Source organism: Schistocerca nitens, chromosome 5, assembly GCF_023898315.1.
Source record: "Schistocerca nitens isolate TAMUIC-IGC-003100 chromosome 5, iqSchNite1.1, whole genome shotgun sequence".
In the NCBI taxonomy this organism is placed as follows: domain Eukaryota; kingdom Metazoa; phylum Arthropoda; class Insecta; order Orthoptera; family Acrididae; genus Schistocerca; species Schistocerca nitens.
The window spans coordinates 299,255,003-299,376,898 of record NC_064618.1 but is presented as its reverse complement, the minus strand read 5'-3'; the positions used below and the strand labels follow the sequence as shown (position 1 = coordinate 299,376,898).

Genomic DNA, 121,896 nt, shown 5'->3' with positions numbered 1-121,896 from the left:
TAATAAACTTGGTAAAAACATAAAATTTCTCTTGAGTTCTAGTTGTTGCTTTTTAAATATATACAAATATTATTGAGACTACAGTGATAGTTTTTAACTTCATTTTTGAAAGGATACCCTTACTTCAAACTTTTTTTAATTCCTTAATGTTTATTAAATCAAGCTCAATTATTCTTTTTCTGAGGTCCCTTGGACTTCGAATTATCTCGGAGTTGTGGCAAAGCAAGCTGGGATAATTTTACTTCCGCTCTTGTTTTGCCGTCTGCCACCTTAAAATTCATCTTTTCATTTTTGACTAATTACTGTTAACATACATGAGCATACTCTGCTTCCCCATAAAAGAGAAAGGTGGCCCTCAGTCTTAAAGAATATACTACTAGATCTAATTTTGTGCTTAGTTTTATGTATGTAATTGATTTTCTAATTTATTTCGACTATTCCTACTTAATACTATTGTTATAGGATGAAATCAGTAATTGTTTTGTAACTTAAATTCTATTGTTGACTTCTTGTTGTTGTGGTCTTCAGTCCAGAGACTGGTTTGATGCAGCTCTCCATGCTTCTCTATCCTGGGCAAGCTTCTTCATCTCCCAGTACCTACTGCAACCTACATCCTTCTGAATCTGCTTAGTGTATTCATCTCTTGGTCTCCCTCTACGATTTTTACCCTCCCCGCTGCCCTCCAATACTAAATTGGTGATCCCTTGATGCCTCAGAACATGTCCTACCAACCGATCCCTTCTTCTAGTCAAGTTGTGCCACAAACTCCTCTTCTCCCCAATCCTATTCAGTACCTCCTCATTAGTTATGTGATCTACCCATCTAATCTTCAGCATTCTTCTGTAGCACCACATTTCGAAAGCTTCTATTCTCTTTTTGTCCAAACTATTTATCGTCCATGTTTCACTTCCATACATGGCTACACTCCATACAAATACTTTCAGAAAAGACTTCCTGGCATTTAAATCTATACTCGATGTTAACAAATTTCTCTTCTTCAGAAACACTTTCCTTGCCATTGCCAGTCTACATTTTATATCCTCTCTACTTTGACCATTATCAGTTATTTTGCTCCCCAAGTAGCAAAACTCCTTTACTACTTTAAGTGTCTCATTTCCTAATCTAATTCCCTCACCATCACCCGACTTAAATCGACTACATTCCATTATCCTCGTTTTGCTTTTGTTGATGTTCATCTTATATCCTCCTTTCATGACACTGTCCATTCCGTTCAACTGCTCTTCCAAGTCCTTTGCTGTCTCTGACAGAATTACAATGTCATCGGCGAACCTCAAAGTTTTTACATCTTCTCCATGAATTTTAATACCTACTTCGAATTTTTCTTTTGTTTCCTTTACTGCTTGCTCAATATACAGATTGAATAACATCGGGGAGAGGCTACAACCCTGTCTCACTCCTTTCCCAACCACTGCTTCCCTTTCATGCCCCTCAACTCTTATAACTGCCATCTGCTTTCTGTACAAATTGTAAATAGTCTTTTGCTCTCTGTATTTTACCCCTGCCACCTTCAGAATTTGAAACAGAGTATTCCAGTCAACATTGTCAAAAGCTTTCTCTTAAGTCTACAAATGCTATAAACATAGGTTTGCCTTTCCTTAATCTATTTTCTAAGACAAGTCGCAGGGTCGGTATTGCCGCACATGTTTCAACATTTTTATGCCAAACTGATCCTCCCCGAGGTCGGCCTCTATCAGTTTTTCCATTTGCCTGTAAACAATTTGTGTTAGTATTTTGCAGCCGTGGCTTATTAAACTGATAGTTTGGCAATTTTCACATCTGTCAACCCTGCCTTCTTTGGGATTGGAATTATTATTTTCTTCTTGAGGTCTGAGGGAATTTCACCTGTCTCGTACATCTTGCTCACCAGATGGTAGAGTTTTGTCAGGACTGGCTCTCCAAAGGCCATCAGTAGTTCTAATGGAATGTTGTCTACTCCCAGGGCCTTGTTTCGACTCAGGTCTTTCAGTGCTCTGTCAAACTCTTCACGCGGTATCATGTCTCCCATTTCATCTTCATCCTCTTCCATTTCCATAATATTGTCCTCAACAACATCTCCCTTGTATACACCCTCTATATACTCCTTCCATCTTTCTGCTTTCCCTTCTGTGCTCAGAACTGGGTTTCCATCTGAGCTCTTGATATTCATGCAAGTGGTTCTCTTTTCTCCAAAGGTCTCTTTAATTTTCCTGTAGGCAGTATCTATCTTACCCCTAGTGATATACACCTCTACATCCTTACATTTGTCCTCTAGCCATTTTGCTTAGCCATTTTGCACTGCCTGAATCTCTATCTGACCATTATATATTCTATCTCCAGGCTTCTTCCATGTATACAACCTACTTTTATGATTCTTGAACCAAGTGTTACCTATGATTAAGTTATGCTCTGTGCAAAATTCTACCAGGCAGCTTCCTCTTTCATTGCTCACCCCCATTCCATATTCACCTACTACGTTTCCTTTTCTTCCTTTTCCTACTATCGAATTCCAGTCACCCATGACTATTAAATTTTCATCTCCCTTCACTATCTGAATAATTTCTTTTATCTCATCATACATTTCATCAATCTCTTCTTCATCCGCGGATCTAGTTGGCATATAAACTTGTACTACTGTGGTAGGCGTGGGTTTTGCATCTATCTTGGCCACAATAATGCATTCACTATGGTGTTTATAGTAGCTTACCCGCATTCCTATTTTTTTATTCATTATTAAACCTACTCCTGCATCAGCCCTACTTGTTGTATTTATAGCCCTGTATTCATCTGACCAGAAGTCTTGTTCCTCTTGCCACTGAACTTCACTAATTCCCGCTATATCTAACTTTAACCCATCCATTTCCCTTTTTAAATTTTCTAACCTACCTGCCCGATTAAGGGATCTGACATTCCATGCTCTGACCCGTAAAACGCCAGTTGTTTTTCTCCTGATAACAACGTCGTCGTGAGTAGTCCCCGCCCGGAGATACGAATGAGGGACTATTGTTGACTTATAAACAAATATAAATTCTATACTAATTATGAACCTTTGAAGGAACAACTAACAGCATCCTTTAAGTATTTATTTGGCTCTGTTCAAATATATATTAACAAAGCCAGCCCTTAATTAATTCCAAAGTAATTACCAGATTTGCCAAAAGCATTGTTTGTATAACTATGTCTGTTAATTTCACCATTTAAGCAAACAATTTGGCTTAACCCTCATAGTATAAGAAACTGTTAAAAGGAAAGAATTTTTCCACATAGTCAGTTAATTTAATGAGTAATGTCTTAATTGTAATTTCTGTAAATTAAACATAAAACAATTTGTAGTTTCACTACCTATTATTGTGATGATATATAAAGGCCCAGTTTTTGGGCTCGAGACAGTCAGTCCATAGTCGATTTTCAGATTAGAAACCTGTGCTGTTTAGGCCAACAACAATGCATTAACTTAACTGTGAGATAAGTGTAAGACAAATAGGCTGTGTGTTAAAACAATGACAGTGTCTGTTCAATACGTACCATATTATTCTGCAAGAACTGTTAAGCATGTGGTTAGGTTTTTACTCCCCATAGATCTTCAACAGTAAACTATTGTAGCAGTATGTTGATGTTTGCTCGCAACCTATTAATGAGGCTTATCAAAGTTAACCAATAGTGGACTGGCCATATAACTGTGTATTATTGGCCAGAGGGGGTGGGGGGGGGGTGGGGGTAGTGAACACTGAAAGTAAAGAACTGTGGAATGCAAATGTGAACCTGTCAGCTATATCATTTAAAGTAGTCGGTGTTTAACTCCCCCCCCCCCCCCCCCCCCAAATTTTTCCAGCCAGTACAGCGACGCAGTATGTCAGTACTGAGGACAATCAATGAGGAAATAAAGCAGGCGAATGTCACAGGGTGCTTGTATCACTGTAAAGCCTGTTGAGCTGTAGCCTGTTGAGCAAGACTGAAATCCAGTTATGTCCACAAAGCAATAGTGTGCAGGGCTGCCAGATGCTTCAGGAAATCGTTTCCCAGAAGATTCAGAGCAAGTGGTCTACATGCCGATGTGCTTTTGTCTCTCTTGCTAATTGCAGTGAGATTGCACAACCGAGGGAAATATGTGCTCTTCACAGATTAATCCCACTTCAGTTTGCATAATAAATTTCATTGCACTTTTGTCTGGAAGCAGAGTGATAGCGTGCCAAATTGTATATGTGGTATCTGTCTTTTGGACATACCTGAGAGAACAGACATTTTGATCCTGTAGTCACGAAGGATCAAGACACAAAAGAATTAAAGGCATTAGCTGTTGGGGGACATTGATTTATATCAATGGGGCAAGTTCAAAATTTGTGCCAGCCTGGGATTCAAACCCAGATCTCCTGCATACTGGGCAGGTGAGTGCTAGGCTAGTTCATGTGGTTACGGTGCCCAATGCATTCAGTGTAGTGGTCATTGCATCTGCGTAGTAAGCAAGAGATCTGAGTCTGAATCCCAGTGTGGCACAAATTTTCAACTTGCCCCATTGATATTAATCAATGCCAATGGCAGCTAACGTCTTTAATTCCTTTGTGTCAAGCAAAATTAGTATATCATTGTGGGAAAAAAAAGTTGTATAGGTTAAATACCGTCTTTAACCTATACAACTTTTACATCAGCAACCGTGGAAGAAAGAGGCCAAAAAACAAACACAGCAATGGTTATGTGAAGTGATGGTAGTTACATGGTAAGAGGGCGCACAAAATTCAATTGCAGCCACCACTGAGCTGCTCTGCTGGCTGAATTTATCATAGGTAAAGATATCCAACACATTTATGTATGTCAAAATAAAAAATAAAAAGAAATCTACAGCAAATGGACTAGCCAGAGCGATCTCATGGTTTGAACTCTACACATTGTGTCCAGGATGTGTGGGGGAGACTAACTGTAGCTAATTAGGTGCCATCAAAGTCTCTTCAATCTCAACAAAGCTCTTCCTCCAAAGTGAGACTGAATACCAATATAGCTATTTACACATCACACAAAGAGCCCGTCACTGTCAACCATATACGTCAGGACCAAACATATCCCACTTCTGATTTCCTGATGGCAATGCTGGTAACAGTCTTTGAAAATCTGAATTTTGATTTGATGCAACTTGTGTGTTGGGCATACCATATCAACAATAGCCATAATCAAAAACTCCAAAAGCATGTTTCCACATTATCAGTTTTATTGTTTGAAGGATATTGTTTTTTCTGAAATGTGTCTTTGCTTTGGGAACTTTCTTAATCACACATTTTCTACACCCAATTTACTGCATGGAAAGTATTTTATTTCACTTTTCTGTCCAATATATACGCTTTCATTCTCTGGTGATGCTTAACTTGTTTACATTAGTGTAAATGCATAGAAAGTATTATCACAAAGAGAAAACAGTGAATTACTGGATCATCACCCACTGTTGCATAAAAACAATTGCAGACTTTCACACTGACCTTCACATTTAAGAGGCCAATTAATTCATTTTTGTTTATGGTGACTTCTGTTTTTATTCTTAATTGCACTACTTCTCTCTCTTGCCCTTTATCTTCACTTCTCACTCTGTTCTTATCTCTGAACTGAGGCTGGAACAGTATTTACCACTGCAAAAACCCTGACATCTTCCCCTTCATTTTTTCTCAACCCATTCTCACTACAGGTGGGTGCCTCATCTTTGGGGTCTTAGTAACCTATTCTTTTTGCCTTCCCAACATATCCATCTCCCCTCCCAACAAATGCTAGGTAGTGTATCTTATTTCTATGCATGTCTATGGCAGTACTATTGACTTCATCTACTGAAGATAAGTACTGGCCATCAATTCTGTCTCAATTTATTAGTTTCCTTAACCAAATTATTCTTGGATACAACTAATACATAATATGTTTGGTGTATCACTCTCTTAGTTTTCTGGCAAATTTCTTTTCCCATATCATTCCTCACACACTAGTTGTGGAGCTTCCAGCTTACCTCGTGCATTCACCCATATGTCATTTCTTCTGTTTTACTGTATTATACTCCCCCCAGGTACTTGAAACTTTTCACTATTCTCAGCTGCTTCTCTCCTAATGTCACACTTACTAAAGTGTATGCTCTTATCTTGAGCCACCAGCTCACATTTATTAGCATTATATTTTCGGTCATTCTCTTGCACTCTTTCCAAGCATCTAATTGTTTTCATACTTCCTCCTAGTTCCCCCACACCATCAGATGACCAGAAAATAACATTGCTGTTATCCATCACCATTATGAAAATAACAGACTATGCACTTCCTTACTTCAGACCTGCATCAGCCATATGGTTCTCTCTTAACAACTGTCACCCAACTTTCACTTTCTTTGTAAAATTCTTCAATCAACAGCAGAGTCTGCTCCTCAACCCACTTCCTTCTTAATGCCTGCCAATCTTTACTTCTGGATGCTTTCTCAAAATCCACGAAGATCTTCACTAGATCTCTCCCATACTTGGTGGTTTTCCTGCAGCTTCCTAATTGCAAATATAAGATATACTATGGACCTTTCTGACCTGAAACCATACTTTTCTTCTCTCAGGTACTTTTCCACTGTTCTTCAGTTTTTTCTATCCTGACTCTTTTCCAATACATTTGCACAATGCTAAAAGAGTAATACCAATATAGTTTTTTAAATCCTTTTGGCTCCCCTTCTAAGGAGATACTATCCACATTTTAGAATCTTCATGGAGGTTGATTCCACACCTGCTTTGGCAGCTGTATCTCTCACACTTAATCAGCAACTGCTGATATATGATCAATGCGTTCGGTTGTATCAGTATGGTGGTTTTGTGGGCAATGTAGCTTTGGTATATCGTACACTTGTCTGTGTTCTCTTGCTTGTTCTGCCTTATACAGTGGTATTACTCCAACTCAACTCTTAGTCCTCCAGAGAAGCAGATATGAGCAGTGCAAGTTTTAGTTGAAACATTCTGCATTAATTTGGGCATGGATGACAGCTAGAATGTCCTGACCACCAGCAAATATCTCCAGTACTAAGAAGTTGATGTTAAAAGTATAATGCCCCAACTGCTTTTAATTTCCCAGGACAGACTTATTGCTTCTGTAGAGCAAGAAGCCACCATTGGTGAGTAACACAAAGTAACATTAACCTATCCAGAATAAAACCTATGAGTATTAGGTTGGAGACACCCAGTTCGCCTTAAGTATCTAGGCTCCTGCAGTTAGTGGCATTTCAGAATGTTAAAACCATTTTGCAAGTGATGCAGATCTCAAAAACATTCACTTTTACCATCTGACTCAGCTATTTCGAAAAAATGTTTGGAACATACAGATGCTGTGTATGAAAATTGACAAAGATGATCTTTACAACTAAGCATGGAACTTGGCATGCATTGGTGCAGAGTTAAACTTCAGAACCAGTGAAGTCAAGGTAATTCAGTCAGTTGAACATGCCGGTGCTTGGCGAGATGACTCCACTGACACCTGTATCCATCCAATACACAGGCAACACCTCAGGGACCAAGATAAAACTTTATGAGGCTCGCTAAGTCTGGCTTCGCCAGCAAGGAAATCTGCAATGGCCATGTTCTGCAGATTGGTCTGACTACAGCTGCAGATCGCAAGGCAGTAAGACAAGCAATCCAGTATCACACATCTGAGGACCATGAATAGTGATGGAACGTATAGGTGTTATGTAGGTGGCTTTCTTCTGTATGTTGGACTACTGGTGGAGCACTGTCCATCAGTACCAGCTTACAAAACAGAAGCGGCCACCAATGTTCATCCTGTAGATGAGCATTCATCCACCGGAGCCACCTGTCAACCAGCAAAAAGTGGTGCCAGACTTTTAAGGGCTATTCTCTATCTCCAATATAATGGGAATCTTGATGAGAAAAGGCCTCAAATGAGACCAGCAATGCTTCTGATGTCAAGTGTTCTAGCATATCAGGAAGTGGGTATGGTGGGTGCAATCCTGCCTGTCTCAAATGTTTTGGCAAACAGGCTAGTGGGAGTGGGGGGTGTAATCTGCAGACGAGCTAACTGTGACAGTCAACTTGGCTGCAATGCTGCAAGACCTTCATATCACACAGAAAACAATGCCAAGAAGAAGACGTGTCAAGAGTCTGTTGGTGCCCACCAGATGCCAGGCAGTACCACTTAACCAGAGCAACATGCCCCATCTGCCCCCGCCCCCCTCCAGCCAGAAACACTAGCAGTGAAGAAGAGAGAGCTGCAGTCAGCCGGCAACTGATCACTGAGTAGACAGTATATTAGTTATGTCCTCTATTGGCAGCAGCAATTACAACAGCTGCTAGAGTTCAGAGATTGCTTCTGTGCCAAAGTGCAAAACCTCCCTGCCAGTGGCACAAAGAGAGTGAAGAAAGGCCTGTCCAGAGCCACAACAGCTCTAACTGCCAGAGAGGGAGCACTTCACACGGACAATGGAAACCAGGTACAGAAGCCAGCACCAACTGTGTAAAAGACATGATGTACGTCACAGTTGACACCACCAAGAGACAAGTCCATACAGTCACAAGCTTCAGTAAATTGGCTCCCAAGAATATGCTTGATCAGTTAGTTTGTACACCAGTTTTCTGCAAATTTTCCTCTCTAAAACCTTCACCTCACTCTGCACCATCTTGACAACTGTACTTCACAATAATAACCAAGCCCAATAGGAGCAGTTGTAAATAACTTTAAAACATTATGTCCATTGTATACAGACTTACTCTACCACCCTGCTTATCTTCCCTATGTCACCCCACCCCTTCTCACCCCCATCCCCCACCCCCACATCCTAAAGGTCATTCCATGACCACAAGTTCAATATAACTGTCAGAATGTTTTCTGTGACTGTGTGTCAAGGTGGTTGTCAAAAACTTAACTCCATTCATTTTTTGGGATTATTCACCCTGTTCATCAAGGACATACAAACATCCATAGGATTTTAAGTTTTCACACATACATTTCACACATGCAAATAATATGCAATCTTGCTGACATCCTTTTATCCGTTATTTAAAAAATACTGCAACAAATCCCTGCAACCATACTTTCAATAATTCTTTACTCACACCTTTGTCTCCTCTAGTTTCAACATGACATATCCCTGTCTTTCATGTATCATCAGTACACAGAAGATTAGTCATTTCTTTCTAATCTTCCCAGCACATATGAAGTCCACAATGATAGTGCTGAAATGCACAGATGTGTAATTGGAAGACTGCCAACATCCTGACAGCATCTCTTACAAAATGTACTAATTGTTTAGTAACAAAGTGCATTAATATTTCTACAGATTGTCACACCAACAGTAATTCAAATGTTCTGACTGTATTAAAGAAAATCTCAAATAATCATATTTTGTTATTTAAAGATTTTATTATGTTACTGTTCTCACTTAATTAACATTGCAGTTAGATGAAGTTAATTTAGTACAGTTTACAACTATTATGTATAGTAATTTGGAGTAACCACATAATGTCTTGGTAATTTTCTGTGTAGAGATGAGTGTAGTACAGTAAAGATGGTGGAAAATTGCTACCCATGTTTTCTTACCTATCTAAGCTTACTGACGTGAAACTTATAAGATTTTAAACAATAGGGAATTTCTGACATGTAACAAAATCCATGTAAAAAGGAAGAAGAAGAAAAGGTTAATTCCTGAAGTTCCATTTCTGCTTTTCAACCAAAAAGTATGTTTATTTGAAACTGTATACAATCTGACATGAGCACAGAGCATTTTACACTGTAATTTAATATATGAACTATAATTGCCATTGTCATCTTGTAAATCTCATCACCATTTTCCACCCTTTTTCTTCTTCTTTTGTTGCACCTTCCTCTGCTGCTGCCTTGGACCAGCACTTTCTGGTGCAGGACTTCCATGAGGGTTGGGAGACGCTTTGACTTGCTGACTTGGCATCTTTGTGATGTCACTAAAATAAAGTTTTACTGTCAGTAATTTTAATGATACATTCAGCATTACCAAAAACTGTGCTTTCATGAGGATATATGTGAACTGTTAACAAAGTACATTGTATTTAAATGTAATGAAATAATACTACTACTTCTGGCCTATGTTTACCATTGACAAAACTACAAAAAATTATATAACTTCCAGAACTCTGAAAAAGCCTGCATGGAATATGAATTACAATATCAAGGAAGAACATTCACAGTGTAGGAGAGGTGCTTAGAAAACTCCAATAAGCATGCCCTAATGAAGAATACAAGAGCTGAACTCACCTACAGTACACAATATGGGTTTAATGTCTGTATGATGCAGAATACTTTTTCTATATGGTGAGTGGTTGTCTTTCCTCATATCACTGACCTTAACAAAACACTTTCACTCTTCATAGGACAAGTTTTAATATGAAAACCATTTTTTTTTTCAACATTTCAAAAAGAAATCCAAGCAGGAAAGAAACAAAATATTTCACACATTACATCTGAGAATGCACCGTAATACTAAAAAGGGAATCAGATACTGGCTCAGAAATATTCAAAACTGTTCTCAATGTACCTCTGGCTGTTCTGCTCAGCCACTAATCATTTCACATGGAGCCATGCTCCACCTTCTCCCATATGCTCTTTAATCTTAAATTGTTTAGAAAGTATCAAAATGTAGTTCTTATGCCGCTTCATATTCCTTTTATTTTCTGTCTTCATATTAAACAATAATTTTACCTCACAATTGTGAGTTTTAGTGATTTCCCATCCTCTTCGGGTCACTATTCTACAAAGTGTGAGTCCTGACCAGCATGTTTCTTATGTTTTAGTTACATTCTGTGTAACTGAATCTTGTTTGTTTATGCCGTTGTAATACTGAGAAAGGGAGAAGATTAATGTGATAATACGAGAAGCAACAATGAAATTTATTATCGCTGGAGCACTTAAAACTGTAATTTAACTGCCACACACATTTCCAAGTGTGAAATGTCATAACGCTTTTCTAAAATGTTAGTACAATATGTGCAGCAATTATTAACAGCAAAGACTGTATGAAACATTAATTCCTTTAAATTGGTTTTTTGTCTATTTGAATTATGCAACAATGTTCTGAAATAGAACTCTTTTCTGATTGTAATTATTTTCGGTACTTGACAACCATACATTAAATTTTGTGGCTACGCTTATCAAAATTGAGAAAGCCAGAGATGACACACACACACACACACACACACACACACACACACACACACACACACTTACTTTTCCAAAAAGTAAGTTCCCCACTGCATACAAGAAAAGCTGTCACACACACACTTACTTTTCCAAAAAGTAAGTTCCCCACTGCATACAAGAAAAGCTGTCTTCGGGATGAAATCTTCCAAATTACTCAGCATAAGACAGGAGATGAGGTGGAGATACTTACTACATGTCACTTGCTCCTGTTGCTGCTCCCTGAGTACCTTTTCCAATATCCTTATTTCGACGATCCTTCTTTTTCCTGTAACCAGTCCTCTCATGGCGTGGCAACCAGCGCTCTGGATCGGGAGGGACATCAGGGTTGTAGTTCTTCGGAAGCTTGGGCTTACGTTTCCGTTTGGATTTTTTCTTCTGCAAAAGCTCATCACGAGGTGTGCTAAAAGATAGATCCTTCATTTGAAATCCCATTTTGATGTAGCAGCTGATATTTAAGTTTACATATAATGCAAGAAGATCCAAGCAATTACAATACAAAGGGAATATTTCTTGGCATGGCATGCGGATAGTATTGATATCAAATTTTGTTTTTGGTTGGTTCATGCTGTACATGTACAATAAGGTCATCCAAGTGTCAACTATATCTCCAGTTGTTTTGGTTATATGGCCTTTCAAATAGTTATGCTGCGTGTCTTTCACTCCAACAGATAAACTGGAATACAATACCCACATAAAACTTTTATTTGGATCATATACCATTAATAGAAATTTGCCCCAATTTTGATAATAGTTCATAATGTCTATTCCCTCATTCTTGCTAGTTAACAAATGCATTACTGAATTTAAATATACTGCCTAATCACAGAAGAGAACAATGGAAAAAAATCACAAAACCTTATTGGATAAATTGCAGTTGAAGGGATATGTATTAGATATTGCAATAAACATCTGAGAAGAGAGAGAGAGAGAGTACAAAGCATGTGTGCAATAGAAAGATAGTTGTACATTTTACATGAAAAAAATCAATGGTGTCATTCCATGCCAAGTGGTCTGGGGGTTCCTGCAGGACCACAGGTTTTTCTGAAATTGTGTGTGAACATTCACACATGCTCCCAATAAAGATGGATAAAGTTTTACTTCTGCCAATATAATACTTCCAGAGATATAGTCATTTGTGTGACGCGATAGTGCAACTATCAAAATTGCACCCTGAGTTTTTGGCAACTTTGAGACAAATCTCTGGCAATATTTTCTGTAAAGAAATAATATTAAACAGTCTTGTACAACTTTTTGTTCTCTCAAGATTTCTTGAGCAATTTTCATATGAATAATGACAAAGAAAAAAAAGGAAGGATCTTCTGCAAACTCTTAAAAGCTTTTCATTAGTATGATCATGTTCTAAATCACCTAAAAAACTAGATTTGGTTTTGCAATGCAAGCATAAAGGCCCTAAAAAAATGACAAGGTGGAGGTGCCCAATTCCACTGGTACTCAAATCTGGCATCTTTTATCATGTTCCACAATTGTTTACCACTCTCTGGGGAAAGTAATATCAAAAGTCCTGATTACTAGGATGTGAGATACTGAAAAAAAGGGGTGTATTTTATCATGGCTCATCACAAAATTTCAGTCTGTTTCTCTGCTATGGTAACTACAGAATCAAAATGGTTATAAACTTCAAAATTTTACTGTGCATTAACAAGGCACTGGGCATCAAGGCAGTAAAATTGGTGTACAACGGCTGTGACATACAACATATAAACTGCTTTAAAGTTTTACACCACTTCACACTGCATCAGTTGTAGGGAGGTTCAGAGCAGTGTGCTTTTTTTTTTTTTAGGATTTTTGCTATAGAGAATTTTGTGCAAGTCGTTATAATGTGCAGTGCTACCGACGTGATAGTTTAAGAGTATTTTGTTTTCGCATAGTTTGCGGTTTATGTGATCTGATGAAAAATTCTGTAAGTGGTGGCTTAACCACTACTGGTTTCTTTTAAACTGAGAAAACCAACATCCCCATCATCACAGGGGCCACACCCAATAGTTGTGCAACAGCAGCCACTGGTGGGTTTCTTCACCACAGGTTCCCAAGCCAGATACAGGATTCCAAGTCTGATTATACGTTCCTTTAAAACTAGAAGAGCTATCTTTTTAGGACCCTAAGATTACATTCCCCTCAAGCAGCATGGATTTTTTACAGCTTTATTGATTTGCTGTATAATCTCATGACGAAAACTATACTGCCAATCAGACAATGCCACTGACGATGCTATAATAACTGCAATTACACGCTGTTACGGAATCCAACAATTGTCACTCCTTGATGGGCAATAAAATGAATTTGCTGAGACTTCTGGGTGAATAAATCTTATTAAAGCATTCTTCTCCTCAGCAGTAGTCTAACAGACATTTCCAGTCCATAAGTTTTTCAAAAATGCATTCAGCATGTTGTCCTCACTGGAGGTCCAATCTATTTTGCTTCTGAAGTGAGAGCAGTCATGTAATTAAATCTGCTTTCATCAGCCAAGAAGAAATTTAAAGAAACGAAGCATTACAAAAGGAGTTGTTTTAACATGGGCATACTTTAGGAGGAACTAGAGAAAATCATTTTTGCCGACTGATGAAACACCAACTTGGATCAGTATATTTTAAAATGGCACATCATCTTTTCCGGCCAAAATTAGAGATAGTAGTGAAGGTGATACTTTAACATTGGACCTCCAACCAGGAGAATATGCTGCATGCATCTCTCACATAATAATTCCTCTACTAAACTAGTAGCCATGAGTGACGACTTCCTGGACACACACACACACACACACACAGTAACTCTTTTGTAATCAAGATTTATAATAGTAATTTTTGACACTGCACAAAAGACCTGTCAAATTAATTACCAGTTACAGCTTTAAAGCTTTTGATCAATATCCAAGAAAACTAATAATAACCAGTAACTTTTTATTAGTCTTAAATCTGCCAATTGCTTTCTTTTGGCACTCATTATCCCTCAATGTTTGGCTTCACAATGAAATCAGCAAAACACAATGTGTGGACTGAAAGAATAATTAGATCATATGTGATGTATTTCGAAACTGTATAGTTGGTAAAAGAAAAGATGAACATGGAAGTATTGAAGGTTATGTGGGAGCACATTAAGGAATGTATCTTAAAAAATAGAAGCCTTTGACATATTTAAAATAACAAATATTTTATTTTTCTGTGAAAGATTGCTATGGGAAATTTGACTAACACAGTCCTGAGAATTTATGATACAGACAACACTAATGGAGTAGAACGTGGAGACAACGTGGTAATATTAGAAGAAGGGAATAAATATTAAGAGTTTAACTTCTCACTGGTACTGTAGTCATTAGAAACGGAGCATTAGCTAAATTAGGAATGGAAAGGGAGCAGTAGAGGCTGCAAAACAATACAAATAATAGGCATTTGTTTAAATTGAATAAGCAAGCTGTAGATACATAAAACAGGACAGCAGTAACAAGGAATTGGACCCCCCTCATTCCAAATATGGGTCCAGTGTTTTTAACCACTCTGTGAACTTTATCAGTACTGTGATGAGGGAGACTGGGAAGGAGGGGAATGTGAGTGAAGAAAATAGAAAGACTAACTGAGTGCTAAAAGATAAAACTGGTCACAGTTCCCAAAAGAGAAGTTAAAGAAATTCCTAGAGGATACACACAAAATTTGCAGTCAGATAAAGTAAATAAATCCTGAGAGCAAACATTCCAGTATGGCAACATAATCCTGCTCTTCAAAAACCAACACATACTTCATCAAATATTAGGGAGAGAAATTATATATTTCATGTTTGTAACAATTTCTCCTTCCCTTCAATAGTTTTAGGCATTTCCTTTTTATTCTTCCTACTTTCCATAGATTCCACAACAAACTTGCCAAAGACTAATATCTACAGATACAACCATGATTTTTAAGTGTATTATTTGACCCTGTTCCAGTTGTTCCTAGCAAGTAGACTACACATTCTTTTTCAAATAGTTTTATTCTTTTTTCACTCTGAAGAACCCCATTAGTTTATACTCATCAGTGTGTATTGAAACCTACTGCTAATGACTGTGTAGTTAGACTTTAAATATGAATAATAACCAACCAGCCAACCCCCCCCCCACACACACACACACACACTTATGACACCTACACAGCAGTAAGATTTCAGAAAACTTATGTTGTGTATTTCAGTTTTAGACTGAAACTGTCTCCTACAAGTCCAACCCTACCTCCAAGACATTGGGAGAAGAGCATTCCAGCAACTAGCAGATAAGCTTGGAATACCAGCCTTGCTCATAGAATTTCAAACAAGCTCACATTTGCAGCATTGTCTCCAGCACTGACCTTAGGCTCCTGATTCTGAGCCAAGTGGAAGGGTTGGAATAGACTTCAAAGTTTCTGTGACAAGTTAGGTTGTGACTTTTGTAACACATGACTGGGAACTGCAGGCCCCCCTAAATTATATCGGGATATGTTACACATCAGAGGCTTCTATCCAGGTAGCTGACCTCACATCAGGGATTTTTTTAATTTCTAAACTCTTCACCCACTCCAGACAATGATAGCTGTAGGAGATACCAAACTATTTCTGTAGGATCCAAAGAAATGCCACATGAGGCTATTAAAATGCCAGTGACCTATAGCTGAAGTAGTCAACTTTGAAGCACTCCTAAAAACCAGAGCAGCTCACGTACTACTACGTAAAAAAACTTGGCCAAAATCGAAAATTGACACAGGTGAGATTTTTGCAGTAAAGCAAAATATATATCAAAAGAATAGGCTAATGGGAAATGGATGTGTTGGATTTGTTGCAGTAGAGAAATTCAAATCCACTGACATCCAAACTGAAGCCACATGGCAGACTGTTTGGGCAATACACAGCATCATCAAGGATGGGCAAAAACTTTTAACTGAATCTTTCTGCCAATCACCAGACCAACCCCCAGATGTAACCAAAAACTTTAGAGAGAGAAAAAAAAACTGGGTTCAGTATTATCTGTGATTCCCAATTATACTTTCATCTCTGAAGGAGACTTTAATCATCTAACAGTCAATTGATGAAACTAGTTTTGTTAGCAGGGAACGTGACAAGATACCATGTAAAACAATATTAAATGCTTTCTCTGAAAATTACATAGAACAAAATCAAACAATGGAAACTTGGGGGGGTAGGAATATCAAACGTGTAGGAAAAGAGATTGCTACTTACCATAAAAGAAGACATGTCAAGTTGCAGACAGGCACAATTAAGACATCGTGCCTGTCTGCAACATGACATGACAGGCACAATGTCTTAATTGTGCCTGTCTGCAACTTGACGTGTCTTCTTTATGGTAAGTAGCAATCTGTCTTTTTCTTACATTGTTAATTTCAAAGAACAGGTATCTTTTGTCACATTGGTTTTATGGACATCAGGCCAAGGTCTAAGCCACATTTTTATGCCTGACGTTTTGTCTCTTATTGCGGCAGACACCCTCAGAGTACATAAAGACATTAACTATCTACATGTTAGTAACATCTGAGGACGGTTCCTGCAGCAGAAGAAAAAACATTAAGCACAGAAATATGCCTTAGCCCACAGTCGAATGCCCATACAAAAATATACCCGTACATAAATATTGGCTGTGAGAGCCTGCACTGCATGATTACACCAAATAGTATGAAGCCCACTCATGTCAAAAACGTACACTATCTATTCATCATTCACCTTTATGATCGCTTGAAGTTACTCAATCACTCTCAATGAGATGCCATTGTTTGTGGAGGAATCACAGCCTATTCTTCCTCAAGAACAGACACCGAAGAAGGTGGGCGCTGGGATATGGAGCCAAGTTAATTTTCTTATTCATCCCAATGGTGTTCCATTGTGTTCAGGTGAGGACTCCAGATAGGCCACTGCAATTCAGAAATGTTGTTGTCCACAAGCCATTGCCTCGCGGGTGCTGTTTTATGGCAGGGTACATTATGATGCCGATACAAACTATTATTGTCTCCGAACTGTTCCTCTACGGTAAGCATACACAATGCTGCAAAATGTGCATATACCCCTACATATTTAGCACTTTTGTAAGTGAAATAAGAGGGCCACACACTGACACTGAGAAACACCCCCATGCTGTAACACCTCCCCCATACTTCAGTGCTGGCATTACATATGATGACAGGTTACTTTCTCCAGGTATCTGCAAACCCACACCCTTCCATTAGATTGCCACAGGATACAGTGTGATTCCTCACTCCAAATCACTCATTTCCTCTTCCACTGCCCAGTGGCATCATGCTTTATGCCAACTAACAGTCACTAAACTGTGCTGAGTGACCCATCCTGTTACTACTTTTTTAGTGACAAAACAACACATCCCACCTTGTTTTATACTGGTTGGTCCGCCTCTTGTGTCATCTAATGGTCAGTTTTGCAGTACATAAAAGTGTCTAGATACTTTTGATCACGTAGCGTATTAATTCTAAAGGCAACAAACAGATCTGACCTGTTTGAGGATGTCCATGCTGAAGCTAAGTGTGACCATAAGACATCTGTAGCAACAAATATTACCAAAGTAGAAGTAATTAAAACAAGATGAAAGATTTATATGTTCAGTACACTAGATAAAGAGGTACTACTATCATAGCTCAAGGAGGAACTTCAAACATTTAGCTCTGAACAGTAGCACATAGAGAAACTGTACCTCAGTATAACAGTTCATAATAGAAGTGACCCTCCATGGTATACAGGCTCTGTAAAGAAACAGGGACTACTAAACAACAGATGCAAAACAACGCATAAGCCTATGAAAAACACTTGGCTGTCAAAAGAGCAAGCCTTCAATGACTACTGTAGCAGAATTCAATCAAAAGACAGCATGCTATTTTGGATGTAGAGTCACTGAGAGATACAAAAGTAAATTCAGGAGTGCCCCCGGAGAGGCATAATGGGGCCCTTTCGGTTCATAATGTCTTAATCTGACAGACAACAGCAAAGTCAGATTTTTTTTGAACATGAAAAATCTGCACAAATATTCAGTCAGATCTTTATAATATTTCACAGAGGTGCAGAGACTGGCAACTTATTTTAAATGTTCAGCAATTTTAAATTGTGCACTTCACAAAGTGAAGTGAATATTAGCAATGTGTTTTAATTGTTGAGAAATGTGGAACTGTACATCTAACAAACCACAGAAACATAATACCCTACGACCACAATAGCAATAACGCACAATTGGAATCAGTCAACTCATACAAGTGCCTGGGTGTAACACTTTGTAGGTAAAGCAGGTAGCAGACTTCAATTCACTGGTAGGATAATGGGAAAACACAGTGACTCTACAAAGGAGATTGCTTAAAAATCTCTTGTACGAATCCCACAATATTGCTGAACTGTGTTGAATGTATCAATAAAGGACAGCAAAAATGGTTACAGATTTCTTAGACCCATGGGATGGCATCACAGAAATGCTGAAAAACCTGAACTGGCAAGATTTCTGAAGCTTCAAGAACCAAAAATTACATGAGAAACCTAGGAACATATCACAGCACTAAAGGTATTGCTCTCATAGTGAGCACAAAGATACGGTAAGACTAATTACAGTGTGCACAAATGCATTAAAATAATCATTCCTCCAGCACTCTTACACAAATAGAATGGGAAGAAACTGTAATAAGTGGTACTACAGAAATACACTGCTGTGAACTTTTAGTGCTTTTGTGAGTTTAGATGTGGATACAGATACAGAATGATTCTGAGGGTGAAGTACAGTGGGAAATGTATATACCCTGTGACTGCTAGCACAACCTGTGAACGCCACACAGGTTCCTGAACAAAATGTTGTACGGGGAGCTCTGGTTAGGCCTAACAAACCAACAGAAGAAAACAAAAAAAGTCCCAGAAAGAATGATTATGGAGGAAGCAGACTTGAATGTGGAAACTGACTCAGAATTGGAACACTGAACCTACAGATTTGACAGGAAAATAAGAAATTGTACATTTGATGGAAAGTAGGAAAGTCGGCATATTAGGATCAGGAGAGGCAATGTTCAGCAAATAAGAACACAGTTTAGGAGAGGTTTCCAGTATACTGCAGTCAAAATAAGGAAAATACAATAAACGAATGGAGGTGGTTCTGGGAACTGTACTTAAAGCTGAAGTGACAGAAATATGACAGGATGATGAAAGTTAAAGTATAGGTAAAGATGTAGAGTATTGAGATGTTGCAGACTGCCAAGCAGGAAAGAAGATGATTGAGGAAAATGCCAATACAGCTAAATTGCCAAAATACTATCATTACAGGTTACCCGAATGCTCATATCAGCACGGAAAGAAATGGATATGAGGTATTGGAAAAAGAAGGTTGGGGAAGCAGAAAGGAAGGAGGCTATTAGATTGGAGAAACAGGCTCACTATAGGAAATTCTTCATACATTAACGACTGGAAATTCTTCGTAAAAGAAATGAGATGATAGCATGAAGGCTGTTGTGGATTATATCATCTTTTACAGGGAACTGGAAGGACATGCCACTGAGGTAAAATTTAACACCCTAACATTCCTTACATAATGACAAAATGACAACCAGCTGCTACTGGCACATCTGAGAACCATGGAGGAAGAAGGAGAACAGTAAAACAGGAGAGAAAGTAAAAGTGTGGAAACAAAGCAAGAAACAAGACAAAGGCATCAAAAAGACAAGATACCGTAAGGTGAGCCCAGATCAGGGGAAGAGGAATGGCAAAAGTTTAAGACAACACCTGTTGAAACTACAGTATCAGTTTGTAAAAGAACAAGCAACATATAAAGATGTAAGAAAAAACTTGGTGTAATGTGCGAGTTAAAGCAGCAGTACAATGACATAACAGAAAATTTGGGACGTATTTTTAGACAAGGATACAAGATGCAAGCGATGTATACAATACCAAAAAGAGGTAAGCCAAAAAGATACCAGCAGAGAAGAGGGGAGAAGACGGACTGGCAAACAGACAAAGATGGAAGAAAACAACAAATGCAATAAGAATGAACAGTATGGGATGATGAAGGGAAGAAGGAAAGGTCTGGGTAAAATCCTACTACATTCAATACAAATGGTGAAACTAAATAAGAGAAGACCTGAAAAGAGCTCACAAAGATTAGAGTTTGTCTTATTCCCTCCTGAGGCTATATGACTTAATACTTTTTCCATCTTATATAGGTGGGATACCACAATCCAACAATGCTTCTTTTGAAAGCTTACAGTTTTGAACATTGCTATTACTCAGCAGCTGTATACTAGTTTCAACATAGGATTAAACAGTTAACTGGTTGCGCATAAATGGTAGGTACAGTGACCTAGGTTTCGACACCTACAGGGGTGTCTTCATCAGAATGAAATGTTGAATCCTATAAAACAGTACATAGACAATCAATTATGGCAAGAAACACATTAACCAAGATGACAAGTTTCATGATGCCCAAAGGTTACTTATGTAAAACTGCTGTTAATGCGTCAGGATTGGCCAGGAGGGGAAAACAGCAGGCACCCGTCGAGGTGAAAAATCAAATATAGTTTTTACTGTACGAATGTTTACTGCCATAAAAAAGGAAGGCAGGCCTGGAGAAGCCACCGAGCCTGAATGGGCAGCCACCCAAGAGAGCAGGAGAAGAGAACGTCTGGTCGGGTCAGAAGCTGCCAGCAGAAGAGAGCGAACACCGTGTTTGCTCCCAGCAGCTGGCTGCGGTTCCACCCCCACTTGACCCTCTCCAAGCATCCCTATTGGTCGGCCAGATTGTAAGATGCACAGTTAGATAGCGTTACTGCGTCAGCAACATGTGAATTTAGCTGCTGATGGTTCAACACGTGAGTTTCAGAGTGGTTCTATCAAGTTCTTGGCAACGTGACAGACGCTGCAACTAGCCACCAGGCAGAAGGCACTGACGAACATCTAGTGAAAAACAAAAATCAAATTGTTATATTAATAAATCCATTCATTAATGTCCCCCACTGTACATTACATGATTTAAATGCAATAGTCAGAATTTGGAGCAGCTATGCTCAAGTCAAAAGTAAAATAAAACATTCTAGCCTTTGCCATGTGTGCTCAGCTGGCAAATTCTACCACCAGCCTGTCGGCCTGGCAATGGATAAACCCACTGGCAGGCATCTTGGCTGATATTTTCATTAATTTGCTGGAAGAGAAATTCTTCAATATTTTTCAGTTGCTCATCTTGGTATTTTGTATTATGCTCGGTATGTAGATGACGTTTTGATCGTATACAGTGGTTCTCAGGAAGGAATTCAGCATTTATTTGAAATTTTTACAGTCTTCATTAAAAAATAAAAAAAAACAAACCTTCACTTGTGACTTAGAAAATAATGACTGACTGCTTAATTACTTCGACCTCAGTATTGCTACTGACAATGACAGAAATACTTTCGGTATTTTTCGGAAAGTCACTAATACAGATCAAATTGTGTCTGCTAGTTCAGTGCATCCTCATTCCCATAAACCATTTTTCCATTCAGCCATTCATCGTGTAGCCTCTGTACCTTCGTCACCTGACAAGCTTATTGATGAGATGAACACAATAAAAACTACTGCAGTTAATAATGGCTATGATCCCATGTTAGTTGACAAGATCTTCAAAGTTAAACCGACACTAAGGTGACCACTTTGGGCAGCAGTGCTATTCCTGACAGTAACGAGTACAAAAATGTTTTCTTGATTCCATTTTTAGGCCATATTTTGTATAAAATTCGTCATCTTCTGATTAAAAATGTGGATTCAATGTTGCCTTTTCTACAAACAATAACTTTCAACAAAATCTCATTCACAATCTCAAGTCCACAGCAGCTCCAATACATAATTTAGGATGTATAAAATCACTGGTGATGTGTGTCCCATTTATTACACAGGACAAACTGGAAGGTCTTTTAGTGTCAGGTACAAACAATATTTGTTGAGAAAAAAAAAGGCACTAATGTACACAATTCCACTTTTGCTGTTCATCTGCTAATTTCCGGACACAAACTGAAACACACTGAAGAAATTTCCATTTTATATAGAGAAAGGAAAGGTCATAGGCTTGATGTACTCAAGGAGCTGGAGATTTTCAGACATACTTCTAAGAACGATGGCCTCATCCTCAATGGACAGTTACAACTATGTAACAAAAATTTTTTTCAATCCACTGCTCACAAAACTTATTAGGCTATTATTTACCACATTTACCCTGTTTCTGGTTTCAAAACATTATTTTCTTCTAATCTCAGATATATGCTGCTGACGTTACCTTAATGCAAATATTTTCTGGATTGTACAGCAGTTTGTAACATTTTTTTCTGTCATTCTGTCCTTTATGTAATAGTAATTTCTGCAAAGCCTAACAGACCACTCTGTTATATTTAATCTGCTTGACTACTGTGTATTTTCAAAAAGGCTTTAAGCTCTTTTTATACTTTGTTTTTAAGATTAACTGTTATTTTCTTCAGTTATTTCTGTCAAAGTTTCAAATGGGCACATGTTACTGTCGGTGCCAGATAGGCGGCACAACATACTGTTTTCGTGGCAGCAATGTAAGCCACTGGGCTGATCAGTCCGATTATGTTCCCCGCTGGGCCGCACACATGGCAAAGGCTAGAATGTTTTATCTTACTTTTCACTTGAGCATAACTGCTCCAAATTCTGACTATTGCTTTTTAGCAATGTAATTTTATGTAAGTAACCTTTGTGCATCATGAAACTTGTCATACGGGTTAATGTGTTTTTTGTCATACTTTATTTCCCATGTATTATTTTACAGGATTCAACAACATTTCATTCTGACGAAACCCCTAGTACGTGTCAAAACCTAGGTCACTGTACCAATGCAATACAATACAATGCAATGCAATTTTCTTAAAAGCTGAAATGCATCAGTGGTGATTAATATTTAAATCTACACATGTACAAATAACAATTTATGACCAGGTGATCCATCCACAAAGAAAGCTGTGGTAGTACCAATGTCAGTTGTCTAAATACAGTACACACATTTTTAAAAAATGTGGAACTTACAAATTACATGCACAATGAACAAATACATTTTCTTTCATATCATATCAAGGGTCTTCCTTACTCTGGTTTAGGTGAGGGCTCCACCTTTGCTGCTGCTTTCTTTATCACTTTGCTGCCCATCATCCAATTGGAGGTTTCCAGGGCATCTACATCTGCTCTATTAGTGAAGTCCAGAGGTGGTAATTCCTTGCTCAGTGCCTGAGCCTTTGCTGGATCAAACTGAAATAATGTATCATTTCAATGACAAAGACATTCACACAACTACTGACGACAAACTGCCTGACTATACTGCCACTTAAATCAGCTGTAAAAATCTGAAGATAGATGATCATATAATCCCAGATCACGTAAGAAACAGATTGCCCCATCGCTTGGTCTAGGAGGCAACCCTTTTCAGGGAACGGCCACCAGGCAGCAACAGCGTCACACCCTTACTTGTGGAATCAACCACTAGATGGCACTCCGTTCTGTGAAAAAATGTGGCAACATCGGCCGAATGCGTGCAGCTTTCCACTATTTGGCGTCTGTGAAGTACAGCTGTTTCTGACATACCAGTGGCAGTGGATCGAGTCGTCATGCCGAGGGCCTGCGATTATATCAACTGTGGAAGGAGTAGACGAACAAATCCTGAACTGAAATTGTTCAGATTTCCCGTCAAAGATAAAGAAAGGTTACGCGAGTGGATTTTAAATTCAGGTAAATCAATAAGTTAGTTACGAGTTGTTGTTGTTGTCTTCAGTCCTGAGACTGGTTTGATGCAGCTCTCCATGCTACTCTATCCTGTGTAAGCTTCTTCATCTCCCAGTACCTACTGCAACCTACATCCTTCTGAATCTGCTTAGTGTATTGATCTCTTGGTCTCCCTCTATGATTTTTACCCTCCACGCTGCCCTCCAATGCTAAATTTGTGATCCCTTGATGCCTCAAAACATGTCCTACCAACCGATCCCTTCTTCTAGTCAAGTTGTGCCACAAACTTCTCTTCTCCCCAATCCTATTCAATACCTCCTCATTAGTTACGTGATCTACCCACCTTATCTTCAGCATTCTTCTGTAGCACCACATTTCGAAAGCTTCTATTCTCTTCTTGTCCAAACTGGTTATCGTCCATGTTTCACTTCCATACATGGCTACACTCCATACAAATACTTTCAGAAACGACTTCCTGACACTTAAATCTATACTAGATGTTAACAAATTTCTCTTCTTCAGAAACGATTTCCTTGCCATTGCCAGTCTACATTTTATATCCTCTCTACTTCGACCATCATCAGTTATTTTACTCCCTAAATAGCAAAACTCCTTTACTACTTTAAGTGTCTCATTTCCTAATCTAATCCCCTCAGGATCACCCGATTTAATTTGACTACATTCCCTTATCCTCGTTTTGCTTTTGTTGATGTTCATCTTATATCCTCCTTTCAAGACACTGTCCATTCCGTTCAACTGCTCTTCCAAGTCCTTTGCTGTCTCTGACAGAATTACAATGTCATCGGCGAACCTTAAAGTTTTTACTTCTTCTCCATGAATTTTAATACCTACTCCGAATTTTTCTTTTGTTTCCTTTACTGCTTGCTCAATATACAGATTGAATAACATCGGGGAGAGGCTACAACCCTGTCTCACTCCTTTCCCAACCACTGCTTCCCTTTCATGCCCCTCGACTCCTATAACTGCCATCTGGTTTCTGTACAAATTGTAAATAGCCTTTTGCTCCTTGTATTTTACCCCTGCCACCTTCAGAATTTGAAAGAGTATTCCAGTTAACGTTGTCAAAAGCTTTCTCTAAGTCTACAAATGCTAGAAACGTACGAGTAAGAACTAATAAGGAGCCCTAAGCATTCGATCCTATCTAAATTTTGTTGATGTTATATTCTGATATAACGTGGCAGCCCTTCCTGTACAAGAATCATATCATATAATTTTTAAATGAAATCTTTGCTGTGATTTGGACTTTTTTAAACTGTTTATTCACTTCACTATCGTAATTTTGGGTGTAGAGGCATTTTTGTGTGCAATATGAACACTGAAACCAATATAAGATACGGATAACAAAACGCAAAGCATAGTGTAGTAACATTTGGTAAACAATTTAAGAAGCATTACCTTACAAGACCTTTCCCTTGGTACTTGAAAATGGCTCTAGAGCTGAAATCGCAACAGTGAAATAAATGAATAATAGCCGTCATCTAACTGCTAGGTCATCTGTCCCTCTAAATCCTGGTATATACTAGAGTGAACAAAATGAAGGCGTGTAAATCCTCGTTTACACTGCTGCCAATGAGTATTCATAGATAATTCGCCAATGTTCACTGCCATTCGTTTATGCGTTTATACTGGAATGAAGGGAGGAGAATAGAAGAGAACGAGCATATCTTTTTTTTTATCTGTGCGCTAATAATCCTCACACAGCTTTCACTTGAAAACAACACTACTTATAGTTACAGGTCTGCGCGAGTGCGGATATCCCTAGTAATTACTGTGTTGCAGATAAAAGCGTACATCTGTTGCGAATATTTGCGGGTTATCTTTAAACTGTACAAAGTAAATTTTTAACTTAATTATGGCTTGCCGTCTGTGGCTCTTCAAAGTTGACACCGCCAAAACATGCTCGAAAAACACACTTTCACTTATATATTACCGCGTTTGCAGCCCCTTTCAACAACAATCCAAAATTAATCGTTTTGTGCCACTCTTATATGATTTACGATAAGTTACAGGCAAAGTAAACGAATTTAAATTTGAAATGACTGTCACTGAAATACGTCCAGCCTTAATTCGCATCGTAACTGAGTGCGGGCATCAGCAGACAAAACTTCAGGCCAGGCACAAGTCTCTTTTCAGAGCAGTGGTGGGTTAAACAGCTTTACAAAACGTTAATATCTGAGAATGCGGATACGCAACTTGGCAGATGTGGATAATGATCTTGTGGATGCGCTGCACATACGGACGGCGGCATTTTTCCTGTCCACGCAAACTTCTAGTTACAGCTACGATGTAAATCTTTGATATTGAGGTAAGATTATTTTGTCCGAAGGTTTTGACAAAGCAAACAAAGTGGCGTAGGAAAATAAATATGTTGGTGGCTTAATCTGTTACGTAGATGTGAAACGCTTGGAAGTAGTGCCAGTGCACTTAACACTGAATTGCAGCTCCAGCCTTCTTGAGATTTATTCCAGAATTTTGCACATATGTCGGTTGACGCCTTTCGCTGGCTCCTCATTACACCTGACGAGGAAATTTACTAGCAGCAACATAAAGCAGTTCGCAAGAAGACGAGTACTCTCCGTGCTGGTAACGCCAAAGGGGACATGAGGCAAACTTCTTTTGATGCTTTGCTCAAAAACTGACAGCCAGCTGAACACTAATGAACACTACCGAATGCGTACCGAAAAAGACTGAATGTTATTGTCTCGCAGTGGTGAATGGAATTGAATACTACAGAATCAGCATTTCATCACGCAAACACTTGCAAACATTGATGTTATGCTTTCGCTACTTAATTGTTTCTCACTGTGAAAAGCTAAGCACTAAATGGGGAAACAACATTATAGGCAATGTTTTTTTTTTAATTACGAAGCAAGTAATGTCACGCAGAAGAGGTTAGAAATCAAGTGTTTCTTAACTTTTGCAGGAACGTAAGAGGCACTGTGGGCACCGAGTCAAGTTTACGAACCAAACACGACTGAATGACGTTTGCTCAAATTCGTCTACACATATGAGAATGCTGTTTTTCCTGTTTTAGTTTGCTCAGTGTTGACCAGGCTTAAAACGCCATAGGACCACATTCCCAGAATTAATCATAATATTTAAAGTCCAAAAAAGGTTGCACACAAAGATCCCTCTTAGCAAATATTTAATGAAAGATTCCTTTCTATCATGCTAATGTAGACTGAGCTACTAAATGTGTTAATGGTATATACATATATTGTATTTTTCTGATAGATAGTTATTGTTACAGGCAATGCCAAACTGCTGGATATGGACCCAGGAAAACTGCACAATAGACTCCTGTGTGATGCCCATTTTGATGAAAAGTCATTCATGAACAGTACGAGACAATGGCTTATGCACACAGCAGTTCCTGCAAAATTTACATCTGACACTGGTTCTTTTCAGCAGTATGTGAGGGAACTAGTGATAAGAATAGTTTGTCATCACCTGAACTGAAAGTGAACATTCCAAGGAGAACATACAGTGCAGCTAGTCACCTTCTGGTAGAAACAAACGCAACACCACAAAAGTGTGAACCATTTCCAGATCTGAAAGAAATAGAAATGCCTGCGAGACAAGTTAAAAGAAAACTCTGTATGCTACGTCGTGATGATGAGGATACCCCTAGAAAGCAAAAACAAACAGAAAATACATAACATGAGCAGATCACTGAAAAACAAAACTTCCTACTTGTCAAAAGTTAAGAGTAGATTATTGCACTATAGGAGCTCAAATAATATTGCCCATGCGTTAAGCAGTTTCTGCTTCCCATCTGATTACTCCAGGGCACTGGCTGCAATGCAGTGCAAGAGCAAAAAACACCCGTGGTCTTCTATCGAGAAAAATCTCTCTCTGATGTTGTTTTATAAATCTCCTGCAGCATATAAATTTTTGCGAAAATTGGGTATTGTATTACCTGGACTGTCCACAATTAGACGATGGATTGGCGTCACAAAATTTCTACCAGGGTTTAATAAAAACCTTTTTAGTCAGCTTAGCAAGAAATTTGAGGCACAAACTTATTTAGAAAAGGCATGTGTAGTATCTTTTGATGAGATGTCGATAATGCGTCATCTGGAATATGCGAAAGATCTTGATTTAGTAGAAGGTCTAGAAGATTTGGGTGATAGGGGAAGGAAACCACTTCCTGCAAATTATGCACTTGTTTTTATGATTAGAGGCATCTACAGTAACTGGAAATTGCCTGTTTCATATTTTTTGTCTAATTCAGGAGTAAAACATGTGGATTTATTGGGACTCTTACAGGAACTAATTATTTTATTGCAAAAAGCAAACCTAGAGCCAAAATTAGTCGTTTGTGATCAGGGAGCTAGTAATCGAAGTGTTGTGAAGCATTTACATGTTACGCCTGAAAAACCTTATTTTATTGTAAATGGACAGAAATTGTTTTACATTTATGATGTCCCACATTTATTCAAAAGCATACGAAACAATCTGCTTAGTGGCGACTTCATTTTCAACAATGCTGTTGTTTCATTCGAAGATGTCAGGAAAACGTATGACATTGATAAGAAGAACAAAAAAATCAGAATGTTGGTAAAACTCACTGATAGTCATTTGCAACCTGATTCATTCCAGAAAATGAATGTAAAAATGGCAGTCCAGGTCCTCAGCCACTCTGTTACTGCAGCTATCAGAACTTGTGTAGCGACTAAAGAATTGCAGAGTGATACAGCAGAGAGCACAGCTACTTTTATAGAATTTATGAACAACTTGTTTGATGTTTTGAACAGCAGGACAGCATTTTCCTCTAATCCATATAGGTGTGCATTATCAGAACAATGTCCAGTAGTAATGGAAACGCTACAGAATGCAAAGGATGTCTTAAGTACCATAAATAAAATTGAAGAAAAGACAGGTAAAATAACGACACCACCATGCATTACGGGTTTAATCCAGACTGTGAATGCTATTGCTCAGTTTTTCCTTGAGGAACAAACTGTCGGCATTAAATTTTTACTGACCAGCAGATTGAATCAAGATGCTCTTGAGAATTTATTTTCTGTGTACCGTCAGAAAGGAGGCTACAACCATAATCCAACAGTTAGAACACTAAGGTGCGTGTTCCGAACAAGCACTATTAACTCACTAATGAAGCCTTCTGACACTTCAAATTGTGAGAATGACACTGACAAGATGCTGTTACTGAACAACTGTGTGTTGCAAAAAGAAGGTGATGAATCTCATCTGTTGGAGAGATCTGGAAAGGTCGGAATTCTGAACACCCCTGGTTCCTCTACGGATGAAGAAGGGAGTACCATCGAGACCGACGAGTATTTGTCTTCCTCACAGCAAGACCTTTCCTCTGAACTGTGTTCAGTAGCATATTTTGCTGGCTACTTAGCACACATATGCATCGAAAGGTACGGTTGTTTGAAATGTAAGGAGACACTTACTTGTAGCAGTGAGCTTCAAGAGAAGAGGGAATTATTTATTCTCCATAAAAAATACGCAACTGGGAATTTGTGTCATTCTTCAGTGGGACTCAGCGCTCCAACTGTTGAGTTTAGCAACATTATTGAAATGTCTTTACAGGCATATGAGTCCTGTTTTTTACAGTTGATTTATAAGAGAAATATAAAGTTTAGGATTGTTAATTACATCAAATCAAAACTTGAAAACTTTCACTGGTTAGACGATGAGGAATGTGGAGAACACAGACTTTTCATTTTGAATCATCTTGTGAAATGTAAATTGTATTTCAGTTGCAGAACAATGTTCAAAGACAAGTGTAGTAGAACTGTCTCAAAACTGAAAATTATAAAAAAATATGTAGTTTATTCATATTGAATTTAAGTACCAAATAAAGATTCTCCGTTAGGCTGCACAAATAAGTTTCGTTGCCTTTCCTTGATCGTTCTACCATGTTTAACTAGAAAGAAGTAATGTGTTAAATCTGAGCAAAACAGTACTGCTTGTGACAATAGTAGATATGCTGACCGCAAAGTTAAGATGTTTACCATCACAGATTTTTTTTTTACTCACGATATTTAAAGTTTCACAATATTTATTTTTTTCGAAGATATCTTTGTTAAGTGCATACATGAAATTATATTCGTTTACAACAAACTGTAATCAAATGCAAAATGTGGTTATACTTAAGAACGCTTACAGAAATACTTAAAAAGGAAGCAAAATCTGTTTCTTAAACTTATTTACAGTCTCAATGTGAAAAATATATTGTCGTTATAACTCACCTAATCCCTATACATACTCTATGCAAAATAAATAATTATGTCGGTAATGTCAGGACGCGAAACCCACTGCTCGGTGCAATATTTGTCAGTAAATTATCGGATTATATTTCAAAGACGTTGAGAAGGTTTTGAAAACTTTCTAGTGTTAACCTGCATGTGGAGATCTTTTTTACCCCCATAATCCGTATCAGAAGAGCTGTATAACAAAGAGGAAATAGATGGCGAGTGTAAAACCTATGCGACTGCAATACAGTCTGCATTTAAACAGTAACTCACGAGAAATATTTGTGTGTTACTTTTCATTTATTTCATTTCGCATATGATTGTGAGAAGTATCCCTACAGTAGAAATAAACTTGGTTTGTAGAATTACAGGAGCTAATTTACATTCTTCGATTGAAAACTCGGGAAAAACCATAGCCGATCATGGTCTACAGTCAACTGTGTGATGAATGCATTTCGCGCGCAATGCTCTAGCCGAACACAAATCAGCGTCATTCAAGTCACCGAAGATACAGCGTTGCCAATTACGCGACATGGACAGGTCAGTTAGCATTGTAGCGTCGCCTGCGACATCTGTTGACCGACGGGAAAACTATTTTTATGGTTGCCTATTCCGCCATAAGGACGGTCAATCTGTTTCTTACGTGATCTGGGATATAATGTTATTGTAGTAATACATTTTAACACCAGGCAGTAAAGGGACAGCCCTACGCCAAATATCAGTTTTATGACATCTTGTTATCAATTAAGAGTGGTTTTTGGTAATTATGTAAAACTGGAATCTATTTATTACGCAAGGCCCTTCACCTGTTAATCTCAGATGTGGCAAAATGTGAAATGGCTGACAGATACAATGAGTAACACTAATCAGAAATTATTTTACTTCCTAAAGCATTAAGAAAGGCATGACTAGTTTAATTGTAACAGACATTCCAAAATCTATGTTCAAAAACAGAAAAGTTTTACTTTCTTAAAGCGCCTCCCCCCCCCCCCCCCCAAACACGAAGTATTTTACCTGCGCATATGCAACAACTAGCTGAGCAAGTGTCTTTTTGTCTCCTGGATTCAGCCTCAGCAACTCCTCCAAGCTCTTGGCAGCAACATTTGGCTCTCCTCCTCGCAAGTGAAACTCTGCAGCTTGTCTCCAAAGGGTACTCAAGTCTCCTGTGCTGACCTGTGCATTTTTTACCCAGTTATCAGTTCAAGAGAAATATCAGTGTCAAATTTTGCAAGAATGGCTTAAGATTGTTTCACATATTTTGCACTCAAGTCAAACAGGTTTAACAATGACCCAGTCATAATTCCTGTCATGTAAAATATTTTTTCAATTCTCATTTTGCAACAGATTACTTTAAGAAGAGAAAATAAATTTTAACATTTATCACGTACACTGATCAGAAAAACACCAACACAATGCTACAAATCTATAGCACACACGGAATAGTTTTATTCTTCACTAATGATAAAACTGCATGCTCTCCTGTTAATCAGGGGATGGTAGAAGATAAGGAAATACATTTATTTGGAAAAACAGGGACACATTTCACATTTATAAATTCAATAAAATAATCTAAAATTATGTGATGTTGACCTCTAGTTTTACCTTATTCTTTCTATACCAGTCCACAGCATCTTTCAATACAACTGATGCTCCTTCACGATTGTTGTCAGCAAGGTACAAGGTAACCAGAGCACTTACAATTCCAGGTTTAAATGTTGCATCACCAAGTGTCTGAAGAATTTTGCAAGCTTCTTTGCGATCACCCTGAAAGCAATATTCAATGTATAGTTTAATGATGTAGCAATGTATCTAAGTAACAAGACAGTTACTTCATTGCCTAAAAGAGATTTTCCCCATATTTCTAATTTGGAATACCATCTCTCTGCACCAATTTTTATTATGTGTGACAAGTTTTGCTTTGAAGTGTAAGTGCAAAAGGAAGAGGTACACTTACATGGTCAGGGCTGTGTAGAAGCAAATTTTGAGTTGCAACATTACTTATCAGAGACTACTCAGTGTGCAATTATGATTGAATACACAATATAATGATTCATATCATTTCCAATAAAGGAAGATATCACAGTCTTCAAGATTGTCATGTATGATGACTGATTCTTTTTTCATATTCTCAGACACACACTGTATTCACACAGAAGCCTCCCCTCATTTTAACTCTATAATGATTATAATAGAGGGAAACATTCCACGTAGGAAAAATATATCTAAAAACAAAGATGATGTGACTTACCAAATGAAAGTGCTGGCAGGTCGACAGACACACAAACAAACACAAACATACACACAGAATTCAAGCTTTCGCAACAAACTGTTGCCTCATCAGGAAAGAGGGAAGGAGAGGGAAAGACGAAAGGATGTGGGTTTTAAGGGAGAGGGTAAGGAGTCATTCCAATCCCGGGAGCGGAAAGACTTACCTTAGGGGGAAAAAAGGACGGGTATACACTCGCGCGCACACGCGCACACGCACACGCACACACACACACACACACACACACACACACACACACACACACACACACACACACACATCCATCCACACATATACAGACACAAGCAGAGATATTTAAAGACAAAGAGTTTGGGCAAACTGCCCAAACTCTGTCTTTAAATATGTCTGCTTGTGTCTGTATATGTGTGGATGGATATGTGTGTGTGTGTGTGTGTGTGTGTGTGTGTGTGCGCGCGCGCGAGTGTATACCCGTCCTTTTTTCCCCCAAGGTAAGTCTTTCCGCTCCCAGGATTGGAATGACTCATTACTAACTCTATAATGAAATTTACAAATATCCAGACTGCCCTCCAGAAATGATATGCCAAAGTAGGTTTTTTATGTGTGAATTATCTCAATTGAAAAATGTGGAAGAGCATGCTCTTCAAGCTAGTGAATCTTTGAATAGTGTGTAGAGAGCCATCAGGTACAAGATTGTACTTGGAAACATGCAGCAACAATGTCAGTAAATAAAGTTGTGTAAGAAACTTTTCTCAAAATAATAAAAAGTGACTGCTCCTAACTCTGCTGTAGGAAACTTTTTTTGTTTCCTATTTTTTTGCTGACCAATAAAAATAATGACAGTGACAGGGTGAAGATTCTATAAGATTCAGAATTTTTGAGAATGGAAGGGAATTTTGTGACTGTCATCATTTAGACATTGTACCAGTAGATACCAAACAATCTTTCAATTTACAGTATAGTTTACAAATCATAGGTTAGAAGCACTTTGTTCTCCCACTGCCACGCCAAACTGCACTGTTACTATGACCTCTCAGCATTCCATACCATTCTGGGTTAGTATGCAAAAGCATGAAACATGTGACAAATTCTCATGGAAAAATATTCCCACCTGGTATTATTGCAGTCCAATATGAATAAAATCTGATAGTGACAATGGAAAATGTTTCAAAATGAGGATTCATCCTGCTATGGTAAATGGTTAGGTGAATCACAATGCTGTGAAAAAGTCCTCAGAGTACTAATTTTCACTAGCATTAATAAAAAAAACCTGAATATGCTATGTGAGTGAACCAGATCTTTCTTTTTAATTTACTAGGAAACCCATGTTATGACATCCTGACATCCATATTGCATTCACACATAAGCAATGAAAAAGTAACCTTTCAGCACAACTCACACACGAGGTCAGTCAGCACATCCAATGTGGACATAATGGTTTAAAAGGCATTATACAATGAAGAGCCACAGAAACTGGTGTATCTACCTAATATTGCCTAGGAACCCTGCGAGCCTGCAGAAGTCCACAACACAACGTGGCATACATTCAACTAATGTCTGAAATAGTACTGGAGGGAAATGACACCATGAATCCTGCAGGGCTGTCCATAAATCCATAGAGTATGAGGAGGTGGAGGTCTCTTCTGAAAATCATGTTGCAAGGGATCTCAGATATGCTCATGTCTGGGGAGTTTGGTGACCAGCAGAAGTGTTTAAACTCTGAAGAGTGTTCCTGGAGCCACTCTGTAGCAATTCAGGACGTCTAGGCATTGACCTGCCAGAATTGCTCAAGTCCATCGGAATGCACAATGGACATGAATGGAATCACGTCATCAGACAGGGTGCTTGCTTACATACGTGTCATCTATCAGAGTCATATGTAAACGTATCAGGGGTCCCATATTACTCCAACTGCACATGCTTCACACCATTACAGAGGTTCCACCAGCTTGAACAGCCCTCTGCTGACATGCAGGGTCCATAGATTCATGAAGTTGTCTCCATACCCGTACATCTGCTCAATACAATTTGAAAAAAAGACTCATCTCATCAGGCAACATGTTTCCAGTCATCAACAATCCAGTTTTGGTGTTGACAGGCCCAGCTGAGATGTAAAGCTTTGTGTCATGCAGTCATCAATGCTCCAAAAGCCCAAAACTATGATATTTCATTGAATGGTTCGCACCCTGACACTTGTTGATGGCCCAGCACTCAAATCTGCAGCAGTTTGTGGAAGGGTTGTACTTCTGTCACATTGAACAATTTTGTCAGTTGTCATTGGTCCCGATCTAGCAGGATCTTGTTCTGGCCGCAGCAATGTCGGCGATTTGATGTTTTACCGGATTCCTGATATTCACAGTACACTTGTGAAATTCACGAGAATATGGGAAAATCCCCCCTTCATCGCTACCTTGGAAATGCTGTGTCCCATCACCCGTGCACCGACTATAACACAATGTTCAAACTCACTTAAATCTTGATAACCTGCCATTGTGGAAGCAGGAGATGATCTAACTGGGCCGGACACTTGTCTTATATAGGCGTTCCCGACTGCAGCATTGTATTCTGCCTGTTTACGTATCTCTGTAGTAGAATAAGCATGCCTATACCGGTTTCTTTGGCACTTCAGTGTAACAACTCAATGCACTGCATCACCTCCCTTAACATGAGAAATCAATGACTAAACATTTTACAAAATATAATCTCTCAGTGATTTTTAACAACCGTTCAGTACATCTACCTCAGGAAGTATGTATTACTTTGAGAATTCAAGGTTTTTCAGAAAAACTGAACTCCTAAATAAACAGAAGCAATAATTCACAAGATGATAGTTCTTTTGCAATGTTTGAGTATCTAACTCAAAGGCAAATCCCCCCCCCCTTTTTTTTTTTTTTAAAAAAAAAGGGTGATATATTAAGTAGTCTGAACACAGAACTCAAAATTTTACATAAAAAGTCTTGTATTGTTCAGAAACTTTAACATGGTAGTTTAAGATGAGGGAGGTTTGAACTAAGACAGCACAATATACCAGTATACTGGTCAAACTAACTACCATGTTTATGACACTGGCAACTTCGGCAAACAATCGAGCAAGAAATTCATCTTGGTCCATTGTGGGGTTTGAGTATGATTCTCTCAATGCCAGAATGAATCAGGTCAGCGATCTTAATGATAATGTGACAGCTCTGCTTTTGCAGAAGCATGAATCTCAGGTACAGATTGCCAGACTTTTAAGAGGCACAGTTTGATCCCCCACACAGCTTGTCTCACTCCTTGAATGATCATAGTTCTTGTTTGTTTATACTCTCCACCAACTCCCACATTATATTGTCTGCCATATAGCTGAAACACTTTCTGGTTTGCATTACTGTCTCTCAATGCCATCACTAGAAATAATACTTTGTCCAAGAATAATTGTGTTCTGCTTCTTGTTGCCAGCGAGTCCATTTTAATTTAATACTGTTTGCCAGCTGATAGCCCCATTGTTATTAGATGTGTTACATAACTGTGCATGTATGTATTTGATCCATACGAACCTTACCTGCAGCAGGTGAAATGTGTTGTACTACCAAGACACACACAACCTAGCTTTCAGAACTGATAGTGACTTCACTGAGGGATGGGTATATTGAGGATGATTAAAAAAGGACAAGTTACTCAGACTCCAAGATGATAGAGACCCACCCCACACATTTCACCTTTTTAAGGTAAGTTATGGCCAACAATTCTGTCTCATAATTTATTAATTTTATCAACTGAATTTTCCTTTGATACATGCATGTAGTGGAAATCGTGGGTGGAATAAAAGTAATGTGATGGATTGTCTTAGTCACTCAACATGTAGTGATAGGCTTGATCGGCAGATACACAAGAAGTACAACAATTACGAGCTGCTCCAGTTTCTTCTCCTACCACTTCTAAAACATTGTTGATTGGTGAAATATAATGCACTCACCGCCTGGAGTATCCTTAAGGACAATGACTTCCTTGTACCCATCCAATAGACTGATGAAAATCAAGTGTCCTACACAATCACAGTATGTGGCAATAGTTCTAATTTAACTCAACAATCAGGCACAGTTCAGTGATCAACTGTATGCCACTCTCTCTACTTCCACTTCAGGCCATCTTCATCTTCTCATGGCATTACAACCCTGTATGGCTTTAGCCTCATCAACAAGTTTCCTCCATTCTGCCCTCTCCAACACAGTTCTCCGCCATTTTTGGACTGAGATTTTATATCTTCTTCCACATAACCTGTCTACCATTTAATGGCCTCCCCCCCGTCTTCTTCAGGTTGGCCTCCATACAAAAACAGTTTTAGTTGTTCTTCCACTATCCATCCTGAGGAAGTGTCTAAGCCAGGCTATTATTCTACTTTTTGTAAGTCTTACGATGTTAGCTCCTGGTATGAGGCAGTCCAGCTCAGCATTCATCCTAGATCTCCAGAAACCATTATTATCCTGAACTGCCCCACAGATCTTGCACAGCACTCTCCATTCAAAAATTTCCTGAGCTGCTGCTCATCAACACTCATTAGCATCCATCTTTCACATCCGTAGGTTACAACTGGACTGATCATAACCTCATATAGGCGCAGCTTCAGTTGCCTATTTAATTACCTAGAGGCCAACAATTTCTTAAACATGTGGAAGCATCTGTTACCACATAGGACACATAGTTTTATTTCAGTTGACATGGAATTCGTGCTGTTAATATTAGAGCCCAAACAGTCAAGGTTCTGCACATGTTCAAAATTGAAACTCCCTGCTGACAATCCATGCAAGTAATTATTTTCATTCCTGGTGAAATTCATGTACTTAGTCTTTGTTTCATTTATAGAAAGGCCTCTAGGTTCTGTGGCCTCTTTCAGCTTGCATATTGTCCTCTAGTGATACCCTCCTACTAATAACTGCTACGTCATCAGCATATGCACATATCTGAGTCAACTTTGTGCCTATGTAACAAGAGATCTGAAGCTTCCACATGGTTGTGTCAAGAGTCAGCTTGAAATGCATTGTAGAGATTGTGTCCCCCTGTCTGACTCCTTTACTAAGGCTAAACCACTTGCTCAGTTCTCCATCCACTCACACTGCAGCCTTGGAACCAGCCAATATTGCTTGAATAAGTGAGACATACTTTGATGGTATACATAGAGGTTATGAAGCTCAACGTTATACTCATATGCCTTTCATGCATTTGCCTCAACACAAATATCTGGTCTGCTTATTAGGCCAAAATCCCTACACTGATACACACCCAGAATCCCTTCTGCACATGGTGCTAACCTGTTATAGATAATACTAGAGAAGATCTTATAGGTTACATTCAGCAGGGAAATTTCTCAGTAATTTGAACAGCAGGTCTTATCTCCTTTCTTGCGTATTGGTTGAATTACACTAAGACCCATTCTTCTGGGATTCTTTCCTGATCCCATATCAGCTTAATAAGTTTGTGGATCTGCTTAAGAAGATCAGTTCCCCCCATTTTTTACCATTTCTGCAGTTACTTCTTGGTGCTTTGTAATTTTTTTAGACTTCCCCTAATGTCAGTTCCTTTATTTCTAGATCTGTGGTATAATAGAGTGGCTGCTCATTCCTTATAGGATTGCCCTCCAAAATTTCTTTGAAGTATTCTTTCCATCCATCCAGAACATCTTGTTTATCTGTTATTGAATTTCCCCCCTTTGTCCTTACAAGCTGTTATTTCTGGTCTATCTTGCTTTCATTCCTTTGGTACAGCTCTTCCTCCATCTCCTTTATCTTTCTCTTCATGGCTTCCCTTTTTTTCCTCCTACATACCTTTGCCACCTCTATTCTCTTTTCATTATATAATGCCTGACTTTATCTAGTATTCTGCTGCAAGTATTTCAACCTTGCTTCCTTTTTACGTTCCACTGCCTGTCTAGATGCAACATCATACCAGTCTTCATTCCTAAGTCGTCTTCTTTCTCCCAGTATTTCATGTGCTGTTGCCCTAATGGCATCTTTACTAGAGTTCCATTCTCTGTCTATATCATCTCCACCATCTTTTGTTTGTAACTCCTGTTTCAATCTGTTCTAGTACTCCTAAACAGTAGCACTATCTTTCAGTTGTTTTATATTCCACTCCTTTACTCTGGTACTACTTCCTTTTGCAGCCATGGAAAGTTTGTCTCATTTTGGCTTCTACTAGATAATGTTCAGAATCAGAATTAGCTTCTCTGGAAGTGTGCACATTCTCCATATCGGATGCCCACCTCTTTGATATCAATATATGGTTTACTCGGTTTGCTTCATTTGTTCCTGGTATTTTCCATGTCCATTCGTAGAGATTTTTCCTTGGAAAACAGATACTTACTGCCTTCAAATTGTTTGCAGAAGGAAACTGGGCAACCCCCATACCATTATTATTAGTTTCAGCATGCAGACTTTCCTTACTAAACACACTTCTAAATGCCTCTTCCTTCCCCAGTTTTGCACTATGGTCACCAAGAACTGCTCTGGAATTACATCTGGGTATTGCATTAGAAACCTCCCCTAGTTGATCATAGAAGATGTCCACAGTATCTTCATCTGATTCTTCTGTAGGTGCTTATACATTCACAAAGGTCACATTGCCTTTCATACGCAGAGTACATATTCTTTCACTATGTGGGGTGAAAGCAATAACAGACATATACATATCCTTGGAGACTATAAACCCAACTCCAAACTCCCCTTGTCTTTTGTCTTTTCCTGAATGGTACAGAGAGAATTGCTGCTTATAAACCTCTCCACTTCACTTCCACCTGATTTCCTGCAGTGCAACAACTCCCATTCCATAGCTTAGCACCTCTTCTAAAACACTATTCATCACTTCTGTTTGCAACAGTGTACAGATGTTCCACATTCCAAATTGAAGCACTGATAAATCCATATTCCTGTTTCCTAGCACAGTTTGTCTTCGTAGGGGAAATCCAGCATTCCTTGTTGAGTTATTCGCAATAATAGATTTTTACAAGGCAGAGGTATTAACCCTGCATTCAAGCCCTAACCTGGAGGACTGGGCTTTCATTTCAGGGTTAGCTCCTCTAAAGGGGTCAACGACCTAGCCTATAGAGTCCCTCCCTACCCTATGGTTTGGGGCACACTGTCTCCTCGGTCGGAACCACTCCAATTCGGGTGACCCTGCCGGTAGTTACCACTTTTGGCCATAGCCTGGAGATAAATCTGTTCAACCGTGACAATCTGAACTGGCAACTTCTGGATCAAACCTCACAATGCCGTCTTTTTTTTAATGCCCCCCCCCCATATCTCACATGTGTGTGTAACCTGTATTGTTAATTTTTTGCCTGTAGTTTATTACTAGCAGTAAATAACATACATTGTAACCTTTTCTGCTTAACTATAACAATTTGTCATTTTCTGTCTTTTCACAAGGCAAGTGGTAACCTGTAGTTCCTTCAGATGTTATACTGTCAAAGATAGGGGATAAGAGCAGAGAACACTTATCCAAGAACAGAATCATGTCATGATCAGTCCAGTTATAACACACAGATGTGAAACATGGACACTAACAAGTGGTGATGCAGAGAATTGGAGAGGTGTCAGGTGGAGTGTAGGATACAGACAGGCTGCTGTGAATGAGTGTACATAGGCCTATGCATGTAATTCACTCTCATAAGCCCTTGAATCATCAGCCACACTGTTTTCTTTACCCTGTTTATCTCTGCTCCAGCTCTACCTCTTTATATGCATGTGAGCTCTCAACTACCACTGCCAGGATGAGGTACTTTGCCTCGCCCATATACCAACCCTCTTCCCCTGTAGTCCCTCAGTCTCCCTGGATCTTGTCATTCTCTATTCTTCATCACAAAGAAGTTCATTAATCCACCCCAATGAAGAATATTAATAACTAAGTTCAACTTCTTGTCCAAGTGCCTATCCACGGGTTAATAATTACTTTATATGGTTGCCTTTACTCTTTCTATAATTTAATCATGAAGTTACTGAAGAATGTTCAACTGATAATTTTAACACAATTATTAGCATTATTCAATGCCAATTTATCTGAAAAGTGTATGCTTGTAATGTTAGTTGATGCACAGACTAAACAGTTGCTTCTAATGCCACAAACAAGCTAAAACTCTTTCTTTCATGTGGAAGGAAAATCTATCACAATTCACCATTCAGTAGCCAACATGGTTATTGACACAAAGTGACATTTATGCAGAAACAAGGAAACATTAGAAATACTAGACTGCTGAATTAGTCCAATTGTTTTAAAGAGAGGACGAATGAGTTGCTGAAAAATCATACATTTAGCTAGAAATATGCTTGGGAGTGAACTTCGGCATATCACAGTATTGTCTCGATTACAAGAAAAGTAATTTTGATAGACTTATCTTCAGACTAAAAACAACACTTAAGAATCTAATATGCAAAAACCAATACTGAGCCATTTTAGGCACCTCACTGATTCCTACAAAATGAACGATAATAAAATAAAACTAGTACGGATGAAGTACTATTTGATTTAGTAAGTGATAAATACATTTTACGACTTACATCTGTCAGGAGCAACTGTACAGCTGCTAATTTCAGAGCCAGCTTTTTGTCCTTGTGTTTCACAGAACATTTGTCCAGCACAGTAGCAGCTTCTTTTGTTTTCCCATCTTTCGCCAACTGTACAGCACGAATTAGTGCTGCCTCTACACCCATGTCTGGGTAATTCTGTTGTAATCTTTCACATAGTTGCTGACACTGTTCTCCCTGATTGTACAAAGAACATTGGAACATAGTTTTAAACAGTACTTAAAAGTTGCCTGATGCATAGCATAACAAAAGTGAAAACTTTTCTAACTACACGTAACCTAGATAAAAGTAGTTTATTATTTTTAAAATAACACTAAAACACTTGTTTAAATGAGACTAACACAGTAAAATGAGTGTGGATTTGAAGTCTTTCTGATAAATGAAATATCAAACATCTAATGCCATTATAATGTATGTACAAGTCAGCTGAAAACATATCCACCTCCATTTGACACACTATTATTTCTCAGATAATGAAAAAATAAGGCAAAAAGTTTGAGAAGCCACTATTAAGATTTATAGCACTATAAAATCCATAAAAAACTTAGAACAAATTTTAGTAATACCTGATTAGTATAAAGTGCTAATAGGCAATGATTGAGAGCTATCTTTTTCCTTTGTCGTGAAGTTAGTTTGTGTTCAAGACCGTCAAGTGTGGCACTTTTTATTTTCTTTTTTGAGTCAAATACATTCTGATCTTTATTCAGAGTAATTAAGTTATTACTTATAATGGCCACTAGGCCAATTTCTGCTGGTTTTTGTTTCAGAACTGCTGCGTAAATAGCCTGGGCTTCTTTCTCACGACCTTGAACGTGCAAGCAATATGCCAGCTGGACCCTTGAATGAAAGCAAAATGTCTTTAGTGTTAATCAGAATTATAGCTATTAATTAACCTGCACTTTAATGATTTATGAAAGAAGATATTGACAAGTTCTTGACATCTTGTTACTAAAAGTTTACTTACAGAGCAGTGATTTGCAAGCATCACATTAAAACAATTCAGTATTGACAAAGACTAAATACATATGTACACATAGGGTTGTATTTAGGATCTACAGACCCTTAGGCTGAACCTGAGGTGTGGAAGCTACCAGAGGAAATTTTGAGACAACTAACCTGCAAAAACAGTATTTTACAGAAAATTTCCATTTAAAAGGCTATAATGCAGCATTTAAAAGTTCCTTACTTTACTGAGTAAAATTTTAGTTTACAATTTAATGAATTACCAAGACACAAAAAATATGAAAGGAATTTAGATCACTAGGATGTTAATTATTAAAATTGCTATGAACAGCTACAGAAAAAGAAGTTGGATTCATGTCCATGCAGCAATAATGAGAACTTCAATTTATAAACAAGATACTGCAACTATAAGGAAACTTATTTCTTATGAAAATGCAAAAAACAAACATAAAAACAACAACCAGGCAAATTTTACTTATATTTAATTCAAATACAACTACTCTCACAACAACTCATTAATAATTACAATTATCCAAAAATGGTTCTCTCGAACTTCAACAGCTCAGGATTCCACATCTGAAAACATGGTGAAAAAAAATTATAGGTTCTGGTTTGAATGAAATGAGGTAGCAGGGAAAGTGACTTTTTGCAAAATCTGCCTAACTTCTAAATGCCCAAATTCCATTAATCATTATTTTAAAAGTTACCAATTTTATGCAGTGCAAAGTCACGTGTTTGACTGGGCGTGACAGAATTCAGTGCAGAAGAACATGGGGTTTGAGAAGTGAACGAATTCGGCCCAATAAGACCACACAAAACAATTATGTCTACACCTTCTACAATTATATGAAAGCCTGCACCAAAGTATTTAAACAAAGACATATTTTAAATTTTTGTTGTGTACAGCACCTGGACATGGCTTACACACAAATGTGGCCTTGCATACACATCTTAAAATGTACTGAAATAATGAACTGACTATACTGAACAAAAATAACACAGCTAACATTTCCTCAATACATTTCTGCAATGTGAGCAACTTAACTCATGTTCCATTAATTATAGTCAGGTAACAGTAAAATGTTGTTCTTAACCCTCAAGTAGGCAGGCCTATGCATAGTGTGCCAATCACAAACAACACTATCTTGCACCATTTCATTGTTGTTTTACAATTGCCAACCCATACCTATTTCTTGCAGTGATAAAATGTGTTGCGATACATCCAAGTGAACAGCAGTAATATAAAGTAAACAGCAAGCTAAGTGAGAAAAAATTTACTATCTGTGCAAGAAAATGATCCAGATTCTATGCTAGCAGCACAATCCCATAATGAGGCAGTTACCTACAAGATAATTAGTAATCAAATAAGCAGTTGCCAGGTATCCGAGGCAACAGCGCTGTCTAATAGTGCAAGCAGGTCATTACCAAGAGTTATATAACGAAACTATATTTTATTATTCTTTAATTAAACAGTGAGTTAGCTCATATAATGCAAGTCAACATTTAATTAAACTAAGATTAAACTGATTTTGCTCATACACATTTACCTTGGTAACAGAGAGCTATTCTTTACATGTGTACAGAATACACTGTGCACCCGATCATATTATGAAAAACTGTGCTCCCTCTCGAGGCTTAATGGTAAATGGAATAAATTTGCATATTTTGGAGGATCAAAAATTGCTCTGACAACAGCAATGCATAGGGTTTAAACAAACAAAAAGTATCTACATAACCACAGGTCAAAGTAGTAACAACTCTATTTTCTAAAATCAAATGTATTCTATATCTGACTGAACAGTTCACGGGTGTACTGCCAGTTAGTAGGGGCCAAGCAGCTACAGCATTTTAGCGATCAGACATGTCCACACTGTCAGGTGCACTGACGAACTGTCTCCTGGGTGCAAACAGATGACATATATACCCCCACCCCATGGGCTACTCTGTACAGGCGTCAGCATCAGCAGCTACGGCCAGCAGTGCCAAACAGGGTGCCCATGCTGTGGCAGAGCAAAAGTATGCACTCTGTCCACCCTGACTGTCAGCTTGTATTTGCTGAGTGTCTTCTTGATCTGGTCCAGTGCTGGTTCCCAATCCTTGCAGAGACTATAGCTGCAGGCCCAGTTGATAGGATTGTCTCAGTTCCATATTTTGATGGCCCCTCTAATGCTGTCCTATTATTCCGACATTTCTGCTAAACCTCTGGTGTGCTCGTATTCCATTGCATGACTCTCAGACAAACAGACTCTACGACCATAAACCTATTAATAATCTGTACCTATTTTCTTCAGTATTTTTATAATTTACAAAACAGAAGTGTTGCTGTGATTAATTTGTTCTATAAATATATGAGGAATGATTTTGTTAGTTTGATAAGAACTTTAGGGTAATACATGTTGCATGAGGAGTTATAATTCAATGACCAATAATCATTAGTGTAACCTGCTGGACAAGGATGGGAAAATAAAATATTTACAGTCTTGTTTGGTTTTTTTCCCCCTCCAGGGCAGCTACTACAGTAGCAACCAATCACAGAATGATTTTGGATATTTCTTGTCTTCTCTTTTCTTCAATTTAGTCGTATTACATTGCTACTACAGATGCAAGTTGCCACAAGTAGTTGCAGATGTTGTAACACTAGTAAAGCCCAGAAAAGTGAACTCTTAACTGTTTGTTAACAGGGAGTGTATAAGTGCATACACTATGGAGGCTCAACTGTACCTGCAGCAGCACCATGCAAGAGTAAAGAACTGACCCATCACACATTTATTACATACAATCTGCACTGTTCTCAAGTAATGTTAAAGTTCTCTAAGCCTTCAGACAATGCACTACTGATTACAAAAACAGAGTTTCAAAATAAATACTTCACATAAAAACCACTAATTTACAAAGCTTCATAACAAAAATCAATTAAAGCTACTTACTTAATAATTCCCAGTTCATCCTCAATATCTTCTTCCGATGCACCATCATCCTCTAGAGATTCCCTACAAAGTTTTTCTGCAATTTTAAGCTTCTTTTCTGCTTCCTGATATTGTCCTCTGCTAATCAGCTGGCAAGCAGCATTATATGACAGCTCATATGTATGCTCACGAAGTTGAGGTACATCTCTTTTCTGAGAGTAAAAAAACAAAAATCTCAATGCGGAATAAGATAGTCTTATTTAAGTCACTGCCATTTAGAAAATAACTTAGACATAAAAGTGGCTTTTACTTACAGGATCTTCCACACACAGGTTAGAAATTACAGCTGATAAGTTAGCTTCTCTTTCATCTTCATAATCATCATTACTATTTTTGATAATATCTCGATAGACATCAAAACATTCTTCATACCTACACAGAACATAAGCGGCTCAGTATAATCCTTAATGAACTTCATGTTTGTGTTAAATACTACTTTTGAAATCATTAGTTACTTTCATTCATTATTAGAAACAAAGTCAAAACCAATTTCACTCACTTTTCAAGCCTATAGAGAATTTGAGCTTTAAGCTCTTTCAATTTAAGTGAGAGGTTTGAACATGAATTAACTGTCTTCAGAGCTTCATGCGTCTGGTTTAAGCGATACTGGCAGTAAGCCTTCTCAAAAATTAAGTTCCTGCAAAGAAAAACAATATGTTTGTTTATATTCTGGAGATGCTCTTCCAGTTTTTGAAACTACTTAGGAATAATTACAGCATCATGAAAGTCTTAAAACATTTACATTTATACATATAGGATCACCAGATTCATAGCTAACTTCAGTTTGAAGCAGAATCCTTGAACATATTCTCAGTGTGAATATACTAAACTCTCTTGAGACTGAAAAGCTTATGTCCAAGAACCAGTTTGGTATTAGAAAGCATCCCTCACATGAAATTCAGCTTGCCCTTTTCTCACATGACATACTGGGAACTGTGGATGAAGGGCAACAGGCAGATTCCATATTTCTAGATTTCTGGAAAGCATTTGACATGGTGCTCAACTGCAGGCTGTTAATGAAGGTACGACCATATGGAATGGCTTCAAGACTTCGTACGTAATAAAACCCAGTACGTTGTCCTCAATGGTGAGTGTTCATCAGTGACAAGGGTACCATCAGGAGCGCCCCGGGGAAGTGTGATAAAACTGCTGCTGTTCTCTATAGACACAAATGATCTGGCAGGCAGGAAGGGCAGTAATCTGCAGTTGTTTGTTGATGATGTTGTGGTGTACTGTAAGCTGTCAAATTTGAGTGACTGTAGGAAGATACAAGATGACTTAGACAAAATTTCTAGTTGATGTGATGAATGGCAGCTAGCTCTAAACTGTGGAAAAATGTAAGTGAACGAGTAGGAAGAACAGACTTGTTTGTAATGTCCTGCTTGACACAATCAACTCATTTAAATATCTGGGCGTAACATTACAAAGCGATAGAAAATGGTATGAGCATGTGAGAACTGTGGTAGCGAAGGTGAATGGTCAACTTCAGTTTACTGGGGGAATTTTAGGAAAGATTGGTTCACCTGTAAAGGAGACCACATATAGGATGGTGGAACATATTCTTGAGTACTTCTTGAGTGTTTGGGATCCGTACCAGGTTGGATTGAAGGAAGACACTGAAGCAATTAAGAGGCGGACTGCTAGTTTTCTTACCGGTAGGTTCGAAAAACACAAAAGTGTTATGGAGATGCCCTGGAAACTCAAATTGGAATCCCTGGAGGGAAGGTGACGTTCTTTTCTAGGAACATTATTGAAAAAATTTAGAGAACTGGCATTTGAAGCTGACTGCCACACAATTCTTCTGCTGCCAACATACATTGTGTTTAAGGACCACAGAGATAAGTTAGGAGAAATTAGGGCTCATAGGGAGGTATATAGCCGGTCATTTTTCCCTCGTGCTGTTTGTGAGTGGAATAGGAAAGGAAATGACTAGTAATGATACAGGGTACCCTCTGCAATGTAGCATACAGTGGCTTGCAGAGTATCTATGTAGACGTAGATATACCACTATTTAAGAATTGTTACAGCATACTTTCAAGATTTTTAGATGAAACTTACTTTACATTCTCTAATATTAAAATTGCTGCCCATCATCATCAAAATGATAGAAAAAATGTAATCTCTAAGTGGGCTACAATTCAATCAATGCCTGGCAATATTGGATAATTTTGCCTATGAAAAGTCTTCGTAAATGATCAGATGATTAAAGTCAATAGGTTGAAACACAAATATATTTTTCTTAATGGTAGACTGAAACCTCCTCAGTGGCCCATAATTTTTGTCGCATTCCAACTCCATCATATGCATATCCTACCCTATTGGAGGTAGAGCCATCTGTGAAAGCAGCCATGTCATATCAGCTCTGCTATAATTTTAGACCAGCCTTTTATGTAGGCATGATCATAAACCAGGTGTCAAAAACCAGATGAATGGCTACCACAACAATGTGGCCAAGACCAGATTTGACCATCCAGTGGCAGAAAACAATGCTGAGCACAACATGCTTAACTTCTACAGCCATTTCTCAATCCATGCCTCTGGATTCTAGCCCCTCTAAACCAGCTTCTCTGAATTAGATAACTGGGAATCGTCCTTACAACACGTTCTTCAACCCAACAACCCTCCTATCCTCAGTTTCCAATAGACAACAGCACACTTTCACCCAATTAGTAACCACTCCCAGTTCACTCCATTCCTCAGGTGCCCCACACAAGTCTTCCTGGCAGTTACAGGGTGAGCTGACTGGTGTCACATTCCCAAACCTCTGCCATCTCTGCTCAGCAACATGCTCAATCTGATTTATGAGCCAATAGATTGGTCAATGCCTTAACTTTGTAGTGGGTGGTTACCTTTAATCCTTCAATAGCTGAACTAATTTAGTTATGCAACAAAAAGTTTATACCAATTTACACACATCAAAATTAGGGCATGGGAAAATTACAAAAACCACATAAATGAATCAAAAATATAGGTAAGGAAGTGGTGTGTCACTGCTGTTATCTATGCTGTTGTGTTCAAAAGATTAGTGTGATGTAGCTGCCTACACTAGTCTGTATTGTGTAAGCCTCTTCATCGTATGTAATTACTGCAACCTTACACACACACACACACACACACACACACACACACACACACACACACACACACACACACACACAGACTTCTCTCCATTACCAAACTGACAGTTCCTTGATGCATCAGATGTGTCCTATCAACAGATCCCTTTTTTTAGTCTGGTTGTGCCAGAATTTTTTTTTTTTTTTCCCCAACTCAATCCAGTACCTTCCAAATAACAGACAAATGGAAAGATACGAACTCACCTGGTGCGACAATTGATAAAAAGGTGTTACTGTTAACATTTTTATTTGCAGAGGATCAGATACCAATGACTGAAAGTGTAGGTGATTTAGAAAGGTCTGCATATAAATTTCAAAACTACCCGCAAAGAATAATAGAAAGAGTAAAAATATCAGTCAATAATCAAATAACAGGTGATTTATATATTTATGTAGCCATACTTCACAATTTGCAAACACAATAATTGTGGAGAAGAATTTAATGAAGTGTAAAAAATGAAGTGGAATATAAAAACTTAAGTAAACAAATGAGGAAAGAAATACAAATCAGATTTCATGATGTGATCTCAAAATCAGCACTTCTATATGGGAATGAAAGAGTCAGAATAAACAGCACATGGGTAACATGCTTAGGTTCCCTGAGCAATAAAAATATTTACACATTCTGGGTGGGACAATTTTCTCAGCACACTATTTACAGTACGTGTGAGAGTAGTTTGAAAAGTTCTCGGAATCACCACCAGAGGTCAGCACTAGCGCAACGAGTTGTTCACGTGAAATTCATTGGACTGTTCCCTGTTAACATGTGCCACATCAGTGCTCTTGGAAGACAGCTGTGGTGGTGACATGGCTCTGTTGTTCCCGCGTAGTGATTTGCAAAGATGGGAGGAAAAAAATGGGAGACTCTGCTCCTTCATATTCAACTGTTGCCAAGTGGACAAATGAATTTAAATTTGGTCGGGGGAGCTCAGATGATGATCAATGCAGTGGTAAGCCAAGATGTGTCACTACTCCAGAAATCATTGCAAAAGTGCACAAAATGGTCATGGAAGATTGCCGATTGAAATTGTGTGAAATTTCTTAAGCTTGCCAGATGTCATGTGAAAGGATATATCACATTTTAACTGAAGAATCAGAAACAAAAAAATTATCTTCAGGATGGGTGTTACGACTCTTGACGCTGGATCAAAAACGCACGAGAATGGACATATCTGAACAATGTTTGGCCAATTTTAGGAGAAACGAAAAAGATTTTTTTGCACCGGTTTGTGACCAATGATGAAACTTGGGTGCACTACTATACCCCAGAGACAAAACGACAGTCAAAGCAGTGGAAACATGTTGATTCTCCACCACCAAAGAAAGCACAGACAATCCCTTCGTCAGGAAAGGTCATGACATCAATGTTCTGGGATGCGAAAGGGATTCTGTTTGTAGATTATCTCCCCACTGGGCAAAACATTACTGGAATATGCTATGCTAACCTCCTGGACAAATTGCAACGAAAGATACAAAAAAAAGGCCAGGTTTCGCAAGGAAGAAAGACCTCTTCCATCAAGACAACATGCGCCCGCATACATGTTCCGTCACCATCGCAAAATTACACAAACTAAGGTATGAATTGTTGCCACACCTGCCTTATTCACCTGATATGGCTCCGTCAGACTTCCATCTCTTCCTGAAATCGAAAATTTTTCTTGGTGGAGGAAGATTCACTTCATTGATAGCCAGAGTTGACAACTATTTTGCAGGCCTGGAGGAAACTCATTTTTGAGATGGGATCAAGGCACTGGAACATTGTTGGATCAAGTGCATTAATCTACAAGGAGACTACATTGAAAAATAAAAAAAATTCAGTGATGTAAGTACTTTTTTCTATTCCGCTCTGAGAACTTCTCAAACCACCCTCTTAATCAGGAAATACTGAACGAAATTAAAGTCTGCCTTCATTAAAAATAAATAGGAACACTGAATATTTATTTGTCCTACTGCAATTTTTGCTCTAATCCCATGAAACTGACTTAAATTAGTTCATTGGTTGGTTTGTGGGAGTGAAGGGACCAGACTACTAGGGCCATCGGTGCCTTTTTCCATGAACTTGAAACCCCCACAAGGAATAAAAACAAACAATGGAGATGACAAGAGACAACACAGGACAAGAAAGACACAGACAGAGACCAGACAAAAGGAATTAAAATCACACCGAGTGTGACAGTGGTTGGCCCGACCACAGGGGGAGGGGGGGGGGGGGAAGGGAAAAGCCAACCACCAAGAAACACACTAAAAACCCCAGTCTAAAATTGTAGGCCGAATGCTAGACTCAACACAAAGAAAAAAAGGACAAACACTTAGAGCAAGCGATAAAAACTCCCTGCACGAATAAAACTCAAAACTAAATCTGCCATCGCAACGTCATCTGATAAAAGTGCAGGAAGCATATCAGGCAGCGCAAACGTTTGAGTGGAGTTAAAAGTGGGCAGTCCAACAAGATGTGGACCACAGTCAAAGCTGACCTCGCGGCGCAATAAATAGCTGTGCATTATCCAGGTGTGGTCAATGCGCAGCCAGCAGGGGACAACTGAACCCTTGCAAGAGATCCGCAAGGAGGAGCGCCATGCACCAGTAGCCTCCTTGATGGCCTGAAGTTTGTTGGATGAAGGCAGGGCACCCCATTCTTCACCCCAGGTGCGAAGTACCTTCTGCCGCAAAACTGACCTGAGGTCACTCTCCGCAAGGCCAATCTCCAAGGCTGGTGCACCGACAGCCTTTTTGGCCAGCGTGTCAGCATGTTCATTTCCCGGGATGCCTACATGATCCGGGGTCCACACAAAGACCACAGAATGGCCTCAACGGGCAAGAGTATGGAGGGACTCCTGGATACCCATCACCAGATGAGCGTGAGGGAAACACTGGTCGATAGCTCGTAAACCGCTCAGGGAGTCACTACAGATAACTAAGGACTCACCTGAGCAGGAGCGGATATACTCTAGCGCACGAGAGGTGGCGACCTGCTCGGCATTGAAAACACTGCTGCCAGCCATCAATGAGTGTTGTTCATAATGATCCCTTAGAGTAAGAGCATAACTGACACGACTAGCAACCATCAAACCATCAGTACAGACAATGTTAGAGCCTTGAAACACGACAAGGATTGAAAAAAAGCAGCGGCGGAGGGCCTCAGGAGGGACTGAGTCCTTCAGGCCCTGTGCCAAATTGAGCTGAAGGCATTGGCAGGGCACACAAAAAGAGGTGGAAGATGGAAAACCTCAAGCCCAGAGAGAAGAGCTCTGACGCGAAGCGTGATCGTACACACTGACTGGGGCCGCCGTTCTGGAAGATGGACGACCAACTGAGGGAACACGAGACGATAATTGGGATGCCTGGGCAAGCTACAAACATGTGTAGCATAAGCAGCCAGTAATCGCTGGTGCCAGAACCGCAGTGGAGGGACACATGCCTCCACAAGTATGCTGTTGACAGGGCTTGTCCGGAAAGCTCCAGTGGCCAGTCGGATCCCGCTGTGAAGGATGGGGGTCCAGCAACTGCAATGTGGAAGGTGATGCCGAACCATTAGCCAGGCTCTCATATAATCTAGACGGGACTGAATTAACGCCTGGTACAGCCGTAGAAGGGTAAACCGTTCGGCGCCCCAGCTGGTGTGACTCAAGCAATGAAGAGCGTTAAGATGCCTCCAGCACGTTTGTTTAAGCTGCCGACTATGAGGCAGCCAAGTCAACCGGGTATCGAATACCAATCCCAAAACTGACGCGTCTCCACCACAGCAAGAGGTTCGCCATCAAGATAAAGCCATGGCTCAGGGTGAACGGTGTGTCACTGGCAGAAATGCATAACACAGGTCTTGGCAGCTGAAAACTGGAAGTCATGCGCTACAGCCCCAAGGCTGTGCCTTTTCGACAGCACCCTGCAGCTGCTGTTCAGCAGTCACATTGCCAGTGGAGCTATAGTATAGGCAGAAGTCATCAGGATACAAGGAAGATCAGACAGACATTCCCACCACCACAGCGAGCCCATTAATTGCAATCAAAAAGAGGCAGACACTTAAGACAGATCCTTGCGGTATCCCATTCTCCTGAACTCGGGAGGAACTATGGGAGGCCACAACTTGCACACAGAAGGAACGAAGCGACAGAAAATTTTGTATGAAAATCAGGAGCGGACCCCGAAGATCCCAACCATGAAGTGTAGAGAGGATGAGATGTCGCCATGTCGTATCGTATGCCTTCTGCATGTCAAAAAAGACAGTGAACAGATGCTGACAGCGGGCAAAGGCTGTATGGATGACAGACTCCAGGCACACCAGATTATCGGGGGCAGAACGGCCCTTACGGAATCCACCCTGAGACGGAGCCAGAAGGCCCCCGAGACTCAAGTAGCCAACTCAACCTCTGGCTCACCATGCGTTCGAGCAACTTGCAAACAACGTTGGTGAAGCTAATGGGGTGGTAGCTGTCCACCTCCAGTGGGTTCTCACCAAGTTTCAACATGGGAATTACGACACTTTCCTGCCATTGCGACAGGGACTCACCCTCAACCCAGGTACGATTGAAAAGGTCTAGGAGGCGTCACTGGCAGTCCACCGAGAGGTGCTTGAGCATCTGACAGTGGATGCAATCTGGCCCGGGAGCCGTATCAGGGCAAGCGGCTAGGGCACTTTGGAATTCCCACTCACTGAACTGAGCATTTTACAACACAGGGTGGTGTGTGTGAAATCAAAGGCTCCGAAGTTCCAACCGCTCCTTCAGGGAGCGGAAGGCCAGTGGGTAATTCACAGAAACTGAGCAAAATGCTCCACTAAGCGGTTTGCAATTGTGTCGGAGTCAGTACAGACTGCTCTATTCAGTGAAAGCACAGGTATGCTGACAGGGGTCTGATAGTATAGTCATAGTCGCCTAATCTTGGCCCAAACCTGCGATGGAGAGGTGCGTAGGCGATGGTGGAGACATACCTTTCCCAGTACTCCTGCTTGCATTGGTGAATGAGGCAGCAGGCTCGCGCACGGAGCCGTTTAAAGGCGATGAGTTGTTCCTATGAGGGATGCTGCCTGTGACGCTGGAGTGCCTGCCTGTGAGCTTTAATTGACTCAGCGATCTCGGGCGACCACCAAGGCACAGTCCTCCGCTGAGAGGACCCAGAAGTACAGGGAATGGCAGATTCTGCAGCAGTAACGATGCTAGTGGTGACTGAGTGAACAACCGCATCAATGGCGTCATTGGAAAGAGGCTCAATAGTGACAGTGGAGGTGAACAAGTCCCAGTCAGCCTTATTATTCATAGCCCATCTGCAGGGGCGCCCAGGAGAGTGACGCTATGGCAATGACAGAAAGATCGGAAAGTGGTCACCACTGCACAAGTCGTCATGCACACTACATTGGACAGATGGTAATAGGCTAGGGCTGCAGACTGAAAGGTCGATGGCAGAGTATGTGCCATGCGCCGCACTGAAAAGTGTGAAGACACCATTATTTAAAAGAGAAAGGTCGAGCTGAGCCAATACTTGCTCAACGATGCTGCCTCAGCCTGTTGCCACTGATCCACCCCAGAGGATTATGGGTGTTGAAGTTGCCCAGTAACAGAAAAGGAGGTGGCAATTGGGCTATCAGCGCAGCCAGGACATGCAGCGGGACATCACCATCCGGTGGAAGATAGAGACTGCAGAGTGTTACAGCCTGAGGCATACATACCCGAACAGCAACAGCCTCTAAAGGTGTTTGTAGAGGGACAGACTCGCTGTAAAGGCAGTGAAGGACGTAGATGCAGATGCCACCAGATACCCTCTCATAAGCTGCCCGGTTCCTATAATAACCCCGGTAGCCACTTAAATTAGTAATCAAAATAAACGGTAGAATTTTCAGCCTTGGGTACATTTTAATTTATTTGAACTGATAACTAGTTTGGCTTTAGGGGATCACCACATCTTAAAGAAGCAGAGGATATGTAGTCATGAACTCAGTCAATGAGACCTCATTAAATAATTACTTAACAGCTTTTGAATGGGGAACCACTCTGATGTGCCCCTTTCCCTCCCCTCCTAACTTCAGTGGACTCATTTTAGATTCAGTCAAATCAGGTTTATTTTTCTTCATTTTTTCTGTAACATCAATTGTTTTCTTCTTTTCTAAGTCAATATTCTCAATCTGTGTCACACATGACTGCAACTGGACAAACTTTTTCCAAATAACATGTTTAACAACTTCTATAAAATCTCTTACTTTTAGGACTTGTTATCTGTTTGAAAATCTGTTGTATCAACAGACAGCTTCAACTCTGAATATGTTGAAGTAACAATAATGAGCCTGGCTATTCTTTCTTAAGGAAAACAATTTTGAAATTGGGATAAATTCTCTTCAAACAAAGCAACACCCATTTACTTCAATTTCTGAAACCCTCGCAAAGGAACATTTCAAATGGTTCCCACCACATTAAAAAATGAAATCTTCAGTTACCAACAATGTGTGTGTAGGATTTTAGTTTATTCCATACAGCTCTTCCCACAGTGCCTCCAATGCCATCCACAGCAACTTTGTCATGTGACATGGTGAAGACATTCTATTCATTGGATAGCATTGAAAGTTCTGTGATGCAAGGCATGTTGGTGAGACTGTAGTTATCTTTAAACTGGGCAGCAAACTTATCTGAAAATTTCATTATCATGATTCAGTTAATGCACATGAATGATGACAGTCATCAAAACAACTATCATAGAGTCCACACTACATATTTTCCATGGTTTAGCTTGTCAATGAGAAATGTGAATAACGGGTCTTCATGTGTCTAAGCAAATACTGTGAACAGTGCTACCAGATCATGTGACCAATGAGCAATCTGAACTTCATTTTGACACATAAGGAGTTAATTTTCATGAAGTCAATTTGCAGCATTTAGCACTTGATTCTACATACAATCATTCAATAGAACAAGGCTGTCTGTCCAAGAGGGCACTAAAATGGAAAGTGATGTAATTAAGACTGCAATACGAAATTCTATGTTCTGAAAATAAGGGAGCACAACACAGTTCCTACAAGATAGATAGATAAATGAGGCAGAATTAAATAACAAACCAAACTGTCCAATAAAAAAAAGCCTACAGACCTGACAAGATTCACATTATATTCTATATTGAATATGTAGAAAAACTGACACTGGTGTCAGTTTACCATAAGTCACTGGAACAACTGCATGTGCTATGTGACTAGAAAGAGGTACAGGTCATTCATATAGATAAGAACGGCCATTATTTCAAGCAGTCATGACAATTTTTCGTAGGTTTGTGAAAGACTGTGTTTTAAGTTAAGTGTTCCATACAATTACAGTAAACAGTATTGGTAAAAACTATGAAAATTTTCTATATGTAAGGGAAAAACATTTCCTGAGATGTGACATATTTTGTGTGTGTTGGGAACAGCCAGTACTCAGTGGTATAGATTTTCTTCCTGTTGATGTTCATTTCTTATTAGTTTTGTGTTTCTGTATTTAATCCTCTGGCCATGGTGCAGTTGCTAGACACATAGCCTTCAACTGTCCTTCATCAGCCACTCTATGCATACTGTTTGAAGTTGTTCCGTCATCAGAACAAGATTAGCAATTCCATGGAGTGTGTACAAAATAAACAGTGAAATGGAGCTCTATTAGTCCACAGGGGAAATGACATAGTATTCTTCCACAGTTTAGCCAATGGCTTTAATTGGTGTTGTAAACAAGTGTATCACTGAAATAGATACAGACTTCAAGAATGTCTATATTACATATATAAGCAGCTTGCAGCAAAGGTTCCATGCAGTCCACAGACTTCATTTAAATGCACCAGAAAAGGAGTTACTGCACTACAATAATAATAATGTGGAAAATAGGATTAGTGGCAAACAAATGCAAATTACAGTGTCTAGCGTCAGTTGTAAACAAAAAAATCATCAGTCTGACGCAGATTACAAAGTGGTTTAAACTGCATAGGACAGAGTTTGATGAACCACAGTTTTTAACAAGGTCCACAAGTTAACTCACTCACTGATAGCCACCAGAAAATAAAAGCCCCACACAACAAAGTCACTGCAGATTTTTTTATGGTAAATGCAGTATTACAAATGCTGATGGACGAAGAACTAGAAATCGTTTTAACTAAAGTGTAAATGCCCCAATTTTATTGTATTACACCATGATGTTCAATCACTTAAGAATAGAACTACTACGTCAGAAGCACTACTCCAGTATAAACTGAATATAGACATAATCTGCTTTACTGAACATTGGCTACAGGACAATGAAGTATAATTAGCTTCAATAGCAACATACATATTAGCAAGTTGTTTTAGCAGAGAGTTCTCAAAATATGGTTTTTACTGCTATCTCAAACACTATATTGACCCAATCGCAAAAAGACTAAGAACTTCACTATTAAATCACCGGAACTTAATTTCATGATTATTAAACATATGCACAGCACCCAGTGGCAATCTGCCAGTCCTCAGAACTCAGCAAGTTTATTTTATTTTAAGGGGCCAGATGCCCTTTTTGCTGCCGCAGTTGTCACTCAGTTAAGGGAGTGCTCACCACCAGTATGTCAAATGTGTAAAATTTGTTCTCCGTGTGATCAAATTTTAAGTGTGAAATTTAAAACCTTCCCAGCATATACATTGTTCCAGAAATTTTAAGGAACGTATTTTAACTGTTTGTGTATTGTATTTTCTGAGATGAGAACTGGGGACCAACCCAGCATTTACCTAAATGAGCATGGGAAACCACATAAAAACCACACACATGTCATTATTATGCAACACACATTCAATCCTGCTCTGGCTCACATTCCTGTCTCACAAGCTGGAGCAATGTACGTTACATCATACGAGTGGGACATTATTTCAAAAGGCAGCAGTGCTACAAATGCATTGATAAATATGACCACAACACAGTCTTCTTTTTCTTTTCTCATTTGTGCCACATCAGTGCAGGATTGACATGGTTATTAACTGATTCGGCACAGTTAATTTAAAGGTTCCTGTCACCACCCTGTTACCCCCTGGGATGGAATACATGTATCCCAACTGCCTGCATATAGCATTATTCATGTGGAAGTGAGTGAAAGTTTTCTAAATGTTTACAAATGATGTAGCTAAGGTAGGACTTTGGTACCAGTATGGTATTAACCTAGTGGGATGTGGGAAACTACCTGAAAGCCACATCCAGGCTGGCAGGCACAAAACTGACCCTCACTGTTAAGCTGCCAGGTGGATTCTATCTGAGACCAGCACACCTCCCTGCCCTGTAAGCGAAGCTTTAACATACACAGCTATGCAGGGTGCAGGGGGAGGAGGGAGGGTCTATCACATTCAATATGATCCACAACACACACTGCCCAACCAAATTAACAGAATGTACAAATTCCACTACTGATCAATATTCATCACAGACACAAACTACAAATTCACAAGCAGAGTACTGAGCATTTGTTATAGTGATATGTTTAAAGAGAACACGTAGCAGCAGTTGCATAAAAGTACTTGAAAAAAGAACTTCCTCTGAAAAAAAAATCAGAATTTTTAATTTCTTACTGGCTAGGGGAAACTGGGAAAGCATTTCCAATCATAACAATGTTGACAGCATGTGCATAAAGTTTTCAGAATGTCTTCCTTCTTATTTTAATGTAACAATTCTAATCTAAGTAAGAAAACATTAGAACTCGTGGCAACACTTACGTGCCATGACATATCTGGTGCGCAAAAACTCTTTGGGCCAAGGCGGCCATTATGTTCTGTCTATCTGATACTTTTGATGTTTAATGACGTATATCTGAAGTGCGACAATAAATGTGCTCACTGTTTTAACAAGTGGGTCGACGGGTTGTTATTTATAACGATAAGGACCCAAACCACCCACAGTTTGTGACACTCTTCCTGTGTTCTACCTGAGTTCAATAACAATTGTCATGTGGCCTACGCAACGAGGTGTACCGCCGTACGATTTCTACAGTCAGAATCCGACCGTGCCACCCACCTGCACTAGGCATGGACTCTATACATCTAACATTTCGAGGCCCTCCGACCTGCGAGTGGATTGCAGTACCACAACAATCACAGACAATGCATACGTACCGTCCGCCATCTTGCCTCAAGATCATTCTTTCGAACATACAGGACAAAGTGTGAAAAGAGATCCGGACATTCCACCGCTAACGTCACACGCTCAGGGGTGCGCAACCCCCCCTCAGAACTTTGCACCAACTTTCAGAGCAGGGCCACTACACGGCCGCTACATCATCCACGCCGCGAATTGGTTCCACACCTGGCTACGCACAGCCTCAATTTTCTGATCAAACTGAACAGTGTATAGTGAATGTGACCTCTCCTAGTACCTCGACCACTTTTCTTTTGCTAGACATCAGACAGCAATAACGACCAATCCGAGGGGTGTAGCAGTTTACGGGGCCCGGGCCTACCCCCCCCCCCCCCCGGCAGATGCCATATTTACTGCTCCCACACCTGTGGCTCTTACACACCCAGTGGTCATGGATTCCAAACCAACTAAGTTACCTAACCTGCTGACTTTTGCAAAAATGCAGCCCAACACATGATTCGCGTTAGTCAACTCTATTTTTGCCGCCACAGGCATTGATTCAGAAGAATCACGCTTCATGTGTTTGGTGGGACATTTGCATGACCATTTGGATTTGATTAGTGACATTGTGATCAGCCTGCCGCCTTCACTGAAATATACGAACGCGAAAAGACTCATTTGTGAAAGACTTTCTCGAGCTCCAGATGAGATTATTCATCATATCATTCACGAGGAACACCTGCTGACCTCACCTCATCCGGACTTTGGCGACGACTCCACGCCCTCGCACCTGTGGATTTGCTATCCGATACAGTGTTATGGTTGATGTGGCTTGTCAAAATGCCGGAAGCATTAAAACTACAGCTCCTGCCGCTCACCAACAGCACTTTGGATGAGAAGCTTTCGGTCGCGGATCGAGCTTTCAGGATTATTAACAGGCGAGCGCACAGCATGAAGAGGGGGGGTAGTGATCTCAACAGCACGCCACCCCCCGTTCCCCCTCCAGGATTCGTGCAAGCTCGCTTCCTCAGCGCTCACGCTACAACAGTGGTGACATCTGCCCGCCATCGCGAGGAACCAGATACAGCCTCCACGACATCTGCAATGACAACTGACACCGCACTGCAGCGCTCCACAATGGACACAGCCAACACCAGGAGTTCTACATCACCCCGGCCTAATGCAGCCTGGCCGCTCTGTTGGTTCCACGCCAACTTCAGCAACGCGGCCAGGAAATGTCGCAGCCCTTGCGTGGTGGGAAACACAGCTCGCGAGGCGCCATAGGCGCAGCATTGCACGCACAGGAAAAAAGACGCCTTACAGCAGCAACAGCATCTAACACGGTAAGCACCAACGGTTGTCTATTCGCTCTTGATAATGGAGATGATACGAGTGTAATACCCCCAGCTCTCGCACCTACTGTGTTAACTTCCTCGCCCAAACTGTTACGCGCAGCTAATGACTCTCATATCAAAGTGTCAGGTATGGCTCCTTTTAACGCTCAAACTGTCAAAAGACTTGAAGTTTTCGTGTACTTTTCATGTGGCACAGGTGACTTGTCCGGTCTTAGGCATTCTTTCAGCGACACCACAAATTTTCGCTAGACATTCCGTGAAGTACACTAGTCCACCAACCTTCGCAAAAGACTATCGCCCTTATGGCCACTGCGTCTGTATCACCCATTCGGTCAACAAACATTGACATTTCACTATTGCAGTGCTCTTCTTGCGGCCAAGTTAACTAGTAAAAGTTGCGACATGCTACTACAATGACAAGAAATCAGTGAACTCAAGCAAACACAGGCCAAGCTCACCTCCCTTATCAAGCTTACCAAACAGACATTACAGAGCATGAAATCCGAACTTGCCTCACTTCGAGGTATTCGCTCTTCGAACAAACCGGCGTGCGCTCAAATCATTGACTCATTGCACAAGTGTTCGAATGCTAACTACGCACCCCCCGCGCATAGCATGTTATCAATCCAAAGTGGCACATTTTACAAACTCAATATGACTGAGGGCCCTCCAGACAGACACCAAACGCAACGCCTGAATCCATACAAACTCAGAGCGGCGAAAGCAATCATCTCGGACCTATTAAAAGCAGGCATTGTATGCCCATCCTCCAGTGACTGGTCGTTGCCAATTCATCTCACACCGAAGAAGGATGGTTCCTACAGACTCTGTGGCGACTATAGACGTCTCCATGACCGCACAATCATGGACAATTATCCAGTACCGAACATTCAGGACTTCGCTTCTCAGTTGGCAGGCGCTAAAATTTTCAGTGCGGTAGACTGTGAGAAAGCGTATCACCAAATACCAATGTACGAACAAGATATCCTTAAAACCGCCATCACCACACCCTCCGGCCTCTTCAAATACGTTTACATGCCTTACAGATTGAAAAACGCCGCCCAAACCTGGCAGAGGTTCTTAGACACAGTGTTATGACCCCTACCTTTCTGCTACACGTACCTGGATGACATTTTGATCTTTTCTTCCTCTCAGGAGGAAGATGAGCTTCACATCCGGGCGCTGTTTGACACTTAATCCCACAATGTGATTGTCAACAAAGACAAATGCAAACAGACAGGATTCTGTTGTTTTTTTGGGACACACAGTTTCAGCCGATGGTATCCGGTCCACACAAGAGAAAATGGACATTATCAAACAGCTAGTGATACCAGAAACATACCATGAACTCCGCCGGTTATTAGGAATGATCAATTTTTTCCTCCGCCACATCCCAAGAGCTGCCGAACTACAGGTCCCACTCACAGACACACTGTGCGGGCTGCAAACATCAGGCGACAGGCGCGTGCCATGGACAGAGGTAATGCGTGCGTCTTTCAAAAAACTGAAAACCGCACTCACGGAAGCCATCACGCTTGCCCATCCACACCTGGATGCAACACTTTTGCTCACCATGGACGCTAGCGAAATATCTATTGGCGCAGTACTTCAACAACACAGAGGAGAGGTGGTGCAACGTCTTAATTTCTTTTCAAAAAAACTTTCTCCCTCTCAGTGCAAATGGTTCGCTTTCAACAGAGAGCTCTTAGCTGTCTACGAAGCCATTAGATATTTCCACGAAGACATCGAGGGACGCTCCCTCATGATCTTTACAGACCACAAACCTCTCGCCCAAGCACACTCAAACCCTCCAACCGACCCACCTCCTAGGAGGTTCCGTTATTTCGACCTCATTTCACAATGCACAACTAATGTACAATACGTTCGAGGATCCGACAACATAGCCGCTGATAATTTCTCCAAGATCTCGGGCATATCTTCCTCAATCGACTTCGACGCTCTTGCTCGAGCGCAAACAAATGATGACTCCTTGGCGAGCCTTTTATCTGACTATAACCACACTCTGCGCCTGGCGTGTAAGACGCTTCCCGGCACACGCTCGGAGCTATGGTGTGACACTTCCACTGGCGTGCCACGTCCCCTTCTCTTTGCGTCGCTCGGTGTTTGATGCACTGCACAGTCTCGCGCACCCGAGCATTTGCGCAACTATGCGCATCATCGCCGAGCGTTTCGTATGGCCTTCGCTTCGCAAAGATTGTTGCGACTAGTGTCGCACTTTTATTTCGTGCCAGTGGTCCAAAGTCGGACGCCACTGCATGCCCCCCCTCAGGTGTCTTCCACTCTCCTTCTGGCAGACTCCACCACATCCACATCGACATTGTCGGCCCCCTTCCCCAGGTGGATGGTTACCGATACTTGCTTGCTTTTATCGACAGAACAACTAGATCAGTCGAGGCAACCCCTCTAGCCGATATTTCGGCCGAAACAGTCGCCAACGCTGTCCTCTCCACATGGGTCGCATGTTTCAGCTGCCCCGAAACCATTACTACAGACCAAGGCTGTCAATTCGAGGCTGTCCTTTTCACAAAAATGTGCGAGCTCTTCGGCATCAGGCGCATTCGCACGACAGCCTACCATCCGCAATCAAACTGCTTAGTGGAACGATGGCACCACACATTAAAGACAGCGCTAATGTCCCATGAGGAACGGTGGTTACACGCCCTCCCGTGGGTACTGCTAGGCCTCCCTTCTGTATATAAAGATGACTTGCAGATCTCGGTGGTCGAACTGCTCTATGGCGAGCCGTTGACCCTACCAGCCGAGTTTGTAGAGCTTTCACCGCTCCAAGATACCATCGAATACCCCGTGCTAATCGATAACATACGACAGACGATATGAGCGCAGAGAGCACCCGCTCCGAAAGCACACACTCCACCTAAAACATTCGTGCACCAGCAGTTGGCCGCTTGTGAAGCTGTGATGCTTAGGGACGATACAGTGCACGCCGCCCTGCAACCCCCATACACAGGCCCTTACAGGGTACTTAGGCGCTCGTCTAATACATTCGACATCTGTATCAAAGGCAAACCCTCGACAGTGTCAGTGTCAGTGTCAGTGTCTCGACTCAATCCGGCGTGGGTCACCGCAGACAACGCCTCCAGTGACCCGACGCCACCGACCACATCGGACGACGACTCCACACCGCTGCCTCCTCAAGGGACGACACGCGGGCCACGCCCCCTTCCCCAACACCGGGAACCCTCACTGGGCAGAGTCCGGGGTCCACACCCTTCACCCCCACCCTCTCCTGCTACGCCTGTCACACACTTCTCACCCGACATTCAACAACCCACTACTGTCTCCATCGACGTCTCACCCTTTTCACCATCTGACATCTGTATAACTACCACAAATAATTCTCTTAGTCATCCCCCCCACTCTGCCGACGATGAAACCTTCCAACTTTCCGTTCTCCACTCCTCACCGATCCCCAATTCCTTAGATCCTTCCCTCATTCAATCTTTCATTGGCGCCATGGGGACACTGTACATGTTGTACCACGTGTCTCCGTCTATTCCCCCCACCCCCTGTCACCTCACAACCCAGTCGCCGCATACTCCCACTGGTGTGGCACTGTGATTACGTTTTTCCTTCCAAAAGGGCTCGAAACCCGGCCCCACCCCACCCAGTTCCCCCTCCGGACGAAGACGGCGCGACACCTGCACCCTCCCCCCACAACAGCCAGAGCCTCATGCTCCACTGCAGAGGGGGGAGGGGGGGGGGGAAGGCTCTGTGGCAACACTGATGTGCCATAACATCTCTGGGCGCAAAAACTCTTTGGGCCAAGGTGGCCATTATGTTCTGTCTATGTGATACTTTCAATGTGTAATGACGTATATCTGAAGTGTGACAATAAATGTGCTCATTGTTTTTACAAGTGGATCGACGAGTTGTTATTTATAATGATAAGGACCCAAAACCACCCACAAACCTATGAAAAATAAGCAATGGGCAACTAAAGGCACAAAAATTTACAGTGTGAGAACATTTTCTACATTTTTGTTGTAAAAAATTGAGTTGTCCAAGACTTTGCAGAATATTCTAAAGCCTAAAAAAGAATCAGTGGTACAGAAGTCCATCAGGGCATTGGCTACAAACCAGCCTGTTCCACTATTCACCTGGCTGTGTCAGATATGCATGTGTGTGTACCATCTACCTACCTACTCGTCGTCCGCAAACATTACATTTTTTGAAATTATTCCCCAATAGTGCCACCTTTTAGCTTGCATTTTTTTCTGTAGTGCTGCTGAGTCGAGTGGGCTGTTACTGCCACTTACCCGTATGTTTTACTGCAACTTTGTTCAATAGTTCCATGTTTTGGAGGGGGGATTTTTACTTTTCTTGAATTGTAATGCATAACTGACCCTTCTCATTCTTAACCTACTTTCAGCTTCGATACATAACTGATGATGACAGTAGCTGATATATCATAATAAATGAAAATACATTATGTGATGATCTAGATCATATATTTCATAAGAAATCATAATGTTTACACTCATTCAATGAATCTATTACCTTGTATTTAATAGAATATAATGGAGAATCTTGATTAAAGAAGGAAACAATCATTCCTTGCAGAGATGTAATACTTTAATAGAAACTACATAGATGTCTGGACCAGTACCAAAGTTAAGCTCAATTTGTTCAGTAAAGCTGCAAACAAGAAAATGTACATGATGCAATTTGATACACTGACATTTTTGGTTGGTTAATTAGAATAAATGATTCACGTGCAACAACCAGAAGGATACAAGGATAACACTGGTGAAGCTGGCAGGCTGAAATGGGAATTTGTATGGTCTCACACAAGCTCAAAGATGTTAACAAGCATTTCAGTGCTTTTCAGTTATCAGCAGTATCATGGAAACTTAACATTTTGATGATGTAATGAATATAAGTCAGAAAGCACATGCGAAGAATTCACTGAAACATTCATTTATTGAAGAATGCAAATGATAAAAAACCACATACTCAGAAAACAAAAGTTGGAGTTACTGCTCAGAAGCAATTCGAAATATGGTGTGTATATATGTGGAGACCTGACCTTGTCTAAAGTGTAAACTTACTTTCAAAATCACGTAACTCTGCAACCTTAAAGGATATATTATGCTGAAATAAATACGCCAATATATTGTTGGTTGTACTGACAATTTCTCTTCTAAATATGAGTAGTGGAAAATTAAAATACCGATCACAGAAAAGGAAGGCTGTGTGGAGGAAACACACAGAATCACTTTATTAAGGAAAGGTGCTTTAAGAAGCTATGGAAAGGGAAGAAGTGGATAAAGAAGACATGGGGCATGCAAGACTGCTAGTAGAATTTCACAGAACAGTAAAAATAATATGCCCAAACCATCACACTTGGAATAGATGACATTCCCTCAGAGTTATTAAATTGTCTGGGATACCCACCAACAACAAAACTGGCCTATATTTATAAATATGTAGTCCTAGAAAAGACGTTTGTTAATGCTGACTGGCAAACACTTTTAAATTATGAAACTGTCAAGGAAAATTTGGAGCAGGAGGGTGCTGCTATATACAACTTATACAGGAACTGCAGTGAACATAGTTGCATCCCATCCCCGTTTTCAATCTGTACATACAACAAGCAGTAAGGGAAACTATGTACAAAACTGGACATAGAATTAAACTACAGAGAACTTTTAGGTTTGCCAATGACACTTTAATTCTGTCAGACTGCAGAGGATTTAGATCATGTGAATGGAATGGATATTGCCTGGAAAGGAGGTGATAAGATGGAACAACAATATGAAAGTGCTACCAAAGAAGCGTATTTGAATGAAGACACGTGGTGCTAAGAGAATTATATTGGGAAATGCGATATGGGAAGTAGTGGATGGTTTTTTGATATTTAGGCACGAGAATACTGATGGCAGAAGTAAAGAGTGTATAAAATCCTGATTAGAATAGAGGAATGTGTTAACACTGAATATAAATTTAAGTGTTAGAATGTCTTCTGTGAAGGTATTTGTCTGGGTTGTAGCCTTACATACAACTGATACATAGGCGACTAGAGGAGACAGAGTTTTAAATGTGGTGTTACAGAAGAATATTGAAGATCAGATGTGTGGATTAAATAACTAATTAAGAGCTACTGAATCAGATTATGAAAAAGACGAATTTATGGTACAACATAAGAGAAGGGACTGCTTGGTATGATACATTCTGAGGCATCAAGAAATACTCAGTTTGGTAATTTAGTAAGCAAGCAGTTTTGAGTGAGTGTAGCTGTGTAGAGATGAAGAAACTTCCACAGGACAGATTAGCAGTGAGAGGTCCTTTATACCTGTCTTAAGACTGAAAACACTAAGTCCAGGTGTTGAAATCACTCAGTGCCAGTTAAGTTATTTCAGAGTTCAGCAAAACAAAAGGCATCGCTTCTATATTTACCACTGAGGCTGCAAATTATTTTGTAAAGAAAAATCCTAAGGCTGAGAAACAGATGGACTACGAGAGGTAATTGGTTCAATATACTTCAACCCAAGGTCAACTGGTACCCATCTTTCAGAAACCTCTGAGACCATGATTTTTAAGGCTCTTCAATGAACCACTTAGCTTCCACAGGCTCTGTATATATTACAGTTATTCGTTGATTTGACAAAAACTCATTAAAAAGGCTATATTGCAATACTCAGAACCTAATGGAAGTCCTGCAACTGTTTAATACATTTCCCATAAATAAATCAATACAGTACAAATACTGGGGTCATTGCTACATTCTTTCTCCGAATATAAAAGTTCAAAAAAACGAGCACCAGCCTTCTATTTCTAAAGTTAATTGTGAAGTGTGCTGTGAGCATAACAAAATAACAGTTTGGTATACACAAGCTTGTACCTTAAGCTACATCTTGCATCTCGGTATGCTGAATATGGAAGTGAAAATAACAGTAAACATTTAACTGCCAAAACTGGTAAAACTATATGCGAAGGGAAGAGGGAGAAAACAATGGCACTAATGGTCCCATGACATTACTTGATAAGACCATTTTGATAGTTCACTTTTATGGGGAAACTATTCCGCTGGATCTGTCCCTTTGCTATAGCTCCAGTAGACCTGATTAAATTTGTAAATTAATTTCCTCCCTCAGAAATACAGGTACACATCGTATATACGTTCAATTTCGTTCCCCTGACACATTTCAATGCTTAACGATAGCAAGAACACAGAATTAGAATGGTGTCAATTAACTGAATTACTTACGAAGAGAGGTTACTTTGGTTAGTGATTGCTTTCAAACCCTCTTGAAACTTGTCAAGTTTAATGAAGCACACGACCTTGCAATGAAAGGCTTTTTCTTCGCCTGGGGCGTGTTGCAAGACTGTGGAAATTAAACACAACAAATATAAGACACACTGTACAGCGAGTCCATATGGTTATTAAGTGAAAGGTCGGCTCAAAGTAACAAAAGAGGTGGCTAATACAGGTATCTTACTTTTATTAGCAGACTTCAGAGCTCTTTCATATTCTCCATTCTGCGCAAAGCGATTCAACTCAGCATACTGAGTACTTAGATTTACTTCCTTCGCTGATGCCATTTCGGCAATGCCGCTTTCAGAGCAGACACGTACACATCTTTGCTTCTGTCACAGGAAGCACTCCACAGATCAGTGATGCAATATGACAATCCACTTTGTGGGTTCATCTTTACCGATGACTATTTAAAATCACAAATTGTACTGGAAGATAAAGCAGAAAAAGGTTTCGTTGCATGTACTGTTGATCGTCGGTGGCAGCAAACTGCGATCCCAAGGAAATATACCTAACACAGATTAGACGTTAGGTGCATCTGAAGATGGGGCTGGTATTCGTGAAATCGATAGCGCAATAAAGAAATGAAAAATCATCCGTGTAGCCAGAGGTTAGTTTATTTATCATTTCAAGAATTAAAACTACTGAGATCAGCAGCTCCAGCAAAAAAGATGAACAAGCAGGGCTCTAACAGATATACGTATATCGCACAGGAAATACAGTGAAGCTACTGAACAATGACGAAACACACCGGAAGAAGACACCACTCAAAATGGAACACGAAACAGAACCTGAGATCCAAAACGATAGTTTCACATGGGAAACACAACAACTAGCCTGAATGACAAATTTGGATGGTGACAGACAGCAATGTCATTCCTAAGTACAGCAACATAGATAGATTCACATCGTTATGTCAATGATCGTTATTCGAAATACTAGCACAGTGTACATGAGGAAGAAACATACTTTAGAAGAAAGGAAACAATCGTTTTGCATAGGTAACGAGCAATGCACAGGATTGAGCAGACATGTCAGGAGAACACTGAAGGTTTCTACATTAGGCTACAGAAGAGCGTTCCAAAAGCATGACTGTTAACAAAGACTTAGCGGACCGAGAGATTGACAGAGCACTCAGTGCGATGAGCTTAAACAACTCAGATACAAACAGTGGGATATGTTTGCATTTCTAATATCAGTGTGCAAGTGTTCAAAATCCATGACACAATTAGATCTCGTAAAAAGCATCATCACACAAACGAAGAAGAAACAAGTAAATAGACATAATAACTATAAAACAACGGAAACTATTTAACTATGTACTGTATCGCGAATGTTCTTTTATGTAATACAGTATCAGTAGTTACGAAGATTAGAGCATCATATGTCATATTCAAGCATACAAAATACCAGCTGAAAAATGCTCCTGTCAGAGCACAAAAAAATCGAATATCCTTCTCTTTAGGAATTGGAAATCAGGTGACTCAATTCTGATTCCACCTTCCTCACCAAAAATTTTGGCATATGAATCTCTTCACACTATTTTGAGACAGAACATTCTGAATTCTTTTACTCAGTCTCTCTTTGTAGCGAAATCTTCATTCTCAGCATCTCCCTGTCACTACCGCTTTCTACACTCCTGGAAATGGAAAAAAGAACACATTGACACCGGTGTGTCAGACCCACCATACTTGCTCCGGACACTGCGAGAGGGCTGTACAAGCAATGATCACACGCACGGCACAGCGGACACACCAGGAACCGCGGTGTTGGCCGTCGAATGGCGCTAGCTGCGCAGCATTTGTGCACCGCCGCCGTCAGTGTCAGCCAGTTTGCCGTGGCATACGGAGCTCCATCGCAGTCTTTAACACTGGTAGCATGCCGCGACAGCGTGGACGTGAACCGTATGTGCAGTTGACGGACTTTGAGCGAGGGCGTATAGTGGGCATGCGGGAGGCCGGGTGGACGTACCGCCGAATTGCTCAACACGTGGGGCGTGAGGTCTCCACAGTACATCGATGTTGTCGCCAGTGGTCGGCGGAAGGTGCACGTGCCCGTCGACCTGGGACCGGACCGCAGCGACGCACGGATGCACGCCAAGACCGTAGGATCCTACGCAGTGCCGTAGGGGACCGCACCGCCACTTCCCAGCAAATTAGGGACACTGTTGCTCCTGGGGTATCGGCGAGGACCATTCGCAACCGTCTCCATGAAGCTGGGCTACGGTCCCGCACACCGTTAGGCCGTCTTCCGCTCACGCCCCAACATCGTGCAGCCCGCCTCCAGTGGTGTCGCGACAGGCGTGAATGGAGGGACGAATGGAGACGTGTCGTCTTCAGCGATGAGAGTCTCTTCTGCCTTGGTGCCAATGATGGTCGTATGCGTGTTTGGCGCCGTGCAGGTGAGCGCCACAATCAGGACTGCATACGACCGAGGCACACAGGGCCAACACCCGGCATCATGGTGTGGGGAGTGATCTCCTACACTGGCTGTACACCACTGGTGATCGTCGAGGGGACACTGAATAGTGCACGGTACATCCAAACCGTCATCGAACCCATCGTTCTACCATTCCTAGACCGGCAAGGGAACTTGCTGTTCCAACAGGACAATGCACGTCCGCATGTATCCCGTGCCACCCAACGTGCTCTAGAAGGTGTAAGTCAACTACCCTGGCCAGCAAGATCTCCGGATCTGTCCCCCATTGAGCATGTTTGGGACTGGATGAAGCGTCGTCTCACGCGGTCTGCACGTCCAGCACGAACGCTGGTCCAACTGAGGCGCCAGGTGGAAATGGCATGGCAAGCCGTTCCACAGGACTACATCCAGCATCTCTACAATCGTCTCCATGGGAGAATAGCAGCCTGCATTGCTGCGAAAGGTGGATATACACTGTACTAGTGCCGACATTGTGCATGCTCTGTTGCCTGTGTCTATGTGCCTGTGGTTCTGTCAGTGTGATCATGTGATGTATCTGACCCCAGGAATGTGTCAATAAAGTTTCCCCTTCCTGGGACAATGAATTCACGGTGTTCTTATTTCAATTTCCAGGAGTGTATATATGTTCCTCTCCTACTACCTCCTTTTTCTCCCATCGGGTCTTTCTCCTGACTATCTCTCCCCCCGTCACTGCTTACATCCCTTTCTCTCTCTCTCTCTCTCTTCCTTACAACTGTCTCCTTCTCTGCCTCTTTAATTGTCTGTCACATTGCCATCTTCTTTGCCCCATTCTTTTTCTCTCCCATTGCAACTGTCTTTTTCTTTCTCATTTAGAGTCTGCTGTCTTTCTCTTCACCGAGTGAGCTGGCGCAGTGGTTAGCACACTAGACTCGTATTTAGGAGGACAACAGTTCAAATGCACATCTGGCCACCCCGATTAAAATTTTCCATGATTTCCCTAAATCGCTTCAGCAGACACCAGGATGGTTCCTTTGAAAGGGCACTGCCGACTTCCTTTCCCTTCCTTCCCTAATCTGATAGGACCGATGACCTCACTGTTTGGTGCCCTCCCCCAAATCAACCAACCTTTCTTCTTCAGCCACCAGTCTCTTCTGCACACATGACCTTGGGCATGGTTTGTCCAGGGTTTAGACCCCTAGACTGGGAAACTTTAAAATGTGGCTATAGGGGATGTGGGGAAGTGGGCAAAGTTTATCATGTTAAAGTTCGCTGGTCTGAGAGAACCAAAACTGTCCACTCATCTCCCGTTTTCATTTCCACTGTCTCTTCTCTCTTTTGGTCCCAGTGCTACTATCTGACTCTATTTCTCCTTCCCTTTTATTTCTACCGTTTCTCACTGACCATCACTATCTTCTCACTCTTTGGCTCTCACTGCTTTTGTCTTCATCCATCTCTCTTTCACTGCCACTTTCTCTCTCACACTAATAGTGTCTCCTCACTCTTCCACTATCATTGTATCACTGCTACTCTCTTTCAGCACAAAAATAAAACGCCAATATGTATGGATGCCGAAATTTTTGGTGAGGAAGGCGAAGTGAGGACAGAGGCAGCTGGTGCCCCACTTTTCTGTCAGAGTCTTTTAAAGACGAGCATATTAGCCTTTTCTGTGTTCCAATAGGAGCATTTTTCTCTTGGTTCCCTGCTTTTCCATATTATAGCAGGCTGCGTTGCTCATACACTGAAGCTCCAAAGAAACTGGCATAGGCATGCATATTCAAATACAGAGATATGAAAACAGGCAGAATACGGCACTACAGCGCTGTGGTCGGCAACGCCTATACAGAGGGGTCCAAAAAAATATATCCACTGTTTAAAAGTCCATAACTGGCAAACTAATTGACGGAGTTGTCTCATCTTTGGTAGTGTTCATAGTTTGGAGTTCCGGCAATCGCCACACAATCGTTGTATTGAGTTGTTTTGTTTTGTCAGATGACAGTCGCCAGATAGTCAGTGTTTTGTTCTTAGTTGCACCTAGCTACTCGAGTAAACATGGCTGGAAGGAAGTCAGTTTTGAAGTGGTATTTTAAGTACGAAAACATTAATGAGGTTCAATGGCAATGGCGAAATGAGTATCAAACAGAGCCACCGACATGTTTAACGATTCGTCGCATTCGAGACAAATTTGAAGCTGAAGGCTGTTTAAAGATGTACACATACAGCGAAAAGAGGAAGCCGCCTGGTAGAATTTTGCACAGAGCATAACTTAATCATAGCTAACACTTGGTTTAAGAATCATGAAAGAAGGTTGTATACATGGAAGAACCCTGGAGATACTAAAAGGTATCAGATAGATTATATAATGGTAAGACAGAGATTTAGGAACCAGGTTTTAAATTGTAAGACATTTCCAGGGGCAGATGTGGACTCTGACCACAATCTATTGGTTATGACCTGTAGATTAAAACTGAAGAAACTGCAAAAAGGTGGGAATTTAATGAGATGGGACCTGGATAAACTGAAAGAACCAGAGGTTGTACGGAGTTTCAGGGAGAGCATAAGGGAACAATTGACAGGAATGGGGGAAAGAAATACAGTAGAAGAAGAATGGGTAGCTTTGAGGGATGAAGTAGTGAAGGCAGCAGAGGATCAAGTAGGTAAAAAGACGAGGTCTAGTAGAAATCCTTGGGTAACAGAAGAAATATTGAATTTAATTGATGAAAGGAGAAAATATAAAAATGCAGTAAATGAAGCAGGCAAAAAGGAATACAAACGTCTCAAAAATGAGATCGACAGGAAGAGCAAAATGGCTAAGCAGGGATGGCTAGAGGACAAATGTAAGGATGTAGAGGCTTATCTCACTAGTGGAAAGATAGATACTGCCTACAGGAAAATTAAAGAGACCTTTGGAGATAAGAGAACGACTTGTATGAATATCAAGAGCTCAGATGGAAACCCAGTTCTAAGCAAGGAAGGGAAAGCAGAAAGGTGGAAGGAGTATATAGAGGGTCTATACAAGGGCGATGTACTTGAGGACAATATTATGGAAATGGAAGAGGATGTAGATGAAGATGAAATGGGAGATACGATACTGCGTGAAGAGTTTGACAGAGCACTGAAAGACCCGAGTCGAAACAAGGCCCCCGGAGTAGACAACATTCCATTGGAACTACTGATGGCCTTGGGAGAGCCAGTCCTGACAAAACTCTACCATCTGGTGAGCAAGATGTATGAAACAGGCGAAATACCCTCAGACTTCAAGAAAAATATAATAAAACCAATCCCAAAGAAAGCAGGTGTTGACAGGTGTGAAAATTACCGAACCATCAGTTTAATAAGTCACAGCTGCAAAATACTAACACGAATTCTTTACAGACGAATGGAAAAACTAATAGAAGCCGACCTCGGGGAAGATCAGTTTGGATTCCGTAGAAACACTGGAACACGTGAGGCAATACTGACCTTACGACTTATCTTAGAAGAAAGATTGAGGAAAGGCAAACCTACGTTTCTAGCATTTGTAGACTTAGAGAAAGCTTTTGACAATGTTGACTGGAATACTCTCTTTCAAATTCTAAAGGTGGCAGGGGTAAAATACAGGGAGCGAAAGGCTATTTACAATTTGTACAGAAACCAGACGGCAGTTATAAGAGTCGAGGGACATGAAAGGGAAGCAGTGGTTGGGAAGGGAGTAAGACAGGGTTGTAGCCTCTCCCCGATGTTATTCAATCTGTATATTGAGCAATCAGTAAAGGAAACAAAAGAAAAATTCGGAGTAGGTATTAAAATCCATGGAGAAGAAATAAAAAGTTTGAGGTTCGCCGATGACATTGTAATTCTGTCAGAGACAGCAAAGGACTTGGAAGAGCAGTTGAATGGAATGGACAGTGTCTTGAAAGGAGGATATAAGATGAACATCAACAAAAGCAAAACGAGGATAATGGAATGTAGTCGAATTAAGTCGGGTGATGCTGAGGGAATTAGATTAGGAAATGAGACACTTAAAGTAGTAAAGGAGTTTTGCTATTTAGGGAGCAAAATAACTGATGATGGTCGAAGTAGAGAGGATATAAAATGTAGACTGGCAATGGCAAGGAAAGCGTTTCTGAAGAAGAGAAATTTGTTAACATCGAGTATAGATTTAAGTGTCAGGAAGTCATTTCTGAAAGTATTTGTATGGAGTGTAGCCATGTATGGAAGTGAAACATGGACGATAAATAGTTTGGACAAGAAGAGAATAGAAGCTTTCGAAATGTGGTGCTACAGAAGAATGCTGAAGATTAGATGGGTAGATCACATAACTAATGAGGAAGTACTGAATAGGATTGGGGAGAAGAGAAGTTTGTGGCACAACTTGACCAGAAGACGGGATCGGTTGGTAGGACATGTTCTGAGGCATCAAGGGATCACCAATTTAGTATTGGAGGGCAGCGTGGAGGGTAAAAATCGTAGAGGGAGACCAAGAGATGAATACACTAAGCAGATTCAGAAGGATGTAGGTTGCAGTAGGTACTGGGAGATGAAGAAGCTTGCACAGGATAGAGTAGCATGGAGAGCTGCATCAAACCAGTCTCAGGACTGAAAACCACAACAACAACAATACAGCGATCTGGACGACCTGTAACAGTAACAAGTCCAGCTAACTCCCATCGTGTGTTACAACAATTCACTCGCTCACCACAGAAGTCTGTGAGACAGTGTGCCCGTAAAACTGGAGTGAGTTGCTCAAGTGTTCGGCGAATTGTAAAGACAGGAAAGTGGAAGGGCTACATCCCACGATCGCTACATGCAATTAACGAGGACGACCCAGATCGTAGAATGGAGTACTGTGAGTGGTTTACTAACATGGTGTGCAACGATGAAGAGTTTGCAGAGATGATTGCATGGTCTGATGAGGCACAGTTCAAACTCAATGGTACAGTAAATCGCCACAATTGCATCTACTGGGCCGCCGAAAATCCGAACGTCCATGTAGACAAAGCTGTGAATTTGCCAGGAGTAAATGTGTGGTGTGGGTTGTCTTACCAGGGCTTGATTAGGCCATTCTTCTTTGACGGCACAGTTACCAGTGAGGTGTACCTTCAGAAGCTTCAGATATCCATTTTACCTGGCATCCGAGACTTGTATGGAGACGGAAGAGTTAGTTTCAACAAGATGGTGCCCCAGCCCACTACCAAAATCGTGTTAGGGCGTATCTCGACGAAAATCTACCAGGAAGATGGATAGGCCATAGAGGTGCTGTGGAGTATCCACCACGTTCCCCAGACCTAACTCCTCTGGACTTTTACCTGTGGGGAACACTAAAGGTCGTCGTTTATCGGCAAAAGCCACGCACATTGGATGAACTTCGAGAATCCATCGTATATTCATGTGCAAATATCCAAATGAACACGTTGCAGTCAGTAGTTCGTACTGCAGTTCGGCGGCATCGTTTGTCTGTGGAAGTTAACGGTGACCATTTAGAACACCTACAGTGATATCTTTAAGTTGGACTTTAAGCTACACTTTCACCAAAAATGAGACAACTCCGTCAATTAGTCTGCAAGTTACGGACTTTTAAACAGTGGATACATTTTTTTGGACCCCTCTGTATAAGACAATTCTCTGGCGCAGTTATTAGATCGCTTACTGCTGCTACAATGACAGGCTATCAAGATGTGAGTTTGAATTGGTGTTATAGTCGGCGCACGTGCGATGGGACACAGCATCTCCGAGGTAGCGATGAAGTGGGGATTTTCCCGTACGACCATTTCACTAGTGTACCTTGAATATCAGGAATCCGGTAAAACTTCAAATCTCCGACATCGCTGCAGCTGCAGAAAGATCCGGCAAGAACGGGACCAACGACGACTGAAGAGAATCGTTTGAAGTGTCAGAAGCAGGCCCCTTTTTCCCACTGAGCACTCTGGGCACGTGCCCAGGGCCCCGCAATCGATAGGGGTCCCTAATTCCTGCCAGATCACCAAATGATAAACGATATTTATTACCGAAATACAAATTTATTTCTAAAAGAAATCGAACGATAATGACTGACTACAATACCTACTTGCTTATTAGCTTTGCGCAGTGCACAGTTCTGCCCGGAGCGAATAGCTACGTAAAATTAAACGTGACTGACCGACTTAAATAAACCGACTCGACGATCGGGAATTCCTCTGTATTTGTCTGCGGTGTTGTGTCGTTTGTTTTAATTGTAGTTGTTACTGACTGTGCTCTGAGGTATTTTTTGATTAAATCGTCGTTTGCCTGTTTTGTTTTGTGTTAGCGACTATTTTCGATATAAAAATAATTACTGAATTATAATATAAAATGCCGAAACGGTCATATACTAGTAGATTAGATTAGATTAATACTTGTTCTATAGATCATGAATACGACACTTCGTAATGATGTGGAACGTGTCAGGTTAATAAAAGATGTCTGCACAAGATATTACATTACACAAAATATTCCATGACACTAATGTTTAAGTTGTTTTTTTTTCTCCTCCCTTAATTTATATCTAAAAATTCAGCCAATGAGTAGAAAGAGTTGTCATCTAGAAATTCTTTTAATTTATTTTTAAATGTTGGTTGGCTATCTGTCAGGCTTTTGATGCTGTTTGGTAGGTGAGCAAAGACTTCTGTGGCAGCATAATTTACCCCTTTCTGTGCCAAAGTCAGATTTAAGCCTGCATAGTGAAGATCATCCTTTCTCCTGCTGTTATAGCTATGCACATTGCTATTACTTTTGAACTGGGTTGGATTATTAACAACAAATTTCATAAGTGAATATATATACTGTGAGGTTACTGTGAGGATCCCTAGATCCTTAAATAGATATCTGCAGGATGACCGTGGGTGGGCACCAGCAATTATTCTGATTACACGTTTTTGAGCAATGAATACTTTTCTACTCAACGATGAATTACCCCAGAATATGATGCCATATGAAAGTAGTGAATGAAAGTAGGCATAGTAATTTACTGAGATTCTTATCACTAAAATTTGCAATCTGTAAAACGGAAAAAAGCTGTACATCAGAAGTTACCAAAATTAACAGCATATTTTACTACTACTACTGGAGCAACTTCTGTAAGTAGCAATCAAATAATAAATCTTCCACATGATGAGTCATGTCGATCACAAGTTATGGGAATTTCTGAATCCTCATGTTTTACACCAGTTTCAGATTTCTACCAACTTAAGAAAAGTGACTGAATCAGAAAGTGACGGTCCCTATGACGAAAGTGCAACAACTTCAGTGACTTCCCCAACACTGACATCTGAGTCAGTTGAACAACAGTTTTCCAACCCAGATGAAATATCATACGATTCCGCTGATTATTTCCATGAAAATTTTGCAGAAAGAAATCGCGAAATTTTAATTTGTAAGGGACCTCTATATTTTCAAAACAAAGAATCTGTCTTTTCCGAGGCATCCAGAGCCTACAAAGATGGTAATAAATCAGTAACTAGATATTTCAACAAAGAGTTATGTATTCGCAAATTAAAGAACAATGAACGCGTTGAAAGAAAATGGTTGTTGTACACGCGTTCCAAAAACTATGTATTTTGTTTTTCATGCTGGTTATTTAACCCTTATGACATAAATCTACATTTTCCGATTGGATGTAATGATTGGAAGCACATTAATGACATAACTTTAACACATGAAAATAGCCCAGCACATAGGCAATCTATGATGACTTATCTGGCACGAAGTAAAGCGGTTGGTAGAATAGACGTAGACTTATTATCTCAACATAAAAAAGTGCATTACTAGAGAAATGTACTTACACAGGCCGTAGCTGCTGTAAAATTTTTGACATCCGAGAGGGCTTACATTTCGAGGTGACAATGAAATCCTAGGACTTCCCGACAATGGAAGTTATATGGGATGTGTGCAATTATTGAGTGAATTCAATCCATTTCTTGCAAATCACTAACAAAAATTTGGCAGTCCTGCAAAAGGTAACACTTCACATCAGCGAATATTTAAAATGATTTTATTGACGTAATGAGAAAACAGGTCCTAAAAAATTATAAATGCAGTTAAATTAACAAAATATTTTTCCATTAGCGTTGACAGTATGCCTGATCTGCCTCATGTTGAGCAGCTAACTTTTATAATTCGATATGTAAAAGATCGCGTTTCTGGGTTAAAAGGTTCCTGAAATTTATACTTATTGAAGACCATAAATCTGAGTATTTTGTGGAAACCATCTTCTGTTTTTTAGAGAATCATGATATTCCCATAAAAGATTGCAGCGGACAAAGCTATGTGAACACTTCAAATATGTTGGGGAAGTATATTGGTCTACAAGCAAGAATCAAGGAGAAATGTAAATTTGATGTAAATTTGTACCATGTGTGGGACATTCACTATATGTGATAGGTGTCCAAGTTGCTGGGTCTGTACCAGAGGCAACAAAGTTTTTTGAAAAGGTTCAGAAACTGCACAATTCTTTGTGGAGCTCTACCTACCGATGGAATATATTGAAAGAACATTTAGGTTCAAAAAACGTTATTTAAAGTCTTTCACAAACCAGATGGTCAGCCTGAGCTGATGCAGTAAGTACCTTGCATGAAAGTTGCAAACAAATTATAGAAACTTTGATACCCATCGCAGAAGATACAGAATAGGCAAGAGAAACTATAGATGAAGCCCTTAGTCTGTACAGAAAAATGGGAAAGCTAGAATTTATTATGCTAACAGAAATTTGCAGCTCTATATTAGAAAGCATAGACAAAGCAAGTAATTATCTGCAGAAAAAAACAATAACACTGCACGTTGCAACTAATTTGTTCACTTCACCTGATTATTTTATCGTTAACCTCAGGGTAAATTTGATGACTTCTAATCATCCACCAAAGAAAGAAACCTGGAATTTGTTTACAAGGACCTATCTCAAAGGACAAAAGGTAGAAGCTCATGCCAGAGTTTGTTGATGGCTCTGAACTGTCAGTACAAATGAATGAAAAGCAGAAATTCAAAGTTGAAACTTTTCTCTCCATAACTGATAACCTGTGCGTTCATCTAAACAATGATTAAGTTCATATGAGAACATTAGTCAACGTTTTGGTTTATTTTTTTGCTTGAAAACTCTGAATTCCGAAGAGCTGAGACAAAGCTGCAAAGAATTTGCTGAAATTTATTGTGAAGATGTTACCGAGCATAGCTGGAAACGGAAGGTCTGTATTTAAAAGAATACTTCAAAATTGTTCATAATAAAAATGGGAGAACTAATAGTATGTAGGAAATATTTCATCTTTTGAAAGAAAACAAAATTGAAGACACATTTCCACGTTTCAATTAACATAGATTTTTAAGCACTAACCTGTGAACGCTAAAAGAATTACTTTTGTGTATTATATTATACACTCCTGGAAATGGAAAAAAGAACACGTTGACACCGGTGTGTCAGACCCACCATACTTGCTCCGGACACTGCGAGAGGGCTGTACAAGCAATGATCACACGCACGGCACAGCGGACACACCAGGAACCGCGGTGTTGGCCGTCGAATGGCGCTAGCTGCGCAGCATTTGTGCACCGCCGCCGTCAGTGTCAGCCAGTTTGCCGTGGCATACGGAGCTCCATCGCAGTCTTTAACACTGGTAGCATGCCGCGACAGCGTGGACGTGAACCGTATGTGCAGTTGACGGACTTTGAGCGAGGGCGTATAGTGGGCATGCGGGAGGCCGGGTGGACGTACCGCCGAATTGCTCAACACGTGGGGCGTGAGGTCTCCACAGTACATCGATGTTGTCGCCAGTGGTCGGCGGAAGGTGCACGTGCCCGTCGACCTGGGACCGGACCGCAGCGACGCACGGATGCACGCCAAGACCGTAGGATCCTACGCAGTGCCGTAGGGGACCGCATCGCCACTTCCCAGCAAATTAGGGACACTGTTGCTCCTGGGGTATCGGCGAGGACCATTCGCAACCGTCTCCATGAAGCTGGGCTACGGTCCCGCACACCGTTAGGCCGTCTTCCGCTCACGCCCCAACATCGTGCAGCCCGCCTCCAGTGGTGTCGCGACAGGCGTGAATGGAGGGACGAATGGAGACGTGTCGTCTTCAGCGATGAGAGTCGCTTCTGCCTTGGTGCCAATGATGGTCGTATGCGTGTTTGGCGCCGTGCAGGTGAGCGCCACAATCAGGACTGCATACGACCGAGGCACACAGGGCCAACACCCGGCATCATGGTGTGGGGAGCGATCTCCTACACTGGCCGTACACCACTGGTGATCGTCGAGGGGACACTGAATAGTGCACGGTACATCCAAACCGTCATCGAACCCATCGTTCTACCATTCCTAGACCGGCAAGGGAACTTGCTGTTCCAACAGGACAATGCACGTTCGCATGTATCCCGTGCCACCCAACGTGCTCTAGAAGGTGTAAGTCAACTACCCTGGCCAGCAAGATCTCCGGATCTGTCCCCCATTGAGCATATTTGGGACTGGATGAAGCGTCGTCTCACGCGGTCTGCACGTCCAGCACGAACGCTGGTCCAACTGAGGCGCCAGGTGGAAATGGCATGGCAAGCCGTTCCACAGGACTACATCCAGCATCTCTACGATCGTCTCCATGGGAGAATAGCAGCCTGCATTGCTGCGAAAGGTGGATATACACTGTACTAGTGCCGACATTGTGCATGCTCTGTTGCCTGTGTCTATGTGCCTGTGGTTCTGTCAGTGTGATCATGTGATGTATCTGACCCCAGGAATGTGTCAATAAAGTTTCCCCTTCCTGGGACAATGAATTCACGGTGTTCTTATTTCAATTTCCAGGAGTGTATTATATTATATTATCTATTCATTTAATGTGACTGTAAAGAAATAAAAATATATCTAGAACCTCGCTTACCTTCTTTCTAACAAAATAGTGCACAGTCAAGGTCATAGGAGCCCCGTCATCCTAATGTGCCTAAGACAATGAAACATTATCGATACGGGCTTTCAGAGCCGAAGGTCCACTCGTGTACCCTTGATGACCGCAAGACACAAAGCTTTACACCTCGCCTGGGCCATTCAACACCGACATTGAACTGTTGATGACTGGAAACATGTTGCTTGGTCGGACGAGTCTTGTTTCAAATTGTATCGAGTGGATGGATGTTTACTGGAATGGAGAAACCCTCATGAATCCATGGACCCTGCATGTCAGCAGGTGGCTGTTCAAGTCGGTGGAGGCTCTGTAATAGCGTGGCGCATATGCAGTTGGAATGACATGGGACTCCTGATACATCTAAATACAATTCTGGCAGGTGACACGTATATAAACATCCTGTCTGATCGTCTGCAACCATTCATATCCATTATGCATTCCAACGGACTTAGGTAATTCCAGTGGGACAATGCGACACCTCACACGTCCAGAATACCTACAGAATGACTCCAGGAACACTCTTCTGTGTTTAAACACTTCCGCTGGCCACCGAACTCCACAGACATGAACATTATTGAGGATATCTGGGATTCCTTGCAACATGCTGTTCGGAAGAGATCTCCACCCCCTCGTACTCTTACGGATTTATGGACAGCCCTGCAGGATTCATGGTGTCAATTTCCTCCAGCACTACTTCAGACATGAGTCGAGTCCATGTCACATCATGTTGTGGCACTTTTGTGTGCTCGCGGGGGCCCTACATGATATTAGTCAGGTGTACCAGTTTATTTGGCTCTTCAGTGTGTGTCTACTGGCAAGCATCTGAAAGACATTCAACTATGGTCAGGTCAAACACAGCAGTAAAACTGAAAAAAGGATTTTTAATCAGTATCTCCTCCCTGTTTGGCTTACACCTGTGACACTTGGACACTTGTTAATATACGAGATAGAAACTTAGAACTACACAGCGAGGCATGGATAGGTCTGTGTTGGGATTTATAAGGAAAGACAAAAAGGGGATATAACTTCAGAACACATACCAACGTCAAAGACTCCCTAGAGAGAACAGCTACTATGAAATGGCAATAGGCCGGCCTTGTTGCCAAAAGAAGCGATGACAGATGGACAAAGTTGGTTCTGGAATGGAGTCCAAGAGATAGAGTCAGACCATGGGGAATACCACCAGCCCGACTGGAAAAATGTCTGTGGAAGATTGCTGGAGATCACTGGCTAATATTCCCCAAGAACGTTCGTCATGGGAAAAGAGTTACGGACAGCTCAATACATGGAGAGGCCACATCAGTTAAAGACAGAACCGATACAAGAGAAACCACGCGCCACGAAGGAATTATCTGATTGGGGCGGAAATCGCTAGATGTGATGTACAGACGAAAAAAAAATTACAATTTGAGAAAAACTGGATGATTTATTCAAGAGAAATAACTTCACAAATTGAGCAAGTCAATAACACATTGGCCCACCTCTGGCCATTATACAAGAAGCTATTCGCCTTGGCATTATGTGATAGGGTTGTTGAATGTCCTCCTGAGGGATATGATGGCATACACTGTCGAATTGGAGTGTTAAATCGTCAAAATCACGATTCTGCGCATAATGCTCCAAACATTCTCCATTGAGGAATAATCTGGCTACCTTGATGGCCAAGGCAGGGTTTGGCAAGCATGAAGACAAGCAGTAGAAACTCTCGCCGTTTGCGGGCAGGCATTTGCTTGCTGAAATGTAAGCCCAGAATAGCTTGCTATGGACGGCAACAAAACAGGCCGTAGAATGTCGTTAATGTACAGGTGTGCTTTAAGGGAGTCGCAGATGACAACCAAAGAGGCCCTGCTGTGAAATGAATTGCATCCAAGAGCAGCATCACTCCAGGATGTTAGGTTGCATAGCGGCGGACAGTTTGGTATCGTACTACTGTCTGGGGCGTCTCCAGACACATTTTTACTGGTCATCTGGGCTCAATTCGAAGCCGCAGGGCTTGTCACTGAAGACAATTATACTCGAGTCAATGAGATTCCAGGTCGAAGACGTGTCTGCAGACGCATGAGACAGCGGTGGGATATTGTTGTCTACATAGTTCCGCATAGTCAATGCGTACACAACTTTCCCAATAGAGCGCGCCCCGCTAAGCACAATAGCGCAGGCGCAGTGCTCGTCCGTCTCCGCACTACGAGATGGCGCTGTCTTAGAGATGGACCAAATTCTGCTTCCGCCGATCCGCGTATTGATATGTAACGCAGCCAATGAGATTGCTGCTAACGTAGAACCTTTTCTCCTCGCGGATCACACTCGTGCAGTGATACCTGAATGCGCGAGGTATTATAACGAGTGTACAGACCTCCGATTAGTCAGTCTGCATTAGTCTGCATTTGTCTGTACCAGTCTATAGTTAAGTTTCAGTCTGCGCCTAATAAGATTATCATATTCTTGTACATAGCCATGAAGAGAAATGTATAGACACTTTTGTCAAGTATCAGAGATATGTAAGAATAAGATTAACGTACTTAGACCAAAGGAACTTCAGATTATAAATTGTAAACAGCATCCAGAATCAAGATAAGTAATTTCTATGCTTTTTATTATTTTAATAAATGCATGTGAAAATTAATAAAGTTCTGCTTAAAGCTGGTCACTGTCAATCTGCTACTCTAAGCGTGCAAGTGGCATTTCTATCGTCTGACCTAACGGCAGAAGATAACACGCAACGATAAGACGACGAGACATATTGCTGACACTCGCCTACTTCGTTAGAGCGACAAGTCAAATAATCTGATGGTGTGTGTACCGAAGGTCTTACAGTATACACACCATAGATTGAATCTGACTATTGCCCACCATATAGCTCGACAACTGGGAGGGATGGCCTGGTATGCCATTTCATTTCATAGCAGGAGCCCTTTGCTTGTTATCCATGACACCCCTACAGCACAGCGATACGTCGACGGTATTCTGTGCCCTGTTTTGTTGTCCTTCATCGTAAGCCGTCCTAGGCTTACATTTCCGCAAAATAATGCCTGCACAGTGAGAGTGTCTACTGCTTGTCTTCATGTTTACCATAGTTTACCTTGGCCAACAAAGTCACCAGATCTCTCCAACTAAGAACATTTGGAGCATTTTGGGCAGGCCCCACCAACCAGCTCAGGATTTTGATGATCTAGCGCACCAATTGGATAGAATTTGGCATGGTGTCCCTCAGGAGGACATCCTAAAACTCTAAAAAATCACTGCCAAGACGAATAACTGCTTGCATAAGGGCGAGGTACGGGCTCTCTAACCAAAATTCCTAACGTTCCATCACTAATTTCAGACTTACGTCTTTTAAGCCCTAGAAAATAATTTTGTTTCATGCTAGGGAGGAAATGGAATTACAGCAGGCAAAGTCTGTTGAGTGTACTGGACCACTGTCACTCTTTTTGGTGAAGATTTACCTAATACTTAACACTATATGGATGAATGTGCTGTATTTTTTAATAAGTCCAGATTTTGACGAAGCTGCTCATTTTCTTAACAATTTCACACCAACAACTTTAGCTCTTCACGGTAATAATGTTGCTTCATTGTTACGTCTTATTACACAAATCCATTATGTACTATATCAATAGTTCCAGAAAAAGACCAACAATGTCCTCACCTTAGATGTCACTGACATGCTTTGTTTTGTCTGCTTGTGACTAACCAGTCTTTCCGACATCAAATTGTTGCGTGGTTTCTGATGTGATTGAAATCACGGCAACTCATCGCCTGTGGTAACTCCTGGGGAAGATTCCAGATAGATTTCTGTATTTTCTTCAGACTATGACATACTCAAAAATGGTTCAAATGGCTCTGAGCACTATGGGACTTAACATCTATGGTCATCAGTCCCCTAGAACTTAGAACTACTTAAACCTAACTAACCTAAGGACATCACACAACACCCAGCCATCACGAGGCAGAGAAAATCCCTGACCCCGCCGGGAATCGAACCCGGGAACCCGGGCGTGGGAAGCGAGAACGCTACCGCACGACCACGAGATGCGGGCTATGACATACTCCCAGACGATTAAGTAAGACAGTCTTGAGTAAGACAGTGTTTCAGCAAATACTGAACAAATATTTCATTAAGCACAGGCCCATCGTCTCCATGAATTGTTTAGCTGCAGCTGTTTTTCTGCTAGATGTTGTGACATTATTAAAAAATTTAGATTTGTCAAAAGACAGCCACTAGCGTAAAAATCTACGTTTAAACTTATCAAATACAAATTCATTTACGTTGAAAGCAAGGGGAAACTACAGCCGTAATTTTTCCCAAGGGCATGCAGCTTTACTGTATGTTTAAATAATTATGGCGTTATCTTGGGTAAAATATGCTGGAGGTAAAATAGTCCCCCATTCGGAAATCCGGGCGGGAACTACTCAGGAGGACGTTGTTATCAGGAGAAATAAAACTTGGCGTCCTACGGATTGGAGCGTGGAATGTCAGATCCCTTAATCGGGCAGGTAGGTTAGAAAATTTAAAAAGGGAAATGGATAGGTTAAAGTTAGATAAAGTGGGAATTAGTGAAGTTCGGTGGCAAGAGGAACATGAATTCTGGTCAGGTGAATACAGGGATATAAATACAAAATCAAATAGGGGTAATGCAGTAGTAGGTTTAATAATGAATAGGAAAATAGGAATGCAGGTAAGCTACTACAAACAGCATAGTGAACGCATTATTGTGGCCAAGATAGATACGAAGCCCACACCTACCACAGTAGTACAAGTTTATATGCAAACTAGCTCCACAGATGACGAAGAGATTGATGAAATGTATGATGAGATAAAAGAAATTATTCAGATAGTGAAGGGAGACGAGAATTTAATAGTCAGGGGTGACTGGAATTCGAGAGTAGGAAACGGGAGAGAAGGAAACATAATAGGTGAATATGGATTGGGGCTAAGAAATGAAAGAGGAAGCCGCCTGGTAGAGTTTTGCACAGAGCATAACTTAATCATAGCTAACACTTGGTTCAAGAATCATGAAAGAAGGTTGTATACAAGGAAAAAGCCTGGAGATACTGAAAGGTCTCAGATAGATTATACAGGGTGATTCAAAAAGAATACCACAACTTTAGGAATTTAAAACTCAGCAACGACAAAAGGCAGAGCTAAGCACTATCTGTCGGCGAATTAAGGGAGCTATAAAGTTTCATTTAGTTGTACATTTGTTCGCTTGAGGCGCTGTTGACTAGGCGTCAGCGTCAGTTGATGCTAAGATGGCGACCGCTCAACAGAAAGCTTTTTGTGTTATTGAGTACGGCAGAAGTGAATCGACGACAGTTGTTCAGCGTGCATTTCGAACGAAGTATGGTGTTAAACCTCCTGATAGGTGGTGTATTAAACGTTGGTATAAACAGTTTACAGAGAATGGGTGTTTGTGCAAAGGGAAAAGTTCTGGACGGCCGAGAACGAGTGATGAAAATGTAGCACGCACCCAGCAAGCATTTGTTCGCAGCCCAGGAAAATCGACTCGCAGAGCTAGCAGAGAGCTGCAAATTCCACAATCAACTGTACGGAGAGTCCTACGAAAAAGGTTAGTTATGAAACCTTATCGCCTGAAATTGGTTCAAGCACTGTCTGCAGCTGATAAGATTAAAAGAATCGATTTCTGTGATTTTATCCTTGCTCAAATGGAAACAGATGAATCTTTCGTTTCAAAGATTGTGTTTAGTGATGAAGCAACTTTCCACACTAACGGGAAAGCCAACCGTCACAATGTCTGTATATGGGGCACTGAGAATCCGCGGGAAACAACTCAGTATGAACGTGACTCGCCTAAGGTGAACGTTTACTGTGCCACTTCAGCCAATAAAGTTTTTGGTCCCTTTTTCTTCGAAGGTGCTACTGTAACTGGACTACAGTATCTGGAGATGTTAGAGAATTGGCTGTTCCCTCAGCTCGAACAAGAAGCACAACAATTCATATTTCAGCAGGATGGAGCGCCACCACATTGGCACTTATCTGTCCGTAACTACCTGAACGTCAACTACCCGAGGCGATGGATCGGCCGCCAGGCAGCCCGTGACAGAGCACTTCATCACTGGCCTCCAAGAAGCCCTGATCTTACCCCCTGCGATTTTTTCTTGTGGGGGTATGTTAAGGATATGGTGTTTCGGCCACCTCTCCCAGCCACCATTGATGATTTGAAACGAGAAATAACAGCAGCTATCCAAACTGTTACGCCTGATATGCTACAGAGAGTGTGAAACGAGTTGGAGTATCGGGTTGATATTGCTCGTGTGTCTGGAGGGGGCCATATTGAACATCTCTGAACTTGTTTTTGAGTGAAAAAAAACCTTTTTAAATACTCTTTGTAATGATGTATAACAGAAGGTTATATTATGTTTCTTTCATTAAATACACATTTTTAAAGTTGTGGTATTCTTTTTGAATCACCCTGTACAATAATAAGGCAGAGTTTCAGGAACCAGGTTTTAAATTGTAAGACATTTCCAAGGCAGATGTGGACTCTGAGCACAATCTATTGGTTATGAAATGTAGATTAAAACTGAAGAAAATGCAAAAAGGTGGAAATTTGAGGAGATGGGCCTTGGATAAACTGAAAGAACCAGAGGTTGTAGAGAGTTTCAGGGAGAGCATTAGGGAACGATTGACAAGAATGGGGAAAAGAAATACAGTAGAAGAAGAATGGGTAGCTTTGAGAGATGAAATAGTGAAAGCAGCAGAGGATCAAATAGGTAAAAAGACGAGGGCTAGTAGAAATCCTTGGGTAACAGACGAAATATTGAATTTAATTCATGGAAGGAGAAAATACAAAAATGCAGTAAATGAAACAGGCAAAAAGGAATACAAAAGTCTCAAAAATGAGATCAACATGGAGTGCAAGATGGCTAAGCAGGGATGGCTAGAGGACGAATGTAATGATGTAGAGGCGCATGTCACTAGGGGTAAAACAGATACTGCCTACAGGAAAATTAAAGAGACCTTTGGAGAAAAGAGAACCACTTGCATGAATATCAAGAGCTCAGATGGAAACCCAGTTCTAAGCAAAGAAGGGAAAGCAGAAAGGTGGAAGGAGTACACTACTGGCCATTAAAATTGCTACACCACGAAGATGACGTGCTACAGACGCGAAATTTAACCGACAGGAAGAAGATGTGGTGATATGCAAATGATTAGCTTTTCAGAGCATTCACACTCCTTCAACGTGCTGACATGAGGAAAGTTTCCAACCGATTTCTCATACACAAACAGCAGTTGACCGGCGTAGCCTGGTGAAACGTTGTTGTGATACCTCGTGTAAGGAGGAGAAATGCGTACCATCACGTTTCCGACTTTGATAAAGGTCGGATTGTAGCCTATCGCGATTGCGGTTTATCGTATCGCGACATTGCTGCTCGCGTTGGTCGAGATCCTATGACTGTTAGCAGAATATGGAAACGTTGGATTCAGGAGGGCAATACGGAACGCCGTGCTCGATCCCAACGGCCTCGTATCACTAGCGGTCGAGATGACAGGCATCTTATCCGCATGGCTGTAACGGATCGTGCAGCCACGTCTCGATCCCAGAGTCAACAGATGGGGACGTTTGCAACACTACAACCATCTGCAGCAGCATGGACTATCAGCTCGGAGACCATGGTTGCGGTTACCCTTGACGCTACATCACAGACAGGAGCGCCGGCGATGGTGTACTCGACGACGAACCTGGGTGCACGAATGGCAAAACGTCATTTTCTCGGATGAATCCAGGTTCTGTTTACAGCATCACGATGGTCACATCGGTGTTTGGCGACATCGCGGTGAACGCACATTGGAAGCGTGTATTCGTCATCGCCGTACTGGCGTATCACCCGGCGTGATGGTTGGGGTGCCATTGGTTACACGTCTCGGTCACCTCTTGTTCGCATTGACGGCACTTTGAACAGTGGACGTTACATTTCAGATGTGTCACGACACGTGGCTCTACCCTTCATTCAATCCCTGCGAAACCCAACATTTCAGCAGGATAATGCACGACCACATGTTGCAGGTCCTGTACAGGTCTTTCTGGATACAGAAAATGTTCGACTGCTGCCCTGGCCAGCACATTCTCCAGATCTCTCACCAATTGAAAACGTATAGTCAATGGTTGCCGAGCAACTGTCTCGTCACAATACGCCAGTCACTACTCTTGATGAAATTGTGGTATCGTGTTGAAGCTGCATGGGCAGCTGTACCTGTACACGCCATCCAAGCTCTGTTTGAGCCAATGCCCACGCGTATCAAGGCCGTTATTACGGCCAGAGGTGGTTGTTCTAGGTACTGATTTCTTAGGATCTATGCACCCAAATTGCTTGTAAATGTAATCACATGTCAGTTCTAGTATAATATATTTGTCCAATGAATACCCGTTTATCATCTGCATTTCTTCTTGGTGTAGGAATTTTAATGGCCAGTAATGTATTTGTTGTCTGTAGTGATGTTTACAGTTTTAGTTGTAACTGTAAAGTATACATAGAAGTGCTTTTCAGTTTTTATTTGAATAGTATGCTATTATAAACTGGAATCAAATTTACAAATCTTTTAGACAAGAAGTCGGAATCCCGTCTCCTTTGTTTACATATCTTTTTTCTTAAAATAATTCTAGCACGACTCATGTATAGGAGCATTGTTCTGCCACCTACTGCCAGGTACTCCATATCAGCGACCTCAGTAGTCATTAGATATCGTGATAGAGCAGAATGGGGCGCTCCGCGGAACTCACAGACTTCGAACGTGGTCAGGTGATTGGGTGTCATTTGTGTCATACGTCTGTATGCAAGATTTCCACACTCCTAAACATCCCTAGGTCCACTGTTTCCGATGTGATGGCGAAGTGGAAACGTGAAGGGACTCGTACAGCACAAAAACGTACTGGTCGACCTCGTCTGTTGACTGACAGAGACCGCCGACAGTTGAAGAGGGTCGTAATGTGTAATGCGCAGACATCTATCCAGACCACCACATGCAAATCCAAACTGTATCAGGATCCACTGCAAGTACTATGACAGTTAGGCGGGAGTGAGAAAACTTGGATTTCAGTTCGAGCGGCTGCTAATAAGCCACACGTCAAAACGCCAAAGACGCTGCGCTTGGTGTAAGGAGCGTAAACATTGGACGTTTGAAAAGGGGAAAAACGTTGTGTGGAGCGACGAATCACGGTACACAATGTAGCGATTCGATGGCAGGGTGTGAGTACGGCGAATGCCTGGTGAACGTCATCTGACAGCGTGTTTTTCATGGAGGGGGCTTGCACCCCTTGTTGTTTTGCGTGTCACTATCACACCACAGGCCTACATTGATGTTTTAAGCACCTTCTTGCTTCCCACTGTTGAAGAGCAGTTCGTTGATGGCGATTGCATCTTTCAACACGATCGAGCACCTGTTCATAATGCATGGCTTGTGGCGGAGTGCTTACAGGACAATAACATCCCTGTAATGGTCTGGCCTGCACAGAATTCTGACCTGAATCCTACAGAACACCTTTGGGATGTTTTGGAACGCCGACCTCGTGCCAAGCCTCACCGACCGACATCGGTACCTATCCTTAGTGCAGCACTCCGTGAAGAATGGGCTGCCACTCCCCAAGAAACATTCCAGCACCTGATTGAACGTATGCCTGCGACAGTGGAAGCTGTCATCAAGGCTACGGGTGGGCCAACACCATACCGGATTCCAGTATTACCGATGGAGGGCACTGCGAGCTTGTAAGTCATTTTCTGCTAGGTGTCCGGATACTTTAGATCACATAGCGTACCTGGTTTATTAGCATCACTTGCTGCAGCAGGAGATGCATTTGTGCTATTTCCGTCTGGAAGTAGGTTTCCAGGAAAACTTACAAAGCCCAGATAGTAAACGTGCTTTGTCTGTAGTGTAAAGCTCTTGTGGTTGGAGTGGGGCATCAGGAACTGAAAGTGAGGAAACTGGAGACCGATGAATTCCATGATCTCCAGCCAATCAGAGTCTAGAAAGTGCGTTATTGTAAATTGTTTGAACGTGCGTGTAATGTGGACAGGCTTATTCTTCGAACTGGGCTTCATTTATGAGCCTCGTAATTGCCAACACTTTTTTTTTTCCAGTCCACGTTTTGAATAGTTCTGAGCTGAAGTATCCCAAGTTACCGCTTTCATCTGAATTTCGCAGATAAAAGATTTTGTGTCAAAACTATCCACAGAGCTTGCGTTAGCGGATGAAACTAGGTACGGGTGAGCGGCAGGTAGTTCTCGGCAGATCTGCCTGCGTCCTGGTGTGGGAGCGGCCGTAGGCCGCCGTCCGTTCCACTGGGAGCCCCGCCCGTAGAACCTCGCGGAGGTCGCTCTGCCGGCAGAGCACGTGCCCTTAGCGCTAGGATTTTACCCGGAACAAGTCCCGCCCATTCCCCCCACTCCATGCCTATCCATAGTGTAAGGCCCTCCCCTGAACAGCCGCCAGTTCCGCAAACTGGAAGCTGCATCAAAGTTGTTATCGTCACAGTCCAACACATGTTACACTGTGATGAAATTCAGTAATGATAAGAAATTTAAGTTTTTGTGGATAGTAATATAATATGAATCTGCATTATTAAAGAAATAAAAATATTTATAGAGAATTGAAAGCATCGCCAACAATAGAAAACAAAAAAAGTGATGTTATTTAAGGGCAATAAGGACAGATTTTCATTAACTAATTCACTTATTATAATACGTTTATCTGAGGGAAACAGCAGAGCAAACATACAATGAGAAAACAATGGTCTTGAATCTGTCATGTCGGTAGTGAAGCCACGGATGCAGTCGAATAACTCTGTTGTCTAAAATCAACGTTATATAGAAATAAGTCAAAGTCGTTTCATTTGCGTAGGCCCTCACAGAAGCTCACGAAAATTAAAGAATATAAGAATGCCATAAAGTAAAAATGCCTAATGAAAGCAGTAAGATATTTGCTTAGATGACATATTTCGTTAGTATTTGAATGGGTAATAGGTGAATTTTAACTTGTAAATTCTTCCAATGCCATATCTGCGCATTACAAACGAGGTTATAAAGAATTGTGGCTGTTTCTGTGTGATTAGTGTCCTATATGCTGTTGCAAACGTCCGAGGAAAATAATCTGTCGTTATTCTTTGTCCTGTCTGTTTTTAACGAAAAAGATTTATTAATTTCGTAAATGTGAATCAAACCATTTTTAAAAATAATATTGATGATGTGTTTGTTTGTCACAGAGCAGTTATGGAGCAAATAAATGCTGCAGTGCTTCACGGCTGTAAAACGTCCTTCATACTGTGCTAGTTCTTCTTCCACCCCTAAAACTTTTCAGCAAAACTATTCAGTGAATAGCACACAAAAACAGCTTGGATCGATCTAGCAAGAACAAAGTAATTGTGATGCTCTTTGGAAGTATAGTGAAGATTGGTGCTTGGTTCACATATATTGTCTGAGTTCTGAAACTTAAGTGTCAAGTTACTGTGGTTCCTGTTTATCCAAGCAAATTATTCTTTGAGGGTAGGTTTTTCCTGTTTTAGCTTTGGGTGCTTTTTCTCACGTAGAAGTATGTTTCTTCATAGACTATTCATCTGAATACTGAGTTCTCGTTTTTAAAGAATTCAGTGCTAAATTGTTTTCTCTGTTTACTGTGGAAGTACCTGGCAGAGCTGAGGCCAATTGTGCACTTTTTCTGTAACGTGTCTTTTAACTATCTGGCAAAATTTAAGACTTAGCAAGATATTAATTTAACATTCACTCCTAGTGCAGACGAATGCGGTAAATCACGTGTGTCAACTGAAACGATGCCCAGGCGCCGAACAAAGACCGGGAAAACCGGGGGTGAGTGGGTGGGACTTGTTCTGGAGGGGTGAGTGGGCGGGCAGGACTTGTTCCAGGTGAAATCCTAGCGCCAACGATTCCTCGGCAGAGCTGCCACGCTCAGGTAGGTGTCAGCTGCGGGAGGCTCCATTGCGTCCCATGCTTCTGTCTGGCATCTCTGCCTGCAGATCTGCCGTGGCATCCCAGTGCGGTAGGGCCCGACCTCTTCCTTTTCCTCCTCTGCCCTCAACCCCTCTGCCACAGCGCTCGGAGCTCCAGGTAGGAACGTGGCCGGACTGCTCGCTTTCGTGGAGTGCTATTTGGCCAGGTCAGGTCTTGAATATTGCTCAAGTGTGTATGACTCGTGCTAAATAGCACTATCTGGGGATATCAGTCGAATACAAAGAAGGGCAACACGAATAGTCACAGGTTTGTTCGACCCATGGGGGAGTTGTAACCTCCCCCTCACTTACCGACCTTAATGACAGTGAAAAATTAAACCGCGTGTACCTAATGGAAATTTGGGAAAAGCAATCGTCACCGAAGTTAATCTGTCGGTAAAGAGGGAGGAAAGGGTTACATCTAAATGAAAGGAAAAATGCAAATGAAACTGGTGGAAATTAATTTTGAAAAGGGGTAAAGTTAATAAAGAAAGTAAATGTGCGGCCGTTACGTTAACAATTAACTAGCGGTAATTAGATATTTGAGATTTGGGGGAAATTACGGTCGCCAGTCCTATGGACAATTACTATATTAACTGAAAAAGAAAGGTTATTATACATACATATAATTAGCACTAGAAGTGTGGCAACTGAAGGTTGACACGTGTAGTGTGAAAACTGAAAGTTTGTCAGAAGTAATAAATCTCGCTACACTCTGACTTAATTTAGCAAAAGAATTAATAAAACCGGAAAATTGAAAGTTAATTTAGTGACAGAAATTAGTAGTGAGCTTTGTTTCTGAAGCACATCGAAATTCAGTAAAATATGGTTAGTCTTGGGCTACCTCAACAATCATTTCAAAAGCTACTTGAATCTACACAATTTAGAAATAAGAGATTTAACTTTGAACTTGAACTAAATGATTCTGAACAATTAGCAATAGTAAAATTTAGTACATACCAGGCTGAGCTGCAGTCACAGGTAAGCTAAAATATGCTAACAAAACTCGCACTCTTAATTTGTGCTTGTGTAATCTAAATATTGTAGCCAGCTATGAATACCTTAACTGAACTTTGAAATTAAAGCAGTGAAATCGAATGCTATTACTTTAATGCTGGCGTTTGAATTTCAACGACACTCGGGTTCATTCCGGAAAAGGAGGGGACCCTGATTGGTAATGCAATTGGGACAATGAGCAACAAAGGTTCATGCTAAGTTGCTGTAATTTTGTGATGCAACAATTTTAAAAGCTGAGATCTGCCATACAGTTCTAAAACTTAACGTGCTTCCAGTGTTCCTTGTTGGTTGATTGAAGGTTTGAAGTCGTCGGTCGAGGAGGTGGCGACAGTCACTCACTGTCGGCCGTCGCTGTTGCAGAAGCTGGATGTTGGCGCGCCTTCTTCTCGACACCGTCACCAGGCGAAACGGGCTCTTGATGTGCGCCAGCTAATGCTTCCCGTCCGCGACACCATGTCAGAAGCTAACATAGCAAGTCGAGCGCAATTACATGCTGCCAAACCCCGAACGCGCGGCAACTCGCGGGAGCGTCACACAACACACCTGCTCCACTGCACTACCCTAGCCAGACTCCCCTCTGCCCGCGCTCCACGCGGCAGAGTTAACACTCTCAAAGATCGTAAACACTTTGGTCCTCCACACGACCTATCGATGTAATCGTTCGATAGCGTAGTTTTCCCTAGGCAAGACCCAGCGTAAAAATACAAATAATATTTACAAAACAACCAATTATACATGGACATAAATGCATAAATATATATATATATATATATATATATATATATATATATATATATACAAATAGTAAAACAATTACAATATATAAAGACACATAAATGTCATATCTTGAGGTAACAAAACAAGGAAAAAAATTATAGTACAATAGATGGAAATAGGAGGATATGCATTTCCGGCGTTACAGAGTGTCACAGAGATGCTGAGAAAACTGATCTGGCAGATAGATGTACAGTCGTGCTCAAAAGTATCCGAACGACCTGAATTGCATTTCGCCTGATTCGCATGCAACCCACATAACGCAGCTGTCTAGCAGGTCCTCTAATCGCTCCTTGGTACGGTCGTTCGACTATTGAAAATGCCTCCAACAAGTCACCACTAGAAAACTCGGCTCTGTATCGCAATAACTCAAGATGTAAAGTAATACCACGATACTACAAATATCAGGGAACACCTTATCACAGATAAGACTGTCCTTAAGGCTTGTAAGCTCACATTTATTGCAATAAATGACATACCTGAAATGTTACCACTCTCATTATTACGTCAGATAGGTAATGCACGTAGTAAGTTCATCGTATTCATGATTTCCTCTTCAAAGTAACATACCGTACTTGTTATTTAACACAAAATGTTATATCCTAGCCAGTAATGCCACCCGAGCCCGCTGCCAAAAGGTTGGCAGCATCAAAGTCCGGACGCCGTCCGCATAAGTAGCGCCAGCGAGACAGGAAATCGCCGCAAGTCGGCGCGCGCCACCGCTGGCTTCTGGCTTCTTAAGCGCTGGAGTCGCGAGCGCTAGGACAGTTCTGTATTCGCCGCTCAGTTGTACACTCGCCACCGAATTGTGTACTTGCTAGTCAGTTGTGTGTTCATCGCAGCAGATTTGTTGTTTGTCGTCAGCCGACGCTGACCTAGCCGCTCCGGCTCGAACTAGACAGATTTCTGTAGACACGGAGTTCACTACTGTGTTTCTGTATCTTCGTTAATAAAGATAAGTACCGACTTTTATTTAATCAGAGTGTTTGGGTTTTCATCTTTCTGTTCACTGTTCCAGCGGACCGGTCGGCCCGCTATTAAAAGTGTGGCGGTGACTTCGTAAGCCGTTTCTACAGCGAATTGTTTGTCGCTACGAACGCCGCCACAAAACTGGCGACGAGGGCTGCCGAACTCGTGTGCAGGGCTGGTTCAACTTGTTTCTGGTTATACTAATTATAGCGATAAAATTTTGGGGGCTGGTTTAATTTGTGTTCACTATGACTGCCGAATTACAACAGTTGATCTTGTTACAGAGTCAGCAAATACAAAGTCTGGTGGAAGCAATCGCCAAACAAGCGGCTAATCCTCCAACACAAAAGGAACAAGCACAGGCCAGGCCGTGCTTTTGATGCATCAAGAGAAGAATGGCGAGAATATTTCGCGCAGTTGCAGGCGCACATGACAGTCTACAAAATCACGGGTACTGAGCGGCAGCTTTATTTAATTTCCACTGCAGGCGTGGAAGTCTATCGACTACTTTGTAAGTTGTTCCCGGAATCCAAGCCAGAAGCTTTAGACTATGACGTTGTTGTTAACAAGCTTGCTGAGTATTTCGAGTCGCGAGTTCATGTGGCAGCAGCCAGATTCAAGTTCTTCAGATTAAAGAAACTGCCACATCAATCTAATAAACAGTGGTTAACAGATTTACGGGGCCTCACCCGTCAGTGCCGATTTAATTGTGTGTGTGGAGCTTCCTACAGTGATGTCATGTTACGAGACGCTATTACTCAAAACATTGCAGATTCTCGTATTCGTGCTGCTATCTTAAAGTTGCCTGACCCGTCATTAGAGACTGTGATGAACATTATTGAAGCCCAAGATACTTTTGACTATGCTGAGTGTGAGTTAGATCAGCCATGTATTTCTCAAATTGCCTGTGCTAAGCAAGTTATGTCACGCCCGCGGCCCCACCGGCAGAGTCAGACTGTAAACACTAGCCGGCCGCATCATGTTAAACACATTCGTCAGCCGCGTGTGCAAAATGATAGACTTAAGTCTTGCCCTAAGTGTGTTCTTGCTCATCCTCGTGAACGTTGCCCGTTAAGAAACGCGGTTTGTCACTTTTGTCAAAGGAAAGGACACATCCAGACTGTTTGTTTGCGTAAACGCAAGAACAATTCTAGTGCTGCCCAGCCCCTGGATATTCATGTTCTTCAAAGCCAGCCCGCCCAGAAGGTCGCGTTTAAAGACTCTTCCACGGTTCGTGTGGGTAATAAACTTGTTCGCAATAAGCCACCCACCCAGCCCTCTGCTATGCGACCCAAGCGTAATTCAAACGCTGTAAAAAGTAATGTACAGACTGCAAGTGAAGCGGGAGTTGTTGTTCCACCCGCCCAACCCACGAGTTGTCGTAAGCAGCGAACACGCGCTAAACGCGCTGATTTTGTGTCTTCCGCCTCCGCTGCACCGATCCAGAGACAGTGTAATAAACTATTTGTGAAGCTACGCATCCAGGATAAGACCTTCAATTTTCAATTAGACACTGGTGCGTCTGTGACTCTCATAAATAGTGCTACGTATGCGGCTATCGGCCGCCCTAAACTTTCAGCGGCAAAACATTCTTTGGCTACTTATAGTGGAGAACAAATTCCTGTGTTAGGTGTATGTAGCGTGCCAGCCACATTCCGTGGCAATACAAAAACAGTTTCATTCACAGTGCTCCGCGCTACACACAGTGTAAACATTTTCGGATTAGACTGTTTTGACTTGTTTGGCCTGTCTATCCAAGACAATGTGTTGCAAATTAATTCTGTTGTTGTTCCTCAAGACAGCATAACCGATTTGTGTAAACAATACAGTGACATATTTAAAGACGAACTAGGTTGTGCTGCGAACTTTGCCGCTCATATTACGTTAAAAGATAATGCTCAGCCTCGATTTTTTCGTGCTCGTCCAGTGCCTCACGCCCTCCGGGCACCTGTAGCAGATGAACTTCGTCGTTGGCAAAACAACGGTGTTATTCAACCCGTTTCAGCGAGCCAGTGGGCTTCTCCCTTAGTTATTATAAAGAAACCGTCTGGCAAGTTACGTTTGTGTGCTGATTTTAAGTCGACAGTTAATCCTCAGACTGTCATTGATTCTTTTCCTTTACCTAGACCGGACGAGCTGATGGATAAGTTAGGGGAAGCTCGTTTCTTTTCCAAAATTGATCTCCGTGAAGCATATTTGCAATTGCCCCTCGACGAGCAATCACAACAGTATTTTGTCATAAACACGTCGTTGGGGTTGTTCCGTTTTCTGCGTTTGCCTTTTGGTTGTGCGTCAGCTCCAGCTGTTTTTCAGCGTTTTTTGTCACAACTTCTGGCTAATGTGCCATCGTGTTGCAACTATTTAGACGATATTGTTGTGTCCGGTCGGACGCCTGCTGAACATTTCCGTAATTTGGAGTGTTTGTTTACAGTGTTGTCTCAGGCAGGCCTACGTTGCAACATCGATAAATGTTCATTTTTCCTTACGGAGATGGAGTATCTGGGACATGTTATATTAATGCTCAAGGCATTCATCCCTCCCAGTCACATTTAGCAGCTATTCGTGATTTGCCCGCCCCTCGCAATCTGCATGAATTGCAAGCAGTTCTTGGCAAATTGACATATTATATTAGATTTATACCTAATGCATCACAGATTGCTGCACCGTTGCATCGTCTCCGCCGTAAGAATGTTCCGTTTGTGTGGTCAGCTGATTGCCAATCAGCCTTTCAGCAGCTTAAAGAGGCTTTATTGAATGATCGTTGTCTGGTCCATTACGACCCTAACAAGCCTCTGGTGTTAGCTTGTGATGCCTCTTCTTTCGGCCTCGGTGCTGTGTTGTCTCACCGAGTCGGTAACACCGAACGTCCTATTGCGTTCGCATCTAAATTGCTAAACAAAGCTCAGTGTAATAGCCAATTGGACAAGGAAGCGTTGGCTATTGTGTTCGGTGTCACAAAATTCCATCACTACCTCTATGGTAGACCATTCTATTTAGTAACAGATCACAAGCCCCTGACGTCACTGTTTCATCCGTCTAAACCAGTTCCTCAGCGGACAGCTCAGAGACTACAACGTTGGGCTCTTTTGTTATCACAATACCAGTATGAGATACTGTATCGCCCTACAGCTCAGCATGCAAACGCTGACGCGCTTTCTAGATTGCCGATTGCTGCGGATGATGTCTTCGATTCCTCTGACGACTCTTGCCATCAGATTGACGCCGATGAGCATCAATCCCTCCGGGATTTTCCGATTGATTATCGTCAGGTGGCACGTGAGACAGCTACGGATCCTCATCTAAGTTTACTATTACGTTTTGTTCAACGTGGTTGGCCGTCCAAGGCAAAGGGCATATTGGATCCTGTGGTTCGTCGCTATTATCCGCAACGTCATCTGTTGTCTGTTTCGCACGGAGTTTTGCTGTTACGCACCGAGAATGACCAGCTTCGTGTAGTGGTTCCCCAAGTGCTCCAATCCAAGGTCCTCGACTTGTTGCATCAAGGTCATTGGTGAGTGGTCCGCACCAAGCAGCTTGCCCGCCGTCATTGTACATGGATCGGTATTGATAAGCAGATTACGCAGACGTCTACAGATTGTTCGACGTGTGCCGAACACCAAGCTGCTCCGCCTCAACGCTATTTTGAGTGGGCACGCCCTGCCGGTCCCTGGCAGCGAGTACATATTGATTTCGCTGGTCCATATTGGAATTCTCGTTGGCTCATCGTGATAGATGCATTTAGTAATTTTCCGTTTGTTGTGCCCATGCAGTCTACAACGTCTGCACAAACTATACAGGCGTTGACTTCAATTTTTTGTATTGAGGGTCTTCCAGAAGTTTTAGTGTCTGACAATGGTCCACAATTTACCTCTGCTGAATTTGAAAGTTTTTGTTCTGCCAATGGCATTCGCCATGTTCTTACTCCGCCGTTCCACCCTCAATCGAATGGTGCAGCGGAACGTTTTGTACGCACATTCAAGGATCATATGGACCGCCTTCGTGCTACGCACTCTCGTCAGCAGGCCCTCATCACGTTCCTGTCGTCGTACCGGACCACGCCACGCGACGGCCCTTCGCCTGCGGAGCTTCTCCACGGCCGTCGTCATCGCACCCTACTACGGTCGTTGCACCCCCCGGATCGACCCGCCGCTTCTGAGCATCGCACGCGTTTTCAGCGCAACGACGCCGTTTTTTTCAGAGTTTATCACGGTCGCCGTCGTTGGGAACGTGGTACCGTGGTAAGTGTCCAGGGTCGCGGTTTTTATACTGTTCAAGGTGCTACTGGGGTGCACAGGAGGCATCAGAACCAGTTGCGCCGCGCTGGCCGCCCGGATTCTGCCGCTCGTTCTTTGTCCACAGATTTGGTCCGCGGCGGGTTCCAGCCGCGCCTTCCGACTTCGCTGCCGCCCCCAGGGCAGCAGCAGCAGCAGCCGTCGCCGCTACCACGCCGACAGCCCGTCCCGTTGATGCCTCCCGCGCAGCTTCATCCGGGAGCGCCCCAGGTGGTCGCTCCGGCGCCTGCGGTCCCTCTTCAGTCGCCACCGCCTTCGGAGCTGATGGACGTCGACCCCTCAGCCAGGCCGCCTTCCCAAGCGGTGGCTGTGCAGCCTGTCCTGCAGCCGCTTTCCTTGGGCACCCCCAAGGAGTCTGACACCGCAGCGCCTTGTCCGGCGCCCACTCGGCAGCCGTCGACGCAGCGTCAGGAGACGCTGCCTCTCTTCGTGGGTCCCGACGCCCCGTCGCGTCCAGTACCAGAAGCTGCGCCCGTCGTCACAGGCGTGCACCCTGACCTCGGTTTTCAGTCGGTGTTTCCCGAGGCCCCGCGCAGCCAATGCTGGGGTGCGGACCGGGGACTGCCACCGACAACAGTCTCCGCCCCGGTCTCTTCTGCTACGCCTGCGGCCAGACCCCTCCCCCGCCGTCGACGCTCGCCACGTCATTATTCAACGACGGTGCGGCGATTTGGGGGGGAGGAGTGTTATATCCTAGCCAGTAATGCCACCCGAGCCCGCTGCCAAAAGGTTGGCAGCATCAAAGTCCGGACGCCGTCCGCATAAGCAGCGCCAGCGACACAGGAAATCGCCGCAAGTTGGCGCGCGCCACCGCTGGCTTCTGGCTTCTTAAGCGCTGGAGTCGCGAGCGCTAGGACAGTTCTGTATTCGCCGCTCAGTTGTACACTCGCCACCGAATTGTGTACTTGCTAGTCAGTTATGTGTTCATCGCAGCAGATTTGTTGTTTGTCGTCAGCCGACGCTGACCTAGCCGCTCCGACTCGAACTAGACAGATTTCTGTGGACACGGAGTTCACTACTGTGTTTCTGTATCTTCGTTAATAAAGATAAGTACCGACTTTTATTTAATCAGAGTGTTTGGGTTTTCATCTTTCTGTTCACTGTTCCAGCGGACCAGTCGGCCCGCTATTAAAAGTGTGGCGGTGACTTCGTAAGCCGTTTCTACAGCGAATTGTTTGTCGCTACGAACGCCGCCACAAAACAAAATGACATTAAAAATTTAAGTTATTCACGAGCAGATAGTTGAGAATATATATGAACTTCAAATGACACAACGAACCGTCTCGTTCTGCATTTTGATTCAAACCCAGGTCATGCAGACTAAGATTTCGTGACTGACGGAAACTAACAGTCATTCCTGACTAGGCACACAGAGTGATATACCTCCATTTTAGACAGTATCAGTTAGCAAATATCAACTTTAAATTACATAACGTAAACATTTTTAATGGACGCGAATCCCTACCCAGCATCTACTGTCCCTTTTAACGAACTACGAGAGATGTTAAATATTGCTTCTTCACAAGTAACTTACTTGAAATGCCATGATGTAAAGCTTTGTGTTGGACAGGAATTCGAACCCAGAACCTAATCGGATTGTTATCGAAGCACAATCAACTGTGACATATCGGATTTTCTCAGCAGTAGCTAGATGTTTTACATGAAATGACGAGACGAAACATTAATTTTTTCCTTTCTAGGACTCCAACTCGGAACCTATCGCAGTTATTTATTAGAGAAAACGAACGTTAAATATGGGTTTGTTACATCAGCAGCGACATGTGAGCATGTTTGAACTAGAAATAATATGACGAAGAGTTCAATGCTGACTGGGAAACGAACCCCACACATACCAATGTTGACTACACACAAAGAGACGTCAGCTACAGAATTTTTCTCCACCAGCAGCTCGGAGTAACGTCCTTGAACTTGGAGTGATCTCTCAAATACTTCTGTGTCTCACTGGGAGTCAAAAACGTCAGATACCGTTAGTGTTGACAACGAATGAAAATGCATTAAAAATCAAAATTATTGTCCATTAGCAGATAGGTGTTCTCATGCTAGAGCTTGATAATACATAATGAAAACTTTAATGCCGGGCCAGCCTTAGAACCAATTCACGCGCAATATGTGGAGATGTTGAGGAATCTGCGGTTTTGAACAAACAACAAATTGTAGTCGAGCTGTATTGTCACAAAGGGATCAAATTCCGCCTTAAGAGCGGTCTGAGTTGCATTCCAAGTTCAGAACCAATTTTATCGACATACAGAAGCGCAAATAAAAGATGGAATAAGGGTCTTGTGACCCTACATACCGTTTGTTTCGTCACTATAAATAAATAACTAGTATAAGAAATGTTACTTGGACACAGTTCCCACATTTCACCACCCCTGATTTTATTGTGGTGCAACCTAAGACTACTTGGTAGAGAAGGAATACCATGTTTAATGTGAATTTCAGACCACAATTCCATTATACCTTCTTCACTTGGCGTCGCTAGAAGAGAATAGAATCTGTCTCTCCCTGTTAAAAATCATGGGCAGAAGTTGGAATCGAACCCAGACCATCATCATACAAACCTATCATCAATCCAACAGACCACCAAATCACCTTCTGTATGCCTCATTTTTCTTTCATAACACCGTTGCGGCACACTCGATGAGAAATCTGACACACAGACTCCCTGTAGTGGTTTGCAGCATGTTCAGTACATTCATTTACTTGGTTGACCGAATCGCCATGAACTAGCTGCCTCGGCTACCCAGTGCATACATTCCACTCTATTTTGTAATCACCGAAATAAAATCATGTAACTGCCACCTACACAGATCTGCCAACAGTGTAGGATGCAGAAATTTAAAGAAGAAGCGTTCCTTTCCATTTGAGCTACTATATTGTGCTATCTGTTTGTTGAAAACATCGTGCAGTGCAAAAGGAAAGCTGCAACTGTCTGTCACTCAGAAGTCTAGATCCGGCCATATGCATTATCTCACTGTGGAATGCGGAAGTTTTGGAGGAACCATTGCTGGCTTCTGGAGGTGCTGTAGGTAGATGACAGCTAGTAGCGTCACGGTAAGTGTCATGCACCATAGATAAGATGTCGCGAGTTCCATTTCATTTGCTGCTACATTTGTTACAATGTAATTCTGCTGTCCGCTGAAGTTACCAATTTAATGGAACTTTGAACATAATTACCTCCACTTCTCAACAAAAAATAGCCGCAAGTGGAAAAAGGGCTTACTTCTGCGACATTTTGTTCTTTTCAGGTTTAATAGATGGCCAGGCAGCAGATGCATCTCGAAGCTTTTGTATTATGAATGGGGAGAGCGCATCGTGCCAAAATAGTCGAAAAAGTATTTTGTACATTAGCTGTCGCCTGGTAGTGGCATTTTATTCTTCTTCTAACCTTGTTTGACAGCTTTAACTCAGAACAAGTTTTCCACATGCATGTAATCAATACACTGCATGTGCAGTGTCAGACTGTTATAGATCACATCAGAGAATTCGCATATATCGTCGATGATTAATTTCTCTCTCATGTTTAGTATTGTTTTAACAACACTAAAAGAAACCTTACGAAAATTATGCACTGTATTAAAAGAAATGAAATAAAACTACCCACGATAACCTTACGACGAAAGTCTGATTTGATAAAACTGAGTATCTGTACACAAGCGTGCCTCTATCAGCACGAATTAATAAAATACTACTCACTTAGATTTCGATTCGGTCTGTGTTTAATTGGTTTGCGGTGTCATACTCAACAGGTTTGCAAATGTGGCATTTCATAAATAAAGTTCTGTATTCCTAGAGACCCAAAATTTGCTTGTCAGCAGCAGAATGAGGTGTTACCTGTTGTGCAGCATTGTAAGTTTTTCACCATTTCACTATGAGCTGAAAGTATTTTCTTGCGATTTCTTTATCGATGTTTGATCTGACTGCTTGTAGCTCTTTCACAGAAGGGATAAAAACGTTACAGTCAATGAGACTGGAACCGCGAACCATAACAGACCCTTTTTCAGAGGTCAGCACGACACCACAGAGCTAGCGAAGAGGTATGTGTTGCTCATTTCTCTTACGAGGCTAATTGATTCTAGAACTCGTAAACCGCTATTTAAAGGACGAGTTTAGTTGCGATTTACACATGCATCGACTTTCCTGGGCTGAGAACCGTAAATTTACAATCTTTGGTTACACCTGAAGCGATAATAACTCAGATTATTCAATGGAAATGACAGGAAAAATCAAGTGAACTTTGAGGCTTAATTCCTTGCACACCAGGAAGTAACTCGTCGATCACAGAGTTGCCAAATATACCTTGCCTTGTTGCCAAATCTCAGTCTGAGTACTAGCAGGAAGAAGACGAACCGATGTGATCCTACAGCGGGCTGGGATGTGACCACAGCTGGCCTTCCAAAGGCGCAGCTGCGACGGCCTAGAATACGTAATGCGTCTGATTCGCATTTCTGTAACCAGGTTTAGGGACTGGAGCTTAGTTACTAATAATACTCAGAACTGACTGCAAACTAAGCATCATAAATCAGTAACTCTCATAGTTGTTTTTATATTTCTTTCCTAACTGTAGTCAAACCTAAGAAACTCATTCACGGACGTTTTCGTGTCTCGCTGATATTCGAGCACACCAAAGAAATAAAAATAAAAAAGAATGTGTGTGTGTGTGAGACAGAGAGAGAGAGACAGAGAAGAGAGAGAGGAAAAAAAAGTAAAGAAGAATGAGAGAGAGGGTAAAAAATTGTTGTAAAGAAATTGAATACCGGTATGTAAAGAAATCTTCCATTAAAATAACACTTTCCTCATGATTACGAAGTGTTGTATTTATGATCTATTGAACAAGTATTAATCCAATCTAATCTAATCAGTCATATTGCTGACTAGCCGTGAAGAGTCATGAATTACCGAAATTTTCGCCAACATCAGTAACCAAATCTAAACTTGAAAATAAAAGACGACAGTTTTTGTAATAAACCAGGACTCCTAACAAGACCCTTTCATCCCTGTTAACTAACCACGAAAGATTTCTGATATACCTCCATTCAGAAGTAACAAAGTGTGTATGCATTTAAAGATGAAGTGCATGATGTGAAGTTCTGTGACGGAGGTACGAACCCAACACGTAATCGGATTGTTAACTAAGTAAAATCAAATGTTATGTATAAGGATACAAATTTTTGTGCCTGTGCGACAATCGAACCGCACTCTATCGTTCTTCTTAATCGTCCACGAATATAGCTTAAGTATCAATTGCTTATTCACCAACAGTACGATGTGTGCGTGTTTGACCAGAAATTGTTGGCAACACATGAACAGACATTAAAAATACACGTTAATTTTCACTAGCAGGTTGGTGAGCACATGATAGGGCTTGAAATGAAATTATGAATATTTTTGTAATGGATCAGGAATCGGACCCACATACTTACCTTTGGAGGTGACCTAGAGGAGATTGCAGTCTTGGAAAAAGGAACGAAATGATTGAACTATCCTGTTCCGAGAGATTCAGATCCTCGAAAGAGGAGATACGAATTCGAATAATAGTCCAGCACCAAATTTTTGAACGTCTCTAGTTCAATCAAGTACAAGTGAAATAAGAGCCCTGTTCCTTTAAATGGCTATCGGTTCATCAAATAAAATAAAATTTTGTAATGAAGTAAGTTTACTGGCGACAGTATTTTGGTTTACAGGGACCTCCGCCTACGTCATTTCCCAAAGCAAACCGGCTCTGTCCAGTTGGGGATGAAGGAACGTGATGTTTAATGCGGATTCTGGATTATAACGTCTTTCTCTTGAGATTACCAGAGGTAAAGTAAACTGTTTGTGCCTCTTAAAAGTAAATGCTTGTACCCACGCATTGCACTTGTGATAGTTCGTTCCACCAGACCACATTTCCCAGCCCCAGGAGTGTGCTGTAACGGATGATGTGCTTAGCTTACAAAATTAGTCACGGCGAAAAAAATGCGAGTCTATTAAATGGATAAGTAGAAGGAAACTTCTGACGCGGAGATTATGCTATTCTCACGTTAGCGCTACGTAAAGACTCTTCTAGGCACCATAGCCTCGATGTGAAGCCGTTTTGAAATTTTCACTAATTCAGGAAATATCTTAGTTCGAGAAAATCCACTGTGAAGTGTGACGTTACAGGATAATTCAATTATTACCGTACTTATTACTATCATTTTCTTCATACTGCTGCTGGAACACATGTGCTTGAAGATCATTTAATGCCTTTTGGTCATTATGGAAATAGTTGCCCAAGAACAGGTTCTTTCACTGTCTACGGAATCCTTTTCATGTTAACATCAAACATCAGCAATTACTCGTAGATTACATTAAAACTAAAGTAATTGATGAAGACGTTACTTGATAACAAAAAAGCGCTGCCTTTCTTCATTTACTTGCGGCTAGAAATGGGTGTCGAATACTGCCAAACAAAAAGCCAAGGGATCTTACTGCCTTCCGATATACTTCGCTGTCAGTTCTTCCAAATGATTTGGTCGACGTGACCTGTTTCAAGTTGGGTATGACAGAGAATGTTTTAGAAAATCAATTGTATTCCTTTGCAACAAACAGAAACATTTTGATTCTAAGCTATCCAAGTTCAAAATTTTCGGAATATTAGTTCAAATTTAATATTCGCTTCTATAATGTAGGAATGTATTTCACAGTTGCAAAACCCACATCCGACTCATTGGCCTTACACTTAGTCGCTGACCATAAATTCTAGCTCAGAGTGACACCAGTTTAAGTAACCTAATGTAGCGAAGACTGTTTCCCAGTGCTCTTTCTCATCGGAAAATATGCAATTCACTCATTGGGCTCCATTAGTACACTGTAACAGTAATTTCTGTGTGTATGCAATGCATACGGATTGTAGAATTCAGTGGTGCTCTCTCTTCCACTTCTGTATACAGTATGACTGACCTAAACGGGCCCTTTATCATTACAGGCCCTGGGCGGTGCAACATCATATCGACAACAGTAATGTGCTTATACTGACCACCTCACTGTTCGTTTTACCTGATTTTGTAATCATGTAAATAAAACAACAAGACCTTCCAGTGGGAGACATTGCGTCCCCCTTTCCCTCGTGTGAAATTTGTCAGTAAGCTTTTTGCCTTCCAACCAGCGAAATGCAAGAGTACGGCCGATAACGATTCACAAACCACGATCTAGTGCCGTTAAGACGATTTCTTTAAACATTGGCGTAGCTGAAGGAATTTGGTTTCTTCTTAAATCTTCTTATGCAGCAACGTTCACAGATATCTCAAATAGGAAAAGCTCCTTATCCAGGTACGAAGGTTGTAAAACAAACTTCCCACAGTTTGTGTCAGGTTGATCTTTTCGTCTGATAGCACTGCATAAGTATTTTGTGTAAGAGGTATCACAAGTAGTGTTCCTGTAGCTGTGGGAATCATTGGCTGAAAACTAGTTTAACACCAGTGGGTACAGCACTGCTAAATATTCAAAACTATTATCAACCTAAATCTGAGTTCATCCACAAACTGAGGTGTATTTAGAATATTGAAGCTAGACTGTGTGTCGTTTTTACCCTCTCTCTCATTCTTCTTTACTTTATTTCTATCTCTCTCTCTCTCTCTCTTTCTTTCTCTTTCTCTCTCTTCTCTCTCTCTGTCCCTCACTCACACACACACACACACACACACACACACATTCTTTTTTTATTTTTATTTGTTTGGTGTGCTCGACTATCGGCAAGACACGGGATCTGAGTTATTATCGCTTCAGGTATAACCAAAGATTGTAAATTTACGGTTCTCAGCCCAGGAAAGTCGATGCATGTGTAAATCGCAACTAAACTCGTCCTTTAAATAGCGGTTTACGAGTTCTAGAATCAATTAGCCTCGTAAGAGAAATGAGCAACACATACCTCTTCGCTAGCTCTGTGGTGTCGTGCTGACCTCTGAAAAAGCGTCTGTTATGGTTCGCAGTTCCAGTCTCATTGAATGTAACATTTTTATCCCTCCTGTGAAAGAGCTACAAGCAGTCAGATCAAACATCGATAAAGAAATCGCAAGAAAATACTTTCAGCTCATAGTGAAATGGTGAAAAACTTACAATGCTGCACAACAGGTAACACCTCATTCTGCTGCTGACAAGCAAATTTTGGGTCTCTAGGAATACATAACTTTATTTATGAAATGCCACATTTGCATACCTGTTGAGTATGACACAGCAAACCAATTAAACACAGACCCAATCGAAATCTAAGTGAGTAGTATTTTACTAATTCGTGCTGATGGAGGCACGCTTGTGTACAGATACTCAGTATTATCAAATCAGACTTTCGTCGTAAGGTTATCGTGGGTAGTTTTATTTCATTTCTTTTAATACAGTGCATAATTTTCGTAAGGTTTCTTTTAGTGTTGTTAAAACAATACTAAACATGAGAGAGAAATTAATCATCAACGATATATGCGAATTCTCTGATGTGATCTATAACAGTCTGACACTGCACATGCAGTTTATTGATTACATGCATGTGGAAAACTTGTTCTGAGTTAAAGCTGTCAAACAAGGTTAGAAGAAGAATAAAATGCCACTACCAGGCGACAGCTAATGTACAAAATACTTTTTCGACTATTTTGGCACGATGCGCTCTCCCCATTCATAATACAAAAGCTTCGAGATGCATCTGCTGCCTGGCCGTCTATTAAGCCTGAAAAGAACAAAATGTTCCAGAAGTTAGCCCTTTTTTCCACATGCAGCTATTTTGTGTTTAGAAGTGAAGGTAATTATGTTCAAAGTTCCATTAAATAAGTAACTTCAGCAGACAGCAGAATTGATGTCATCGAGTGTGCCGCAATGGTGTTATGAAAGAAAAATGAATCATGCAGAAGATGATTTGGTGGTTTTTTTGATTGATGATATGTTCGTATGATGATGGTCTGGGTTCGATTCCAACTTCTGCCCATGATTTTTAACAGGGAGAGACAGATTCTATTCTCTTCTGGCTACGCCAAGTGAAGAAGGTATAATGACATTGTGGTCTGAAATTCACATTAAACATGGTATTCCTTCTCTATCAAGTAGTCTTAGGTTGCACCACAATAAAGTCAGCAGTGGCGAAATGTGGAAACTCCGTTACCAGTTACCTTTCTCATACTAGTTATTTATTTATAGTGACGAAACAAACGCTATGTAGGGTCACAAGACCCTTATTCCTTCTTTTATTTGAGCTTCTGTATGTCGATAAAATTGGTTCTGAACTTGGAATGCAACTCAGACCGCTCTTAAGGCGGAATTTGATCCCTTCGTGACAATACAGCTCGACTACATTTTGTTGTTTGTCCAAAACTGCAGATTCTTCAACATCTCCACATATTGCGCGTGAATGGGTTCTAAGGCTGGCCCGGCATTAAAGTTTTCATTATGTATTATCAAGCTCTAGCATGAGAACACCTATCTGCTAATGGATAATAATTTTGATTTTTAATGCATTTTTATTCGTTGTCAACACTAACGGTATCTGACGTTTTTGACTCCCAGTGAGACACAGAACTATTTGAGAGATCACGCCAAGTTCAAGGACGTTATTCCGAGTTGCTGGTGCGGAAAAATTCTGTAGCTGACGTCTCTTTGTGTGTAGTCAACAACGGTACGTGTGGGGTTCGATTCCCAGTCAGCATTGAACTCTTAGTCATATTATTTCTAGTTCAAACATGCTCACATGTCGCTGCTGATGTTAGAAACCCATATTTAACGTTCGTTTTCTCTAATAAATAACAGCGATAGGTTCCGGGTTGGAGTCCTAGGAAGGAAAAAATTAATGAAACTTCCTGGCATATTAAAACTGTGTGCCCGACCGGGACTCAAACTCGGGACCTTTGCCTTTCGCGGGCAAGTGCTCTACCATCTGAGCTACCGAAGCACGACTCACGCCTGGTACTCACAGCCTTACTTCTGCCAGTACGTCGTCTCCCACCTTCCAAACTTTACAGAAGCTCTCCTGCGAACCTTGCAGAACTAGCACTCCTGAAAGAAAGGATACGCGGAGACATGGCTCAGCCACAGCCTGGGGGATGTTTCCAGAATGAGATTTCCACTCTGCAGCGGAGTGTGCGCTGATATGAAACTTCCTGGAAACATCCCCCAGGCTGTGGCTGAGCCATGTCTCCGCAATATCCTTTCTTTCAGGAGTGCTGGTTCTGCAAGGTCTGCCAGGAAGTTTCATATCAGCGCACACTCCGCTACAGAGTGAATATCTCATTCTGAAAAAATTAATGTTTCGTCTCGTCATTTCAGTTAAAACATCTAGCTACTGCTGAGAAAATCCGATATATCACAGTTGATTGTGCTTCGATAACAATCCGATTAGGTTCTGAGTTCGAATCCCTGTCAAACACAAAGTTTTACATCACGGCATTTCAAGTAAGTTACTTGTGAGGAAGCAATATTTAACATCTCTCGTAGTTCGTTAAAAGGGACAGTAGATGCTGGGTAGGAATTCGCGACCGTTAAAAATGTTTACGTTATGTAATTTAAAGTTGATATTTGCTAACTGATACTGTCTAAAATGGAGGTATATCACTCTGTGTGCCTAGTCAGGAATGACTGTTAGTTTCCGTCAGTCACGAAATCTTAGTCTGCATGACCTGGGTTTGAATCCAAATGCAGAACGAGACGGTTCGTTGTGTCATTTGAAGTTCATATATATTCTCAACTATCTGCTCGTGAATAAATTAAATTTTTAATGTCATTTTGTGTTAAATGACAAGTACGGTATGTTACTTTGAAGAGGAAATCATGAATACGACGAAATTACTACGTGCATTAATTATCTGACGTAATAATGAGAGTGGTAACATTTCAGGTATGTCATTTATTGCAATAAATGTGAGCTTACAAGCCTTAAGGACAGTCTTATCTGTGATAAGGTGTTCCCTGATATTTGTGATATCGTGGTATTACTTTACATCTTGAGTTATTGCGATACAGAGCCGAGTTTTCTAGTGGTGACTTGTTGGAGGCATTTTCAATACTCGAACGACCGTACCAAGGAGCGATTAGAGGACCTGCTAGACAGCTGCGTTATGTGGGTTGCATGCGAATCAAGCGAAATGCAATTCAGGTCGTTCGGGTACTTTTGAGCACGACTGTACATTATCCTGTGCAAACGGTAAATGATTGATCTAGGAATCTTTTACAACCTCATATGTTTCGTTCCTATAGCGATTGTCAAGACAAGTAAAGGGTAATTACGACACACATATAGAGGCATTTAAGCAATCACTCTTCCTGCTATCCATACACAAATGGAACGAGAGTAAGTCATGATAACAGGTACAATGGTACCCATCCTCAGCCATGCACTTCACAGTGGTTTGTTGAGTACAGATGTAGATGTAAATGCAGACTAACATACATCGAACGGTTGGGATGATTACAGTGTTGTAACATGTGGGCATGACTAGATATCCTGTGAAATGTTACTAAATGACTTATCTGAAAAAAAAACCAAAACAGATAGTTTGGAAGCCCATTCATGATGAAAATGTTGAAACGTCCCCTTTGAAAAATTATACATGACTGTGCTTAAACTGACATACAATATTTTTAGCGCAACGCAATCTGACTTTCAAAATTCCCTACAAAAGAATGGCCCTGACTAACATTAAACTATACCTTTCACAAAACACTTACCTCACAAAAATCTTGGTTACTCGAACTACTGCAATACAGCGAGTGCCACTGCTGGCAGCTAAATAAAAGATTCAAACTACTGAAGGCACTAACTACTGATAGGCATAGTTAGCAAATGAAAGATTTTAATAGAGAACAAACAATGTATTTACCTTAATAATGTTGAAAACTCATAATATACATAACAGATCATTGTATATCTTACAAATTTCCAAACTCCGCCATCTCTCTCCCCACATCCACCACTGCTGGCGGCTCACCTCCAACTGCGCAACGCTACGCGCTGTTCACATCCAGCTGCCGCTGCCCAACACTACAATGGCAGACAACAATGCAAACCAGCCACAGACTGCACACAGCACAGCCAGTGATTCTCACACAGACCGCTACGTAACGTTGCCAATAAGAAAACATAAACAGCCTACTTACATAGCCCCCATGCTCCGCACAAAAAATTTTACAAATTGTTTTGGGTACTGGGCAATACATATTTGTTAAAAATTACAGTAACAGAGAAATCAAATGCACACACTTATTGATACAATGTTGGTCAAAAGCTAAAATTTTCTCACAGTCCATAAAGACAGTCCTGATCATTCATCACAGTAACATTGCAGTGTTTTTCTCAAAGTCTGAGCAGTAAAAGAAAATGCACACGGAAGTAGTGGATTTCCATGCAATCTTGAAGAAGTAGTGTTGTCCTTCCAACGGAAAGACAGTGCTGACTCTTGACATGCAGACAGGTATTGGTCCACAACAGAGCAAACCCACAGCAGAGTCAGTCGAAATTTTGAAGAGTATTGGTAGGTAGGTCATCACAGAGCAGACCCACTGTAGTCCTGGTATGATTACGGTACTGGTGGGCCACCAGAGGTGCAGACCCACTGCAGTCCTTGTAGAAATAATGGTATTGATGGATCATCAAAGATGTAGACCCACTGTAGTCCTTGTAGAGATAATGGTACTGGTGGGCCATCAAAGATGCAGACCCACTGTAGTCCTTGTAGAGATGGCCAGCAGCCATCTGTTGTGACTGTGCAGGTGCACAATCACCATTGAAGAGTCTTGCGGATAATATAGCAAGCCCATAACCACCACTTGTGCACTCACAAAGTTTTTGGAATTGTCCTTAGAACCAGCAATGCTGTTATCCAGTCCCTTGCTGAATTATTAACACACAAGCAAACACTAACAGTCCCTACTTCTCACATATTGTCCATATACTATGACCAACAGAAACATGTGCAGTGAAATGGAACTTACGAGTTAATAATATGATGAACTGGTATCAATTACAATTTTAGAACATGAGAATACAATAACAAAGGTACAAAATACATCATTAAAGAATGTAACAATACAGATAAATTTGTAGTAATACAGGCTTTACAAAAGAATAGAAATATACATATACATCAGTGTTACAGGAATTATGACATAAGTAAATAAATAAAAGATCAGAATAATTATTGAAACATCAACTTCACACATGAGCATTAAAACAGAACAGAATAAATAATGTCTAAACATCTTTACAAAGAAAATAACATATTATTAATGCAAATTATATTTGAGGATAACAGTATTCCTCATCATAGTTCATGTAGCTGAGTATTAGAAAAATTCTACAACATAAGTCTTATCAGATAAACATATAAAGACAGGAAGAACATAAATACACAAGGGTACGCAAACACATAGTGGGATAACACAAGGAAAGGACAGGGTTCGTTTTACTGCAGTATTTTGCAAACAAAACTTTCTTTACTTCTCGGAGATCTCCCTTCGTTCTTCATTATTTCCAAAAGTCCTATCTATACCTGCTTTCTGTACTTTTCTCGTATAGCCTCTCAGTGCATTTCTTCAAATTCATCGCAACTCATTCTCTTATAGGCTACCCCCTCTTAAGCTAACTTAAATCTACTGAGCTCAGATGCTAACTGAGGGACGACGCACTGCAGCAGCACAGAACAATTAACACAAACAGCAATGACAAAAAAATGGAAAATTGCAAAGCAAGCTACAGTAAATCTAAATTACCAAGCAATGCAACATTACAACTAATATGAGCCAATGTGCAGCAACAGGAAAAATAAATCAGTAGTAAAACTAGCTTAGCAGAGTAACACAAAGTCAAATTCAGTAACACTATGCCTGGCAAACAGCAGCAGAAAATGAAACATCTTACACCTAAACATGACATAGCTCAAGCAGAAAAAATAGTACACTAAAGATAACAATGCAGACAAGGGAAATGTCTATTCACATCTTAATGTCTATGTAATTAAAGTGGTGCACCACAACTTACTCTACCATAAAAATTACCAAGTACTTGAAAAGTAAATTATGTCTGCAGTTACTGTTATTAGTCCCTTCTTATTGTTCTTTCCATTCCAAGAGCTCCTTTTTTCGAAGAATGTGGATCATAAAATAATTATTTAATAGATCTGTTGACAGAAAGTTTTCACATTAGCAAATGCATTTTAGTTTATTTTATAAAACCAATGCTGCAACACAGCTGGAAAACAGATATCAAATGAAATAAGCAATTACGCAAACCAAAGCATAAAAACATCATTCAATAGCTATGTGGCGTTTCGTAGGTCAGTAGCTCTCAACTCTCGTAGAAAGACACTTGTCATTATCAGGTTTGCAGATGTAAGAATATTTCCCATCAATTTGTAAGCATTTCAGTAAGTAGCACAAAGTACGATATGTTTCCAAGTAATGGGCGTGTCGTATTTGCGATGCTTTCTACAAAGGAATGTCAGAAGCGAGGTTAATGGTCTCTTTTTTTTCTCCGCCTAATGGCTTTTTCTCAAGGCGGCTGGCACACCTGGCCGCTCACAACGCATTACGTCACGGTCACTTACCTTTCTTACCGAAATATTTACGGCAGCAGTTTCCGCTACAGTGACAGTCTCATATAAAAAATTCACAGGTCAAGAATTGGCGTTACAAATGTGTAGAAACAAAATTCTATAAATATAACAGTGCCCAAAAAATTTTCGAGGGCATTGTGATACATTCACGCAGGTACATACATTTCATAAACCTTAAAGTACGATCCTTGGTTTCCAACAACCTTTTTCACATACCAGAGTCCCTAACCACTACTCATTATTCCTTACCTTGTTCGTCGACTCTTCTTCAATATTTTATGATAACAGATACATAGAATACTCAAATAACTCATATAGCCTCAGCTTATTGATCATAAACATACCTCAACAGCATAATACACATAGTCATCGTAATAATAACACCACAAAACACTTACCTCACAAAAATCTTGGTTACTCGAACTACTGCAATACAGCGAGCACCACTGCTGGCAGCTAAATAAAAGATTCAAACTACTGAAGGCACTAACTACTGATAGGCATAGTTAGCAAATGAAAGATTTTAGTAGAGAACAAACAATGTATTTACCTTAATAATGTTGAAAACTCATAATATACATAACAGATCATTGTATATCTTACAAATTTCCAAACTCCGCCATCTCTCTCCCCACATCCACCACTGCTGGCGGCTCACCTCCAACTGCGCAACGCTACGCGCTGTTCGCATCCAGCTGCCGCTGCCCAACACTACAATGGCAGACAACAATGCAAACCAGCCACAGACTGCACACAGCACAGCCAGTGATTCTCACACAGAGCGCTACGTAACGTTGCCAATAAGAAAACATAAACAGCCTACTTACAATGTGTTATATCTAATAGCGACATACAGACTTGACCTCTCTGACGATGTGTCTGTTGAATATGGCGTCAGTGACCATGACGCAGTAGTAATAAATAAAGTGCAAACGGAAGCTAAATCAAACATAAGTATTGACAAGTTCAGCAAGCTATATAAAGATGCAGTCATATTCTGTTTCTATGAAAAATCAAAAGATTTACCTGTGGGTAGAAGGATGTAGAGGCTCAGGTGAGGGCTCTGCAGAATAGTTGACCATGCACTGGATAGATATGTACCTAGTATAACAGTTATTAATGGATGATCCCCTGCATGGTACATAGAAACGGCGACTACTGCACAATAGATGTAAAACAAACAGGAGGACTTCAGACAGCATTTTGCTGTCGGGATTAATTGCGTGAAGCCTTCACAGTGACTACCATAATAGAATGATTTTGAAAGCTGTCTCAAAAACCCTAAAGAAAATCAGATCGTATTCAATAGCTGTCATTGGCAACGAAGTTATTATCCAGAAAATGAGGGTCGCAAATAAAAAATAGAAAAGCTGATCTCAGTATTCATGTATTGACGAAGATACAGAAATATTGCCCAATTTACTCCTGTACCACTGCACAGATGACATAGATATTAGTGTCAGGGGAAGGGCCTTTTCTACCATTAGGTAAGACTAGACGGCCGCCAAGGGCGGCAAAAATGTAGGAGTGGCAAAGGGAGGAAAAAAGTAATTACAGATCAAACGTAGAATAAGAATAAAGTACTATCATTCAGAATATTACTTCTAATAAATATTAAATGTTACTCATAGGGACAGCACATAAAAACAAAGCTACGTATTGATTCATACTGAAATTTCTTCGTGATTCTGTACAAGAAAAAAAAAATACTGAAGCCGAAGATTTACTGTACGGCAGAAGGAATAGTCCAAGCCCAATAAATTTGCTTGAACAAACAGTTTAATGAAAAAAACGTACATAAGTCTTTTTTTTCAGTGAGGAAAACAGTGTCCTTTAGACAAACACAATACCATGCCTCACCAGGTTTCTAACCTGGACCCATCTCAGACGAATGATCTGGCCAATTGCTTAGACCACCGCGCCATCGGAGCGGTTAATAAAAGTTGTAAAACTCTTAATAGAAAATGCAAACAAGGCGTCATTTATTTATTTAATAGCAAGATAGTGGATGGTGAAAAAGATGACATTTATTCCTCATTCTAAAATATTTCAGTTAAAACATAAACTAATTAACATCACGATTATCCAGTGACCTAGTTTGATGCTTCAGCATGTCTCCCATCAGTATAGCCTAATTTCTAAATTCAAGGAAAAATTCATTCGCACCAGATAATAATCCACACCTTTATTAGTCCATTTTCTTGCAACTGGATAATGTAAGTAATTGATGCCAAATTTGGTTGCATGGATATATTCATTTGAGATCTAGTTTAAAATGTTCAGCACATTCTTCCTATTCCAATTCTTTTGGGAAATTTGAAAAATTGGGGACAAAAAATAAGAAAGTGAAGACACTAAGAAATTGAGGACAAAGCATGAATGAGGACGTCTGGTCACCTTACTTTCATGATTAAAAGTACGAGAGTTGAAACTGAAATAGTGGCAACTATTTATTCACAACCGATACAAAAGAGTTACATGTTTTCACCTGTTACTCTCCTTCAAAGTACTGTAGAACCAGTTGCCAGCGATGTGGATGGCGTAGTATACCGTTAGCAGAGACTGTTCTGTTGATGGTGCGGATGGAGCGGTCTACTGCCTGTCGAATCTCTGGAACAGTTCTGAAGCGACTGTCACGAAGTGGTTCCTTCATCTTCGGAATCAAATCAAATGCACAAGGACTTAGGTCTGAGGAGTATGGTGGATGGTACAGTGTTTCCCAGTCCCATCGACCGAACAGAGCAGCCACAGCCTCCGCTGTATGCGCCTGCGCATTGTCGTGCAAAATGATGGGTGGGTTGCGCAGAATGTGCCGCCGCTTCTTTCGCAAATCTGTTCGCAGGTGATGCTCCAAAAACGAACAGTAATACTGAGCATCGACGGTCTGCCGTGAAGGAACGTAATGCGTTAGGATAACACCATCACAGTCGTACACGAGAATCACTTTAACTTTAGACCGCTCCATTACACGGTGACAACTTTGAAGGACAGTAACAAGTACAAACATGTAACTCTTTTGTATCGGTTGTGAATAAATAGTTGCCACTATTTAAGTTCCAACCCTCGTATAATAAGAGATTTGCATTGTTGTGCCGTTGGTAGTTGGGGTATTGGAGAGGGTGGGGGGTGGGATATCGGAGAGACCGATGGCAATAAAAAAGAGGGGACATTATTTTTCAGTTATTGGTCAATGCAAATGAGAGTCAGTTAAAATCGTTAAAATTAAAGGAGGCTCCACATTCTAGATAGAATTTGCAACTGCGTTGGATCCCATTTTAACTGTAATATGCCACAGGTCCCTTGAACAAAAAATGGTACCCAGAGACGGAAAGAAAAAAAATGTGATTGGCTCCAGGTCACCAACGTGGTGACCAGACCAAAAGTTCTACTGTCACCTCCGTCAACATGTTAGTTATCTAGTAAGTGGATCACAGGATGCTGGGCTGTGATGTTATCCGTGCGTCTGGGTAAGACTACGCATTAACACGGTCCATCAGGTGATAGTGGACGAAACGCGAATGAGGGTAGCAATTTGAAGAGCAGAGGGAAAAAAGTGCCAAGGATCGTGCCGTGGGAAAAAAAACCTCTGCGAAAGTGGGATGGGTAGTAAGAGCAGTAGTGGCTTACTAGCTGCGATAGTTCATGCAAGGTTGGGTTTGTTAGTATGGGTATCATGCATCATTACCGTGGCAAGCGATGGCGATGTATCCGAGTTTGCTGCAGCCACTGCATTCCTGGAACAATCAGGAGATTTTTTAGTGGGAGACCGGCCATACATCATCTCACTGTGTGGGGGGGGGGGGGGGTGGAGCTTGTCTGCATGTAGTGTACGGTACGGCTTCCATGCGTGGTGCCAGTTATTCGGCAAGTGTGTTCCACCTGGATAACCAGTAATGGTGTCTGATTAACTGGGGCTCACCTGTACCGTTGTGGCCGGCCGAAGTGGCCGTGCGGTTAAAGGCGCTGCAGTCTGGAACCGCAAGACCGCTACGGTCGCAGGTTCGAATCCTGCCTCGGGCATGGATGTTTGTGATGTCCTTAGGATAGTTAGGTTTAACTAGTTCTAAGTTCTAGGGGACTAATGACCTCAGCAGTTGAGTCCCATAGTACTCAGAGCCATTTGAACCATTTTGTACCGTTGTGTTTGCGTGTACTTGGCCACAAATGTTAGGTCCTTACAAGTATTTATTTTGGTGTTTTATGTTTCCATCTATGGTTGTGGTCGTAGTTCCCCAGATTCAGAATAAACGAGTTCTGCGAATATCTGGAGTTTCTGTATAGTCTTGTGGTGAGTTTGTCGATTACCTCTGTGGGATTTCTTGGCAGGGAGGACGCAGAGTGCTATCTTGGCTGGAGAGTCACCGCCTGAAGTAGAAGTGACTTTGGCTGTGCCTCAGGAAAGTGTGCTACGAACATTGTTGTTCATACGATATGTTAATGTTCTGACAGACATTATTAATAGTAACCTCAGACTTTTTTTACGTGGTGCAGTTACCTATAACGAAGTAGTACTTGAAAAAGTTGCTGAAGTATCCATGCAGATTCAGAGCTGTGCAAAGATTGCTAAATTGCTATTAATGCTCAGAAATTTAAAATTATGCTCTTCATAATGCACAGAAAAGTAGACTGGTGCACAAAACTTAAGGACGAAAGTAACTTTCCCATGATGTCTCGCTACCAAGCAAAGTAGCTCGATGAAACTTGGACCACACATAGAAAGAACTGCCATAGTACAGTCCAGAAAGTAACTGCCGGCCGGAGTGGCCGAGCGGTTAAAGGCGCTACAGTCTGGAACCGCACGATCGCTACGGTCGCAGGTTCGAATCCTGCCTCGGGCATGGCTGTGTGTGCTGTCCTTAGGTTAGTTAGGTTTAAGTAGTTCTAAGTTCTAGGGGTCTTATGACCACAGCAGTTGAGTCCCATAGTGCTCAGAGCCAGAAAGTAACTGAAAGAAATATGCAATGAGACGAACAAAAATGATACTTTCATTCAAAGACAATAATTACACTGATGTCACCGCCATTCCTGGTGGCCATCTGGACATTACAAAAGGCACGACATGATCCATAATGGGAGGTCTAACCATCACGCTCTACAACGTGCTCTCATGCTAGCCACAAGGTTGGTAAGGATTTCTTGTAATATGGCGTTCCATTCCTCCACCAACGCGTTTGAAAACTGGTGGATGGTCGTTGGTGCATGTCGACGTAAATAACATCTCTACAACGGACCGCACACGGTCTCGGTGGGTTTTAAGTGGGGGAACGGGCAGGCCACTTCATTCACCGAATTTCCTCCAGTCCCAAGAGCTCCCTCTCCTGCAAAGTCCGATTTGGCTACGCATTATCATCCCTAAAAATGAAGTAAGGGCCGAATGCACAACTGAAAAGACGTACATGGGGAAGCAGTACGGGGTCACAATAACGTTGACCATAGCATGTTCAAAGTTTGTAGGTCGTTACGCTCACGTAATTTTATTCCTCCCGGCATCATAATGCCTGGACCACCAAAACGATCATATTTGACAAGCTTCCTGGGTACAATACATGTTCCCACCTCTCATCACATCAGGATACATAACGCTCACAGGGACATTGTCGAACATGATAATTCTGGTGGTCCAAGAGTTACCGGGTGGGATAAGTTGCATGGGTGTAACGACCTCAAAATCTTTGAACCCGGTGGGCTCATCACTCAACGTTATTGTGAAACGGTCCTCCTTGCCCAAGTGTATCTTGTCAGGAGTCGATTCGGCCTTGACTTCATTTTTATGGATCGCAATGCGCGGCTGCACCTAACTGCGCAATTGGAGAGCGAATTGACTGATCTGCCTATTCCCCCGCTTGAAACTCATTTTGCACATGTGGGATGCTTTGGAGAGACCTACTGCATTACGTCCACATGCACCAACGACCAACCATTTGTTGACTTTTGTAGTGTCCAGGGAATTATCATGAATTGCTATGACATCATAGTAATTACTGTCTTTCAATAAGAATCATTTCTGTTCGTCACACTGCGTATGATATACAGTCACTGTAACGAAACTTCTGAAGAAACAGAGATTACTGCGTAAAGCCTAGTTTACACGACGACACTAGGTTGGAGGCAACTGCGCTACCGGCCACGGCGCATGCGCTCCGCGCGTTTGCGCACCTCGTCGGTGAAACTAAACACTTCGGCGTGTTCCAACTTTGGTGACACTAAAGTGCGCGTCATTTATGACGGCGGCCAAGTTTAGGTTCGTTCTGCGCATCTGACGTCACAAAACACAGTCAACCAATGAACAGAGAACGACGTTGCCACAGCTCGACTGCATTGCAGAGCACGGACAAGTGTCTTCAGTTTTAGAAACGTTCAGTCATAAATAAAGTAATTGGACACAAGCAATGTCTTGATAGCAGACTTTCTTTTATAGAAAGTTTGGAAAAAGCATTCTTTATACCAATTGCTTCATATTCTATTAATTAATTAAACCAAACAAGCAATAAGCCTCCTAATTCAGGCGATAGCAAGGAAAGGTGTTTGTATCATTCTCACTAAACGCTTTTTCGCAATAAAGAACAGTGGTAATTGTTTATTTCCTATTGTACTTCGACGAAACGTAAGTAATTCATAATCATATCAACAGTGTTTGTAGGTATTTTGCGTGACATTTTAAAGTCCTCCAGGAGATATATTGAATGACGAGGTATGTTAGCGTAATGGTTAAAGCATTTGGTTGCTAAGTGAAAGGTTGTGAGTTCAAACCTTGTTCGATGCTTAATAGTTTCTTTATTTAAAAAAATATCGAAGTGTCTTACTTCACGAATTTTATTTGTTTGAATGTTATTTTTTGAAATTTATAGTGGCAACTAAAATCGACCATACGGAAAGTATGCCCTATGGACTTTTACCTTTGCAAACTCTTCAAAATTTCGTGCAATGGTTTACTACATGTAATGCTGCACAATAACTGCGTTGAACATCGCAACAAAATTAAGTCATTTATGGGGGGAAGGTATCAGTCAAGAAGATCTGTAAAAATCAAATTTTTGGGCCAAATAGTTTTTGTGAAATCGGATGATAAAGTGTGTCAAAGCAGTCGAAACACTGTGTGTCTGCACAGGCGAGCAGTGCAATGATGACAAAATCGCGCTCATCGCGGAATGCGGGGAGCACGTCTCTGTAGCAGCGAAAGGGTTAATGCGGCCGTGGTGGCTTTACTTCATAAACTGCGCGCTCCCTCCTAAACGTAAGTTTGCGAACTATACTATGGCGCTGCTTCTCTTGACGCGTACAACTGGCAACGCAGCAATCTCCCGCGTCTGGGCGGGCATGCGTGAACCGCCAAGATATAAGAATTGAACTATAGTTGCATGAGTTTTGAGGTTATGTGTGTTCGTAGAGTGTAGACAAACTGAAATATGCAGAGAGGGACGGAGAATAATGTTCGCATTTTGGATATCTATGCTTTGCATAGGTATTTGTGGGATTTCAATGATGCTGATTACAAAAATAAGCAATGTATTGCTTGAGAGCTTCACGAGCAATCAGAACACAGATAGTTTGAAAATATCTGAGCTGCAGGGCAAAATTTATTGAATTAGAAGCACATGTACAACTGAATTAAGAAAAATACTAGCAAATGTAATCCTAGCTGTTCAAATACTCTCGTCTACAAGACTGAAATCCCATCGTTCGAGTTGACCGACTTTTTTTTTTAAGGAATATTGTTGACAGGAGGGACGGCTACTCAATTCAAGAAGCTGAATTCTTTATTCGATATTCATCTATTTAAAACGTCGCAGCAGTGCTCCCCACTCACATATGTTTGAATTTTGAAATATTGCCACTGTACAGATCTACCTTCAAGAGAGTAGTTTGCAAACCATTCTCTTCTTAATGTGGCCTGCTTCGAATAATTACTGCTGTTAATGTTAATATTTATTACAGTTAATGTTAATAATTATTGGTGTTAATGAAAAAGCATCATCATCAACTAAATCCGCATCTTAACGCATGCCGAGTGTTCTAGATTGTAATGCGCGCAATGTGATATGTAATTGCAGTTTTTAAGACAGTGCTTCATGCATTACAGTATGTTTATTCCTTATCGCATAATTAACTCTATTTAGAAGAAACGTGAACAGTTCTGGTGACATTCTAAGATAATTAAAAGAACTTCTTGGGTCTTCCATTACAAATTATTTCAGGAAGGATGCTGAGCAACCTAGCTGACGCCTTTTCTTCACCCAGTCACGAATCGAAACACGTTTCTTATTTTTTTCTTGTGCAGCGATGTCGAGCAACAACTTTAACTCCATCACAACTCGTGCGACGTGCAGCTGCCAAAACTTTCATTTTAAACACGACTCAGGAACTCACAAAACGACGAAACTAAAGTGTATACTGGTTTTGCCGTGTCTACAGTCAAATATGAA

At 41.2% G+C, this 121,896-nt stretch overlaps 1 protein-coding gene across 1 annotated transcript; it reads right to left on the bottom strand.

The window, feature by feature from the left end:
* Positions 1 to 9,653: 9,653 nt before the first annotated feature.
* On the bottom strand, positions 9,654 to 66,985 carry LOC126259760 (signal recognition particle subunit SRP72). Its single transcript, XM_049956760.1, has 12 exons — positions 66,817 to 66,985; positions 66,585 to 66,702; positions 45,339 to 45,476; positions 45,094 to 45,211; positions 44,801 to 44,991; positions 41,477 to 41,747; positions 40,884 to 41,087; positions 31,713 to 31,874; positions 31,125 to 31,283; positions 23,237 to 23,394; positions 11,360 to 11,569; positions 9,654 to 9,917 (listed from the first exon to the last, which is right to left on the bottom strand). The coding sequence occupies exons 1-12, from the start codon at positions 66,917 to 66,919 to the stop codon at positions 9,779 to 9,781; spliced, it is 1,971 nt and encodes a 656-aa protein (XP_049812717.1). The 5' UTR covers positions 66,920 to 66,985; the 3' UTR covers positions 9,654 to 9,778.
* Between the last annotated feature and the right edge of the window lie 54,911 nt (positions 66,986 to 121,896).

Excerpts from the sequence above, each read along its gene's own strand:
- LOC126259760 (XM_049956760.1), bottom strand. The coding sequence starts at position 66,919 with ATGGCATCAGCGAAGGAAGTAAATCTAAGTACTCAGTATGCTGAGTTG. Across the intron at positions 31,284-31,712 it reads ACTGGTATAGAAAGAATAAG|GTCAGCACAGGAGACTTGAG; the intron begins GTAAAACTAGAG and ends AAAAATGCACAG. Across the intron at positions 11,570-23,236 it reads GAGCCCTCACCTAAACCAGA|CACACCTCGTGATGAGCTTT; the intron begins GTAAGGAAGACC and ends TCTATCTTTTAG.